Here is a 128,139-nt window from a genome sequence, read left to right as displayed (position 1 = left end):
GTGGAATATCACGATGAATCTCTCTAAGTTGTAAGAAAACTCTCAGAGTCTTGAGTTCCAGATGCCAAAATTGTAGTTTATTGAACACCAACAAACATGAGACCGGCCAGCTGTCCGTTCTGACTGTCTTAGTCCAAAACCTCCTCTTCTATACAGTTTGTTATCTGGCATTACCTCATTTCTGTGCCCCTTTGTTATTTTTGTAACCAATGGATACTATTTGCCACCATTATCTCACAGAGCCTTTTGATATCTTTTTACTGGTAGAAACTTGGCTTTAGTCTATCTTCAAGGTCCTTAGTCTCATTATTTTGTTACAGCTGGGTGCTCTTTGTGGCCTCTGCAGCATCAACACTTTTAGTAACCTCATATGCTCTCTCCTGGGTCACACAAAGGCCAGGAAACTCATATAAGTATTTTGATATATAAGAAACATACTAGAATATTGAAAATATACTATATATTCCCACCTCTGAGACTTAAAAAAGTCTCACACTCTATTTCCCTCAAACCAGAGTGCAGTCACACAAGCTAGCCTGTCCCATTTCATCATGGAGCCAAAGTAGGCCACTCAGTCCACTATCCAATGCCATCTTTATGGGGCTGCACTCTGCAGAACTTGGGACCAAACCTCTCCATCCACACTTAACTAGGAAGGAGTAAAAGATCCCAGTCCTCTAGCTAGTGCTGTGCCTGGGGTGGGTGACAAAAATCAACTCATTTGTAATAAGCATGTGCATGCAAATGTGAAGCCTTACGTGATGTAGAGTACAATTGATTATCCATTGAGTAGAAGATATATATATATATATATGCTTTAACAAAACACTATTAAAAGTAACATAGTAATATTTATCCTTCGTTGCCAGAGGAACTCACAGACAATTCCGGTAGCCTGAGCGCTATCTGGTGGTGTGTTGGAGCAGACAGCGGGTTTTTAAACCACCAGTTGAGTCTATTTGCTCTTGCAGCCAAGCACTGAGGCGCTCGTCGCTCCTGTCTTCAAATATAGCTCTTATATGTCTTCTCTTGGCAATAACTTCACATATACATTATATGGAACCATAATCATCAAAAATGCTACTTCTATTTGGTTAGATACAGTGTACTAAAGATATACTTCACCAATAAGTAATAAGTAATTGGTTAAATTGATAATAGGGGAATATGTCAAAAATAACAAACAAAACACCCTCTAAATCCTTTCTTGAGTTGCTACCTATTTTGTTATGTAAAATGAAAGTACAATAGTCTTGCTGTCTCCCTTACTATCAAAAACATGAGAAAAGTGTTCAAAAATAAAATTCCCCTTACATTGTTATTTTCTTGATTGCTTCTCAGTAAATCTCATCAAGTTCATCCAATCCTGGCCCAATGGTATATTGTCTGGTTGCTACACTTGTTTGCGTTGTCATCATTGATACGGCTACCATTTGCTTAGCCTCCGTTCTAGTCATAATTGATCTCAGAATGGGTATAATACAACATAATAATAATGCAAATAGGGTCAGTCCCATAACTACTATTATACCTATTTTCATTAGCCCCAACTTCCATGAACCAAAAAGATCATCAAACCATTGCCCAAACCACTGATCTCTCCCTACATTAGATTTAACTTCCTTTCTCAGGTCATGCAGTTTCCTCATCGCCTGGGTAAAAGTTCCTTCTGGGGATGTATTATTTGGTATGTATGTATATATAGCAATCTAAATCTAAGCCTAATCACATTATTATTAAAAACATTTCATCATCTAAATGCCATATTACTGCACAATTGCCCTTAAATTGTCCTACATTCGTTTTTCCTTTAGTTTTGTTAAAGCATTCATACTCCAGTTGACAATTTATTTTATATGATAATGGGCTTTCTTTTTTCTCATTATCCACACGTATTTGTCTAATTTTTTGCATTCTTCTCCCCACCCTATCATCTTATAATATTTATCATATTCCGGATGACCCAAGAATGCCAAACATTCTGCTGTGCAGTACACTGTTCTCCCTGTTTTACCACAATTTTTTGGCATAATACTCAGCGCAATGCTTATAATCATACTGATTTGGGACTACTACAAATTTTTTCAATGGAGTGGGTGAGCACATTACACAGTTTGTCATTTTTGCTTGCTTAGCTGTATATCTGGCCCATTTATACCAGTCATTTTTATTTGCATATTGTAATAGTTCCTCTGTTCCTGCTGACTCTATGGGTTCCATATCATTTTCTAAATTTATTTGCTTTTTCAGTCTTTGGGTGATTATTTTGACAGGTGTCTTTTGAGGCCGATTCTTCGGTTTGTTCTGCTTAGCCAAATTGCTTATCCAGATTCTTTGCTTTTCGGGTTCACCTTTGTTTAGTGATCCAGGCGTTCGCTTCTTTCTGATTTCTCGTGCTATGTTATCTAGTCTCTGCTCATTCGGGGGAATAATATTGAAGGTCTGAGATGTCAATTGTAGGAAATTCATCATACCACAGTCGTTGTGACAGTCCTTCACCTGGAGAGTCTGGGCCTTCCTTGATCGCCTGTCCGGTAGGCCCTGTATAGGAGGCAATACCTGTCCCAAATATGTTAGTAACAGCATCATCAACACTAATACCTCCTTGAGCTTCCATTCTTTCTCCATGTGCCACAACTCTTCCTCGAACAACTGCGCTTGTTGGCCTGTTTCATTTCCTTCAGTTGCTTCTGAATCTGTTTCAGCAGGACGATCACTTTCTTCTTGTCTCTCTCCTTCTTCACCTTCTTGGTCCTGTTCTTCTGTGACATGTACTTCCGTCTCACTTTCTATGCTTTCCTGCTCTACTGCGGCACTTCAATCCCTTTTTCTGCCGCAGCGTGCTCTTCCCCTACTTTCGCTTATCCTTCTACTTCCTCTTCTCTTTCCTCAGATTCTGTAGCCGGTTCCTGCTGATCTTCTTCTTCCTCGGGTTCTTAGTTTTGTGCTTGCTGCTCTTCTTTGTCTGAATCTTGCCTTGTATTCATCGTTGGGAATTCCATATTCATAGTTTCTTCAATACAGTCCGTCAAGTGCTCTGTACTTTCTTAATTCACATTCTGGAGTATTTTGTTTTAGGTCAGCTTCATTGGAAAGGCCATCCAAGATCCCCAAGGCTGATTGTAGGGAACCCACTCTGCAGTATGCTTTCTTAGAATTGTTCATCTGGTGATCCTGGTCCTTCTTGGGACGTTTCTCTGGTAGGCCCCATCATTGGGGGCAACACTTGTCCCAAGTATGTCAGTAATAACATCCATATTAATATGTCTTTCTTATTCATTGGTATTGTAGGCCGCAATTGTTTTCCACCTTCTCTCCTTCAGCGGGTCATCCTGTCCTAACTTGCTTCAATGATGGCAACAGCATGACTATTTCATTTTATATGCATAAAGCACACTGTAATCACCTCATATGGTTTACATTTTTTATATTAACTAACAATCATTACTTTCTGCATTCATTTGGTTAATATATAATAATGATTTCCCTTATTAGAGTCATTTGCTACACACACATTTGTTGCATCTCATTTCTAGCACTAAATAACACATGGGTCCTCTGCCTCCTCCAGGCAGGAGCCAGGCATAGCCTGACTTTGTTCCAATTAAAAACATTAGATCATCCCTTTAGTATCTATACACAACATTTTTCATGGTCATTCACAGAAAGGGTAATTCACAAAAAGGCTATAATTCTCCACAGAGGAGGTAAACTACCACAGGTTTTCCTTATCTTAAAACTCCCTACTCATTCACTTATCACATACATTTCATTTCCTCCTGTTTCCCAACGACTCTCAATGTCTGTATCACATTAATTAATTTTCCCAGCAAGCTAAGCTGTTTTTCATAGTTTCAGACTATATCAGAGTAATTCAGAGTATTAAATCAATAAAAGAATTATCAAATATATAACATATCATTGGAGGAATCAATTTCCTCCCAGTTTGGTCTTTCTGTTGCATTGGGCCATTTACATTGATCAGTAATTCATCTGGTTTTTACATAATTATTTAATCAGTGGTAACACACAATATAATATTATTCCCCTCTCACAAATTGTTGTTTCAATTATTATACCAATTGTAGCCAACCCTGCACCCTATTTCTTAATTAATTCCATTTATATTGTTACAAACAAACAAGACAAGCAATCGTAATCTTTAGTCACCACCATGTATCTTTTCCATTCTTCATTACTTTTACAATGTATATGAGTTCAATTAAAGCATAAGTAAAAGTAATAAATCATCTTCCAGTCTAAATTCATTATCATACAAACATTCCCCATGTTTGTTTAATACTTCTATAAAATGTCAAGCACTCCTTTGTCTGCAACGGTTCTCAAAACTTTACCCCCAAAACCAATCTATAAATAATCCTCTACACAGGGTATGATCCCCTGACAACACAGTGACAGAATGCTTAGTATTTAACACTGTGATAAGTTATTTTAGTAAAGTGGTTATTAAAATGCTGTCGGGTTCAGTGGAACTTTTAAATTTTTGGGCAGTTCTCTTCTAGACCTCCCTTTTGATGCTTCTGATCTAAGAGCATTTATCCACTTCCTTAAACCCCTTTCAAACCTTCTTAGTCAGGTCTCCAGGGCGGTGACGCCCCTGCTTTGGTTGCTTAACCTTTTATGCCATTGTCAAGTCTTACCCGTCATTGGGTCGTCACCTCTTGCCCCTGGTCTTGATACTGCTCAGTCCTCAATCCGTAATGATTTGGTATCAGTAAACAGATATTTTCTTTTTCAGGGAGTATCACCAGAGAACCGACACAGCCAATGGAACATCTACAAATGCTTAAATGGAGACAATTCAAAACATGGTTAAATTCAAAAAAGCATTATTAAAAATTCATCAATCTATTAAAATTGTCCAAAGTAAAATTAAAATATGCTAAAATTGAACTCATTTATAAATCATTAATTTCCATTCAGGTTTTATTTCTGCTACTTCTGCAAATGTTACACAAAACTATGTGGGGACTAACATCAGAACAAAGCCTCTCAAGCTTCTAGGAAGCTTAATTAAAAATATCACCTCAATTCAATAATAGTCTCTAGATAGTTTTTGAACCTACATTTATTCTTTCAGATGAATTTTCAACTTAATCTGTTTTCTTTAGTATAAACCCTTAACTTTAGATTGCCCTCTTAATATATAAAATCTTTAATCATTGATGAGGAGAGCTGTTTGAACTCCTTCATATCACTCTATCTAACATTATTGTCAAGGCACATCATTTTACATATAAAAATAAAATCAAAATAAAATAAAACAACTTATAGGTATTTCTTCAAAATCTGCTCGTGTTTCTGTTTCAAGCAGACATTTATCAATTTTAGACTGAGAGTGAGGAGTGGGGCATTACACTGTTTCACAATAATACATTTAATTTATTCTTCAACAGTAAAAATAGTGATATTTATAATAACTGATTATATTAACTGCTTTCAAACTTTCTCATCTCACACCATTTAAAAACAAAAACTACTCTCATCAAAAACTACTCTCATCTTACTTTCTTCTGTCCATTCCAACAACATACAAATAACCTTTCTAATCTTTAATAAAACAGAACACAATGTCTTTTTCGACATTCTCTATATAATCAATACAACTTATGTTTAGCCTTCTGTTCATGCAGAGCTTTACATTTACAACACCTATCTTATTATTAATATATTATAATCCCTTTTTTATTATTAAGTAATAATTTATTATTACTACTTTCTCCATTTCTTACACTTTCTCAGGTGAAGGAACTTCCATTCTACCTAATAAAATAATATAAATCAAGTTTTTAAACTAACAGAAAAGTAAAAGATTAAACAGAATAAAGTCTTAAAGACAAACATATCTAAAAACATATCTCTTTTCTTGTGTTTTGAAATAATTGCTCAGTAAGATACACTACGTACTTTTAATTTCTCATGACTCTTAAATTATTTATTTATTTATTTATTTTTATCCAAATGTTTCATCATCTTTTAACAGTTATCACTATTATACCTCTAAAATTACACTTTCATGTATTAACTATGGCAAACTAAAATAGTAGTAATAGAAATAGACACTCAATCAGCACTTTATAGCACACACTAACCTCCTTTTTTTTTTTTCTTTATTATGAGGGTACTCTCTGGAAAATTTGGGGGAGTAACCAATGCAATAGGTAACTCTATAACTTTGCCATATGTTTGTAATATTTACTCTTCAAATCAATAAATCAGTGGTTAGCTGCTGGATATAAATTTAGACCATCAGAACAGTTTAGACACGGGCATTGAACCCATTGATGGCATTCTGGAAAATCATAAAGTGATCGTATAAGACTGAAATCAACTTTTCCAGAGAAATTTTAATCCACATTATAAATGGCAAATCAATAATGATTACCAGCAGTAATGAGCGCAGGAGGATATATCAGATCAATCACATCATTTTCAGTCTTCTTTGTGTCCGGATTTCCTCCTGCAGCATTAGTAACTTATAAAACATCATCTTTCTCAGCCGTCTGCAATGAGGAGAAACTAGTTCCAGAATGAGTTAGTGAAACAACATACACATAATGATGACAAAAGAAACACAGAATAGACACATGAATATGAACTTATTAACGTTCATATATGAGGAAGTTATGATGTTCAATTTAATCTTAACCTTTCTCCATGGGCTTCACCTGCCCCAAAGACCAATTTTTAAATGATCCAAATCATTCATTGATGAATGATCATTTAATTTTAGTCTCAAATGCAGCTTCTCAGTGTATCCACGATCAACCAAGACCTATTCTGTGTATACCAAACAAAAAATAAATAAAATAAAAATAAAATAGCTATCTATCTGCTATCTGTCTTTTTCTAAAGTCGGGGCCCCTTTCTGTCTGTCTGAAGACATCAAGAGAGGCCTGTTTCCCCTCAAAGTCATCCTCAATGCCTTCATCAGACAGTCCCTAACAAAAATAACAAATCTCTGCCTATCTTTTGTTGGTTGATCAAGTTTACACCGATAACGCTGCACTCACATTTAAATTGTTCTCCAGACATTTTTAAAATCATAGAAAATTCAAAAACAACTTTCTTGTGTTTAATTTAATAATGTTAAAATAGTATTCTCTCATAAACTGGACCAGACAGAACATAAAATGGACACATGAATGTGAAGTTTTCACATTTAAGATTTAACTGCATAAGATACAAAATATAATTTTCTTATTTTATCATATCTTTGGTCCTCTTTTGCCATTTGCTTTAATATAACAACACTTATCTTAAATACAACCTTTGTTTAAAATACAATTACTTATTTGACTTTAGTTTAGCGCAATACACTCGACTCAAAGCTTTATTGTTTGTCCAGATAATGTGATTTCCCAAATGCAATTCAATCACTTTAAAGTTATCACTTTTTATAATCTAAATATTCTTACTCATCACTTTGATATAAAAGGAGTTATGATCTGACACATGTCCATTCAACAGCTCTCAGTTTAGTTAATCTTATATCAGGCTTCATTCATGGCATGAAAAGAACAGCCCAATAATAAACATTGTCCAGTCCGCTAAGAGTTAACTTTTTGATTTCATGCACATTTTTGTTTTAAAGCTATTTGTTTGTTTATACTTTATTATATTTATCCTTATACATACATACATACATATACATATACATATACATACACACATTTACACAGACATACAAATATAATTTTTATCATTGGTTTTAATTCTACAATCATAATATTTATTAAGTGCCCTCTTTGTTTTTAATCATCAGATCTCTTCTGCCTCTTATATTGATGAAAATAGTCTAAATAGATTTTCTTTTATGTAAATTGCATACATACTCCTCATTAGTTACGCAGCAAAGGATCAACACCTCTATCTGGATGGATATTTATAGGGCTCATATAACATACACTTCCTTACGCAATCACACTTCAGTCATACTTCCCATACTTTAAAACACAGATTCTCTCACAAACACAGAAACTTTCACACTTTTTACAAACACAAGGCCTTTATAAACACAGAGCTCTCAAAAAATATTATACTAAAACAAACCTATTACTTCTGCCCCTCCTTTTGCTCTCCTCTTTTTATCCCTCTCCTTTATTTCCATAAAAAACACTCATTATTTACAGTGGTTGATTGCTATATCTGTTACTTCTTTTTATATTAAAACTCATGTACTTCCACCCACAGAGGTCACATCCATTTTGGGTCTCTGTTCAAGACAATTTCTACATTGGTGCTAATTCTCCTTTACTCTCCTATTAAAAATCACCTTAACATTTTTGACTGTATTTAATTTGTTCATAACTCCAGAAATGATCACTAATTCCCTGTGTTTCTATTATTAATCTTTTTAATTCGATTTCTTTTCTCCTCTCAGTTAGTCTCCTCTCAAATTCAGTAACATCTTATTTCCACATTATTATTTCTGCTTCAGGAGGAAAACTGAGACAAGGAAAAAAAAGTATTGTTCTGTTTCTCTGTGCGTGCTCAAAGCCCTCCCTTTACAGCTCCCTATTCTCTCTAGCAGCCCCTCCCTTCTCTCTTTCCCAGCACTCAGTCTCCAGCGTACTGTAAGAGAGAGAGAATGAAAAAATCAACAACTGTGCTCATTTATCCGAGTCTTATCAACTATACTTCTGGATAACATCCAACTAAATAAACTAAATATTTATTACTACTTATACTTATTTATATATTTATTATACTTATTTTTATTTCTTATCTCTTCCCCTTATATTTATTTATTATCTTTTATTTCTTTCTTTTTACTCTTTTTGTTATCCTCTTTATTTTCTTAACTTATATTTTCTCTTATTCTTTTATTTTATTATTTGCTTATGTTCCTTCTTTTATTGCTTATATGGTTTCACTTTATTTCTTCTCAAAACCAACTATTTGTTTATTCACGCTTTATGTTTGTTAATATAATCTTATTTTGTGATTTACAAAACTTTTCTGAAAACATGGTTATACCTCACATACTACTTATACATACATCTTGGGTACAAAGTCTAAACTGGATAACATGATTATACATTACTTATTTCTTATACATACAGCATGGTCACAAGTGTTAAAACTAATGCATTCATTTTTCTAATTATTTGCTTTATCATGCATTATAGGCTACTTTCATTTTTGATTACATATTTATTTCAACATGAGCAATACATTGCTTTCACATAAGTAATGCATCATTATCTATGTCTATATTAGCAATACACACTTAAGTTTTGCATTCTGCTTTATATCATGCATATCTATGTTTCCCTATCCAAGCCTGCCCTCTTAAAACAACGTTTCCCAATAAGTGCCACTTCAGATTTCAAGTAAGGAATATTCGCCTCCTTGACTGACACTTTCAATTGTCCCTTGTATATATCTATCTCATCTCTATGGTCTGCTTTACAGAGTGTAGTTATGTGATCCACAAATAATTTAGGATCTATGTTCCTAACCGCAACATCCAACCAGTTAACAAATGGCCACTCCTGTTCTATTTCTCCTAAATTCACCACTTCAGTTAAGGTTCTCATTAACTCCTTCATTTTTGCAGTTAATTTTCTCTTCTGCCCTGCGTAATCTATGTACTCTGATTCTTTCCAAAAATGATCGCTGATTCCCTTTAACTCTATCAGCGCTCTTTCCAATTCTCTCTCCCACTCTTCAGATCTGCATTGATCTCCAACTTTACAAAACTCGCTTGTCTCTGCATTTTTCTCTAGTCTTGTTCACTGTAACGGAAAACTTTTTGCCTTTTCTTTATCTTTTTCCCAGTTATTCTATTTTTTCTCTTCTGAATCTTCCCTTCCCCTCACTCACAGAGCTGTCCGTTCAGCTGACCAGTGAGTGAGAGCAAGGCAGGGAGATATCAGAGAAGCCGGTGCCATTTTGCGTCTTTATACTTTTTCAACAATTGTTTTATTCAATTCACTGTTTCAATTAGTTTTCCACTTTTAGCATTTCCTGCTTAGTGCACCTGATTCTCTGTATTATTCTGCCTCTGCACACAATACATCATCAACACTGTAATCATGCATTTGAATAAACACAAAAACAGCGCATTTAGTACCGTAAGCACACATGCACCAACAACATAGTTAGTCATGCACATTATTCATTATCTCAAACATGCACATAGTTCAACATTTCCCCGTTTTCTACACAGTCCGGGTTCCGTCAAACACTTAAATAAATAACTAAATCTAACACCTGGAGGAATTTTACGCGAATTTCACTTCTCCACCCGTGTTAGGATTTTCACCTGTACAGGATTTTCAGCCACTCTTCTGGCAAAACCTTGAATAAATGCACCTAACCGGGAATTTTCACGCGCGTCGCTTCTCGACTCACCCCCAGGCTTTTTCTACCTTCTTCAAATAAACTTTCTTAAACTCTCTTTAAACAATCCCACCCCCCTATTTTTGAAATCTGGAACTCGCCTCTATTTTAGCCAATTAGTTCAAATTATTCTATGTCCGGACTGGCAAAAGTCTTAGGGAAGCCACTTACCGGGACTCGCTACCACAGATCACACAAAAACACCTTAAGCAAAGATGCTTACCTCAGTTTCTGGCGCCGGTGTTTCTGTGCGATTCGTGCAAGCCGTCCCACCAGCGACCTCTGCCCCCTTGACCTCAGTGCCGGCCCCACTAGTTGGGCGCCAAAGATATGTCGTGGAATATCACGATGAATCTCTCTAAGTTGTAAGAAAACTCTCAGAGTCTTGAGTTCCAGATGCCAAAATTGTAGTTTATTGAACACCAACAAACATGAGACCGGCCAGCTGTCCGTTCTGACTGTCTTAGTCCAAAACCTCCTCTTCTATACAGTTTGTTATCTGGCATTACCTCATTTCTGTGCCCCTTTGTTATTTTTGTAACCAATGGATACTATTTGCCACCATTATCTCACAGAGCCTTTTGATATCTTTTTACTGGTAGAAACTTGGCTTTAGTCTATCTTCAAGGTCCTTAGTCTCATTATTTTGTTACAGCTGGGTGCTCTTTGTGGCCTCTGCAGCATCAACACTTTTAGTAACCTCATATGCTCTCTCCTGGGTCACACAAAAGCCAGGAAACTCATATAAGTATTGTGATATATAAGAAACATACTAGAATATTGAAAATATACTATACTTTCAAGGTGGATTTTTTCAAAATACCATTTAAAAAAAAAAAAAAAACTTGTTGCCGAGTTATTGTATTAGTGACACAAGTTCCCCAGAGAGGATACAAGCTGCGGTTTTCTTTCTTTCTTTATTAATAAAAAAAATAACAAAATAATATTTTTTTGGATTAAACTGTCAGCGCTCATGGTCGTTGGTGTTGAGGTCACAAATATAATGGTTCTCTTTGGTCCTTTATAATAGTAAAGGCACTGAATGCAATACTTTTCTGAATAAAGGTTTTAAATGCGATAAAGGCACAAAATGTGATTTTTGGTTTTAAAAGAAAATTGTTCTTCACACTGTACAAGACAAACACTGGGGCTGCATTGCTAGCAATTTGCCTGTTTCAGTCATCTTTTCTTTCTTTTTGTGTTTACTCAAAGAAAAGGCGAATATAATTAGAATTTCACTGATGTACAGCATATGTAAAATTACATGACTGTGTCAGCTGGTTAGCAAAAAGAAAATACACAAAATTATTTAGTTTTTTTTTTTACTGTTTGTGTAAATAAATTTAAAAAAGTGTTAAAAGTAAAGGTTTTTGGAAAATGTATTGTTTTGTTGCTTAATTGTAAAAGTTATACTTTGGTATTATGGTTAAAATGCACTTGAATCTCCAAAAAGCATATACAGGCAGCATAAAAGTTATACATACAACTCCAGCGGTGTAATCCATGTCTTCTGAAGTGTTATGATAGGTCTGGAGGAAAAATGGATGAATGTGTAAGTCCTTTTTTTTCCAATAAATCTCCACCTTTGACCAGTCCCGAGCAGTAGGTGGCAATATGCATGAAGCATATAAATCAACAAAAAACATAAGAAGAAAAATGTCAAAATGAAATTGAAAATTTGTAGTAAAAAGGGCTTAAATGTTGATCTGTTTCTCACCCACACCTATCATATCGCTTCTGAAGTTATACATTACTTTTACGCTGCTGTTATGTGATTGAAAGTTCTGGTCACCATTCACTTGCATTTTATGACCCTACAGAGCCGAAATATTCTTCTAAAAATCTTAATTTGTGTTCAGCAGTAGGAAGTCAGACAGACACTTGGAATGGCATGAGGGTGTGTAAATCATGAGAATTTACATTTTTGATTGAAAAAATCCCTTAAGATCAGTTTGTTTGTTCAATCAATGTTCATCACAATGTCTGACACAGAAATGCTTGACGAATTTCAGATGTTTTACATACAAGTTCAGTTTTTATTGCCAGGACCCCTCTGGTTCACATACATGAACATACTTCCCTATCAGTTAAAAGAAACATGTATAGCTCTAATGACCACCATATGTTTTCTTTATGTGTTTTGACTGGACAGCACATTCCTCTAACATTGATCCAGCCAGGAGATCACTGACCAATATGCATAGAGTGTGAGTTTGTGGTTTGCCATACTCCTACAGTATACATTTATTTTTAAATGTGACAATAGTGCTTGCTTTGTATGCAAAATAGTGCCTGCAAACTAATTATTTAAATAGGTGTATTTGACAGCTGATTATTTATTGATTAGGTAATTGGGTGGATTTGGCAATTAAAGGGATAGTTCACCCAAAAATGAAAATTCTCTCATCATTTACTCACCCTCATGCCAGCCCAGATGTGTATGATTTTCTTTCTTCTGCAGAACACAAATGACGATTTTAGAAGAATATCTCAGCTCTGTTGGTCCTCACAATGCAAGTGAATGGTGCATAAAGCACATAAAGGCAGCAAAAAAGTACTCCAGACAACTCGGGTGCTTAAATACATTTTTCAGAAGCATTATGGTAGGTGTGGTTGAGAAACAGATTAATATTTCAGTCCTTTTTTTTTTTTTTTTTACAAAAATGTATCCTTCCTGCCCAGTAGTGGGCGAAATGTACAAAGTTCTGGTCACCAATCACTTGCATTTTATGACCCTACAGAGCTGAAATATTCTTCAAAAAATCTTTGTATGTGTTCTGCAGAAGGAAAGAATCCATACACATCTGGGATGGCATGAGGGTTAATAAACAGAGAGAAATTTCCTTTTTGAACTGTTCCTTTAAGAATAGTCCTTCATTCAAAGATCTTAGTCCAGGACTAAGCAAGCTAACTTGCCATGAAAAAGAGCATCATTTTTGTTTTATGCAGATACGCTCAAGTAACAAAGTGGAAAATGACTAAGTTTGTAAAAGTTTAAATGCACAGCCTGTAATTATTTATAGAGTAACAATACACCAATTTATACTACAGGAACTAGCACATATATTTGCTGTTGACTGGTTACTGGCTTTGTCTGCATGATTTATATGGCTTGATTGACTGTGGCTATGTTCTAGTGCACGGATGTACTTTTAAAGTCCTTACAGATGTTTCAAAGCACAACAAAATCTTCTTTAAATAAAAAAGACAAACAGATTGTAAACAACAGTAAAACTGATTTGTATTATGAGCAATAAAGCAAAAGGCAAGCTTTAATATATGGTGAGGAGCATTTAAAGCTCCATAAAAATACATGCCATAAAAAGATAGGGTTTATTTGACATTTACAAACCTATCCCTTAAAAAATGCGTTTAAGAATTCACAAAAATGTGAAAGTCACAAATGTGTCTGAGAGAGAATTTAGGCTAACTGCATATCTTTGTGTGTGTGTTCCTTTGCTGATAATGTTGTTTAAAGACAATGTCCTGATTCAAACCATATACATGACAATGTAAGATTCTAAACAGGAAACCACTTGGGTCAACACAGCAGTTAAGTGAACACAGTTTCATTTTTTCAATATAAGGTAAATTCATAGTACAGCTGTGGCAATAAAAAATAAAATAAAAATACAAATAGTTAAGAACATGAAAAGACGGAATGTCACATATAATTATTCAAGTAGCCATAAGCTTTTAAGGGATAGTTCACCCAAAAATGAAAATTCTCTCATCATTTACTCACCCTCATGCCATCCCAGATGTGTATGACTTTCTTTCATCTGCAGAACACAAATTAAGATTTTTAGAAGAACATCTCAGCTCTGTCGATCCATACAATGCAAGTGAATGGGTTCCAGAACTTTGAATCTCAAAAAAGCACATAAAGGCAGCATAAAAGTTGTTCGGTGAGAAACAGATCAATATTTAAGTCGTTTTTTTGCTATCAGTTTTCCTCCCTGCCCAGTAGGTGGCGATATGCACAAAGAACGCAAATCGCCAAAAAACAAAAGAAGAATATGAAAGTGAAAGTTGAGATTTGTGGTAAAAAAGGACTTAAATACTGATCTGTTTCTTACACACACCTATCATATCACTTCTGAATATATGGATTTAACCACTGGAGTCTTATAGATTTATTTTATGCTGCCTTTATGTGTCATATATTTATTATGAATCTCCACTTTTAAAACAGCCCTCCTAAGCGTTCTTCTCTCATAAACTTCTTTTGTTTATGCCAATTCGCGTTCTTAATGCATTTCACTACCTACTGGGCATTGAGATGAAATTATAGTAATAAAGGACTTAAATGTTGTTCTGTTTCTCATCTATCATATCACCCACACCTATCATATAGTTTCTGAAGACTTGGATTAAACAACTGGTGTCGCGTGGTTTACTTTTATGCTGCTTTTATGTGCTTTTATGAGCTTCAAAGTTCTGAACCCTGTTGACTTGCATTGTATGGACCTGCAGTGCTGAGATATTCTTCTAAAAATCTTCATTTGTGTTCTGCAGAAGAAAGAAAGACATACACATCTGGGATGGCATGAGGGTGAGTAAATGGTGAGAGAATTTTTATTTTTGGCCGAACAATCTCTTTAAACACACACACTCTCCCTTTGAGTTAATTCACAGGGTCATTTCAGGTTTCCATTTAAGGCAAACTTCACAACATACAATACCAGAGAGAAATATTGTTATTATTATTCACGTAAACCAAATTACAAAATATGAGCTGCCATCATGTCTTGCCTTAATTCTCTTAAGATAACCTTACCTAACCCGACCCATTCAATGGCTCAAAGATTTGCATCCCCTCCATTCCAGTTCAAATAGATCTATCTACCAATAACATCAACATATTCAAGATTATTAAGTTATTACATTTTTATAAATACATACACACATACAGAAGGTGGCTTGGAAATTGCTCGGCGCACTTGTGTGCTCTCACAACCTCCTACAATCTAAAATAATATGTCGCACACAGATGAACAGGAGATAGTTCCTTTAGCTATTTTGCTAAGTATACCCCACAAACCGCATGACTGACAACTCTGATTGCATAAAACCTGCATCAGTGTATTCGACTGCCTGCCTGTTGCAACAATTAACACTAAAAGTCGTACTGCATTCACCAAATTGAACAAAATCTCCACTAATGGTAACAACAAATCAGTAATCTCCCAACTAGATTCCAGTTCCATGGGGATATATAGAATTTAGAGGGAAGTAACACTCATTTTGGCTCTACATTTATTCACAGAGAGGGATAAAGATCAGAATCTGCTGGTACCAGTTTATCACAGTGACTATAAAAGAAAATTCAAAAACTGAAAGGGAAACAACATGTATGTATTTAACATTCACCTTTGTTTCCCTTTGTTGGCGGTACTGTGTCAGTGTGTGTGTGTGTGTGTGTGTGTGTGTGTGTGTGTGTGTAAGTAAAAGTCCAGATCCTTTGCTCTTTTTGTCACATTTCATATTATCAGTGTGTCACCGATTCTACTCGCCCCGCTCCGAACGGGACTCGAACCAGGCGTGGGAGGCAGGTGTGCTAACAAGGAGGCTAAAGGCTACAGCCTCTATCGTCAGTCGCTAGTGCACCTTTTGAGGTCAGGAGAGTGAGGTTTACACACTGCACTGCTAGCTACCAGCTGGCACTCGTTACACTCACCCCCCTAAACCTCAGTCCCATCCGGGTCACGGCACCAATGTCACCGGCCCTGGTCGCCCCGCTCCGAGTGGGACTCAAACTGGCGTCTCTGGGATGGGAGGCGGGTGCGCTAACAAGGAGGCAAAAGTCTACAGCCTCTAGTGTCAGTCGCTAGCGCACCTCTTGAGGTCAGAAGAGTGAGGTTTACACACTGCACTGCTATCTACCAGCTGGCTCCCGTTACAAGTGCACCTTTAGGTGAATGGTAAGAATGGTATTAGGGTGCAATGGAAGAAAAAAGAGACAAAACAGTCTGACAATTCAGCAAAACAATACTTGAGGCAATTAGTATGTGAACGCAGCAGGACACACACATCTGGCTTGTCTATTAAATCTTTGTGTGCAGCGAACAAACACTTTAATCACCATTTTACAATATTTAGAAATAGCGATTTACGTCATGCTTCCCTTAACAATTCGACACGTAATTCAAAGGTAATGGGAAGAAATACTGTTTCCTCTCAAGATATCTCAGAGATGTCTGTTTGAGATCTTTTCATCTGGAAAGCATTGCAGTCTAATTCACATCTGCTAAACATCTTAAAAAGATCAGATTTACAAACATTCTTATTCATAAACATCTCAAAGACATCTGCTGAATGTCTTATTGACATCCGAGAGGAAACGTCTTATAGATCTATGGCAGATGAGCAAACAACCTAAAAAAAGACGTCTTCCAGATGTAAACACACACATCAAATAGACATCTGGGTGATGTAAATGCAGTCAGGGAAGTGATTCCAGTATGTTGAACAAGTCACACTCTGGAATTGATACCCCTCCTCTAAAAATAAAGTTTCAGTTCAAAGCTCTGATGTTAGACACTTTGTCCCATGACTAACATCAAAAAGCAACATTTCACATTATCTTATATATATATGAACAGATCAGAGAACTACAGTAGTCTGAATTAGGCTTGCAATACGTCTGTTCCATCTCAACAATGCTGAAGATTGGAAAATTCATCTCTCGATCCAGGTTTCAATAAGGATCCAGGCCAAGCCTAGCTACAGTAAAATGAAGACTCGTTCCAATGCTAGAATCTGAGGTCTGAAGGGAGAGTAATGTTGCACAAGTGTCTCAGCATGTGATTTGACTGGAGATTTTTTCTCCAGGAGATCAGCAGTTACAGAAATACTCAAACCTCAGAAATACTCATACATAGAGCTTTAATCTTAAAGGTAAAGATCACCCAAAAATGAAAATACTCTTATCATTTACTCATGCCATACCAGATGTATATGTCTTTCTTTTGCTGAATGCATTCAAAGATTTGTGAATGGTGGACAGAACTTTGAAGCACCAAAGAGCAAATAATGTTAGCATACAAGTAATCCATATGACTCTAGTGGTTTAATCCATGTCTTCAGAAGCGATATGATAGGGTTGGGTGAGAAATAAATAAATATTTAAGTCCTCTTTTACCATAAATTCTACTCCCTGCCCAGTAGGTGGTGATATGCACAAAGAATGCGAATCGTCAAAAAACAAAAGAAGAATGTGGAAGTGAAAGTGAAAGTGGAGATTTGTAGTAAGATAGTGCTTAAATATTGATCTGTTTCTCACTCACACTTCCAGTATTACACTGCATCACTTCTGAAGATATGTATTTAACCACTGAGATGTATGGATTACTTTTAGGCTGCATTTATGTACTTTTTGGACCTTCAAAGTTCTGATCACCATTCACTTGCATTGTTTGGACCTACAGAGCTGAGATATGTTTCTAAAAACCTTCGTTTGTGTTCAGCAGAAGAAAGAAAGTCATACACATCTGTGATAGCATGAGGGTGAGTAAATGATGAGAGAATTTTCATTTTTGGGTGAACTATCCCTTTTAAAACCGAATTTTTGGGGGAAACATTTCCTTTTAGCACCCCTCGTGGATTTGTTCACCTCAAAACTGCAGCGATATGTGTAATGAAGTAATTTCATCTTCCAAAAATGTTGCCACAGACACACAATTTGCATGAGATCAGGCTGCTTATTACAGTAGTATTGCTAGTTATCTTGGCCCCACTCTGCTCACTTGCAGACATTAGATGTTGCAGTACGGTCAAAAGCCTACATTTTTACGCCGAGTAACAGTACTTAAAGATGAAGCAGTCTATGGTTTTGTATCTGTGATGTTACTAAATGGCCGCTACCATAATCTGAGCATGACACTGGTTTAAGGGTTACAAATAATGACTATGGAGAGACAATATTTGAGCAGCAGGTGAAAAATATTACCCCATGCTAAGGGTATGAATCCAGAGCAAGTCCATGAGAATGGCATTGAGGCTATTAATGCCTGTTAACGTTTGTAGATGATGTCAGGCAGAATTATGGCCTCAGTCACCATTCACTTTCATTGCATTTTTAACCATACAATGAAAGTGAAGGGATTTGTCTACATTTTGTCTATAGAACATTGTATTTGCAAAGCAAGTTTGGAACAATATGATAGAAAGAAAATGATGCTAGAAATTTAATTTTTGGGTGAACAATCCTTTTGGGCTTTGTTTGAAGGGTCTGCTACCATTTGCACTGGCCTTCAGATGTGTCTATGTGTATCTTGAATCTAGGTCTTGTATGCTGCCATGGAATGGGTTTCTCTGCTAGCTGGGCTTGTTGACGTTGCAGAGCAGCTCGGTGACTTTGATGAGACGTGCCACAGTGCTCTGAGACTCTTCCTGCAAGCGCTGGTTGTTCTGCCTGAGACTCTGCACCTCTGCTTGCAGCAAAGCTTTGTCCTCTTTCTCCTGCAGGGGGAAGCATAGACACACGATACAAAACTCACTTTTGGTCTATGGTACATCCGCTACATATTATGAGCGTTTGGCTCCTCTGTGAAAACGTTTCATGGCGGTATGAGATGCACACAAAGACTCTGGATGCAGCTGGGGAAGGATGGCTCAGTTGGTACGCATAAATAAGCAATTGTGTAAAGTGTCAGTCGGTTGAGAATTTGCTGTACCAATACAGCAGTGGATATATTTGCATGGCTGTCAGTGAGCAGAACTGCTTTGTGCTATTTACACACGAGAATGAATGACAAAGAAACATGGCGAGCCGACAAGTCAAGACAAGGTTACCTTAAAGGAACAGTTCACCCAAAAATGTAAATTCTCTCATCATTTACTCGTCCCATGCCATCCCAGATGTGTATGATTTTCTTTCTTCTGCAGAACAAAAATTTTGATTTTTAGAAGAATATCTCATATATGTTGGTCCATACAATGCAACAGAATGGTGAACAAAACTTTTAAGCTCCAAAAAGCACATAAAGGCAGCATAAAAGTAATCCATAAAACTCCAGTGGTTAAATCAAATTCAAGAAGTGATATGATGGGTGTGGGTGAGAAACAGATCAAGATTTCAGTCATTGTTTTGCTAGAAATTATTCTCCCTGCCCGGTAGAATGTAAGTCACCAAAAACACAAGAAAAATCATGAAAGTTTATAGTAAAAAGGACTTAAATATTGATCTGTTTCTCACAAACACCTATCATCACACTTCAGAAGATATGAATTTAAACTTTGGAGTGATATGGATTGTTTTTATGTTTCCTTTATGTGACTTATGGAGCTACAAAGGTCTGATCACCATTCACTTGCATTGTATGGACCTACAGAGCTGAAATATTATCTAAAAGCAGATGAAAGAAAGGCATACACATCTGGGATGGCATGAGGGTGAGTAAATGGGTGAACTATCCCTTTAAACTTATTATTAAGGAGTGTGTTTAGGCAGAACATGAAGCAGAGTTTATTTGTTCACCGTTACAGAGCAGCATTATGACTCACTGCATTACGAAATATAGAATTAAACCGATGTGAGGTCACGGGTGTGTATGTGTATGAGCGATTTAACAGTTTCATTAAATTTCAAGCACAAAAAAGTATATCCTGATATATTACTGTGATATAACATTTTGGTCAACCAAACCACCCACCCCTAATACCAGCATATGCCACATTTGTTACACAGTGCATAAAGTGCTGCAAACACTGATCCATTTATACACATGAAAATAGATACTTACACGCAGGCCCTGATTTACTAAAGGTTTATATATAAAAAGCACATGCAAACTTGCATCAACTTCTCATACTCATACTACACATGACATTTCTATTAACATGTAGAGTAAACATGTATATTAGTGAACATCAGTGGTTGTAAACTGGTGGGTTGTGACCCAAAAATGGGTTGCAAGTAGGTTCTGATAGGGTCACGGAGAGCAGGGGAAAACAATGCTGAATGCAAATAATCATATTATCATGCATAGTTAGGATAGCAAATGAAATAGGCTCAACAACCTTTAAATGGGAGAAGAAAAAACTTCTTATTTCTTTTGTAGTTGACGTCAAAGTGCACGACCAATAAAACTAAAAGTATTACAGGAATATTTTGAGTTTGGGGCCTGGGTAGATCAGCGAGTATTGACACTGACTATCACCCCTGGAGTCGTGAGTTTGAATCCAGGGTGTGTTGAGTGACTCCAGACAGGTCTCCTAAGCAACCAAATTGGCCCAGTAGAGTCACATGGGGTAACCTCCTTGAGGTCGTGATAAGTGGTTCTCGCTATCAATGGGGCGTGTGGTAAGTTGTGCGTAGATCGCAGAGAGTAGCATGAGCCTCCACATGCTGTGAGTCTCCACGGTGTCATGCACAATGAGCCACGTGATAAGATGCATGGACTGATGGTCTCAGAAGCGGAGGCAACTGAAACTTGTCCTCCGCCACCCGGTTTGAGATGAGTAACTGCGCCACCACAGAGGACCTAGTAAGTAGTGGGAATTAGGCATTCCAAAATTGGGAGAAAAGGGGTTAAAAAAAAAAAATGAAAATAAAATTAAGCTCAATCGACAGCATTTGTGGCTTGATGTTAATTACCACAAAAAATGTATTTCGACTCATCGCTCCTTTTATTTAAAAAAAGAAGCAAATCGAGTTAAGAGTGAAGCACTTACAATGGACGTGAATGGGGCCAATTTTTTGAGGCTTTTAAGGCAGAAATCTAAAGCTTATCATTTTATAAAAGCACTTACATTAATTCTTCTGTTAAAACTCATGAGCTGTGAAGTTGTTTCTACTATTGCTTTAGGGTCTTACGGTTTACGCCGTTATGTCGTTGTAACAGAGTTCCTATTTTCAGGGCAAATGGAGGAGTCAGGAGGCAGCGGGAAACAGTCAACGTGAGTGTTTTATTACTCTTCAGCGTCATTCACAAAACTCAAACAAAAGGGCACTCAGTAATCACACACAAACGAGTCAATAAGTCTTGTCGCACACACAGGAACAGTTTCTCTCTGGTCTCTCTCTTTCTGCCGACTGATGCGCTTTGTCGGCCTTTTCAGGTCTCCCTCCGCCATCACTATAACAAGAGACAGGTGTTAATGACAGCCCAGGTGACGAGCTTTACCGCTCTCCCTCTCCCGCAGACAGACACACGACCATGCCCCCATCCCCACAGTCGTCAAGGCAACAAAGTTATAAAATCGGCTATAACTTTCCACAGATGCTGTTAGTAAGTGATTTGAATCACACTAAAATCATGTTAACACGCATATTGTTAATATCTTGCGTCTATAATTTTGAAACAGTGAGCATTTTAACATTTACTGATTGGCCCCATTCACTTCCATAGTAAGTGCCTTACTGTAACCCAGATATCTGCTTATCTGAAAAATAAGAAGGGATGAGTCTAAATTAATTTGAGTGTTAATCAGCATAATGACACAAATGCTGTCGATTGAGCTTTGCTTGTATTTCATTGTTTGTGTTTACTATTGTAAGATATTCAATTTTGGTGCTGTGTTTGCATCCTAAAGCAAAGCCAGTTGAGAACCACTGGTCTACATATATACAATAATTATATAAATCATCTAAATACATTGTATTAAGTGAGAGCCACAAGTGAGTGCTATGCTATCATTTGGTTTCTGCACACAAAAGCATTTGGTTCACCTCCTTAACTTGTGAACGTGGATGACTAGGGGTTAAACTGGGGCAGAACAGTGTGGTCCCCACCTTTAAAAATCCCAATTTAACCCCTGTGCACAACCTATTTGCATGTGTGGCAATTTGCACAATTAGTCTTAGTAAATCACCCATTATACGAAGCGCTTGCCCAATTTGTTACAATGCACAAGCAAATTAGTACATCATAGTATCTTCATAAATCAGGGCCTGAATGTTTATACCAGATACTCAGAGGTTAGCAGATTAGTTCTTGAGTAATGCAAAGCATCATCACACATAATCAGACATGCATTAACAGGCTGCAATAGTAATGAGAAGCATTCATGGGGGGGGGGGTTAAAGAGCTGCATTTTCTAAAATGTTAATGTGTCCTAAATGTCCCGAAGAAGATTCATGCTTAAAACCCCTATAAGCTTAGAAGTCTGTGCATGTATAATAATATTTAGTAAGGTCAAGCTTTTTCTAACATTCACAGTATGGTTTACAGAGTGTGCTGGAAAACTGTGAGACATAATGAGGTCAACCATGCTCACCCTCTTCCTGATCTTATGTGGATAACTGGAATAAACCAGGGAGAATAGAGACCCCGGATACATCAATGTTATGAAACGGTAACAGAGATGGTGTGCATAATCACCAAGTAAAGCATTAGACGTTCTTTTTTTTTTTCTTTTTTTTTTTTCATTTATGTGTACAGTCACTTAAAGGAATAGTTCACGCCAAAAAATGCCAACATTTAATTTTTTTTACTCACCCTTATAGTGTCAAATCATTATGACTTCACGCAGGTTCAGAACAGCATTTTTGGGTGAACTAATCCTTTAAATGTACTTTGTGCATATAGTTAATTTACAAAACAATCTTTAAAATAGTAATGATATGGTTATCTTGATGTTAAGGTGTTTGTAGCCATTTTCAATTCAATGTTTATATAGATTTATATCACTTTTGATCTGATTTTATGTGCTTAGGAAGCATAGGTGGTTATAAATCAGAGGTACATTGTTGGAAATCAAGTAGAGAGACAGATTCTGATTGTGATTTCTGCTTAAAGGGACAGTTCACCCCAAAATGAAAATGTTGTTATCATTTTCACACCCTCATGCTATCCCAGATGTGTATGACTTTCTTTCTTCTGCAGAACACAAATGAAGGTTTTTAGAAAAATATCTCAGCTCTGTAGGTCCATACGATGCAAGTGAATGGTGACCAGAACTTTGAATCTCCAAAATCACATAAAGGCATCATATACTATAAGTAATCCATACGATTCCAGTTGTTAAATCATTATGTTCAGAGGTAGTATGATAGGTGTGGGTTTACTCTATATCTTCACTTTCACTTTTACATCTGAAAGTCAAATGTGGTGCCTGTTTAGTTTCACTTTTATGTCTGAAATGGATTTAACCACTAGAGTATTATGGATTACTTCTATGTTTCCTTTATGTAATTTTTGGAGCTTCAAAGTTCTGGCCACCAATCACTTGCATTGTATGGACCTACAAAGCTGAGGTCTTTTGTGTTCTGCCGAAGAAAGAATGTTATACACATCTGGGATGGCATCAGGGTGAGTAAATGTTAAGAGAATTGTAATTTTCGGGTGAACTATACCTTTAAGAGTTACCGTACAAGCTTGGACCAGCAAGCTGAACAGGATATAGTGATTAGTTTTGAGATTAGTTTCATGATCAACGCAGTGAAACAAACTATTCCAGTATCCTGACATCAATGGGGTTACTGGTGTGGCTTGGAATCTACGAGCTCTTGCCCAAAAGGCCTTGGCAGTGTGAACAATTGAGAGTGAGAACTGTTGTATATGTTGTTGTTTCTTGTTACTAATTGAGGAAAAATCTCATGCTCTACTTGCCTTCACTGCCATCGGTCGGTTAGTGTTGAGAGTGAGCAAGGCTCCCCAATGTCCCTCCAGCAATCTCCTCATCTCCTCTGTTCACCCTGCTCAATGACAAGACAAGTTTCTTTTGCTTGTTCCGCCCTACCTCTACAGTCCCTCTGTGTGATTGGCTCTGTGAAGTAGTGGCTCTTTGAAGTAGCAAGGAGGGCAAAGACTGGACGGGGCAGATATATAGACAAGGATGGGTGGATGTGTTTAATGGGGAGTAAAAGGGGTTACGTGTGGGTAGTGTACTGCCAGAAAGGGGTCAGGGGGATCTGTGCTGTGACAAACCGATGGTAGGTAAAGTACCTTTTGGAGGTCATCCTGCAGTCGCTTCAACATGGCCTCCAACTGGCATACTTTCTCCTCAAGGTGACCGGGCGAGTCACTGCGAAGAGAGGGACACAAAGAAACAGTGTAATGTATTATTATTAACACACCATGTTTTTCTGAATTTGTGTTTTATGGTGCCTACACAATTGAGAAAGCTCTGACGGACCGTTTGACAGATAGGAATGCGTTTGATGCATATTGAGGATGTGAAATCAAGAGGGAAAATCATAAACCTAAAACCACCAGACTGACTAGCAAATAGCAAATCATGGGTTATAGCCAGACATGCAGTCTAGTAAGGATTTAGCATATGTTCACCTAAAACAAGTACAAAAAACAAGCACAGACCTGAATGTAGAGGCAGAACATTCATTTCAGTAGGGGTGGGATAAATATATTTTCCAACCAATCATATTTTCTGTTGCAGGAAAGTGGGTGGGACATATCTAGTGTTAGTCATAATTTGGGCTGAAATATGCAGCTAAATTAGAACATATTTATTGTATTTATTAGGCTTGGGATCAATGCCTTTTTCATACATTGCTAGGGCTGCCACGACTATGAAATTTGGCTGACAATGAATTGTCAAAAAACATGAGTTCAACGTAACTTGTGTTCATATCCCTGAACAGGCCTATTTCTTTTTACATTTTGTGAGTAGTGTTGTCTGTCCTGTGAATATACTCCAGTGTGAAAGTATGCCTGGTACAGAGAGTCTCACCTGTCTTTAAACTTGCCGTCTGTCTGACCAGACTGGCTCATATTCTCTAGGGATGATTGTGAGCTGTCTCCTGCCTTCCGGTCTGAAACCCAGCAGGAAATGACATTACTAATCCTCTTATTAGACACCATACCAGCACTCTTCAGTGAACAGTGGGATGACACAAATCATCTTCTGTCATTTCTCACCTTCTCGAGACAGAGCTTCCAGAATGTTCCGACAGGCGGAGGCCAGATCAGCGATAGACTGCCATTCCTCCTCAGATGAATCCGTTGTCTCTGAAAGAACTGAAATCAACAAAAATATGTGCTTAAAAAAGGGCTATGTTGAGATTACTTATTGAGATGGCATGAGGGTGAGGACAGGATGAGATAATTATCATTTTTGAGTGAACTATCCCTTTATCCTCCGTATCAGTAGATGACACTATATCAGTAGTTCAAATGTTCAAATTTTCAAAAACCATGTATCATCCAGAAAAAGAATTACAGAAATACTAAAGCTAAGCAGGGTTGCACCTGGTCAGTAACTGGATGGGAGACCTCCTGGGAAAACTAAGGTTGCTGCTGGAAGTGGTATTAGTGAGGCCAGCAGGGGGTGCTCACACTGCCGTCTGTGTGGGTCCTAATGCCCCAGTATAGTGATGGGAACACTATACTGTAGAAAAGCACCATCTTTCGGATGAGATGTTAAACCGAGATCCTGACTCATGTGGTCATTAAAAATCCCAGGGCACTTCTCCTAAAGTGTAGGGGTAACTGTACAAAAAGCTGTAACTGGCCAAATTCCCCTCATTGGCCCTTATCTATCATGGCCCCCTAATAATCTCATCCCTGAATTGGCTACATCACGCTACTCTGGTGGCTGGTGGGTGTTCTGGTGCACTATGGCTGCCATTGCAACATCCAGGTGGATGCTGCACACTGGTTGTGATTGAGGAGATTCCCCCTATACTATGTAAGGCACTTTGAATGCCTAGAAAACGCTATATAATGGTCATTGTTGTCCATATGGTTTCAGCTGTATTCCACTGCTTCTAATCTTTTAAAGGTGCACTTAGTCATGTTTCTCAATGTTTTACTCAATGTTTTACTCCTAAACAAATGAACTGCAATTCTGAAACATATGTATGTAATCATGATGACTCTCGCAAGATAGACTCCAGTCATATAAGAAACCTTTTAAAAGCTGTTTTATTCTACATGGAGAGGGTCCCCTCAAGGGGGCTGCCATGTTGGGATCACATGACCAGCAGGATGCTACTCCCTTAATCTCAGTAACCACTCTGTTATTTGACACTTTCACTCAAAGATTAAATTCATCATGACTTGCTGTAACTAGTGATTTTATACAATGTTATCTTCAACCAAAAAATATTGCATATGAATGATGCTGCATCCACACCACTAGGTGTCAGTATAAGTCGAAGACAACATAATCAAACACTTGCTGAGTGCACCTTTACATTATTCCAGCCAAATTTGCTAAACTTTTAAATCGTCTTCATTTAAGTTAGAAACACTCAGAACACAAAGGACCCCCAAACTGTACAGACCTTTATTAGACTAATGACATGGTCTAAGGACTATCCCAAATTCTTTTGGCTTTATTTATACATTGATTCATACAGACTACTTTTATGGTGCTTTTTTCCTTTTTGGAGTTCGGCAGCCCTTGATTCCCATCCATATGTATGGAGGAAAGCAATATAAACCTTCTTCTAAACGTCTCTTTTTGCTTTCTACAGAAGAACTGTTGCCTTGCCCCAAATAAGAAAGGAAGAGAAGTGGTTTCTTAATTATTGTCTGATGCTTGATGTAAAAAAGCATAACGCATATACACAGCCATATGCATTTAAAAGAGATTAGAATTTTAAAAGAGATTTAAAAAATGTAAAAGGTGCTCTCAGTTTTTGTCCATGTTCCCTTGAACTAATACTGACACCTAGCGGTGTGGATGCAGCATCATTCAAACACAATAGTTTTAGTTCAAGAAGCCATTGCAGAAAATCACTATTCAGAGCCAGACAAGGGGTAGAAACAGAACAGATGGTCCAGCGTCTTGATTTGAGGCAGTATAATACCCCTTATCCCAACCAGCGATGGCCCCATCTGTCCAAGCTTTACACTCATTTTAAAATGTCAGTGGCATTCATTTGTGATACAGATAAAAAAATATATACATTTTTCAACCTTTTAATGATATTTGATATAATATTAAAATATTTGCTCTGAAATGGCTAAATCCATTGAAAATGCAGAGTTTGATTCATTTTCGGGAATCGTTTCCAACTATTCAACTGCCTTTTTTGCTTCTGAAGTTTAAATGAAAGACGCTATCACGAGACAAGCTGTCTTTCACAGCTTGAAATTGTTTATTGCAACTGGTCCTAAATCAACTTGTTATATAAGGCAGCATTTTATAGAAGAGAGGTTTAGAAAACGGAGAGGTAGAAAGCATGACCAAGGGAAAATAATACCTCCCTAAGGGCAGAGGAAGAGGAGACATGGAGCCGCCCTTTAGCTATCACAGGAAGGAACGCTAAGGAAGTTAAGGTGATGTACAGAGTAAAATCCCTGTTAATAGCTGAATCCGCTCTAAGGTTATGCAGTATACCACACAATTATATCTACAACTAAGTTCAGGCAAGAAAGTGGATAAGTACTTTCAACTTGTTATCTGTTAGCCAATCAGCTCACACACATGTGACATGTCAAGCTAATCGGCTCACATGGCATAATCTAATAGGCCTTTGCAGTAATCAACATGTGTAGTCTCTCTTTGCTTAACATTCAAATTTGCTCAGTTTGCAAGTAAGCCGGTTCACTGCAGCATGCTCTGAAAAGTGGTTGCTGGGGCAGCACGCTTTTTTCAGCTTGCACTGTGAGGTCTGCTTTAGGCCATGACATATAGAAGAGAGTCTTTACTGAGGTAAGCCGTAGCCAAATCAGTAGCCGAATCAGGCACTGGCACACATCGCTTTCTTAGGTCATTGGTTTAAATAAATCCACACATAGCTAGGTTAATTCACTAGTTTTAAAAGCTCAGGTTCACATTATGTGTCAGGTCACAAGTTATTTAAGCATATCGGCCAAGCAGGCCCAGGCACACATAGAGGTTTAGATCATTATGCCAATTTGGCCAAGTAGGCCAAGGCACAGTTAGCTAGCATACACTCAGTGCACAAGGATCTTTGGAGCAGCAGCAGTACATAAGTACTGGTGGTAGATCTGCTTGTTTGGGGGTTGTGTTTTGTGTTATGCCTTTGTCAAGAGGAACCACAAGAACAAAAATTGTAATAAAGTACTGGCCTCTCTTTCTCAATCAGTTACAATGAATTGGTATTTGGCTGTTAAATGCTACGATGGTATGTTTGAGTCTCAAGAAACATATCAGTCTGAGTGGTGAACAAATCCTTCAGATAGAATTGCGTACTGGATCAACAGATTCGTTGAAATCAAAAAGAGTGATTCTCAAATACTCGAATGTACAACTCGCATTGTTCATTAATTGGACATCACTACTTCTTCACTACTTACATGAACATGAAGAATGTGCCGAGGAGAGCTAAGACAAATGTCAAGATTTTTAGGAAAGACTTGTAATATAATGCATAAGGTCCACTTTTATTATACTTTTATCATGCTTTCTTGGAGCTTGACAGCCCCTAAATAAAAACTGATTTTTCTTTTTTGGTGAACTTTCACTTTAAGAGTTCAGAGATGCACTCACTCTTGGTGATGGAGTTGTGGAGGCTCAGAGCTCTAGAGTTTCTTTCAGCTCTTTCCATGCTGGTAGATCTCAGGGTCACATCACTGCCTGATGGCCACTCCTCAATCCCCTTATTAGGCTCAAGCTAGAGAGAGAGAAAGAGAGGAGCTTAGAATAAGTAGAGTGGGTGGTTTGACCAGAATCCTATAATACTGAGTATTTTTTTATAACTGTAGCGGTATAAAGTGCCATGAAAAAGTAAGTACACCCATTTGTTTTTTCAACATTAGGACATACAGATTGACATTTTCACTAATGTTTACAATATAATTTAAGAAATGACACTTGGAGTACACATGGAGTGCACAGGTTGTATATCTTAAATGAACCGAAATACCAATTTCTTGTGTGGAAAAAGTTAGCACAACCCTTTTTTTTTGCATACATATGATTTGAGTAGGTTCTAAATGTTACCATAAATAACACATCATAAAATATGCATTCCTGTTGACTGAATTACATAATTTATAAGTAAAATTAAACTCGCTTTTGGCGCCACCCTGTGGACATTTCACATCAACAACACTTCCAGCTTCAGCCATTGGGCGCAGTGGTTCGAATTTCAGTCGGCACAGACCGATTTCAGCAGCAGAACTTTTGACTGATTGTTTAAAATTCACAGTGTGATCAGTCTGGCTGTGGATGCATTGCAAAAGATGTGAAGAATGTGAGCTACTGTCTGTCAATAATTTATTTCAAGACAAGCAGCTATGAGAAATGTATTATAGTACAATAATTGTGACCAGCGACATGATAAGATGCAAACTGCACTATTAATAACCAAGCAAACTGAACTCTGATGTCAAAAGGACTCGGGTCCGCACCAAAAGGTCTAGTGTAAAAGCACCCTCAATGCCAAGTGCCCATAGTGCATACATTAATTAGATTATATGAATGGTTGGTCTGGGAAAGTTATCAGGCAATTACAGCACTAATTAATTTTTATGAGCAAAGCAATTTACATATCATGATGTCACAAGCACCTCATCCCCAACTCCCCATTTCAAAACTTGTCCTAGCAGTGCTGTCACTAATGCCGAAAAATAAATAAAAGTGTGCATTGCATACCTGTTCCTCTTGCTCCAGAGGCACTTTAGGTTTGACAGCCAGTATGAGGTCAGGGGTCGTATCCCTTATCTCTCTGAGGTTTTCATAAATGGGCCTGTTTCCTTTTAGACTCACGTTATCGTATACATGCCTGACAGATATACAGATAAAAGACAGATCATTAAGGTTTGAGTACACTCTGAGTTGCTCACTTGTGTATGGACACCAAAAAGTTATGTTCACATGCCATTAGACCAATGCATTTTCATGACCTTTCGGGTCCTTAGAGACAATTTTTTTTTAGAAAGATTGCACTTAAAAAGAGCAATTTCTAGCCAATTAAATAGTTTCTGACATTACTAAAAAAAACTTGCCATGAATACTTTGTATTTTATTAATTGTTCATGACTTTTACTGTTGTTTACGATTCCTAGAAAAGGATTTTAATGGTAACTCCATATGTGGAAGATTCCTTACTTTAAGCCATTTATACAAAAAGTGGCACAATGATCTTTTCGTCACAGATATGCAAGGAAAACAGCTAAATAATTACATTGTCATATTCCAACAACTTTCCTGACTAGTCAGGTAAGCCAAACAGCTGTTTAACAACCTCATTTCAGTTTGCCCCTTTCTGGTATGGAACGGACACTTTTCACAACCCATTTCAATCCAGTTCCCAGAATGAATCAAATGCATAAAATTAATAGTTTGTTTTTATAAATATGTTTAACCCTCCAATCATCTTAGGGTCATTTTGACGAATACGTTATAAATACCACATAGTTGTTTTTTGCGACTTTGTGAAGACCATCAAAACATGACCTACGTCATACGCCGGAACTCGACTCTCTCATGAATGCGAGGACGGCCGTTACCGGAAGCCAGTTATTATAGTTTATAAAGTTATAAATACGGATATTGTTCTTACAAAAACGCATAGCTTCGCTTCAGAAGGCCTTTATTAACCCCCTGGAGCCGTATGGATAACGTTTATGATGGATGCGCTTTTTTGGGCTTCAAAATATTTCCATTCCCTCCCATTTTAAAGCTCAGAAGAGGCAAGATATTTTTTTATATAATTCTGATTGTGTTTGGCTGAAAGAAGAAAGTCATATACACTTAAGATGACTTGAGGGTGAGTAAATTATGGGATCATTTAAATTTTTGGGTTTAATCAAGAGCCTTACAATGTAATCATTATCTTTACAGTATTAAACACTGCATTACTGTCATATTGAAAAATTAGATCACTTAATCTATTCAATAAATAAATGACTTGCATTGCACATACTTGTAAAGCCAGAGGAGGATGTGCCTCCTCAGGTGAGTCTGGCCCTTTTAAGTTTTTTTTTTCCCTCCACTAACTAAACACCTTATGGTTTGTTTTCTTTTCTTGACATAGTAGCTCACTGGAGGCCAAAAACTTTAAGACATGAGTTCTATAAAGCTGTTCGCTGGGGGCATTAAGGCATGTGTATCAATGTAAACAATATGCATCATGAAAAGCGCTACAGAAATGAAAATTATTTGACTACACAGTATAAAGCCAAAGACCAAGACATGTAGGCCAAACAAAAAGGAGCAAAAGAGTGCACCTTTAAATGTTAGAGGGACATTTGTCACCTTGGTAACTGCCTAGCAACCAGATGGGATTACCTTAGCAACCAAGTAACAAATCACATATCTCTTCCCCAGAATATCGTTGAGATTTCTGGTTTCATTCATTGGACTCAGGGTAGCAAGGAGGCTTTTGAGTATCACCTAGGTAACTGCCTAGCAACCAGATGGGGTTACCCTAGCAACCATGTAACAAATAACATATCTGTGCACCAGAATATCGTAGACAGTTTCGGTTTCTTTCATTTGACTCAGGGTAGTGAGGAGCCTTTTCAGTATGACCATAAGTAAGGAAACAAAAATCTGCATACCTCTCAAGGATATTCTGGCATGGTGCGTGGTGCTCTAGCGAGTAGCTCCGAGTGAGAGAGATGGCAGTGATCTCTGGAGTTTGGCTCATCATGCTGTCCTGCAGAGACGTTGCCCGCAAGAGGGGCAAGCTGGGTGGGGAAAGGAGCGAGTCTGCATCCCCTCTCTCTGAAATTCCCATCTCCTCTCCACATCTCTCCTTCTTTTGAGCATCTCTATCTGTCACCATATTTTCATCCTCTTTCTTGTTATCTTCCCCTCCTTCATCATCCTCCTCCTCCTCCTCCTCTTCTCGCTCATCTAAGACCCAGGCATCCCCTGAGCGTCCCTCTCCAGACTTGCTCTCAGCATCCTGGATGGCTTTCTGGTACAGCTCTGAGAAACTCCTGTGCTCGCACCCACAGAATGAAAAACCTTGAATTTAACTGAATAAATTACACGATATACTGATTAATTAGTCAAATTAATAGCAAAAATGTGCATGTATCAATATTAGCTGATGTATTGAAGGTAGAAGTAGACCGATATATCAGTTTTACTGATTAATCGGTGCCGATTGTTGCTTTTTCGAACTATCGGTTACCTGCATATACTGTTTCTATGCCAATAGTTGTAGAATCTTTTTTTATTTCCTTCATGTTTGTGACTCTTGAGCTGCTATGTCTGTGCACGTCATTGTAAGGAAAGTCTAAGAAATTGTTTTAATGTTCTACAAAACGATCTTAGAAACTATCAGCCGACAAATTGGTTATCTGCCTTTTGCACCACCTTAGTTATCGGTTTCTACAAAATCCACAATTGGTCGACCTCTAATTGAAAGTAAGGAGCATAATTCAAAGACATAACTAGTGACAGACCGATGCATTGGCCAGGCTAATACATTTAGCTATTCAGCCTTTTAAAACCCATTTCTTTTTAACCGGAGTGGAACTGGCTCCCCCTGTGAGCCTGGTTCCCCCAAGGATATTTTTCTCAGTTATCTACATCTTATGGACTTTTGTTTTTCTTAACACAGTCACATTTGGCTTGTTCACTGGGGGCCTAAAGACAAATAATATATATGTATGTATATATTTAAGGCATAATCTACAATCATGTTGTTTATCAAACCGCACAATAAAGACTTACAGACATTAAAGCTTCATTTTCTGTAAAGCTGTTTTAAACGACGAGTTGCGACTTTACCTATGCTGCGAAAAGCTGATAAAAAAGCAAGTCACAACAGCCGAAGGCCTCCAAACAATCATAACTTGTATTTTTGTACATTGTACATCTTTTGTTCAAGTCATTTTGCTAAATGCACATGTTAAAATGACATCCCTTTTAAAAATGTCAACATATGCTGTATATCAGCTGAACACTATTAGTCATGGAGGTAAACTTTGATGCTACTATTTTGGTTTACTTTTGTCATGACACTATTAGCTAATCAAAGACTTACTCATGTTGAGTAATGCAGACCCCTTGATCCATTTGTGGGCAGTGTATGTGCATGCTTCTGCATAACCAATCAAATGTGTGTATGAGAGAGAAAAAGATGCGTATACCTTGACCAGCTGGTGGGTCACTGGCAAGAACAGAAGGGGGTCAAACTTTATGCAGTGTTATATTGTAGTACAGGAGTGTGCCTATAATCTAGGCAAACAGTGGAAGAATCTCTTTTGTTTAATTAATTTCTGGTCACTACATAATTCCCATACTTCCATTTGTGTTATTTTACAGTTTTAATGACTTTATTATTCTGAAATGTGGAAAATATGAATAATAAAGAATGAGTAGGTGTGTCTAAACATATACACATTACATTTCTGAATCTAACATTGTTCTGCTGCAAATCGCTACTTTGTACCTTTCAACAGCACTCCATCCTCCACTGCCAGCGTTCTATATTTTACTTTTCTGCCCACTCGCCCTTCTCCAAAAAAATATTTTCTTCAATTTCTTAAAAAATAATTTAATATGATGCACTTCATCTCTCCATTTTCTCCACATTCTTTCACATGTTTACAAAAAAGATTATTTAAAAAATAAATATAAGTGTCAGTTTACTGAATTCTGAGTGAACACCCCCAAAATCTTCCTCGATATAGAATAGATGTACAGTATATAAACATCCAGTGAGTGACAGTTCTGTGGATGGAAATGTCTTGTTGATGAGAGAGGTCAACAGATAATGGCCAGACTGGTTTGAACTGATAAAAGTCTACGGTAACTCAGATAACCGCTCAGTACAATTGTTATTAGAAGAATATAATCTACACAATATTAGGCAGGTGGTTTTAATGTTGTGGCTGATCAGTGTATATATATATATATATATATATATATATATATATATATATATATATATATATATATATACACACACGCTAGCGTTCAAAAGTTTAGGGTCACTTATTCATTCTTTATATTATTTTTTTATTTTTTGTAACATTTTAGAATAATAGTAAAGTCATCAAAACTTTCAAAACAAAAAAAAGATTTTTTATAAATTTGCTCTGACAATTGAAATTTAGCTCAGGTGCATCCCATTTCTCTGGATCATCTTTGAGATGTTTCTACACTTTGATTGGAGTCCACCTGTGGCAAATTGAATTCATTGGACATAATTTGGAAAGGCACACACCTGTCTATATAAGGCCTCACAGCTGAAAATGCATATCAGAGCAAAAACCAAGCCATGAGGTCAAAGGAACTGCCTGCAGAGCTCAGAGACAGGATTGTGTCAAGGCACAGATCTGGGAAAGGCTACAAAAAGTTTTCCCAAGAGCACAGTGTCCTCCATAATTCTTAAGTGGAAGAAGTTTGGAACAACCAGGACTCTTCCTATAGCTGGCTGCCTGGCCAAACTGAGAAATCGGGGGAGAAGGGCCTTGGTAAGGGAGGTGACCAAGAACCCGATGATCACTCTGGGTGAGCTCCAGAGATCATGTGTGCAGAAACTTGCAGATGGGCAACCATCACTGCAACACTCCACCAATCTGGCCAGACGGAAGCCTCTCCTCAGTGCAAGACACAAGAAAGCCCGCTTGGAATTTGCAAAAAAGCACCTAAAGGACTCTCAGACTGTGAGAAACAAGATTCTCTGATCTGATGAAATGAACATTGAACTGTTTGGCCTCAATTCCAAGAATCATGTCTGGAGGAAACCAGGCACCGCTCATCACCTGCGCAACACCATCGCAACGGTGAAGCGGCATGCTGTGGGGGTGTTTTTCAATGGCAGGGACTGAAACAGTGCACTGTTTCAAATGCATAACTGTTTAAAGTAAGTACATAGAAGTTAAAGAAAACTAATATTATGTGGTAAATTTGATTAATTAATCAGTGTATCATGTCATTAATTTGATCCTTTTATAATTTAATTACTGCCCCACAAATAACCCATTACTTCGATTACCTGCGTGGTCTTCCATTCTCATCTGGAGGTATGACTGTGATGTGGATCTTTTGCGCAGTGCGCAGGAGTATGCTTCTCTCTTCCTGGCTGAGGTGTATCAGGACCTGGCCGCAGAGACGAACTACACGTGCCCCCAACTGCAGTCCCCCACTCTCCGCATACCCAAACCGCTGAAGCTCCGTTACAAAGCCTTCCTCACTCATCAGGAAGCCTGCATGGCCGACTCCATCTCTCAGGGGCGTGACCTCACGTGCTTCACAGCCACGCGTAACCAGCTGGTGAGTCAGTATTGAAGTGTCACATTAAAACTGCATTTGTCATGAAAAGAACAGTGTCTTAAAATGAAGGGTGTTCTGCAAACAAGGCAAACATGCCAAGATTGCATCTGATAATTAAATTATACACAACGCATAGACAACTTTATTAAATAACCTCTTGAACTCCCAATTGTTTACACCCAAATTTAAAAGCTCACTTTACACACATACAGTGGGACTCTAATACAGCTGAGCACTCACATCCAGTCTATTTTGGATTGCACGCATGTCCCCACTGTTTTGTAGAATATATCGGCCTCTGAATGGACTAGAAGCTCAATTTAGATGTCTTTGAAAAGCTGAGATCATTTTATCATCAATAGATAATAACATGTTTTGCCAATGATTTGTTTATCATGCTTTTAGTTCTGGACATCTGAGATACAACATTGGATTATTTAACCAAGCAAGCTCACAAATAAGTTAAAACATGGCTCATTTTGAAGAAAACAGCCAACGGGAAGAGCTGATGTTGTCACGAACCCCGCTCCCTCGCTCCGCCTCCTTGAGCTCGTACGCTCTTTTTTTTTCCTCCCTCGGGCTTCCACGCCCGTTTTGCTCGTTCGAGCTTGCACGCTCGTTTTTGCTCCTACGAGCTCACATGCTCGTAGACTATCTCCCCCCTCGGGTACTCGCTCGCTTCCTGCTCTCATCCAGAACATTATGACCACCTGCATTCGTCCCAATCACCACGTCATTGTTTACACCTGCACTCGCGTCATCTGCACTCCTGTTCATTGTTTACACCTGCACTCGTCACTATATATTCCACATGCATTCGTTTCTCCAGTGTTGGTTATTGTATTTAGTTTCCCGTGTCTTTGCCCCCCGCTAGTCTCATCTAGTTTTGACCCCCCTGTGATTCGTTACCCCTTAGCTTGCCAGCCTCTCTTGTTCCCCTAGCTCCCCTGTTTAGTCCTTCCCGCTAATCTGATTCTGATTACCCCGGCTTTGACCCTACGCTTACCTCGACCATTCTCCCTCTGGATTTTCCCCACTGTACCTTCGTCTGCTCTTTAAAAATAAAAGCAGTTTTGATTTACATTGTGACTGTCTCGTCTTGTGTGTGTGTGAGCGGGTTACAGATGTAGAGTTTGTGGCTATAATAAAGTTCACACTGGCCTTTGGCTTCTACAGAAGCATATAACAATTATTTTATCATAAGCATACTTCTCGGTGCTCTAGGCACATCTTTGTTGAAAGGTTTATACATTATTGTAAAAAATGAATTTCTCTTAGAAGAAACCCAACTGTTTGACTCTAGACATCAGAGTAAATTTGATAACTAAAATTCTCACCTCCAATCGTTGGACCACCTCCTTAATATCCTCCACTTGGCTGTCTGGCACAATCACAGTCACTGCCTCGCCCCTCTCGTAGAAGACATCCAGGCAAGGCCCACCTTGAGATCCCGTCTCTGTCACTGCCTTCCAGCCAATCACATCGCGACAGCTGCAATTGAATACCACCCTTCGCGTAAATCGCTCTATGAGCACTACCGATTCTGCCGATATGCCCAGCAGGCAAGGCAGGTTCAGCCCATTGCACTGGCTACCCTGAATTGCTGTGACGGCCCACACTAAAGCGCCAGCACTATGGAGTTCTGCCCCCTTAGGTCCCTTTAATTTTTCTTTGCGTTTTCCGCCCAACGACAGCAACGGGAATTTGGTGGACGAATCAATGGGCGTGGTGGTGACGTAGTTCTCCGCCAGGTCTTTTAGGTACTCCTGCCGTGTACGTGTGGCCATTGAGCGGAATTTCTCTGATTTATCAGCGCCGTTTTCGCCGTTAATGGCTTTGGCAAGGAGAAAGTCACGGAAGGAAGGAGAACGAGGGAAGCGTGCACCTTTAGGGAAAAGAGGACCAAAGAGAGGGATGTCCTTGGAGCGAGTCACAGCCACTCTAAAAAAAAATTAGATAAAGGCAAATTAAATGTATTTATTTTTCTTCTAGATATGCACAATATATCGTGATCATATTGGTTATTGGTCAATATACTGTAAGTGATATAGTTTTTTCAATTATTGGTATTGGACTCTCAATTAAAAAAAAAATATATATATATATATATATATATATATATATATATATATATATATATATATATATTTAAACTAATTTCTTGAAAAAATTAGAAGACAGACAGACAGACAGATAAATATATAGACAGACAGACAGACAGACAGACAGACAGACAGACAAAGAAAACAGACAGACAGGTAGATAGAAAACAGACAGACAGGTAGACAGACAGACAGAGAGAGAGATAGATGGATGGATGGATGGATGGATGGATGGATGGATGGATAGAAGACAGAATAGATAGATAGACAGACAGACAGAGATAGATAGATAGATGGATGGATGGATGGATGGATAGAAGACAGAGAGACAGAAAGATGGACAGACAGACAGACAGACAGATAGACTGACAGAAAGATGGATGGACAGACAGACAGACAGACAGACAGATAGATAGAAAACAGACAGACAGGTAGACAGACAGACAGACAGACAGACAGAGAGATAGATAGACAGATAGACAGACAGGTAGATAGATAGATAGACATACAGACAGATAGCTTATAGATAGATAGATAGATAGATAGATAGATAGACATACAGACAGATAGATTATAGATAGATAGATAGACAGACAGACAGACAGGTAGATAGATGTACAGACAGATGGATGGATGGATAGAAGACAGAATAGATAGATAGATAGACAGACAGACAGAGAGATAGATAGACAGACAGATAGATGATAGATGGATGCATGGATAGAAGACAGAATAGATAGATAGATAGACAGACAGACAGACAGACAGACAGATAGATGCATGGATAGAAGACAGAATAGATAGACAGACAGACAGACAGACTGACTAAACTCATCATTAAAAACACCCCCACTCCACAATGGCAGATGAATGCATATATCGACCATGCCACTGTTCATGTGAAATATCTCATCTATACTTTTGGTTTTCAGTTGTTTCAAAATCAAATCAAATGCGCTACTTCAACAAGAGTGTGTCATTGTTACTGAACAACAACATTTTCATGTCAGATCAATCCAAGACAGGACGTCTGCAATAGTGGCTGGTAGAAGAGGCCAAATTACCTGCCACTGTAAATATATACCTGTATATGATTTGTGGCGGGTGTTAACTTCTCACCTGTAACAAATAAAACTATTCATTTTCAGTTTTTAGTGTGTTTTCATTTTCTTTTTCAACAAATTATTATAGATTTATAACATCTGTCATTTATTGGGTAGTGGCCATAACATGGAAATCTGTACTGGCCAGAATTTCAACATCTATTCCCTATTTCTTTTCCTCCAGCACGTTTGGTCTACTCTCTTACCTGTAATAAGTATTGTCAGTGCAGGGCTTATGCACTCGGACGATGATGAACACATGCTGAAAGTGAGAACGGATGGCTTTTGGTGTGAAGGGTAAAGCGCCTGGTTCCTGGAAGACTATTGTGACGATATCGTTCCCTATATGCCTTTTCCTCAGTAACTAGGACAGAAATACAGGGGTTGGGTTGGCCTTGACACGTCAGCTTTTTAGACAGACAAAAATATAGTCAGTTTGCACAACACTCAACAATAATGGATTATTATTATTATTATTATTACAAATAGTTCACCTAAAAATGAAAATTCGGTCACAATTTGTTCATTCACATTACTTTCTTTCATAGAACACAAAAAAGAACTTGACAACTTCTATGTGTATATATATATATATATATATATATAGCTTTAGAGTCTGTTTAAAAAAAAAAAAACACACATAATTTAAATGATTATATCTAGGCAACAGTTTGGGATAGAAAAATACAAATTAGATTATTCAAAAGGTGAAGCCTTCCTTTTCACTTTAGTGCATCAATGTTTAAATGCAGGGACGTGCACAGACATTTTGAGGGGCAGGGGCTCAAGTGAAAAAAAGGGCACTTCTCATAATTACGTATTTTTTAACTTTTTTTTTAAACAAAAAAGTATATATATTAACAACTCTGACTTCCTTTTTAAAAAATTAATTTAAAAAGTTAATTAATTTTATCTTCCTCAAACTCACGCAATTGTTTCATTTTCAAAAGATGTCTACAAAATAATCAGTTCACACAGAAACCATGGTCTCCTTAGTATTCACTAGGTGTATAGAGCAGCAAAGGAAACCATGCCACAATGTGCATGTTTTCTATGCTACTAGTTTCAAGTATATATTTAGAATAACCTAAATAACTGCATCAAGCAGAGGGGCGTTTTACTAATAATTTGAAACCAAGCATCAGAATACTGAATTGCCTGAATGTTTTAATCAAATACATAATATGTACATAATATATTATACAAAAATATAATATTATTATTGCTATGCATGTACACACACACACACACACATACACAATAACTGATGGTGACATGAACATAGTTTCACATTTGAGGGAGGACTGTATCATCATCATCAAATAAAACCTTCAAAATCCATATTTAGATGGAGTTTCTTTTTAAACCTACTATCCTCCATCTGTTTGCATCTGTAGATTTCTTCTAAATTCACCCATTTAGATTTCTAAATTTCAGGGGGAAAGACTCTTGATGTATGTAAGTCATTAACTGGGGACGTTCTGTGGTGATATGCTTTAATTATTTTGTTTATCCTATTTACCTGCATTGCCCTGTCAATTAGATGCAAATATGCACATTTTAACTAGTTGACGCCTAATTTGCATATCAGTTTATCGATTGTGATGATGTTATTAGACACACACACTGTATTCACCTGTAGGGTCCCCATTTAGTACAGTAGCACTGTATGGCCATGACATATTTGCCTTAGCTAAACTGTAGCTAACTTATTATTACATTAGCTAGTAGCTCATGAGGCATGCATGCTAGCAAGACACAGGTTAACTATATTTGTCTTTGGCTAATCAGCAGTAAATTCGAGGCACTGGTAGTTTAATCTTTTGTTCATCGCCACTCACCTCAACACAAGCCAATAAAAACACTGCTGGGAGGGGTCGCTGCTGCTGTTGCTGCTGCCTCGTGTGTGTGTGTGTGTGTGTGTGTGTGTGTGTGTGTGTGTGTGTGTGTGTGTGAGTGAAGTGGTGATGTGCCAATGTGCGCTGCTGGGGGGGAGCGCTTCAGAACTCCTGACCCGATATTTATATACACTATTCAATAAATATATTTGCTTGACAGGGAAGCTGTGCGCATTCTGCGTAAACAGGAATATATATTATTTTTCAAAAAAAAAAAGCACCCCAGAAAAAAGGGCACTTTCTCTCCAGGAATAAAAAGGGCAGGTGCTCAAGCCCCTTTTGATGTCTATGTGTGCACGTGCCTGTTTAAATGTGATTCTGGGTCAAGACTTGGGCTACCTTTTCACAGGACACGCCCTTGTGTCTGTCTGCACTATTTTCGTTGTTTGATTGCATTGCATATAACTGGTTTTCAGTGTCTTTAAGAAAACGCCCCATTTTTAGGATGCTGTAGCAATTCAATTAAATTTAAACTTTAAATCCCTTCTCGGGACCCCTCTGTTGAGTTCCGTTCAGCTGTTGGTTTGTTGCCTGTACAGCTGGAGCTGCGCTTACTGCCCCTAGCTGAATGTGAAGGCTGAAGGTGGTGCTTCAAGTTTGAATTAATTTAGTAGTTTATTGATTATCAACTTTATTTCATTATATAAAAACAGTCTCATGTTTCGGTCAAGATTTCACTTCATACTTGATTTCACTCGATTCTTTTTTAATGCACCAAAGAGGCATGGCAAAACTATCCAAACATAGGCATCTTTTTTTGTTTTGTGTAAAAAGGCCATACGGTTCTGAATCAACACGATGAAGCATAAAACTGACAGAACTTTTATTTTTGGGTGAACTCCCCTTTAATTTCTTAGTCTACATCTCAATGTTCTAATTATTACACTTGACAACTACCAAGGGCATTTGGGACCCAGAACTAATAATAGGCCATCATCACTGAAATCATCATGAGCCAAAAAAATTCCCACGGTCCCTTAAAACACGCTCCCTTCATGGACTCCCAAAAGCACAATCACATCCCATCTTTGCTTTTTATGGTTTATTTTAATGCTGCTTTTATGGTTTATTTTAATGCTGCTTTAAATATGACAAATGACTAATAAATTATTTCACCCTGATTACAAATAATGTATTAGTCATTTGTCAAAAATGATAAAAATGGTAGAGCAATGATAAATTCATGGTGATTTTGGATCCTTTCTTAGGCTTGACATTTCGTGTTTATCGTGTTTAACTCATTACTTGGCCACGGGAGGCACCAAATCACTCACACAAAGGAAAGTGTGTATATGAATGGTCCAGAGTTCAGAAATGACAAATTTTTAGGGGTGTCCACTTGTTCTGTAGCTTACCTGTTGTGTATTGTTGGGTGTGTATGGAAGCATGGTGGAGACATGGAACATGATCTCATAATCTTGGTAGCGAGTGTAGAGAGAGTGTATCCCCGTGGAGTCCGCTGCAAATAAACACATATAGATACACAACTTAATACACATTAGGTCTCTTTTTCATCTAAATCTGCTATCATCTGTGTATAGTTTGTGGAAACATTGAATTGACGTTTGTTTTTTTCACAGAACAATTTCAAACAAAAAAGCACAAATTATATTATACTAATGTTAGACACATACAATCAGCACTTATGTTATTGTAATTTTGTGCAATTATTAGGGCTATCAATCTATGACATTTTTTAATCAGGAGTCATTTTTGAGGACTCTTTTATTTTTAACAGAGAGGACTCTCGGTAGTGTGGTTTGTTGCCTATATAACTGCGTGTTAAAGGAACAGTTCACCCAAAAATTTAAATTATCTCATCATTTAGTCACCTTCATGCCATCCCAGATATGTATGACTTTCTATCTTCTGCAGAACACAAATTATGATTTTTAGAAGAATATTTCAGCTCTATTGGTCCATACAATGCAAGTGAATGGGTGCCAAAATGTTGATGCTCCAAAAAGCACATAAAGGCAGCATAAAAGTAATCCATATGACACCAGTGGTTTAATCCATGACTTCAGAAGTAATATGATAGGTGTGGGTGAGAAACATCAATATTTAAGTCAATTTCTTTTGGGGTAGGGGGCAAATATGCATAAAGAATGAGAATCACCAAAAACACAAGAAGAAGAATGTGAAAGTGAAAGTGGAGATTGACTGAGCAGAGAAGAGAATTTATAGTAAAAAGGCTCTGTTTCTCTCCCACACCTATCATATCACTTCTGAAGATATAGATTTAACCACTTTTATGACTTATGTGATTTTTGAAGCTTCACATTTTTGGCACCCATTCACTGGCATTGTAAAGACCAAAAGAGCTGAGAAATGCTTCTAAAAATGTTCATTTGAGTTCAGCAGATTGAGTGAGTAAATAATGAGAGAATTAAATGTTTTGGGTAAACTACACCTTTTTAACTTTTACAGCTGGAGGTGTGCTGATTGCCCCCTGATGACTATGACTCGCAAAGACATATAGGTGGTCCTTCAAACTTGAATTACTCTGTTGGTAGACAATTTGCAGAATTACGGAATTTGCGTACGGACAGGGGGGATGATTAAATGCAATAACTTTTTAAAAGTGATATTTTTATATAATCACACTGAATTAACATGCAAAATTGACAGCCTTAGCAATTATATGAAGAATAAATAGAGAATTCACTAAACGGTGCTCAATCCAGTTTAACCATGAGCAATGAAATAGCACTGTGCTGTTTAAATTAAGTCACTGTGATATGCAAGCATGCCTCATTTATACAACCCCAATTCTGAAAAATGTGGTACAGTCAAGTGTTTACCACTGTGAAACATCACCATCTCTTCCAATAACACTTATTTACTCAGTAAAGTATACCATATTGCAGTAGTAGCATTCCCCTAACCTAGCACTTAGAACTGACCAGCAAGGTCTGAAATTGCATTGTGCAAACTGTGCATAGTTCTTTTAGTGAATCAGGTGTTAAAACAATGCAGACAGCGTGCGCAAATGAATGACACTATCAGCGAGCACAATTCATTCTTAGTCAATTCCCCCACACTTTTAACACTTATGCATTGTAATATTGAAATATTATGCAGTTATATAAAGACTGTGAGTGTGTGCTGAATTGTTGTCTCACTTTTGGTGTCTAGTTGAGCTCTGTATTTCTCCCAACCCTTTAGTCGCACCCTGTCGCCTAGGAGGTCCAGAAACTCATCAAATGCCGGTCCAGCACTCTCATTGTTATACATGTCCTCTTCAGTGCTCTGCCCCGCTCTGCAGTACATCACCCCCACCTTACGCTGGAAATTCAGCTTCACACACAAACACACATTAACAAGGGTTCAATTAGTTAATAAAATAATGTCGTTTTCTCTAAGGCCATGCCCTCCCTTCACGACTTTTGCTTGGATTTTGCTGTCGTAGGCAAACCTTTGGGTAGTACGATAAGGTTCCATTTGTGAACATTAGATAAAAACATTAGTTAACATGAACATTTCAACATATACTAATGCATGTTTAAATTAAAAAGTTGTATTTTATTAACATTATTTATGCATTGTGAACAGTGGTTAAATTGGCTTTTGTAGGGAGGGGGAGCCCTTATTTACCGTGAATGGTCATCATTCAAAATCCCGCCGTAAAATGACTTAGGGTTTTTACACCAATGGGGCTCTTTTTCCAGTATTAATGTGTAAGGTAGGGTTGAGTAGTTATTCAAACAAAGACAAATACTTTACAATTCACTTATTTTATTATAATTTTTTATCTTGAATGTTAACAGGCAGGCAACGGATTTCACCCTCGTAAAATGTATAAAAGGAACATGTTTGAAAATATTGCAAGCCAGAGACGAATATGTAGCTAAATGTATTTTTTATTTGTACAATTTAGAAACGTTGAAGTCCCTTCGCACCTGTATGTAAATGTAACTCTTGCAGTAATTATTTATCATATTCATGCAGCCTGTGTTATTCTGTTGAGTGTTGAAAAACCATCGAGGAGAAACGCATCATGACACTTTTAGCATGTAAACGGGTAAAGAAAAAAAAGAGTAAACTCACGCTTATGCAGAAACATTAAACGTTCTATAAAGTTTTTTTTTTTATTATTAGTAAAACTGAATAACAAATTAACAGGGAAGTAGAGTTGGAAAAAAAATTATAATCTCCGCCTTTATTGAGTTTTGTAATGCCTGATAGAAAAGTATCTATCTTTGAGAGCAATATAATACTTTAGGCAATTGCAGAATAGTCCCATTAGTCACAGATACACTTCAGAAAATTGAGTACACAACTATTTCTGGCCTTAAAAGATACAAAAACAAAATCAATGCAGAACATTGTATCTCAAAAGCATTACAATGTGGCCCCCCCCATGCACTACTTAAAACCCGATGTGGCCCCTTTACCAAAATGGTTAAAAATATTAATAATTACACACATCACCTTTACAAATTTGTTTCAGGATTTTACAGTAAAAGTAACTGTTTCAAATGAAATAATCTAAAGGTAAAATTTATTAGACATCAGTTTAAAGTTTCAAGATGTGTTTCAGCTAGTATTTATTTTTCATAAATACATTCATTTATTATTACTATTATTTAAGACTAGCACACTGACCTAACCATGGTAATGAGGAGCCTTTCCTTCTGTGTAATATGTGTATAAATATTAGGTAACAAATGGGATAATAATGGGCTCATATATAAGTACAGACAGGAGCAGTCTGGCCTCTCTGTCGTGCACCTACAGTATATGCAAACTGTTAAAAATCAATATATTACTTGAAATGCTCACGCAGCCGATGTTATTCTTCATTTAGTAGTTCATTTAACATGTAAACTAACATGCTTTAGTTATATAACATGTTCTAGCTACATGCTATTTTTATATTCGATCGCTCTAGCCGTTAGCGGGATTCCATGGTAACGTCGCTGTCTTAGAATAGTGACAGTTTTCCCTTGATGGTTGTGGGCGGGGTGCTGAACCAGCGATTAATGCATTTATGACGTCTGATAATTCCATGTAGCCTGGGTGTCTCTGTGTAGTCTTGCTAATTATTCAGTCTCATATGCCATGTATTTGCCAGGAGTCAGGAGATGAAAAATAATTTAAGTGCAATAACAATATTTGGTGCTGAAGGAGACGGAGCTGAGCTCCGGCAGGGTGTGTTGTGGACCTGAGGAGGCGGAGCTGCGCTCCGGTGCGCTCCGGCCCAATTTAACCTCTGATTGTGAACTAACATGAACTAACTCTGTACTGCAATGACAATAAATGACAATAATGTTGAATCTAATCTAAACTAATCTAACAATGAACAATTGTATTTTTATTAATAAACATTAGCAAAGATGAATAAATGCTGTAAAAAATATATATTATTTATAGTTCACCCAAAAACGAAAATTCTCTCATCATTTACTCACCCTCATACCATCCCAGATGTGTATGACTTTCTTTTTTTTCTGCAGAACACAAATTAAGATTTTTAAAAGAATATTTCAGCTCTGTTGGTCAATACAATGCATGTGAATGGTGACCAGAATTTTAAAGCTCTAAAAAGCACATAAAGAGAGCATAAAACTAATCCAAACGACTGCAGTGGAGATCTTCAGAAGCGATATGATAGGTGTGGGTGAGAACAATATTTAAGTCCTTTTTTCCCCAATAAATGTCCACATTTACGACCACATTCTTCTTTTGTTTTTGGCAATTCACATTCTTTGTGCATATCGCCACCTACTGGGCATGGAGGAGAATTAATAGATAAAAGGACTTACATTGTATCTGTTTCTCACCCACACCTATCATATCGCTTCTGAAGACATGGATTTAACCACTGGAGTTGTAAGGATTATTTCATGTGCCTTTAAGTGCTTTTTGGAGCTTCAAAGTTCTGGTCACCATTCACTTGCATTGTACAGATCAGAGATATTCTTCTAAAAATCTTCATTTGTGTTCTGCAAAAGACAGAAATTCATATACATCTGGGATGGCATGAGGGTGAGTAAATTATTTTCTATTACTTTAATATAAATTAGGGTGCTTTCTAGTTTTATTTTTTTGTGCCAGATAAATACTGTTCTTATTACAGAATTAAATCTAATATTAAAATCCTATATTTAGTTAACTACCTTTGCTAGTCACTTGTCAGGTACCTTAACTACTTTTTGAAATGGTTGGCTTGACTGTAGTTGAACTGCTTTAAATTATGTGTTGCATGAAGCTTGGGAAGCTACAGTTTCACAGTAACTTTCAAACCCCAACATTCAGTACAGCAGAACTAGACCAGAAACTGGTCCGATGTTAAATCTGGCTCACCCCCTGCTCGTCCAGTTTAAGCAGTGTGTCTTTGACTTTAGGGGAGGTGGAGGCCAGTCTGAGGCATTGTAGGTTAAGATCAGGCAATATGAACTCCAGCAGTCTCTTGGGGGAAAGTCCGCGTGGCGTAGTGTGCCGTGCTGCAGAGGGAACAGACTCCTCCAGGATTGAACCACGCAGGGTCTTTAGCTACAGGAAAATGACAGGGACAAGACAATATTCCTGTTAAAGGAATATTCCGGGTTCAATACAAGTTCAGCTCAATCAACAGCATTTGTGGCATAATAGTAATTACCACCTTTTCTTTAAAAAAACAAACAAATATCTGGGATCCAATGAGGCTCTTATAAAGGAAGTGAATGGGGACCAATCTGTAAACGTTAAAATATTCACTGTTTCACAAGTATAGCACAACATGTAAACAATATGCATGTACAGTTAACATGATTTTACTGTGATAAAATCACTTACAAACCTTTTCTGTGGAAGGCTATAGCCAATATCATATCCTTGTTGCCATGACAATGTAACGTCAACAAACCCTAAAATGACTGTAAATATTGCAATTAAATTGCAATTTATAATACATGAGGTTTAACAGGTGAATTCATGTAAGTGCTTTTATAAAATTATAAGCTTCACATTTCTGTTTAACCCCCCCAAAAATTGGCACTCATTAACTTCCATTGTAAGAGCCTCTTTTTTTAAAGAATAGGAGAGACGAGTCAAAATTAATGTTTGTGGTAATCAGCATTACAGTATGCCACAAATGCTTTTGATTGAGCTTAACTTGAACTGAACCTGGAATATTCCTTTAATGAGAATGAAAGACATTATATTGATTGAAAGAGGCGTAACTTAAACTTAAAAAAAATTCCAATTAAAGTCCAATTCTAATGTTAGTTAAGTTCTTTTGAGTCAGAAATACAATTTCATTATTGTATGACCATTTTCCACACTCTCTCTGACCTTTGAAATTAAATATTACATTTTTGCTGCTGTGCCTTTAAGGCTTCTATGTAAATGTCCTATTTGCATGATATGCAGTATAGCATGACGCTAGCAACACCCAGGTCATGGGTTAGATTCCCAGGGTACACATGTACTGATAAAATGTACAAAGTCTCTTTGAATAAAATCGCAATGGATCTTTGAATACATTTTTTCCCCTAGTTCAGTGAAAGGGTAGATCGTATTACTCCTAAACACCAGAAGACGATACTATTATTTTAGCTGGTATTGAACTAAGACATATGGGGAATATTGTGCCATTTCTAGATTGCTGCAACTTTGCTTAGCCTTCTGAAAGATCCCAACATTACCAAAGAGTGGCTTTTTGTTGCTAAGTTTATTTTTAACAAGGTCCCCTATCATTACAATTTGGCTTTAATATATTATGCAGCATGGATTTTTTTATAACCTATTACAATGAAAAAAGGATGACGCAGAGCCCACTATATTGGAAACATGATTACGTGGGGGGTTGGCATGTAGTTTCCAATACTTTCGGAACCCTAGGATCATCCACATTATGCCGTCTCACTGATAAGTGAGATCAGACATTTTTGCAAGGGTCCAGCATGTTTACATTTACTAAGCCAACCGGAAGCGCACTATCATCATCAGATACTGCGTTGAAACCAGAAGTAATCGCATTTGAATACCCAGTGACGAGCGTGATTCGGAAGTTGCATTTTCCCTGTAACATTAAATTTTTCCCCAATGATGTTCAGGTTTAAGTTTGAGTTTGGGTGTTCAGTTTATAAAATAAGCATTCTTCTTCACTGTATTACAGCCTATACAGCTGAAAACAACTTGCTTCAGAACTCGCTTTTGGCGCCCCTCTGTGGACATTTAGCTAATTATAACAGAGGCTAACCCTTAAAAGTATTGTAGAGCCTTGGATTCAGGAGAAAAATTGAGAAAAAGAAATTGAACAATTCTACACCGTATGGCATTAATACAGAATCTACACTGACATTTTCCTGAGCAATAAAGTTATTTGGACTGATACTGGCCAGTCTGAATTTCTGGCATCTGTCAAATTCAGAAAATGTCAGTTTTAATTCAGTCTTAAATTCAAAGGGCAGATCTGTCCGAACACACTCCTAGAAAAACCCCTACAACTGGAACACACATTCCAAGAGATTGATAATAACCATTGCCATGGAACCTGTGAAATCACAGAACAAAGACATTCAATGGTTCTTCAATAAACTCTCTATACTTACAATTTTTATACTAATCATGAGGCATGTGTCCAGCTCACAAGCTCACATGAAGCTTAATTCATGAACATTTGACATGGACTTTGGAATTTTCTTATTTCACTACAATCCAAAAACACAGCCATGTGTGGGATTACACACAAAATATGGACAAACCCTGACAATTTAATGTTGTATTTGTGTTTAAATCTAACAAACTAATTAGAAGGAAGTTTTATCATGAATTCTAACAGATTTATAACAGTAATTTAATAAGAAAGTACAAGTGTTTTGTATGTGATTGATTGTCTCTTAAAGTCCAGAATGATGGTGTGAAGAATATTCGTGTAATTTGCAGTTATAGTTTTCGTGATTAAAAAACAGTGGACCATAAATTAACATGACAGAAATGACCATGTGACCCAGCAAAAGGCATTAAGACTGGCTCAAGACACATTTGGGGTGCGGCCAACCTCAACTCAACAAAACCTCCCTGCCTAGGATGAACTCGTTCTCTTGGTTCTTGGATCTTGCTCTTCTCTTAGCCCTTCTTCGGCTGGCTTTGCTTCGGCGCCCCTCTGCCCCATTGCCGGACAATGTAAAGTTCAGGAATGCCCGGAATGCAAAGTTCCAAGGAGCTCACTCTCTCGTCTCTGCTCTAAGGTCTTACACATACTTTGATCTCTGTCCTGGGAAGTCCCGAGTCCCCCTTGCGCGAGTCCTTGCTTCCGGGGCTCCGCCTGGTCATTTCATCACCCATCCATTGAACCAAACAAAGGCCTCCTGGAACTGAACCAAGCTAAAGGACTTCAAGAACTCCAAACTCCAAACTCCAAACAGCATGCAATACAAGTAGAGACCTCCAGACATTCTCTGAAATCTGGTGCTTTCTTATAATATAAGTTGAGTAACCCGATCTCATGAAGTTCTAAATTGAAGTTCTCAGGTTTTGTTCAAGGCAAGGTCTCTAGACTCCATAAAGTTCATTTTTCTTTTGCAGATCATTTTCCCATCTTCTACCATAGCTCACTTACCAACCCGTTTATGCTGATTTGTCTATGATTTAGTTTAGTTATTTGATAGTTTAGTTGCTTCTTGTAGATTGAATGTAGATTTTTTGAATCTTACATTCTGATCAACTCATCACTAGCCAAAGACTTTGATCAGATTGATCAAATGATTATTTTACTATTCACCAAATCAATCGCTAATTCCCGTTTTGAGCTAAATTTCTTGCATATCAATTATTAGTAGATACAACAAGCCTGTTGTATCACATATTGAATGGTGGAGCATTTTTACATTATTTTGGAGGTCGAACGAGGCCAAGATTCTTAAACTAACTATTTAAATATAAAATCCAACAGTTATGTAGCAAAAAATCACCCATGTAATTCTAATATGGTGTTCTAACCAGACGATATGGAACAACCAGTTTGTTTATCCACAATGAAATTGAAAATGCTGTGCGACACAAACTAAGCAAATCATAAGATATTTAATGTTGAGATATGTTGAGCAGGATTTTGGACCAATGAGATTTCACAATGGACGGAGATCCCAGTAGTAGATGGAATGTTGCGGCTGGTTAGCACAAAAACACTTTTACATGGAATTTAAATGAAAGACAGCTTTTGTTGCTTTAAACATGTCTGTTTAGGACAACATGTAAAGGTTAGAAAGAGGGTGGACAGTGGTTGTGGTGCAATACACTTTGAATAACATAATAATAGGATCTTGAGGAAAAACAAATAAAAAAAGCAAATATTATATCATTCCCTGAAATTGTGAAAAGGTTACAAAATGTCTTCTGTGTGTGAGAGTATTTACTTCTGTGGTCCTGAAAATGATTCTGTAGTTGTACTGGGACCCACTTGTTCCCTCTTTTTCCTCCCTTCGGAAACTGACAGCCACTGGCCCCAAACGCTCATCTATACCAAAGAAATTCTGATGGTCTGAAATACAAAAGGAGAATTAAGATTTTACATTAAAAACAAACACTAGAATTTTAAAAACTAGAAAATGAGGAACTATGATCATGCAAACTTGACTTCCTTTATTTTCTGTTCCTAGGAAGTTCAAGTGCACATAACGGCCAAATTACAATGTGTTAAATAGTGTTAAGAGTCTGGGTGAATTGGTATCAATCAGTGTTTGAAATGTGTCTGGCACTGACTGACAGGTTTGTTTCCATTCACAAATTAAGTAAAATCAAGAAAAACTCAATAAAATAGAAATTCCCAATTTGTAGGTTTAAATATATAAATGAACAGATGCTGTGGTTAAACATGTAAGATGGTGTGGCATTATAACAGCTAGCTATTTGGACACTTTTGTGGCAAACTTACCTTTGCTCAACATCTTTGAAGGACATCAGAGTCTCAAGATTGGAATTTTACTCAATAACTTTCCATAAAAATACCAGTTATTTTGGGCAATGGTTATTTTGTCCTACGTTGTGACATTCCCACAGAACTGCAATAACTTGTGCTAGTTGATGCAATGCAAGCTGGTTTAAATGGAACCACAGATTCACCATGACATGAAAACAAGAAGTACATGAATTTGGCATTTCACAGCATATGATAAAGTAGACACACCATCTATAATATCGATTAGTGTTGTAGTAACAGTTCAAGATGCAATGATAAATGTAAGTTAACTGCACTGTGTATAATATATATATATATATATATATATATATATATATATATATATATATATATATATATATATATATATTATCTGAAGGCTGGTTGGAATAGGGCAGAACCTTTGCGATCTGTCCGGGCCTCCAGGGTCATTACACTGTTGCACACACCACAAACACACAAAATGTCTATAAAATGCTGCCTTAGGAGGCTGTATATGGAGGTAGGATCAAAATAAGGTGCTTTTCAAACTGTTCTGAGGCAATTTCCTTGCTGTCGGTTAAGCCATTAACTGATTAGGCAGCAAGACCTACGTTTTTGGATGCAGCCATAGTGATTCATTGTCAGTGATCAAGTGATGGAGAAAGGATCTCTTTAGCGTATTTTCTGTGCAACAGTCTGCAGTATTTGGATATCGTATGAGTCATGACTTACTCCCAACTGCCGAGATTAGGCAAAAAGCCAAAATGCACACACATTTTTTTATTTGGCAGCAGTAGCAAGAGTCTCATCCAACTGAAATGTGGGTATCTACTACTGCTAAACTTGTGTGGCGTGATAGACTGCACTCAGACTTACAAAGTGCTGCATAATATCGATACGCGCATTAGCAAATAGAACATGATGATGTATGTATCATCGAATCAATATTTAGCAAAAGATAGCAAAAGGATTGACATGTATGACATTTGGTAAGTAAAATAATTTTATTTCAGAAGGATGGGATTATAAAGTGTTTGGAGTATCTCTGCAGTGCATCAGCAATTGAATGGAGCATCCGACCACTCTCGACACGGCCAACACGGCCAGGAGCGATTTGCATTTGATGCAACGCAATTCTCACATCTGGTGTAGACAGGGTGTAAAATCTTCCAATCAACCTTAAGAGTGCCACCTTGAGGCAGAGTTAGGACACAACACATTCTGTTGGGTAGCTCATTTGTGTCTTAAAAGATTTAAATAATGTAAAACTTCCCTGCGTTTTACTAGGGTTGCTCAATAAATCGATAAATCAATAGCGATTACGATTACGGCTGCCAATTACAGCAGTCCATTCAAGTCTACACCTTAAGCGTCCTGATGCATTGTTGAATCAGTTGAGTATTCTAACCAATTCCAGACATTAAGAATCCGTTGCGAAATGACACTGCAAAAGCGGATCAGAGACACTGATAGTATATAGTCTATCAGCAATGACAACCGATCATAATGCACACATTTTAAACAGTCTGATGCCCAGATGCTTCACCTCGTTTGTGGTGCCATACAAAAATGAATGCTGAGGAAACATCACCTGACACTCGAGAAGAAGCATTAGAACAAAAGTGAAAAGCATAGTCGGTAATTTTTCATTATTTTGGAATCATGGAATGTCGCCTAGCGTGCTTGCAATAATGCTTATACAATATGTATACTGCAAACGAGCAATGTGACAAAATAAGAACGCACCGAATCTAACTAAGACATAGATGCGGTGTAAATAAGTCAATTATGTTGCTGTGCAGACAGTTTGATTAATAAAAAGAGCATCTGCAAAGTTTCAGTAATTATACAATAATGGGAGAGTTCTAATATTGTCGAGTTGCTCAATTTCTATGTAAAAAATATAAAACAAATTGAACAACAGTTTATTTTTGTCATGCTACGAAATAGGCCAATGTGGACATGATTTACTGATTTATAAAAAAGCAATAAAGTAATTCAACTTAACAATTCTCTTGTTTTGGAAGTGTAGCCTACATAAAGAAAATAGCATGAAGTTGAACATAAGTTTTTAATGTAACTTCTATTAATTTACTTTAATAATCATTTGGATTATAATAAACTTGGATCCACACACACACACACACACACACACACATCACCTTTCATATAGAAGTACTTCTGATAATAGCGAGCCCCTAGGTCTGCATGCTCTATGAAGAAGTTACTCTTCCCCTGTTGTTGGATGTGGCTTTCCCTAGGCTCCTCTAACATTGACACGGCATCGTTGGGGCTTTGCAGGCTCCTCCACCGGCCTCTGCAGCCCAGCGACAGGCAGAGACCACCACTCTCCTCGCCACCCATCTCATTCCGAAAGTGTGGACAGCTGAGCAGGAGATCATTATCATTCCCATCTCCTTCATCCAGCAGAGACTGCTCTACATCCTCCAAGATAACCCCACTTCCCACACTGCCCCCACCACCCTGTGAAAGTGAAGAAGGTGTGGATTGTGTGAGTGGCCGAAGCTGAGAGGCAGCTGACGCACCCGATGTGATGTTCTTCTTGCGCCCAATGCTGTCGCGATTGGTGGCAGCCTCAGTCAGGTCGAAGAGGATGCTCTGCACGTCATAGTGGGCAAAATTGCGTACCCAAGCACCACATGTAACCTGATCACAAGGGAATTGAGGGGCTTGCAGAAGGGACGGTTTGGCCCTTCTACCAAGCCCCTCGGGTTTGGGGGGCTTGGCCGGCTTCGAAGTGTCCACTGCCGGAGCGGGGAGTGTTTGAAAGAAGCCATCATGTTCAGAAGGCGTCCCTTGCAGCCCCAGCAGAATTAACGGATCTTTGAAGCGCAGTGCTTGGGGACTGAGAGCTCCTTGCTCCTCTCCACTGTGATCCAGGCACTGTGTCGTTCTCTCAAGCGAGGAGAGGCTCCCGTATTCACGGTGGAGGGACTCCCCCTGACCACCTAGTCCAGTTTTGTCTCCTCCAGTGCGGAGCATCTTTCTCCCAACCTGCACTCCCAAATCCAGATCACCAAGGGTTACATCACTGTTGCTGCGCTGCATGATGTGTCCTCGACCCACCGACCTCAAATTGAGTTCGACTGATTTGGGAGGGACACTCTCTCTGTCCAATCCTTCTTCCTCTCTCCTGGGGGGCCATTCGGCCATGACTCGTGTCCGCACACCACCATCTTGCTTGGTATCATAATTCACTGTCATCAGGGGCGGCCGTGGGCTCTGTCTGCGAAACTTGCGGATGAAGAGATCGTCTGACTGCATAATGTCCAGATGATTTGAGGTGGAGGGAATCTTTTACTTTTTACAGTTTCCCTTGCCACCTTTTCTAGCCTCTCCCCACCAAATTATTGCATCTGCATGAAAAAACTAACCAGGAGTTTTTGGGAAACTCAAGTGACTGACACAAATGTTTCTATTCTAGCCATGAAGAGCTCTGTTCGCTTGGCTCCTCGTCCACCAAGATGTTCAGATGGGCTGAGCACAACCTTCTGCTTTTGAATAAAATAATAGCCATACAGGCCCAAGAGATGATTTGAATCGCTCGTTAGGCATCTTGAAGTCTAACACTCTTGAAGATCTCACTCATCATTAATGATGTAGGCCAAACAACATCAGGCTGAAAATGATTATGTGGATTAACTGAAGTTGGACCTTCTAATGAAGCCTGTTCTGGTTCATTCTGAGTCAGGTACACTTGGTGGTAACTCTTTGGTTACTGCTGACCACAAGCCCCCCTAGCTCCGAGCCCTAAAAGACCAACCAAAGGCTGCATCCACCACTGAATTTCTAGAAACACAGACAGACCAAAGTTATAGGTTATTATAAGCCCACAAATTAACATAATTTAAGACATGTTATTGTGACAGACAAGTAAATAATTGAATAAATGAGTGTTCCTGTGGCTTATCTAGTGGTGCATGTTGCAAGTGATGCCAAAGTTGTGGGTTTGATTCCCAGGTAATATTAATGTATTTAAATGGATCTATAAAAAATGCATATCATCTTGTGACAATTGTTTTAAAAAATTCTAACATTGCTCAAGAAATGCGGCAATGCAATTTCATATATGTGCAAATAATCTAATTAAATTACAAATCACTCTTTGTGCTATTCAATATTTTAGCAAATAAAAGTGTCAATTATCGCACATCACTATCACACTGTTTGTTCAAGTATAGCAATCTAAATTAATATGTCCGTATGAAATCTTTAGGCACCGCTGTTGAGCGTGAAGTGTTAGGCAGATCGAAGTCAGAGATACACATATGCAGTTATTTATGATCTGACATAACGTATTTATTTTATCTTTCGTAATCTGACATTTTGCTTCTATTGTTTCAAAAAGTGTTTCGTTTTGACTAGTCACAAATTGAGTTGCAGACATCTTGAATTGAATTACAGTCATAATGTATTTTAAAGATATCTGCAATTGAATTGCTAGTCAAAACTTGTTTTCATCATATACAAAAAATAACTGATTAAACATCTATTTCTCATATGGCTTTTCAATACACAGTTTATTGGATATATAAAGGTAAACATTACATTATGTAACTACACCTTAGGTACTTTAAAAAGAGCTTACAAACTACTAGATAAATCCGGCCTTCAGACTAAATAGTGCAACCAAATTAAGAACAAAGTTATTTATAATCTAACTAGTAGTTACTAAGCCCCTAGTATGAGCTTTACATCCCAATTTAAGTAAGACCTTATGAACGGCTGGTGCAAACTACGGATGCACCGATGTATCAGCCACTGATATTTACTGCTATTTTTCTTATATTATGAGGGAAAATAAAAAAAACCTTAATGGAGACATGGTATCCATTAAGGCAGGCATCCACTTGTGATTTCCGGATCATGAACGATTCGCTTTTTTGAAATGGTAATTTTCAGCACACTGATTGATTCCGTTCACCAAATAGGATTGAATCAGTTGGAACAGTTTATGTCTCGAGTCAACTCTGATCCACAAGTTACTCAATCACAACCTGTCTCGCAGATGTGCCTGACACTCTTGACTCGAAATGAGCCGATATGAAACTTTTTAGATAAAGGTGTTTTCAATTGCAGATTTGTTTATTTATTTATTTTTCAGTGGTTGGGGTGCTGTTGGGAAAAAAATACTATAAAGTGGTGCCGTCATTTTAAGTTTGAGAACCATTGGCCTACACACAAAGAACGCTGCAAATGCATTTATATCAATAGTGTTGGTGTGTCGGAAGGACGGAAAGGGAAAAGAGTTTGAGAAAGTGATGCGCTCCGTCAAACAGTTGAGAACATTTCCAAATAATGTCAAAATTACACTGTAGATATCTGTTATGCATTTTTGACAAATAATAATAATAACAGGCTAATAATAACTCACATTTAAAAGTTATACAATGTGGACAACTTCTAATTTAAATCGGATTGTATATATCTCTAATTTGAATTATTAATGTCAAATTAAGTTAATTTAGGAAACTTTGTGACGCACACTGTTATGTCACCCTGGCACACCTTGCTATGTTAATCAATCAGAACCCCTTTTTTCCTCATCAAATTATATAACCCACCTACGCATCGTAGCAGCACAGCTACAGCAGCATATTAACACGCAGCGTTTCTCCCTCCACCTCCCCAGCACCACCTGTCTAGACCTGCTCTGACCATGCTGCTGCAGCCGTGCCTCTACGATGCGTAGGTGGGATTTTATGTTTGTTCAGTAGAAGCAGCACTCTTCTCTTTCAGCAGCAGCGCATGGGTTACTTGCAACAGAAGCATATTTACTCTTGTCAAGTAGCAGCAGCAGCAGCAGCAGCAGCATGCGTAGTGCAGATCTAGTCCGCCAAGACCCAGCCCATACATGTCATATATATATATAATATGTTATACTACTCTGAGAGTTGTCTTAACTGATCTAGTCAAAACTGCATTGCTGATATCAAAATGTCAGAAATTGAATCACATCAAGTAACATTGGCAGCTTTTTAGGCTAAATCGTCTTGCCATTAACATCCACCCAGATGACCCGTACATCAGCGGCTTTGCACGCCGGAAGATAGGGCCTCCTGAAAACTTCCCCAATGCATCTTTAGTCTTATGCACTATACTGTTTGCCAAGATCGAAAGTCAATTTTGTAACCATATAGGCCTATTTATTATTATTATTATTATTATTATTATTATTCATATCAGCTTTCTCACATTCTTCTCTCAACATCTCCATTTCTGGTTCAAAGTGTCCTGGCTGGTTGAAAGGGAGACAGGAGGAAGCTTAATATCATGAATACAGTATATCAAATCTTTCTCTGCATTATATTTGTGCTGCACTACCATTTCTTTCTTTAGAGCATCAATGCATCAAATTGCACTATTGCCCCAAATGCCGCTAAAAAAAGAGGGCAGTAAGATTGCGCATCGAGCGCTGTGGGGTGCCATTAATAATAATCTGCCTGCATCTGAACACTCGTAAAATACAAATGTATTGTTCCTCTTTTCACAAATCCTTTCTGTTAACAATAATACGAGCCAGTAGACAAGCAATACATAAGAATACAAAATGATACCGCCTGGCATATTTCAGCTATGACATCAACAGGACGAAGAAACCGAATGAACAAAGAAGCAAACGAGCACATCGCTTCTCTTACAGGACAAATGCAAAACCTACCGCAACTGTCTCCATACCAACAGCATCAGTGGCATTCGGTGTCACTCGCATCAGACATTGCGGGCTCGAATGAAACTCGCCGACAACAAAGCGATGTCTGACAGCTGGATAGTCTGTTCCGCTCTCTTGTTTCCTCCGTTCAGTTCTTAGCAAATTGACGTCATTTAGCTCATCCGTACGCAGGGTGAATCGACGAAATGTGTCATTTATGCACAGCGACTTCCTGTGATTTGCAACCTCGAGGCAGGTGCAGTGGTGCAGCGAGCCCTTGTGCTCTCTCTCTCTCTCTCTCGCACACACACACACACACACACCGACACTTGATTTGGCTATTTCACACAGGCGTTCATTGACAACATATATTATGCACACAGACGCACATGCATAAAGCCCTATATTTCGTCTGGCCGTTTTTAGGGCCCATATAACGTTAGGAACGACACTGTCCCCAATGCATCTCAACCTTGTGCAGGCCGAAATGTTGCATTAAATAAATACTTGGAAAAGACAGGAACGCATGTAATGATCACTTTATTGTCAAAGGATTCCACTGCATTTTGCTTTGCATTTAACTGTAATCTGATATACGTATATCAGGTTTTGTAAAGGGTCTATTTCCTCTTTCTGTTATGATAAATGACAGTGTAAAGCTTGTTTTAGCTCTACATACTGATGTTTCACTTACCATTTTCCGACTTTCATAGAAAACATAGTCGAGTGCCTTTTGTTGGTCTGATTTTGTGTTGGTAACACTTTACAATAAGGTTCCATTCATTAACATTAGTTAACATGAACTAACAATGAACAGTACTTATTAATCTTAGTTAATGTTAATTTCAACATTTACTACATGTTTAAAATCAAATGTTGTATTTGTTAACATTAGTTAATGCACATGAACTAACTTTCTATTAACTAATGATTAATACATTGTGTAACAAATATATTGTTAATGCTTAGTTCAGGGTACCTAAAGTAACAAATGTTAACAAATGGAACCTTATTGTAAAGTGTTACCTTTGTGTTTTATACTGCAAGTGTTTTACTGTTTAAGTTTAACCCTTAAATGCAAATACACAATGCCCAGATAGTGTCAAAATTTCAAATAATTCTCAAGAAAATGAGAAAAACAATAGCATATATGTTTTAAGAATGATGACGCAACTAATCTAGAACAGGATTCATGACTTTCACACTGAGATTCCATGAGATGTAACTGGCTGTCACACACATATTGAGTTACACATAACACTTAAGATACATATCAGCTACACAGAAGAAACACATATGCATTTTCTCAGGCACTTATCAAGTCTAAATAGATGCACAACCTACATAATTTCAGTAGTACAACCAAATGCCAATTGCAAAATCATACTGTGCATGTGTTAAACTTGCTATAGTTTACTTCAACGTTACTTCTTCGTCAATTGTAAATCAATTCAATCACTGAAACAACAGTCTTGTAATATTGTAATATTATTACATAATAATAATAATAAATATATATATAAATAATGAATTAATTAATAATACAATTTGTCTTATATATATATATATATATATATATATATATATATATATATATATATATATATATATATATATATATATATATATATATATATATATATATATCCTGTGAAAGTAAACTCATATAGATATATATGATAAAATCACAAAACTATGACACAATTACATACCTCAGGTTTTTAATGACCCTATACACTTTTGGTAATTATACAGTTATAAAATATATATTTGCAATTTTGTCTTTTATTTTTTTCATTATTCAGAAGAGAAAGGTTTAGGAATACTAAAGAGGTGTGGGAATAAGGTCACAGCCTGGATCACTATATATATATTAAATATTGCCCCAGTCTCCACTATGTGCCAGTGTGTAATTGATTGTAAGTGTGTTCGTGAGGGGAGATTTTACTAGGCATATTTAGCAAGTACTGCATTATTAATTTAGTTTGGCGTGTATCTTAATTTTTTTTAAAGACCATTATGAAACATCCTAAATATTTAATTAATATGTCTTATACAGTATGTATAGTGTCAGCATTGTATTCTATCCTGCAACCTTATTTCCTGTAGTCTCTTGCCTGTTTTTTTGTGTGCAGGTGCATCACCTGTTGTCTCTTTTGTCATGACTTCATGCATGATTAATCAGCAGCTGGAAGTCTTTTTCCACTTGTCTGCCAACTATGTGCACGCCATGTTGTGTTTTAAAATAATGGTTTATAGGGCTTAATTAATTATAAGTTGATTGGGTAAGAATTCATCTGCTTAGAACATTACAAGGATAGTTCACCCCCAAAATATATGTCATGAAATGTTAGGCAGAATAATAGCCTCAGTTACCATTCATTTTCATTTTATGGAAAACACATGCAATGCAAGCTAATGGTTATTGAGGCCAGAGACAATGGAGCACTTGTATTGAAATGCATGAATGGATGGATGGATGCATGGATGGATGGATGGATGGATGGATGCCTGGATGGATGCCTGGATGGATGCATGGATGGATGCATGTATGGATGCATGGATGGATGGATGCATGGATGCATGGATGGATGGATGGATCTGTCAGCGTATTACAACCCCAGTTACGAAAAAGATGGGACAGTAAGTAAAACGCTAATAAAAACAAAAATGAATTTGTAAATTATATTCACTCTATTCTATATTGAAAGCACTACAACTACACATTATATTTTACCTTGAGAATTTAATTGTTGTTTTTTAATTTACAGTCTTTCCAAATCAGATGATTGCAACACACTCCAAAAAAGTTGAGACAGGGGCAATTTAAGACCAGTAATAATTTGACAAATTGAAATAACAAGGCGATGTGAAACAGATGTTAAACAGGTGAGGCAATCATGTCATAGTATATAAGAAGGCTCCAAAAACAGCCTGGTCCATCAAAAGCAAGGATGGTCAATTTGCTAACTAATGGTTCAGCAAATAATCCAGCAGTTTCCCAAAGACAAACTGGAAGGATTTGGGGCATTTCACCCTCTACAGTGCACAATATAGTTAAAAGATTCAAGGAATCTGGTCAAATCTCGGTGCGTGAAGGGAAAACCACTACTGAATGCATGTGATCTCTGATCCCTCAGACAACTCGCACATTTGTGAGGGCACTATTAATGAAGACAGATATGTCTTTATCCCTTACTTGATGCATGAACTGGAACAAAAACACAAAATAAATAGCAATATTGTGCCCAAATGTTAGGTTAGTTACTTCTGATTTACAGTAAGTAAATATTAACTTCTCATATAACTGCAAAAGCAATATTCCATAAGCAAGAGTGTCATTGTTCAGAATATCAGTGCTGCTGTGATTAACAGCAGTCTATGGCCAAATCAAAACATGCTGATATTAAAGCTGCAATATGGAAGATTTAGTTGTATCTTAATTTTGAACAAAATGTAATTATTGAGCAAGTACATCTAAAATCTGTTTTTTTAAAACTGTGTTCTTGCCTAACCTATATTCACTATGGTAAGCTTACAATAATGATTTATCATTTTTGAGCCATCAGGCCAGATTTGGCGGGACATTTCAAGCTTACATAATTTGTCCTTGTGTGTTTATGTCATGTCTGTACTCACAGAAAAGAAGGGCTGGCTTTGCTATCATGCTTTATTGAATCAAACATTACTTGAGGGAAAATGAGGTTATTGTTTATTTTGTGCTTAACAGGTTTTCATGTTTACCAATTTTCATGATTTCTTAGAATTACACTGCATTACTGTAAAGATGTCCCATGGGTGTGTTTGTGTGTGTTTGTGCGTGTTGCCGTTTTCTTCTTTCTTTTACCCCCAATAGCAGAAATGCATAAGTTACTTCACTTTCCATTGTCCTTTTTGCAGAAGTCTATTTAAACAGATTGGACGATTGCAACTACATCTAAAAGCCACTATACCGTAGGTACAAGATACTACGCAGTAGTTCCCTATATACTCCTCAAATTATTGATAAATATGTTCTTATTTGGATTTGAAACACAATTGTTATTAATTTAGTCGACATATTCATTTGTTCAGCATGTAACCAACAATCCATTATAACTTTACTGCCAACGAATCGATTAAGGAAAATTCTTATTCTTGTAATTGTTACATTGCATATTTCTGCATATTATTTTCATGTTAAATAAAATATATTTAAATCACATTATTATTGAATCCTCCTTTTACATGTCTTAGCTTACAGTTTATTTTTGCATACTATTTAATTACTATGGTTTACTTGCATCTGTAAGTCATGTCATGACTCCGGCTCTTCAAGTGAATATATCTCTGAGATGATATGATCACAGGCAACCTCAAACCATGAGATCTGCGCAGAAGAGCAGCGCTGAAACACTACTGATGTTTAAAAAAAAAAAACGAAAAGTTCCTCCACATTTTACTTGCAATTTTAGGTTTCAACAACAGATGTAGATAGAGCTCAAAAGTCCCGTAGTGCAGCTTTAAAGGGATAGTTCAGCCAAAAATGAAAATTCTCTTATGATTTACTCAACCTCATGCCATCCCAGATGTGTATGACTTTCTTTCTTCTGCTGAACACAAATGAAGATTTTTAGGAGAATATTTCAGCTCTGTAGGTTCATACAATGCAAGTGAATGGGTGCCACAGTTTTGAAGCTCCGAAAACAAATAAAGGCATCATAAAAGTAATCCATAAAACTCCAGTGATTTAATCCATGTCTTTAGAAGTGATATGATAGGTGTTGGTGAGAAACAGATAAATATTTAAGACTTTTGTTTTTCATAAATTGTCCTCCACGATGCATGAAGAATGAGAATAACCAAAAGCAGATGGAGAAAGTGAAAGTGAAGGAAAAAGGACTTAAATGTTCATCTGTTTCGCACCCAAACCTATCATAACACTTCAGAAGATATGGATTTAACCTCTGGAGTCGTATGGATTACTTTTATGTTGCCCAAATGTGGATTTTGGAGCTTCACATTTTTTTCACCCATTCACTTGCATTTAATGGACCTACAGACCTGAGATATTCTTCTAAAAATCTTCATTTTTGTTCAGCAGATAAAAGAAAGTCATACACATCTGGGATGGCATGAGGGTGAGTAAATAATGAGAGAATTTTCATGTGAACTAACCCTATAAGTACTGATACAGTCCTCTTGCGCATGATGTTGCTTAAATATAAAACTGAATCAGCCATATAGGCAATCCATAATTCAGCCAAGCTCATAGCATCTGAAATTTGTAAGACTCGTACAAAACACTTAAACCCTAAAACAGAAACACGTTGCTATGACGCACAGTATGATGCACAGTTTCTCACTGCTTTAAAGTTCCCATACGCAGCGAGGGATTAAGCAGCAAGAAGGCTTAAAAAGCTTTGAGGATTGAGGGCTTTAAGATTGACTTCACTAAAGTTTTTACTGCACTCACTTGGAACATACAGTGCATACGTTCACCTAAAAAGTTTTTCTTCTGTGCTCCAACCACTTTTATAAATGTTTATCAGCAAATGTTCTTATAGATTGGTCTCAAATGGCAAGTCAGTACAATGCATTCACATGCATGTGTGATGGAGGCCAAAGTGTGTTGTATTTAACAATTGGAAGCAGAGTAAAGGTGTGATGTGGTGGGTTGTGGGTTTGTTTCAGAGAAGCTGTTTGCATCCTGCATCTTGTCTGACTTTGACCATCACCCTTATTATAGAGGCTGCTTCCTGTTTGGCAGGAAGTGATGTCATATGCATTCTGCCCTTTTGCGTGCAGGGAGGAATAAAACTGTCATGCCATCCTGAATGGCGTGATAGAACAAGGTGAACCAAACTTCTAGGTTTACACCTGGTTTTGATTCCTCCATCTATTTTCTAGATGTTAGATATTAGCTCTCGCTAACTTAAATTAAGTTTCCTTAATTTTATCAGTAAAACAAAAAACGTCCAGTGAGTGGCAGTTCTGCAGTATGCAATTCAAAAGAAAGGGTGTCTATAAAAGAAAACATTTGTTGCCAGCCACACGTCTTTACCTCAGTGGAAAATGTATCATCTGAAGTTCATCTAGGACGGGGCTATTTCTAGACTTGTATCATTAATGGGGCACAGGCCTCCTAAGAATTGTGAAAGTGTGAATTTTAGAGGGGGGTCAGGGAGCATATCTATGTGTTACAGATATCACTATATTTCAGTTTCACTGACATAACCAAGGACCTTTTAACAGATACATTTTCTTTTTTATTTTATTTTCTTAACTCTTACATGCATACCACATTTCACCCCATTTGCCTTATACATTTTTGGCATTACCTTCCCACATCTGTAGTATTCTGCAACTTTTCTCTTAGGAATAGTGTAAAATGTCAAAATTACAAAAGGAAATAAAAACTTTAACTGCTTAAAAATGTGTAGGTAGGTATGTAATAGAGTGAAAATATACTGTATCTACACTTCCATAAATCAAATTTAGGGGCGCTTGTTTTAGCAAACCATTACTATTACTATCTCAAATACTTCTTCTTCTTTTTTCTTCTTCCATTCAAAGTTTGGCACTGCACCATTGGTCATACACCATGACAAAGGAGTCAAATCGTCCAGTTGTCAAATTGAGGAGAATTCTGCTATGACTTTTATAAGCAATCAGGCATACAATGTTTACCTAGCGGGCAAAAAGTCACGCCAAAACAATTACACTTAACATTGAAAAGAGATCAGTGGGATCATATCTCTGTATCAGAATGTTGTCGAGACATGGGAGTGGGCTCTTTTGACTCGGGCTAGCAAACAGCCTTTGAAAATCCCCTGGCAATTGTCTAGTCATGCCCTAGCAGCCATCCAGAGCACCCATGCAAAATGAGATATCATATCTCGGCACCAGAACATCATAGAGAAAGTGGGGTGGGCTCTTTTGACATGGGCAATCAAGCAGCCTTTAGCTATTACCCTGATAACTGCCTAGCCATGCCTTAGCAACCACCCAGAACACCCTAGCAACCATGTAGCATTATTAACCAGCCATATCTCTTTACCAGAACATAGTAGAGACAAAGTGGGCTCTTTTGATTCAGGACAGTGTAATGAAGCCCTTGGTGGGACATTAAAATGATGAGTTTTGCCACAGCAATCACTGTTCACATTTTCTTCAGAAAATCTTTTATTATTAGTATTATTTTGTTTCTACAGTCTCTATGTTTACTGTCATGACAAATCTATTATTTTGCTCATTACTTTTTTCCTCAGGTTTTATTAGGAAGGAGCAAGCATCATTCTAACACTTTTTTCATTTTTGTTCATTTATTTAAAAAAAATGCTAAGCCTAAAAATGCCAAAATCTTGGAAATGTCACCAGTCATTATCCATGTCATTTAAATGTATAACCTTAATTGAGTCAGCAGCAATTAAGATAAAAGTACACAAGGTCAGTGGCCTGGATAGCTCAGCGAGTTGACTCAACGCTGACTACCACACTTGGAGTCGCGATTTCGAATCCAGGACGTGCTGAGTGACTCCAGCCTGGTCTCCTAAGCAACTAAATTGGCCCGGTTGCTAGGGAGGGTAGAGTCACATGGGGTAACCTCCTCGTGGTCGCTATAATGTGGTTCGCTCTAAGTGGGGCGCACTCCACATGCGCTGTCTCCACGGTAACGCGCTCACAAGCCACGTGATAAGATGCAAGGATTGACGGTCTCATATGCAAAGGCAACTGAGATTCGTCCTCCGCCATCTGGATTGAGGCGAGTCACTACACCACCATGAGGACTTCACGTGCATTGGGAACTAGGCATTACAAATTGGTGAGGAAAAAGAAATAAATAAACAAGGCCAATGGTAAATGGTCTGTATTATATAGGGCTTTTTTTAACCTTAGAGGTTACGAAAGCGCTTTACACTGTTTCCCAGTCACCCATTCACACTCACATTCACACACCAATGGGTGTGTGAATGTGATTATTTTCTAATTGTCATTTTTACACTATTTTGTCAATTTTTCAGATTGCAGAATTTGCATTTAAGGGTTAATGAAATAAAATCCAAATGTACCAAATAATTTAATTAAACGCTGTCAAGTGCTGGTCATATGGTGAACTCAGTCATTCTCTCTCACCACTGTGACCATGTACACTAGTCATAATGAAATAATTTTTTGGAATGGAATTGCTATTCTTAAATAAGAGATGAGAAGATGACATCTCCTCACGCAGCACACTCAGCTCGAGAGAAACCACCAACTTTTTGTTAGAAAAAGAAGTAAAGCAGTTTATCAACAGTTGAAAAGTTAGTAAGATAGTTAAGAATGCATTCAACTGTGAATACAGAAATAAGTGAGTACTTTCTATGAAAATGGCCTACCTATAAAGCAACATTGGCAGCTACATAGGGCCACTCTGACAACCAGGGCCCCCCTACCATGGGTTCAGTAAAGCCAAATAATTATTCCCAATATGTGTAAATATCACTGGCAACACAGCCCTGCTATTTGCATGCAGGGTTGGGAGGGTTACTTTTGAAATGTATTCCACTACAGATTACAAAATGTAATTTGTAACACATTACATTGGACAGTGGTACAAAAATGCCATACTACAAAGTTTCACTAGGCTCAGAATAGTAGACAGAGAGTGAGTCAGCTTCACAGATGGAGTTGGGAAGGTCATTCCACCAACGTGGTATGATGAAACTGAAAGTCAGAGAAAGTGTTTTGGTGCCTCTTTGTGTTGTTACAACAAAGTGACGTTCCTTAGCCGACCGCAGGCTTCTGGTGTGCGTGTAGTTCTGCAGAAATTATTTTAGGTATGCTGGAGCCGACCCAGTGACTGTTTTGTATTGAATTTGATGCGTGCATCAACCAGCAGCCAGTGGAGAGGTGTAACATGCAATCTCTTTGGTTCATTAAAAACCAGACATGATGCTGAATTCTGGATCATTTGCAGAGGTCTAACTGCACATGCAGGAAGGCCTGCAATGAGAGAGTTACAGTAGTCCAGTCTAGTTATGACAAGTGACTGAACAAGCAGTTGTGTGGCATGTTCAGATAGGAAGGGTCTTATCTTCCTGATGTTGTAGAGTGTAAATCTACATGACCTTGCGGTCTTTGAGATGTGGTCTGTGAAATGTTGATTATTATCAATGGTTACCCCTATATTTCTGATAGTCTGATAGTTCCAATAGTCTGATGAAACCTGTTAAAACCATACAAATATTTCATAAGCTTAGAAGAAATTGCATGGAGAGATAAGTATGTAAATTTGACTGGCCTCAGCCTAAGAACCACAGTGTGGACAGTAGTGTGACAGTTGATTTGAAGTTCGGATGATCCGTGTTCATGTCTAATTTCACTCTTCTCCCCTTATCATTCCATGTCAGCAAAGACAGACAGTACAGGAACTGTACGGTATCAGAAAGTAATTTACTTTAAATAGAAATGAACACAAAAGGTGTAATAAATTGTCTAGGGGAGTGTGATAACACTGAAAATAAACGTAGTGTTCTTGTCATGATCGGGGTCTCACGTAAAGTTGGACAGTGGAGCGAAGGGTTTGTTTTAGGTAAGAAGGGGGCGAGCAGTTGCACACGTACCTTTCCCCTCTTTTTCCAGCGGTGCGGCATCTCGCGGGCATCTCACATGTTAGGGAGTCATTGGTACTTCTCCCTAACACCCACCCCTAACCATACAAAAGGAGTCAAAAATCGACAAGACACCGGCTCATAAGAGTCATTTGTTTGGGAAACAGACTACATTGGAAGCGTCAGCAGAAGAAAGAACATTGCCATGAACATCTGGGATGGCATGAGGGTGAGTAAATGATGAGAGAATTTTCAGTTTTGGATGAACTATTACTTTAATGTTGCTTTGAAACCTAGCAATATAGACCCTTTTGAAGGACTATTTGTCAGTTTAAGGAAGCAGCATCTTTGTCCCTTGAACGTTTCCTGCTAGTGTTCAAACTCATTCAAAACAACAGCGGTTGTCGCTTTATTCATAGTGATTTTAACACGATTAACAAGACTAACTTTAACATGATTGTCCTAAAATGTCATTATTAAAATGTGGACCACATTATTCTGTGGCTGGATGCTCCCTGGATGCCTAAAAATAACGGAAATGGAAGAGTTTAGACTTCCGAAAATGAACTGAAAATTATAAAATGATGAAATGACGCATGAACCGCAGCAGTGAAGAGAGTTGGCTGGATAGGTGCAGTACTAACAACTGTAGCACACGTCTTATCTCTAATAGATGAACGACTATGGAGCCAAATTTCTGCCAAAAGTTAACAAACAAATATAAAGTTTTGCAATCAAACACAATCCACTTCGCAAAGGAAAACCGGATTCTCAAATCAACTGAAAGGGATTTGCAAGCCAGCCCATTTGGCCGATACATGAGTTCAATAAAAGACACATTCACTCCAATATCTTGAAAGAGATGTACCACAAAACAAACTCCAGGCCACAGGAGGCATAAGCACCAAAAACATGCAGATTTATCCACAAGCTGTCCCAAAGAAATTATATTACACAAAACAAACTCAAGGTGCTCAGCTTCCTCGGGCAGTCGAGTGTATGTCCAGTGAGTCAGTTCACTAAGCTGCAACATGAAAATCAACAAAATGACCAGTGCGGTCACACCAGATCCCATGCTTTGGTGGGGCCCCATGGCGATTGGTTCTACCTCCCCCACTCCCCATTAAATGGTGCAGTCCCCATAAATTGCCTTTACCAGAAAGGTCCTCAGGTCTCACACACTGCTTTTATTGGAAGGCTTCAATGATTACTATAGGAGTAATCCAACATTCCCGATCTTTCCGCGAAGGAAACAATTGTAAGCATTTAATGACGATACAATTTCATCATGTCTCTCGCGTGGATGCTTAATATCAACAACATGTCTGTCACTTCAGGTAAATGTTCATAAAAAAAAACTCATACCCTTATGATGAGGGTGATACCGGAAGTGCTCAGGTTTAGCAGCATTCTAATTTCTTTGTTATTGTTTACAGTTACTGATGCTATAGTAGAAATACGCCATTTTCTGTCCGACATGGTTTATTTGTTCAGTGAGATAAACTGTCAAGTTACAGGAGGCTATTGAGATGATAAGTGAGTGATATTTGGCAGGTCACATGATCTCAACATGGCTTCACTCATGAATGTGCACCCAGCACCATGTGTAGAATAAAGTGGCGACTAATTGGAGACTGATATGACTAATGATATGACCAATCAAAAACTACTTATTTATTATAATTTTTTTGTTTTATAATGTAGCAAAAAAATTAATAAATCACAGTGCACTTTTAATTAATTAATTCTGTTAATTATATACTTAAATGTTAGGAATATTTCACAAATATTATTTGCGTTTATTCAAATGGAATTTGTGTTGCGTGCATCCAGAGCACATGACTTTCCGTAACACCTACATCAAAACAATAGACACTCTGGATCAGTACATGAAATGACAAATAATGTTAAGAATTGTAATAAAAAAAATCTAAAAAATAATCCCATCCATGTAGGGTTTCAGACATTTTTCAATTATTGATGGGCAAACTACAGTATCAGTGCTTACAGTCATGGGACCATTTAGGGTCTGCTAAAAAAATATATTATTAAAAAAAGATTCTCACCCTACCCCCAATAAATTGTGAGAATAAGTACAAAACCTCAACTAAAATCAAGCATATAGCAGGAAGTTTAAAGACTCGGTTCCTCTATGTGGTTGAAATGAAACAGTGTTGTGAATGTTGCATGTCTGCATGTTAAACGAGAGCGAGAAAAAAACAGTACAGACACATATAAACTTTAGAGCTTGTCGTTCTGCTGGCTGTATTTGAAACTGCATGTTTATGAGTTTTGTACAACATAAAAAAGATGAACGCATAAAAAAAGAGGCAATAAACAGTTTTTTGCCAACTGATTATCTGATTCTGATTATCGATGCATTGATTCCAAGCCAAGGCACAAATGTCCTCTTTGTGTGCAAATGCAAAGTACATTGACTATATGAATTATACTATACTCAGTTGGGCCAGTAGTTAAACATTTTACTTGCCCGGCCAAAATTTGAATTGGCCCCACCATAAAACAAAATACATTTTACGTTCCAGAAAAAGTTTTAAATTTTACATTAAATGTTAAGTTTTCTTTATTTGGAAATTTACACTCACAAATTTTGTAGTAATAGCTGGAAACTAGATGGAAACTCAAAAGAGCCCACCCCCATATTTCTACAATAGTCTAGTGCAGAGATATAGGTGTTGATATACGGTTTAAGTACTCTGGATGATAGCTAGAAGTTGCAAGGGTGATAGATAAAGTCTGTTTGTTAGCCTACGTCAATAGTACATACCCCCATGTCTCCCTGATTTCCTGGTGCAGAGATATGGGCGTTGCTGTACAGTTCATGGACTAAAAACTAAATGTTTTTCATTTCTATTCGTTCTGAGCAAGAGCGGTAGTTTTTGTTCCGGTTCAGAAGTTCTGCAGTCTCCATTCCAAAAGGTAACCGGTTAGAACAAAATAAAAGAACAGTTCATAACATTCTCTTAAAAATGACAGTACTCTGCGCTAAGGGGTGAATGAAATACCAATTGCAGTGTTGCCAGATTTCGCAAGAAATAATAATCCACTTGCCTCACCAAAAAAGGCGAAAATAAGCAATTTTGTAGTGGATTTATCGGTATAGAAATCGTAAAAGGCATTTAATTAACAGTTAAATATACATTTATTTATGTCATATTCCCTGTTGTCTTTTGTTTTTGTACTTTTATGTTGAAATTCTTGTTTAGTTCCTGTTTCCTGTTAGTTTTGTAGTCCTTTGTAGTTTTATTCCTTGATTGGTTCTCCCTGATTGTTTTCCCAGGTGTTCCTCGTTCCCTTGTATATTTCCCCCAGACAGTTTGTCAGTTCTTGCATGTTTTGTTATATTCTGTGCTAGGTTCCCTGTGTTTTTCCTTTATTCTGAGTTTCTTGTTTAGTTTAATAAAGCTGCACTTAGATCCTCATTATTTGCCTGCCTTGTCACAATTTACAGATCTGCTTCTGTTGTTTTCAGAACAACGTTTTATCACAAATAACATTTTCACTCTGGAACAATTTAAAATCACTTTGTTCATGTTTTCGGTTACATTCTGCAAAAAATTGTGTTCATTTTCAGTTTTCATTTTCGTTCCTTGAACCGTTCCCTGATACAGTTACTAGGGTGCTCTGAATGTTTGCTAAGGTTTGGCTAGACCGTTTCCAGGGTAATACTTAATGGCCACTTGATAACTCGAGTGACAACCCCCATGTCTACATGACATTGTCATTTTAAGATATCCCTCTTAGTCATTTTTGATAGAAGTCTATGGGCTTTGGTTGCTTGTGTGCTTTGGAAGGTTGCTAGGGTGTGGCTAGGCAGTTTCTGAGGTGATACTTAAGGACTGCTAGCTATCTCTAGTCAAAATGGCCAAACCTCACTTTGACGTTCTGATACGGAGATTTGAAGGGCCCAGTGTAATTATTTCTGGCAAAAACTCTGATAAGGGGCATTCACATTGACAGTAATCTGCAGTGACAAATAATGAGAGAGTTGGTGATTTCAATGACATGTGCGGCTCAACTTTATGCACCAATGCAAGGCAACAACTGCCAATAGTGCATACAGTGAATCTCACATGATCCACTGGTAGATGAAGTTTGATACAGTAGTTGAGTAAGAATGGCACCTACTCCTTCAGCGGTTTAATCGCTGTTAGTGCAAATGGGGCTTTAAAATAAAATAAACCTGCCACCGATTTCCTGTCAGAGACAACCAACACAAACACTCTCAAACATGTCTGTACATACACACTTAAAAATATTAAGACTGTTTGACTGCATTATGCCCCTACACTTCAGTCACTTGTTTCCCAACAAGACGAGATGCAATCATGTGCTGACTTAGTTATATTGTTGATCTTGGCAGATACCTTTGAGAAACACATGCTTGATGTCAATGTTACATATTGCTCCTTTAAATTGGTAGGTAGTAAATGAGTGGACGGGCTGTGCCGATACAATACCCGCCATAGCAAATGGTGACTGAGACTCACATTCTGCCTAATATCTCCTTTTAAGTTCCAAGGATGAAAGAAGGTCATATGAATTAAGATTTCCCCATTAAGAATCACTATGGTAAAGAACTGTAACATTAAAATGAGTAATTTTGACATATTATTGAGTTTTAAGATTAGAGTTACCAGGTGAAAATGAGCATCCACTATGCCAGTGTTACTAAGACGGCATCGCTAAAATTTCTTTGAAAAAAATGCGCAGCACACTGGGATGTAGCCTATTTAGAAAAAAATCTATTTTGGATTACTTTTGAAAACTGACATAATGAAAAATGACACAATGTATCAGTTGAAAAGAAATTATAGTTTAAATAAGACACCAGGGAACCCCTTCCACTTTTTGGGCCCAATGGGGTCTGAGGGGTCTTTTAAACCTTAAATACATAATTTCTGTGTAACTAGCACGCCACCAAATGGAATTGCAGAAATAAACTTTGTTTTCCAAACAGCTTTCAAATTCCAAAAAAAGAGATAGTTCTGCCCCATACTCACACCATTGGTCGAGTTGGTGTCATTATGCTTGTATAGACAGGTCACTCAAAAAAAACATAGGGATTTTTATAGTGCCACAGAGACACAGTGTTGACAGTTCAAGAAAATGAACCAATGAATGGCTTACTTATAGCTGTCTCTGCATATTAAGGCTGGATAGGAGAAAGTATTTTAACACAGAAAAAGTTACACACTTCAGCTTTAACTCTTCGTTTCGAATAGATGGTTAGCATAGTTCCCTGTTAGCCCCTGCTGGTAGATGATGGAACTACATTGTTTCTCCATTGACAGCCATTCAAAACCAGCAGTTTAATTTGATTCTAAGAAACATTTCAATTGAACTTATTTCATAAATTTATAGCACATCTTTTTCTAGTGACATATTGTTTTTTAAGGGCTCATAAAAGCAGGAAATTGACATATATTTGTCCTTATCTGTTCTCATTGGTGAGTGATCAGTCACAAGACACCTGATTCTGTAATTACAGTAAAGAGCCATGAGCAAAGATGGTGGCTTCTATTACCTCCATGTATATTAGAGCTTGTTAGTTTCACTCTCCTGAATGAAAGTGGAACAGGGAGCGGAGTTACGTCTACAGTGGTCACTCGGAGTGGAGTATCTTCAAGGAGGTCTGAGTTCCTCTTACTAGTGAGTGCAGAATGGGAAATGTAAAACCCAGAGCTGGAACAGGGAGGGGAACTTCTTCATATAAGCTGACCGGACTATCTTTTTGTCTGCATGCTGCTTGGTAACAATACTCAGTCTTAATGAAGTCCTGTACAATTCGCTGATTTATTTTCAACCAGACCCTAATCAGATTGGTCTCTTTGGGGGAATTCACGAACTTGATCACACAGGAAGTCGACATGTTGGTACCGCATGTTCCATATTCGTATCTGTGCAGACACTACACAACACAATGCAGAACAGGAGCACAAATTACAACGTCTTTAGACAAGAGGTATCCCCGGCCAACAGCAAAAAAAAAGTTAGCATAAGAATTCATGCAAGAAATTAGAAAGATTACAAGATTTCTCAACAAATGGAGAGTCACGATCAGCTCGCTCTCCAAAATCTGTCTGTGTACGGATTTTGTAGGAAAAAAAAGACACGAAAAATTTCAATAATGGCAGAAACAATAATTGACTTTTTTTACAAAGAGATTTTAAGCTAAATACAACACAGCATGATGTTTTTTGCACTATTTGCACCCCTCTGTGGACATTTCCTCAAACTTGAGTTCACACGTGCCAAACGTTCAAAAACACTACCCACTTTGGCCACTGGGGCAATGCTTTAAATTTTGGTAAGCACAGACCGAGTTTAGCTCAAGAAATGTCAACCTACTGTTTCTGAATTCACTGTGAGATCAATTTGCATCTATATAGGATGTGTTCCTGTGTTCATAAAAAGCTGGACCGGGTGCAACACAATGCAAGATCTTGAGACATGCTTTTAAAATATTTACTATTGAGTTATAGGAGTACAATGCATGGTGGCGGTGGAAGATGGGAGGGCAGCTTCCTCATTGGTGCCCTAGCACGCCTATGCCTAGAAACGGTCCTGCTCTTCAATGACACAAAACTGCCAAAGAATAATAATACATTAACGTTACCGTTAATTTGGATTATTATTGTTCAAGCAGTTTTGGTTTGCTCTACTTTCATCCCTATTAGGGCTAGGTATTGATAAAGATTTCCTGATTCGTTTCTGATGCACAAGTGGTTTACATGGTTTTCTTTATGGATCAAAATGTTAGATTGGATTGTAGATAAAGAATGACTTGGTCTAATCCAGAGTTTCACCAAAGCATTCAGTGCAAAGGCAAACAAATGAAACTCAACAAGCATGTGTGTTATTGTTTTACCTGAAAGAGAGATAAAGAATGTATTGTATCACTATTCCTATTGAGAGAAGCATGGTGCTACACAATACATTGTGTAGAGATACGGTCCGGGTTGGACTGGCCATCAGAGTGGCGATAGTTTCCCCAGCTAGTATAGAAATAAATTCATAAAAATACATTAAATATATTCAATTAAAAGAATAAATACCCTTTAAGTTATCATATTGAAATTAAACCATTTAATTTTGAAAATAAAAAAGGCTACAATCCTGAGTGTTTCACACGCCCAGCTCTAGCATCACTTAAAAACATTGGATCGAAGCAAGAGAAAGGGTTGTGCTTAACTTTGCCAGTTACCTAAGTGGTGTGTGAGAAGAGTTTTTCCACTCTGAAGTTAACCGGATGCCAGAGAAAAGCATCTCCAACAACATGGCATGCATGTCGTGGCATTAAACGTGTGTGGTCTTATCATGTATCAGATTTGCTTTGTGTCATATGGCCTCGGTGGCAGCAGTAGTTTTATATAGGCGAATGACTTCAAAACATGCAATACCAATTTTTCTTTATTACTAAAATGAATGAGGTTGATATTCTCCATAAACATGTGGGAAAATTATTTTGAATGTTGCCGATCATAAACTTTTTGTTTACTAAATAACGAAACGCATTTTTGCTATTGCTATTATTGCTGAAGCACTTGCGTAAACGGACTCACGAACCGATCTTTTCTATTTATGTGCAACATAGCCTATAAAACCCATATATCAATAATAATAATAATACCGGCTGTGGCTCAGGTGGTTGAACGGGTCGGCCGCTAATCGCAGTGTTGGTGGTTTGATTTCTGGCCCACACAATTCTACATGCCGAAGTGTCCTTGGGCAAGACACTGAACCCCAAGTTGCTCCCAATGGCAGGCTAGCACCTTGCATGGCAGCTCTGCCACCATTGGTGTATGAGTGTGTGTGTGTGAATGGGTGAATGTGACACAGCGTAAAGCACTTTGGTAACCTCTAAGGTTAAAAAAGGTGCTAAATAAGACCATTTACCTTTTTTTTTTTTTTACCATAATACCAATAATATATGAAGCTTATGTCCAGTGGGTCGCAAGATTTTGAAATTCCTGTTACAATGTTGTCTTGCAATCCAACCCTAGATATGGTCATGATGGTGGATAATATGGTTAACTACACTATGATAGACGTCATATTTTCCTGCTGCCATCAAACGCATATTGTGCATGCTCACGTAAGATATGTCTGCTCTTTCAATTCTTTGCCTTCTCTTTATTCAATTTCCTTCATTTGCATCTATTATCTCCATATCCCTAGAGCCCTGACAGCAACCCTGCCCCCATCCAACCAAAAAATTAAAATAAGACTGAGATTGATATGGTTGTCTCCATCTTCTCTTTTCCTTGCCACCTTGAACACAACACCATCTGCCCAATAGCAGCAGTAGCGGAAGTGGTTATTGTCAGTGCAAATGATCTGTGCAACCTTGCCAACCCTCCTTTTTTAATCGACACAAATTCCTCAAACCCTTCACCCAAGCACGGCTGCCAATGCAATAACATGGGGGAAAATCCCTGCCTTTTTGTATTTGATTCTATTTTCTCATTGGCTTTGTCTCCATGTTCTCTCTCTCTCTCTCTCTCTCTCTCTCTCTGATGCACATCCCATAGCTAAGATCTGCAGTGACCGAACAATGCTCAGAAGTGCGAAGCTAGCAGAGCTCAGTTTCAACCTCAAACATCACTTCCTCTGCCACACAAAGTGTTTCCCTTACTGTGTTGTCACATCCTCTTCTCTGCCTCTCTGTGACTTGCATCCTCCGCTTAAGTCACACATGTACATGTAAAGTGGGCGTGAACAACAAGAAGGGTTGCAAAAATTGTAATTTTCAAAGAGTGTATTTGTCTTGTCACGTATCGAAACACCCTTAAAACAATGTACATTTTCCTGATAGGTAAAACTGGGTTATTAAAGGGATAGTTCACCTGAAATCAAACCCGTATGACTTTCTTCCTTCCGTGGTACACAAAAGGAGTTGCTAGGCAGAATATTAGCCTCAGTCACCATTCACTTTAATTGTATGGAAAAAAAGATGCATTGAAAGTGATTGGGGACTGAGGCTATCATCTTTTGAGTTCCTCAGAAAGTAGAAAGTTACCCGGGGTTGAACAGGATGTGGGTTGGTTAAAGATGACCGAATATTAATTTTTGGGAGGACTATTGTTTTAAGACTAGTTTTCAAAGAATGCACCTTGAATAGAAGTGTATTTTTGTCCTGGTGCACTAGCAGATTTTTTAAGCTCAATCAAGTCTGAAAACAAGTTTGCCTCTCAATAACATTTATCATGTTTTAAGGATGCTTAGATGTTTTATAATGTTCCCAGTGTCGGAGAATGCTTCTGTAAGCAGACAAAAAGAAACATTGGTCTTACCTCCTGGTCTCATCTCAGCTTCATGTACATTTCAAAACATTCCCTTCTGCTACGATTCATGACAGATTTATTGTGACTTCCCTTCACCCAAATTTGTCAGTGTACGAATACAAAATCCTCCCTTGACAGATTGCTCAAAGAAGCTCACTGTGCTCCCATCCTGCTGTTCGAACAGGGGCAGGTTGAATTGTTCTCCCTCTTTCAAGCATACTGCTGTTAATACCCATTCACATCAAACTAAAGCCAGCCCCTTCCTCTGCCCTGCACACGCTACTGTTCTCCTCCCCCTTCTGTCTTGTCTTGCTTGGCTTGTGTGGCAGCAATAGTCAGTAATAGGAATGATATTTCCTCCTGCTCTTTGTTGATAGCTTCAGGATCTTCACCCTCCTCCTCCTAATCCTTTTTCTAGACGAATGAATGGATGATTACAGGGACTAGATTAGGTGAAAATGTGATTTTTCATCCAGTCTATGCTATTCACTGTATTTTTTTTAAATGTATTTAATCATTCATTTTTGCTTGTGATGTGGGGAGGGGATCAGTTGAGGCATACATTTGTGAGTAGGGAAGAGTGGGGATTGTGCGGGTAAATGCTAAGACCATCTGTTTAAGAAATTAGCTAAAGGGGTGAAATCTTAAAGAAATATTCCACATTCAATACGTTTATAAATTCATCTCAACCAATAACATTTGTGGCTTAATTTTGATTACCACAAAAAAACGAAATCTTTGACACATCACTTACCATTTTTAAATTAAAATATTTTACATTCAAGTACATTTTAATATGAAAAAACAAAACAAAATAAAAATACAATAAAAACTTTAACATACAAACACAGTTTCCAGTGTTTATCTCCATAACTCTTTCACTTGAGATGTGCTACAATTTCTAGAACTGGGAGAGGCTCTCCTCTAGATTTAATCATTTCAGAACGAGCACTCTCCTTTGGCATGGCCATCTGGAAACAGAATGTGGGGTAACCCTCCCTAATAAAACCTAACACCACCAAAATATGGGAGGAGGGTCTTGGGGGTTACATATGCGGGGGATTCCACACACAACAAAGCCTGCTTGTTTTATTCCGATCTGGCAACAGTACAGTAAGAAATTAGAATTTGAGCTAAAATATTGGTTCCTCATATTTTACAGCATATCATTTTCAATTATAGATTTCCAAAATGATGAGTGGTGCTTGCCCTTGCAAAACTCTGCCCCACAATACTAGGGTTTTGTGAGTGGTTTCCAGGGCATTGCTAAAGGGTTGCTAAGGTGTTCTGAAAAGGAAAACTCGATTACACTTCCAAGCGCCATGATTGTGCCAAGGAGACTGCAGATGTCAAGATTTATTGTGAAAACGAGTGACATTTTGGTCTGTTCACAACCAAAACGGACAATATCGCTTCAGAAGATATGGATTAAACCACTAACTATATTTTTCGAATGTCTTCTTTATCTAACTCAACTAATTCTACTAATTAGCTAATTAGTAGAGTGCTCCATAATCCGAATTGATTATATGAAATAATGGAGAAATCCAAAATGAATAGTTTTAGTAGAATTCCAGGAAAAGGATTGAGAAACACTGTTGTATCAGGAATTAGCAGATTAGCAGGTTCCTGTTAGCCCCAGCTGGTAGATGCTGGAACTGTGTGCAGATGGCAAAAAGCATGTTTTCCCCTTGACTCCCATTCACAAATAGCAGTGCTTTCTGACAATTATTTCATTACAGAACATTTACATTTACGCATTTGGAAGACGATTTTATCCAAGCGACTTACAGTGCACTTATTACAGGGACAATCCCCCTGGAGCAACCTGGAGTTAAGTGCCTTGCTCAAGGACACAATGGTGGTGGCTGTGGGGATCAAACCAGCGACCTTCTGATTAACAGATATGTGCTTTAGCCCACTACACCACCACCACTCCATAACATAACATAACAGAACATCTTTTTTTCTGGGAATAGATTGTTTTTGAAGGGCTCTTACAAGCGTGATAATAACTTTTTTTTATAAAAATTTTTTATTAACTTCAATACTTTCCCAATCTTTTGCCATTCACAAGTGACCGGTCACATGATATCTGATCTGAGAACTGAGCGGCCCTGAGAAAAGAAGGCAGCCTCCAGATTGCACACTTCCAGTGAACCCTGCGCTAGCGGACCAGACGCCATTGAAATGAATAGGAACACTAATGAATAGCTGACTAGGTATTTTAGGACTTCTTGTACTAAAGCACTACAACACTTTGACTAGAGTCAAGTGGACTACCTTCATGCTCTTTAAGGAGATTGAAACTTTTGGACCCCATTGACTTGCACAGCATGGACAAACAGACATCATACTGAATATCCTTCAGAAAATCTTCTTTTCAATTTCACCCTTTATGTTAAGAATTAGAAAGAAAGTCAAATGGGGTTATAACAACACCTGGGTGAGTAACTAACCCTTTAAGATGGATACATAATGTACAAAGCAACTGTGACCAGACAGAAGTTTACACACAATTTAAAACCCATCTATCTATAATGTCTGGGTTGTGGTGGCAACTGACTCAGCAAGACAACCCATTGGTCCTTTTCCCTGGCCATGTCTCCAGTTCTTCCTGGGGGATCCCAAGGCGTTCCCAGGCCATCCGAGAGACGTAATCTCTTCAACTTTTTCTGAGTCTGTCCCTGGGTCTCTTCCCAGTTGGACATGCCTGGAACTCCTCCCTAGGTAGGTACGCAGGAGGCATCCTGACCAGATGCCCAAACCACCTCAACTGGCTGTAAGAAACAGCGGCTCTACTCAAAGCCTTTCCCGGATGTCTGAGCTTCACACCCTATCTCTTAGGGTGAGCCCAGCCACCCTGCGATGAAGGCTCATTTTGGCCACTTGTATCCGTGACTTCATTCTTTCGGTCACTGCCCAAAGCTCGTGACCATAGGTGAGGGCAGAACCATAGATTGACTGGTAAATTGAGGCCCAGACGAGCTGAATAACATGGGGGCACCTCCTCGCGGGCTTACCACCTGAAAGGAGGAAAATAGGAGACGGGTGTGATGACCAGTGTGCGGCAGACAAATGTGAAGGTTTATGGCCGTGGTTCCTCAATAGGCGGCCCGTGGTCCATATCCGGCCCGTGAGAATTTTTTTTGGCCTGCGCTTTCAAATTGTGTTGTCATGGTAATGTCCGGGTAGCACGTCGCTGGCGCGAAAATTCAAACGCAGCATCATTGACAGCTTAGTCTGACGGCGTAAACATGGCGAGTGTGCCTGACTACCACAACGCAAAGCCAACGTGTTTGTTATGCACGCAGACCGTAGCGGTCTGTAAGGCTGATAACATCAAATGCCATTTCAATGCATTGCACAGCAATTTTAACTGCAATTATCCAGAACATTCTGAGAGCCACAAACAGAAGGTAACACAAATGGTCTTAGCTTACAAGCAATCAGTTGCTGTTATTTACAAAGCCACATCCATACAGGAGAATGCCACTGCAGCATCCTTATGTGTGGCTTGGAACCTGGCAAAGGCAAAAAAGCTGTTCACGGATGCCGAATTAATTAAAACCTGTGCAATTGACATGGTGGAGGAAGTTTTAAATCACGATGACAAAATGAAGAAAATGGTTGTGGATCTATTACAGAAGGTGCCGTTATCCGATTGCTCGGCAACAAGAAGAGTAGAGGCATTGGCGGGTGAGTGTCTGTCCAATCTTTTATCCGACATAAAGAAAGCAGAAGTCATGTCACTTGCAATAGACTCGTCTTGCGACCAAACCGACATTGAACAGCTGTCAGTGTTCGTCAGATTTTTTGATGGGAAGGTTTTCCGTGAAGAGCTGCTTTGTTTGCTGTCAATACAGGGGCGCACAACCGGAGAAATCATTTTTAATGAACTGATGCAGTTCTTTGAAAAGAATGGAGTGGATTTAAGCAAAGTTGTGTCCGTTGTCACTGACGGGGCTCCGTCAATGGTTGGACATCACAGAGGCCTGATAAGCAGGCTAGCTGCTGTTAACCCAACGCTCATAGGATTTCACTGCATAATTCATAAATCTGTGTTGTGCGCAAAAACTGTCTGGAAAAATGAAAGAGACAATGGATACTGTGAGGCTGGTAAACTTTATTCGCTTGAGTTCTGGTCTGCAACATCGCCTTTTCTGAGCCTTGCTGGAAGAAATTTTCTGCCAATCTCGTCACAAAGTCACGCATTAGCGGGTCCTCTCGCGTCTGTTGTTTCTCGCAATGCTGTTGCAAATGCGGAAAGTGTAGCTTTCTCCCTTGAAGATCCCGTTCAAAAAGTGTTAGCTTTAAACGAAAAGCTACCAACATCAGAGGTATTGCTTCAGCCAGTCACTGTCTCTTCTCGCATTGAATGGTGAGTATATGTCAGTTAATTGTTTGATCCCCATAAAATCATAAAAAGTAAGAATAATACAAATATGAATTCTGATAGGTCTAATAATTGAATCTTCAATTAGGGAAAAGGAAGAGAAGAGATCCAGTCTGAGATGAGCAGGAGCTGTTGACTCACATGGAGATCCAGATTTTTTGTTTGTTCATTTGTTTTTAATATTCAACAGGCAAAGTTCTTTAGTTTTCTGTATCTAAGTACAAACATTTTCTTAATTGTATGAATAAAAGACTACTGAGAATAAAAAAAAAAAAAATCAAAATATGTATATTGTGACTCTTTTAACAAAACATCAACAAAAACAACAATAGTAATAGTAGTAGAGCAAACATTGTGGTCATAACATCGTGGCTGGTGGCCCTTGGCTTTGTATTGTTGGCAGAATTTGGCCCTTGGTGAAAACTAATTGAGGAACCCTGGCTTATGGGAACTAGACCTTTGTTACAGAAACTGGCTTTTTGTACATGGAGAATTTAAAACCCTTGTCAAATTTGTTCCAAAGTGCACCAAAATATCAAAATGAATTGGAAAAGACCATAAAATTAAAATGCATGGGATTTTAGAGAAAAGTAAAAAAAGTCTAATGGCATGTGACAATAACATAATACAACTGGGGATTGATTTTTTTATTTAGATTTTGCATTTATTTATTTTTCAAACAAACAATCTGTTCAACTGACAAACTGTAATTCTGATTTTGAAGTGGTGGTGGTGTAGTGGTCTAAACCACATAACTGGTAAACTGTTAATCAGAAGGTCGCTGGTTTGATCCCCACAGCCACCACCATTGTGTCCTTGAGCAAGGCACTTAACTTCAGGTTGCTCCGGGGGGATTGTCCCTGTAATAAGGGCTCTGTAAGTCGCTTTGGATAAAAGCGTCTGCCAAATGCATAAATGTAAATGTAACTGTCATACCTCCTTGGTAATTTATAAATTTGAGTAATACACACAATTCCATAATGCAAAATATATATATATATATATATATTTTAAGAAAATTTATAAATATTTTTGTGCCACAAACAGTTGTTTGGCGTGAAAATGACTCTTCACCAGTCTCATAGTCCTTGTACATTGACTAGTTATCTTCGAAGAGGTACTAGGTTGCACCAGTTGACAAAAAAACAAAAAAAATCATATTAGAGATTATAAAGATAATCTATAGATTTTTGGTTAAATTGAAGAGAAGTGGCACCAAACTATCAAATTTCATCACAAATTCAAACAGATTGCCACAAACAGAATTTCCTATAAAAATTACTTCATAAATTAGTTCTGAATGACCCTTATTTTTGAGCCCACCACCTTTTAGTCTTTCAAAGCTCTTAGAGTGGATTGTAACGTCTTCAAAGTGCATAGTGATGATTACTTCTGAATAGAACGCACCCTCAATCAAAACAAAAGCATGAGGCGCTTCATTCATAGAGACTTACACATGATTACTAAGCTCCGCAAATAAATTACTGTGACATGCAGTCATTTAGCAGACGCTTTTTCAGAAGAAAGAGACAAGAAAAGTATTTTAATTATTACAAAAATAAATAATTACCTTGCACGCGGGTTGAACAGCTTCATTGATTACAACTAGAGATTATTTAGCAGAGACAGGTCACTTCTATTAAAATGACTGGGAGAAATTGAGGTAAAAGAGCCAATCACCTTTTAGATAGAGACATCATCTGTCAAGTAACTCGAGAACATGCATGTGCGTTAGCTATAAAAGCCAGGAAAAATAGTTTAGTTAGCGTAATCTGAGGTAAAGAAGCACAATTTATGATACCAGTGTTGTCAGATTTTACTGTTGATTTGAATATATGTACTTTGACAGTAATCTTGACCAACCATTTTGGGGATTTTGGTCCTTTCCCTTTCAAGTAGATAGGAGTTGCACTTGTATGCCGCTTGTTTACTTGGAAAAAAGATGCTCGAGAGCGTTCCAATAATGTCTGCAGAGTGACCTGACTTGCCTAAATAGACTTTTTTTATAAAAGGAGCGATCATTCCCGAGCTCTCCCTGAGAAAATAATTGTGAACATCTAAACTACAATACATGTCAACAAAACATCTCGATAAGTCACTTCAGGTAAACGTTTGGCATTATTTGAGGAAAATACGTTAACTCAGAGCTCTCTTTAAATGATCTGTAATGATACCGGATGTGCTGCAGGAAAACGTGCATTCAAATTCTTTGATATTATTTAGATGCTTGAAATGGTCTATATGCATACTATTTCAATAGACTGGAGCTGAATCCTTCAAAGCTCATTCTCAGGAGTTTGCTACTGCTACTGTCATGCATTCACACTGGACAAACAAATACCAACAAACTTTTGGCATTGTTTGCTTTTGTTTATGTGATTAAATATGTTTAAGGCCAAAACAGCACTGCCCACACAGCCTGGCTTTTTGCACTCAATTAAAAATATAGCTTTAAGCAGCCATTATGAGACTAAGCACACCAACTGCAACAATAGCAATAATATTTGCATAAGATTATCACCAGATGTCATTAAAGATAGATAAATAGCCATAAGTAGAATTGCGTAAAACGTAAATAAAGACGCTTTAAGTTTTGACCAACATGTAGTGCTGTTGGACATGGTTGCAATGGCACATTCAAAGTTTGTCAATACATTAAAGTGTTGCTGAGATACAGCACCAGATCCTTATTGGCATCAAATTTGTTGATGCATTACATAAGAACAGTTTGACCTATTAAACAGCTTTCGATCGATTTTGTCCAAGGTGGTCTGAAGATGATTTGGGCCAAATTTAGGGAAGATACAATGAACCCTGTTGGAGTTTGAAAAGGTTTTCTATTTAACTTAAAATGGCAGAAAGTAAATATGGCTGACCATGGAAAAATTGCACTAGGCATGACTGAAGTTATGTAAAGAGACCTATGAGATGTTACCCCACTCTTTCACCAAGGCACTTGCAAGTTCCTGGACATTTCTGGGAGGAATGGCCCTAGCTCTCACCCTCCGATCTATCAGGTCCCAGATGTGCTCAATGGGATTGAGAGCCAGGCTCTTCACTGGCCATGGCAGAACACTGACCTTCCTGTCTTGCAGGAAATCATGCAGAGAATGAGCAATATGGTTGGTGGCATTGTCATGCTGGAGGGTCATGTCAGGATGAGCCTTCAGGAAGGTTACCACATGAGGGAGGAGGATGCCAGCATTGAGATTGTCTACAATGACAACAAGCTCAGTCCGATGATGCTGAGAAACCACCACAGACCATGATGGACCCTCCAACTCCAAATCGATCCTTCTCCATTCCGAATCACTCCAACACAGAGGGATTTCTACAGTAACGATAGGAGAATTTTTTTTTTTAACTGAATCCTGCATATGAACAAACATTTCAGATGCTAAATGGATTAAGTAGACATGGCTTTTGCCAGGTCCACACTAATACGTTTTCATTTGAAAACGCATTAATTTCACTACGTTTTCACTTTTCATTCGCACTACAATGGCCACCACTAAAAATTTCGAGACTTTCGAAAACACTCTCTATAACTGTATACTTTGGAATGCAATGATGGTAAGAAACTGAAAATTATGTTTTCCAACTTAAAGACATTCTGGCCAAAGTATACTTTGATTTTGACTTGAACGCTCAGAGCCTGCGTAACATCGAATGCGAGCCTGCCAAAGTATATCTTAACTGACAGGTGGTTGGCACATGTGTGTTACGACTGCTATAAGACACCAAATTATTTATCTTAAGGAGTTTAGACCCAGGTCTTTATATTCCTTCATACTTGAGTTATACAAATGCAGGTACGTACCTCCTCACACATGTGCTCTTGACGTGCAAATCCACTGTTGTTGTTTTTACCTTCATCTCCTGTTTTTTTTTACTGGTGATTACATCTTCTAGCGCAGGGGTGTCAAACATAGGGGGCAGTGTTGGCTCAGCAGTTAAGGTTCTGGGTTACTGACCAGAAGATCGGGGGTTCAAGCCCCAGCAACACCAAGGCACCACTGTTGGGTCACTGTATATATGCAAAAACGTATATATAATGTGTGACAATAGATCAATTATATTACATGGAGTCATCTCTGGCCCACTGGATGATTTGTGGAAAACATAAATAATGTTTGAAAACATTCACGTTGATTTAGCCTGTAACTTGGGTAAGATGTATTCATACTATTATTTTATTAGCAACATTAGAACAGATAAACATTTACATTTGTGGTGTTACCTGTAGCTATTTTATAGTTTTCATGATCAGTGGAATAGCGTTTCTTTGTGACGGCAATGGCTCAAATGTGAGTATTGCCACCTTGTGGATCTACTAATTTGTGCAAATAATTTCAGGAGCATTCTGCGCATTCAAAGATGCACGTTTGGAAAAATTGGACTATGCGTGTTCAGTGCTCGAGCGCTCTGCTGATAATGAGATTTGCATCACGTGTCCTGTACGTGGATGCTAACGTTTGCGAATATACTTTGGGCTTTAGTGTAGATGTCACTACAGCTTATATGAAGTGAAATACAGGACAATTACATGTGCAATACTTTAAACTTCAGTTATTATATGCATCACAGGTATTTTCAAAAGGTTCATTTACACCAGTGGTTCTCAACCATTTTTGAACAAACGCCCCCCTGACCTCTTCATGATCATCTTAACGCCTCAACCCCCTCCCCCCCCCAAAAAAAAAACACTTCAGAAATACTATTACAGCCAAACAATTGCAACACTGATACCTGAAGCCTGAGTTTTTGGTAAAAAAAAAACTGAAACAGAAGTTTCTTATTGTATTTAAACTACATGTAAAAGCCTCAAGTTGAGTAATATTGTGTTTGGAAAAAAATACAAAAACACATGGATTGTTTGAAAGGTATTGCAAATGTATTTAGAAATTCAAACAAATTCAGGCTCACACACAAATTTTTTAAGATGAACCAATCACGTGAACAATAACGTAACTAACCTAAATGGCCAATGAAAAAGCAGTGGTCGATTCGCGCACTCAATTAGGCAATATATACTAGGCTTCAAATTTGAATAGCCTACAAACGGTCATTTGATTTCAAATGATGAACAAAGACGACAACAGCTCGGCCACCTGAACTGAACCGAAGAAAAACGACGTCAAAAACAGCCACTTTTTTTTATTAATTACGGTCATTAGTGTGAGCCCTGAGCACTAATTATGCGCCTAATTATGTATTCCGCGTTATGTACAGAAAAAGCCGGTGAAAGCGCGCCTCTATTTTGCGCTGAAAATTCTCCGCCTCTTAAAAGCATGTGTAACTTAGGAAGCGGCTCTCCTGGAATATCCTCCTGGTGAAATGGCAGCAGTAATCCGAGCAAAACGAAGACATAGGCTAAGGAGAAGAGCTGAAAAGATTTTTGCGCAGGCCGCCTGTTGAGTACCTCTGAGTAACGCCCCCCATTTGTGCCTGAGCGCCCCCCTCTCTGCTGCCTCGTTCACACTGCCCCCCCAACACTGTCCAAACGCCCCCATTGAGAAACGCTGATTTACACTAAACTATGCACAAAACAGCCGCTTTACTGAGCTGTACAGTTTAAATCAATGTTTTACCAACCTTGTTACTGGAGGCACACCAACACTACACATTTTAGACGTCTCCCTGATCTGCATCAATCAGGTCTTTGAGTTTCTAGTGAGTCTCTCATCGCCCCAAAAGAAAGAATTGTTTAAAGACATTATCTCTGCGACCACCACAACCCCCCCCCCTCAACTGATGTCAGAGACACTACACTCTTACAATAAGCCCCCTTTCCTTGGCTCATAACTGGAGTTGGTATGAGAGGGGTGCAATTACAATACTCATTGGTCCTCACTGTGTGAAAATGCACACCTGAAGTTGTCACCTAGCCACCTTGTCACTGCTGTCTTTAAATTCAGAGCACCCCTCTCCTCGGGAGACTGTACCTTTTCTGTGCATACACAATTGTGTCCTTGTAGGTCAAGGAAGACACTGATCAGGGACTTCCACGATTGCCCAAAGAGTCGCTGCCGGACCCACTCCACAGAAAAACAGAACACCTGAGGTGTTGCCAGGCCAAGATACTGGTCCAGCATGCCCCTTACTTGCTACAGCCCCAGGGAAGCTGAGAGAGGTTAGCCACCACCTCTCATGCCCTGAACGAACAGGGTAGCGCATGTGCCTATCAGATCCTACCCCTTACTTGCACCAAACCCTCTCATCAATCCCTTACCTCCCCGAAGCCCTGAATCACCTCAAGAACACCCCGTTTTAATTATCACTATTTCCCCATGGATGACATTGTATTTCCCCCTCTTGACATTTTATGCTCTTCATTATTGAAAATAAATGCCTCTTGGGGGTTCATTCACCCCACCAAATCCCCTAAATTGTATTTCTCATTGAATATCCAGTTTCAATTGAAAATATATACATTTATGAAAGTAAACTGGGTTACGATCTTCTTTTCTCATGTTGACTTAAAAGTCTTTTGATGTTACTCACCACCTGAAATGCAACTTATGAAGGGCATTCTTTATCTCCACCATAACAGTTTTGTGATCATTCTGTAAACCTTGACAAGTCATTAATCGTGACAAGTGATTAGAAATGTACATATATAATAATACAATTTATCATATAACTTGGACTATAAATGGAACATTTTTTGTCATAATTAATTGCATATTTCTTTCTGAAATGAACATGTTAAAGCATTTAGTTGTAAAAAAAAAAAAACACATAGGTCTGTGTGTAATTATTAGTGTTTTCTTTACTCGTCTCACACACACAAAAAACAGCAGATTTTATATTTCTCAAACTGCATTAAAATGCACCGGAAATACAAGCACTGACCTAAAATCTGCAATAATTAATAAAACTTTTCCCACACTTAATGGATGTATGGATGAATTAGTGGATCATGTATAGAGATGGCGATTTGCTTCCAATCAACTCTAAAGTTTCCTGTTAGTTTTTACAGATGAGTATGAACTTAAAGACATTGGAGAAAAAATAAAATAAATATCCTTCTACAATAGTTCTTAATTTCTCACATTTTACTTCAATTATTTTCCTTTAATGGCCATGGAATAAAAGATCTGGACTGCATTTCCCCAAAGCATCACAAGCTTAAGTTGATTTTAGAGACCATTGGTGCCAATGGTTTCTTTTCAGAGGCGCAGCTGTGTTGTGACAAAAAGCATGCTATGAGATGCAGGCAAGGGAAGCAAGGCTATCGAACAGTGCTGCCCAGTATTCATCTAGCGAATCTCTGCTCTCTACCTAACAAAACTGACGAACTACATCTAGCTGTTCAGAGCAGAGCACCGGCGAACAAGGACTTTTAAGACTTTTCCACCAATTAATATATTCCTTCACATCAATTCACATGAACTGGCTGATCAGATTACAGACATGGAACAACAATACCCGGACTCACTAATTATTATTCTCACCGATTTTAACAAAGCCAACCTCACCGTGAACTGCCAAAATACAGACTTCACATTACATGTCCCACCAGAGACACAACAATAAAGGATGCATATCACTCTGTCCCTTGAGCAGCTTTGGGACTCTCTGATCACTGTCTGGTTCATCTTCCAACTTACTGGCAGAAAACTTGTAGCAAAGACTGTAAAGAGATGGCCCAATGAAGCAGAGCTGGAACTACAAGCCTGCTTTGAGAGCACTAGGACTTAATTAACGTTTAACAATGACAAACTATGGTTTAAACTTAGGCAGCTTCATCAGGCCAAATATGTTGCTTACAGAAGGAGGGATAAAATCTTGTATAATCAGTCCAAGAACACTGAATTAGGAAATCAGAGTGGTTAAAAGTAGCTATTCTGATAAGCTGAAAACTTGTTTTTAATGACTCCACACTGATGGAAGAGGCCTGAACGACATTAATAACTACAAGACACCATCTCCCAACACTGTAGGGAATCAACAACTGTCTGATGACTTGAATGTGTTTTAATGTAGATTTGAAAGGCCCAGTCTCAAACCCCACACCCCCTCTGACCTTCACTTCACACAAACATCAACACCTCCTGCAACCCCCCTCCTCCTCTCTCCTGCTACTCAATCTACACTTAAGATCTGTGAAGAGGAGGTGTTGTGTCTTTCTGGAAATAAAAGACAAGGAAAGCACAGGGCCCAGATGGCGCTTCACCCACTTGTCTAAAATCCTGTGCTGACCAGCTGGTCCCAAACTTCACACTGATCTTCAACAGGTCACTGGAGCAGTGTAAAGTTCCCTGCTGCGTCAAACACTCCACCATAATTCCTGTCCCAAAGAAACACAAAATCACAGGACTTAATGACTACAGTCCGTTGTTCTGACATCTGTGGTCATGAAGTCATTTGAGAGACTGGTGTTGGCCCACCAAAAGGACATCAATGGACAAGGGTTGAAGATCCCCTTCAATTTGCTTATCGAGCAAAAAAGGCCTGTGGATGATGCAGTCAACATGGGATTGCATCATAACCTGGACATACCATGGACATATGCAAGGATCCTTTTTTAGAACTTCAGTTCAGCTTTCAACACCATCATCCCAGCTATCCTCTGGACAAAATTACACCAACTTTCTGTTCCCACGCCTATATGTCAGTGGATCACCAGCTTTCTGACAGACAGGCAGCAGCTAGTAAGAATGGTGAAATTCACTTCCAGCACATGTACGATCAGCACTGGTGCCCCCCCAGGGATGTGTGCTCTCCCCGCTACTCTTCTCCCTGAATATTAATGACTGCACTGCCAAGGACCCCCCTGTCAAGCTCCTGAAATTTGCAGATGACACTACTGTCGTCGGCCTCATCCAAGATGACGATGAGTCTGCATTCAGAAGGGAGGTTGAACAGCTGGCTGTTGGGTGAAGTCAAAACAACCTGGAGCTGAACACGCTCAAAAGAGTGGAGATGATAGTGGATTTAGGAGGAACACTCCAACAGTGACCCAGCTCACCATTCTGAACAGCACTGTGGCAGCAGTGGAGATATTCAGGTTCCCGGGCACTACCACTCACAGGACCTGAAGTGGTAGACACAAATTGACTCCATTGTGTAAAAGGCCCAGCAGAGGTTGTACTTCCTTTGACAGCTGTTCAGCAAGTTCAACCTGTCACAGGTGCTGCTGATACAGTTCTACTCAGCAGTCATCGAGTCTGTCCTCAGCACTTAAATAACTGTCTGGTTTGGTTCAGCAATGAAATCGGACATCAGAAGACTACAAAGGACAGTTCTGACTGCTGAGTGGATTGTTGGTTGCCCCCTGCCCTCCCTTCAAGAACTATACACTTCCAGAGAAAAGGTTAATTTACACTGAAGTATGCACAAAACAGTGGAGTCAACTAAAACACAACATATGAATAACGCAATATTACAACAACAACAAAAAAACAAATACGATTAAAATATGAACAAAACACACTGGTCCTCATCGACTTCAATTCAATTAAAATCAATTGCATCAAGAGAGACTGATGCTGAGGTGATTGTCATTAGATTTTGCATCTTTGCCTTGGACAGACGACTTCTCGTGGCAGTTTTACTTTGGTTCTGGAGGCTGAACCCAGCATCAAGTGCCGCATTGCCCTCCACATGACAAGAATTGCAGAAAGTGTCACAGAGGGGCGATTTTACAAGTTTGCCACGTAAAAAGCGGGATGTGTGCCCAATAAACATTGAAAACATTCATTTGGAAGAAAGAAAAAAAAAAGCTTGCAGTTGCTTTGATAGCAGAAAGTAATGAAAGGACTCGTTTATGTTTAGAAGCGTTTTCTTGGTGAATTTAAATGAGTTCAATAACTGGGGTCTCTGATATTCCTAAAGGATAAGGTAATATTTAATTAAAAGAAATTATGAGACATTCAATGTCTCTTCACAAATTTGGACAGTTTTTAAAAATTTCTTATTGTTTAGAACTCTCAAAGACATTATTGGTGAAGCAAAAACGTGTTTGTGAAAAACAGTTTGGTGTGACGTCACTTCATAGACTTCAATGTATTCTGCAGCACTGACGCGAGTCATGTGAAAGACCCCTTAACGCGTATAAACATCACTCACATTTGCACATTAATCATTGCTCTTCACAATCACAAAAGTGACCGATTGTGGTTTCAAAATGGCGAATTTCTCCGAAAGGTGAGGAGTTTGGATCCCTGAAATTATTATTATAATTTTTTTTTCATGCATTTATTTATTTTGTGGAATTTGATAATTTTCAAGGGAATGAAAGGGGCGAGAACCAGCTTTGACAATATAAATAATAATTAACTTTAAAGCAAAAGACATACAACACAAATGCATACAGGGCAGCTGCCTGTAGCTCTCTCTCTGCTGAACTGCCACCTCCGGCCGCCTTTATCCCTCTCATCGGCTTGATAAGCCTGATTAGGGGCTGGGCATGCGTCATCATTGCCCCGCCCCGCCCTCCTCCTTGCCAAAAATGCTATTTATAATTAACCAGTTTTGCGCTAAAACATGGAAAATGTGATGACTTACATTACTCATTGCTGCAGTTTCTGCATAATTTGGCTAAATTTGTAATTGACACATTGAGACACTGTACTGCTTATAAGCTATGTAATGAACTTGAGCTTTCTACAAGTATGATACAATGTTCCATATAGACTGTTTTTTCCACTGGCTCCCTGAAGGTATCAATGGGCACTGTATGAGTTTCTATGAACCACAGTTATTGAAACGAAAAGCTTCTTGCTTGCGACTGATGCAAAGTGTTCACAAAGCTCTAGCCGCAGACAAATTGATTGATTAATTACAATACTTTTTTCATTAAATCACCACACACAAGGTCCTTTCCCTTATATGATGTACAGTGGTGTTTCTATGGTACAGTGGTATCAGATGGTAATACCATGGTACTTATGAAATATGGTTAATTGAAAAACAACATAGACATGAACATTTTGGGTTCAGTTTTATGTATTAGGTATTTTATAGGATCTTTGACTTGTCTTCAGTTACTTTTGGCGATTTTAACCACGTTTTTATAGACTTAAATAGTCTGTGTGGATAGTTCCATGTAGTCTTTGAATTAATTTAAGGTCATACAATTGCATAAAATAATTATACAAGAATCAGATACATTTTATTTGATCAAGTATAGCATGTCTCACTGCAGGACACTGCTTGACATTTCAGCTACTCATATATCATGGTATTGAATGCTTACCATATTTGGTGTGTGGGTGTACATGTATATATTAAAAGCTAACACCAAAGGTACTTCTGTTAATGTTTACTAGCTAAACACTTATTACGCGCTCTATATATATCACAGATGAATTGTGTTTTAACACATAAGTAAAAAAATAAATACAAAAAAAGCTCACTGGAGATATTGTGCCTTGCTGTTCAGACTGTGTACAAATCCACATCTGCATGAGGAAAGCCTTTAACGTCGACCAGAGGACTTCACCCTGCTGAGTAATAGAATTATAAGAAGTAAATATACAACTATTTTTTAGGACAACAATAAAGAACAATAATAAAAGTTTTCCATATACAGTATACACAAATACACAATATTAGTAAGAAAAATATGCACATTTATGTTTATAAAAAGCTGTCAAATACACACTGCAACCCAAAGGTCTTCTCTCAGACATTGGCCAACATAAAAGCTCAAGGTGAAACTGAAATAAATATGATATGATAGAAAGTGATAATATAATATGATATATTACTATTGTATAAAGCAATTGTAATCTTCAAAATAATAATAATTCTTTTGACTGGGTTCCACAATAATTTTATATTATAATATAATTATAAATTAAGTGAGATAAGTGTAGTTATTGCACACCCTGTTAACCCATTAACATTTTATTAAAAGTAAATATTAGTAAATAAATATCGATTTTTATTACCACACATTACTGTATCTGGCTACAATGGCTATTTGGTTGAAACTCCACTGAAAGACTTTGTGACACTCCTCGGTCCAGCTCAGTAGGTGGCGGTAAGCACCATAAGGTCTCGCTTGTACACAGCCATGGTGACAGTACGGAAGCTCTGAACCGCATGGTGGAAAAAAAAACTTTGTGTCTCTGTTCCGTCCTAAACCTAAGTCTTATATATTTTTTATCTCTTAAAATATTTTTTTTCTCTTAATTTGTTTTTCTCTCTCTTCAAATAAACATGTTTTTCTCTCTTAAAGGATGCATTTTTTTTTTTTTTTTATCTCTTTTCAAAAAACATTTTCCTCTCTCCTAAAGGACATAACCTCAGCTAAAATGCACGCTATATATCACGTATGGTCTAATTTTACATTTTGTGGTTTTACTTATATAGCATATAGCAACAGAGAAAGCATTAAAAGCATAAGATGACATGTTTACTGATAGTGGCACCTAGTGGCCAAGGTTGGTACCGTATTCCTTTTTTTGAAAAGAGAAAAAAATTAATTTTAAGAGAAAAATATTTTTTTGAAGAGAGAGAAATAAAAATGTGAGCAATTGGAAACTGAGTAGATGGTATGCACTAATAAATACTTATTTGTTATTTCTTTCTAGCAGCATAAGACACAATAAAGACATATTTGGTGTGCTAGTGTGCTTTTATTGAGCTTCAAGTGAAATACTGTATGTTCATGGCATCTCTCATTTTTCATTCACACTTTTCTGATATATCTACAGTATATTGTGCAGTCATTCAGTTTTTATATCTTAAAGTCATTCGATCATATTGTATTCATATCTTACTTGAAATTATATAATTATTATAGGTTTATTTATTCATAAATATTTTATGGCTAGTGTGGGAAAATTATTTTAGTGTCTTTAAACAAATGCAATATTTCTTGCAATAAATAATGATCATAAATAACTTATTTTGTAAATGTATAAAATTGTCTCATTGAAGTGCACTTTAAATTGACGTGAGAAATATTGGGGGGAGTGACTGTCACTTTGCTCTTGGTCCAGTATCTGGATGCGATCTCTTATCGGGAACATAACCTGCCTTGGAGCAGGTTAGTTAGCCGATTAGCATATGTAGCTATGGTGTGGAACCCCGATGAAAGCCTATCCACTTTACTGGTACAGCAAATTCATAGTTAGCGTAAACTAAGTTTAAACTTATCTAGCTAAGTGCTTAATCCTGCTGTGTGACATAGGCCACTACTGTTCAGTCAATAGTTTTCATCGTCAGCACTGTCTTGTTTGGTACACAACAATATTATATTAGACAGATAGCTAGCTAGGGGCTACTGAGCCTCCTTGCAGGTTTCCATGACAGCATGGCTATGTAGCCGCTAGCCTGCTAATACTTCATAACAGGCTGATTTCATGACCTGAATAATAACAGTTTAATGGCACATACGTTTGAAGGTAACTATCGCTCCTTAAGTACAGAGGTTTGTTCCCGCCAAAGTAACGCAAGAACGTTCAACGGGATCACGCGTTGGCAATGCGGTGGACAGGCACTCGCATCTGCCTTCACATACATGCTTAGAGTATGTATCAGCCTTTAAACTACTACTAATAAATGGTCAAAGCACAATGATTTCACTGCGGATTACCTGTTGAAGCCTCAGTTTTTCCTGTTTAGAAAGACAAGTGAGCCTATTTATCCACTACCTTTGAAACACATACAGTAATATAAGGGTGCTTTCACACTAGTACTTTTGGTGTGCACCCGAGTTCGAATGTTTGTAAATCTGATCTTTTTAAGATGTTTAGCAGATATTACTTAGAATGAGATGCTTTCCAGATTAAACGCTTTTAAATGGTCATCTTGTTAGCTCACTGCTAATGGACATAAATTGTATAGAAAAGATAGGGATAAGTATGGAGGTGGAGTTGCTTTTTATAATCAGGAAAATTTTGGGGTGCTTTTACGGAAAGATCTTATAAAGAATAACATTGGGTATACATATATGGTTACAACATTTTGTTCCAAACCTATTTTGGTTGGTTGTTGTTATAGGCCTCCCAGTTCTAATGTGCAGTATTTGGATAGTATATGTGAAATTATGGATAACGCGTTACAGAGGAAAATAAGGATATATTTTTACTTGGTGATTTTAATATTGATCGGTCTACTAAATACTGCTCATTAATGAAGGAGTTAAAATCGATGTATGTCTGATGCTTGTAATCTTACTCAAATTGTTACCAACCAACAAGAATTTCTATGACTGTCAATGGTGTTAATAGTTCCACTTGTATTGATCTTATTTTTAGCAACATCCAGCATCTGTGCTCGAAGGCAGTATCAGTTGCAATAACATAATTCCATCAGGAATTCAAAGGTCATACAAAAGGAAAACTTATTTGTCAATGAAGTTCAGAGTGTGCAATGGCCTGGAGTATGTCAGGAAAATGATGCAGAAGATGTTACGTTCCTTACAAGATAACAAAGCTTGTGGAGCAGATAATATACAAAACACGCTCTCACATCCATACCAACACACTTACACAACTTTAGCTGCATCATTTATTCAATTGGCCTGCAGTGCTCTATAATACAGCAAACAGAAAATAGGAAAAAAGGATGTATTTGCTCCATTGGCAAAACATGAGAAAAATGGCGCCATCTGGTGGAAAATATTTTTAAAATGTAACTTTTGAAGCCAGGGCTCTGGAATGAAAGCGTAACATCATAGAATTCATGATTTTATGCTTAAATGGCACTGGGATCAAATATAGCCATTTTAATGGGTTTCAATTGGAACATTTTTGTCCTGAAGGTCCTGAGTGTATCTATGTTGTGTACACAGTGTATTGTAGATGTATAATAGGAGGTTGAAATATCAAAATAAACAGTTCTAGAACTTCACAGAGCACCACTGTTTATACAGAGATAGGTGTGGTATTTATTGAACCCATTTCATTTATATTTAATTTCCATTTAAGGAATATGAGCATTCGCTACAGCACAAGGTAAAACATTATTTACTTTAAGAGATCCAACAATTCATTTTTCTACACACATATTTCCCCCCACTGATCACTGTGTCAGCCTGTGATTACATAGACAGAAACAGTTGAGACAGCTGAAATAGATCCAAGAAGCTTGAACATCCCATCTGCCAACAACCAAGAACAACGTTGTGTCCAGGTGTATCTAGGAGAATTGGGGCTGTTTTAAAGGCAAAGGTGGTCACACCAAATATTGATTTAGCTTTTTTTATGTTTACTGGACTTTGTATGATGTTAATTGATAAATGCAAACTATTTATGGCATTATTTTTGAAGACATTACATTTTCTATTGTGTATTTCAATATGTACTTCCATTTTCTATTCACTTTGTTTATTCTATTTTTTATTATCTCTGTCTTGTTGTTGTATTATTTGTGCATAGTAGATTACAATGATCTGAAAATAAGTAAAATTGGGACATCTCACCACTGGTTATTGCGCCTGTATATTTGCATATATTTGCATAACTTACATTGTGGGGCGGTGCTACACGATCAATAGCCCAAGTCAGTATTACTGCAGCCTGGAGATCTCCAAAAGGAGGCGACACTTCCACACACATTTAATTTCTCATCTGAGAATGATATCTAGCCAGCTTATTTGTAAACATATACTGATGATTTTTATTTAGTTTAATTTAACTTTATTGAAATTCTAAAATTACATTAATTTTCCCTTTATCTTATATGCATATGACCACAAATGATTAACATTACAAAATAAAGGAAAACATAAATGTAACAAAATAGTGACACACTTCAAAATACTCAAAATGATTTTGTTGAATGGCTTGTATCATCTCCATCAGGCACTATAGAGTTGTGTTCAGCTAAATATAAATATCTGTCTTGTTATTCAGGTACATATGTATAGACATGTTTACTGCTCGCTTCATGACAGTCTCTGAAAGTAAAAACTGACCAAGGATCATTTATGGTAATTCGTGCACAATTTAATCGATGTGAAATCTAATTTGCATGAGGCCGGAAATCACATGTGCATCCAAAATATCATTTATCTACTCAGAACGAATCTCAAATCCCAAATTGAAACTCTAAACTAGATAAATCATTTTTTGCTGTTCAGTGTGCGATGCACAGTAAAAGAAAAAGGCTGAGCTGTCTGAGCCCCTAGATCAAAGGTATTCTTGTTCACCGACTGTATGCACTAGTTCTTAAGAATACCACATTATTATCAATCATCATATTACAAAGTGAAAATGAAGTAAAGAGGAGCAGAACACTGTAGATCACCTTTATTTACAATGTCTAGTTTGATTATAAGGTTTCCAAAATCCTTCTTACAGAACATGAAGGATGGAAAGAGGTGACATATGAGGTTTCAACAACATGTTTTCCCTTATGGGAGGCAACAATACTTTTCAAATATTGCTAGTCCTTTATCCTATATCATGCCTACAATTACTGGAATATTCTGGTAATTTAAGCAATTAATCTCAGTTTGTGCTTTACAACATGCACTGAGTTTCCTCCACTCTCCGTAACATGAAAGTGAGCTATAAGGATACATTGACAAATAATAATAATAATAATAATAATAATAATAATAATAATAATATTTATAGATGCTATTTTGTTTTAAATGTAATTTATATCAAATTAAAAGTTCTTAAAGGCAAAGTGAATTCATAGTTACTATTACAAAATAAATTAAAGATATATAAAACATTATTAAATACTTCATTCTGTGTATTTTAGTAACTTCCTGTCAGCCAGCATCATTTTAAGGAGCTGTATATTTATAGAATAGCCTACAAGCCATGCTAACTCTCTCTCTCTCTCTCTTTCTCTCACACACACACACACACACACACACACACACACACTCACATACATACAAACACATATGCTCACACATAATCTCTCCATCACAGATTCATTATTTAAAATATCTCCTTCTTCCCCATATTTTCAGATCTTCATCGTTTCCTGAATTGCAATATTGCACAAATTTAAATATGCACAATTATATATACAGTTACTCCAAAAAGTATTTGGACACTAAACCACACCTTTAAAATTATGTGAATGTCTACAAAAGTTTTCATATTTTTTACATAAAACAAAAACATATGAATGTCATTGCATTGTATGGCAAATTATCAAAGAGTTTATTTAGGCACTTACTTTAAAGAAATATATTACACAAACTTTTTAATGCAAAGGATAGATATTTTAGATAAAGTGGTAACCTGCAAATGTTACTTTAAGGAGCAATTTCTTCCTCTAACCCTTAAAATGAGGTTTAAGTAATCTAAAGACTCCAGGTTGATTCGGTGTAATAGTAATCGTGATTTTTGACTTGAATCAAAGCAGTTCATTTAAAAGTTACCACATGAAGCACATTTTTAGAGTACAGATCATCTTGAAGTTAGTTTTGAGAAAGCTCTAGAATAATTTTATTGCAGATTACACTTGCTTTGATATTTTGTATGTAATGCAGTGACATTCAGCCATTTCAGCCAAGTGTCCAAGTACTCTAATGGGCCACTCAATTTTGGTGTTGGGTTCATTAAGCAATTGTAGCTCTTCAACCAATTTCTGACAGCAAATGATACAGCCAAACAGCATCCTTACAACAAGAGGACTGTGATGATGCCTGAGAGGATAACCAGAGCAGCTGAAAAGACAAGAGAAAAACAAAGGTTACGTCAAACGTCTTCTCATAATCCATTTTCCTCAGTTGAATAACTCTCCTATACCCATGTGGAAAGGGCTGTTCATTATTCATCATTGCCCATACCAAACACATGCCATCCCCTATTGGCTTAATACTATGCCACAGGTCTTTACATTAAAGCTTAAATCCCATTTACCAACTACAGAGCTGATATATTTCAGAAAAGATCCCCAAGGAAAAGTCACTGATGGAGATCTTATCCTAGTTCAAATAAATTGCACTGATGTGGGTGTTTTTACCCTGAGATGCAGCATGGTGCAGTGCATTGCTCCCCCCTGCTGTAGTGGGTGTAATTATTCCAACGTCTGTGCTGTTAGAGTTGGTTGGATCAACTGATGTTTTTGTGAACAGTTGGGTGACTGGCGACTCCAGAGTACCTTAGAAAATGAATAGAAGTCATCATTAGAGATCATTTTGGTTTAGTTACCAAATAAAATATTCCAATCTTTCAAGTGTTGCACTCACCATTTGTGAAGTTGCCTGTAAAGAAGAAGACAAAAGTGCTGGTGTTTGCTGCACGGGTTGAGCTGAGACCTGGAGCTACGAAAATGCACTGAATCTTATTTTTGCTCACAGAGCCACTGAAAATTCCAGAGCTTACAGTGTTATCTTGAGTCAGTCTGCTATTGTTGAGTGTGGCCTGGATGAACTTCGCTGTACCATTGTTGTTGGCACAAGCATAGACGGTGTCACCATTACCCTATGAAAAGGAAAGGAAAATTAGTTTGAGAAAACAAATATTAAATATTAAATGTGGAGATGTTTGGAAATTTTATTTGATATTTTCAAACCTCCTTGTTGTCTCGAGAGAGGCTGACTGCAATGTAACCACGCGATTCTCCGCTGAGCTCAAAAGTGAGGTTGTTTGCATTTCCACTCACTGCTCTCGTGGACACGAAAAAACAGCTACTGGCGATAGATGGATCACAGCTGACAGGGGTGGAAAAGCATGCCCGATCCTTCTTGCATTTGGCCTTGGTGACATTGACCTACAACATTTGTTCATATTAGCAGTGAATGTAATGCTTAATTTCAAACAAATCTTTTGACATGTAAATGTACGTTCAGAGTAAAACATTTAATATAAATAACTGAAGTAATTCACCATTTCACATGCAGCAACAGTTTGATCTTTTTATCAGACTCACCGGTCTCTTCACACTTGAGTGGTTTACATGAAATACTTTTGGTAATTTGCAATGTGACATGCTGTACCCCTAAAATAACATTGAGCTATTTTGCATTTTGCTCTTCTTTATGTGTCCTCATAGTAATTCAGAGACTATATAAACTGCAGGACCATAAAGAACTACTGAAGGCAAAAAGGTGGAAAAAAAAAATGGTGACTAGTTACAAGACCTATGATATTCACTTACATTCAGATATTGTATATCTCTTACACATTCACATCAATTTCAACATCTTGATTTAGATTAAAAAAGTTTTTAAAGAAGCTTTCAATTAAGCAATTAAGTTCTAAACAGGAAACAATTATTGACTCTCTAGTGACATGTTGTTGTTGGATCCTACCTGGGTCGTGCTGGGAGAGCCCGTTTGTGTCAAGTTGCCCGTCACGTTGGTAGGGCTTGTTTGTGTCAAGTTGCCCGTCACGTTGGGAGGGCTTGTTTGTGTCAAGTTGCCCGTCACGTTGGTAGGGCTTGTTTGTGTCAAGTTGCCCATCACGGTGAGTGGGCCCGTTTGTGTCAAGTTGCCCGTCACGTTGGGAGGGCTTGTTTGTGTCAAGTTGCCCGTCACGTTGGGAGGGCTTGTTTGTGTCAAGTTGCCCGTCACGTTGGGAGGGCTTGTTTGTGTCAAGTTGCCCGTCACGTTGGGAGGGCTTGTTTGTGTCAAGTTGCCCGTCACGTTGAGTGGGCCCGTTTGTGTCAAGTTGCCCGTCACGTTGGGAGGGCTTGTTTGTGTCAAGTTGCCCGTCACGTTGGGAGGGCTTGTTTGTGTCAAGTTGCCCGTCACGTTGAGTGGGCCCGTTTGTGTCAAGTTGCCCGTCACGTTGGGAGGGCTTGTTTGTGTCAAGTTGCCCGTCACGTTGAGAGGGCTTGTTTGTGTCAAGGTGCCCGTCACGTTGAGAGGGCTTGTTTGTGTCAAGGTGCTGTTGCTTACTGCGGGGCCATTAGTGTTTGTTGAATTTTGCCCCACTACTCCATGCATCATGCATGCCATCACCAGGACAGCCACATAGAGCCATTTATTCTCCATTTACTCTCTTGTGCACTTGTATATTTCTTTGTCTTGCAGTCTGATTTGTGTTACCTAAAATGAAAATATACAAAATTAAAGCAAATCAGTTTGTATAGTAAAAAGTCCAATTGAAGAAACAAAGCTGCGGCTAGAATGGTTGCAAATATTACAAAAACTAAAATGTGAAAAATTTAAAAGCTATTGGGGACAACTGGAACACTTTATTTTTGTCCATGTTTGTGAGACTTAGATAACTTAGATAATGAAAAAATAAAAGTTTGTTTCATTTGAAGAGGACTCAATTGTGAACCCTCAAAGAGTAGCCTTAATCTTTTTATTGGCAGTAGAACATGGGCAGAACAGTATCAAATATCACAATATTTTTCTAAATAATCGCAATATGACATTTTGTCTAAATTGCGCAGACCTAAGTTGGACCAAATGTAGTTATTGTTTAGCGTATTTTAGGGCAATTGTTAGGTTGAATTGACTGTAAGGGAAACTTTGTGATAAAACTGGTAGGTTGGTGACATGTTGGAACCACACAACGTTTGACTTAATTTTTTTTTTTGTCAAACCAACAGAATAACAGTAACTCCAAGGCAGTGATATAATATAATAAGACTGATACATTAGAAACAAATAAACTAGCTGTCTTACACTTTATAAGTAATTCACAACAAAAATAAAAGTTTCACAAGGCTGACTGAACTATGGCAAAGAGTCAAATACATAGTTTGATACATTTCCATCTGAATCAGCACATGCAGCAGATTCTCAGAATCTAAACAAAACAAAATGTAATTTGCCCAAAACTGAAACATGAAACTACATGGAAAATAGTGCTTTGTCCTAACGTTTCAAACCTTTTAAGACAAGGTGAGTCACTGATATGCAGGCGCGGCTCGTCTATACGGGCAGGTAGGTGAAAAGTAAGGCCAAATAGTTTGGAAATCAAAAGACTAAGGTAGGCGATAAAACATTGTATGTATTGTAAAAAAAAAAATAAATACATTGGCTCTGTGTAAATGGAATAAAATTTAATGTTTCCCATATTTACTTTCTCATTCTTATGTTTCAAGGGGACAGGGGGCTGTATAGCCAACATTAGTGCTGAATGTGATTTGAAATATTTCTATTGTGAATCTATTTACAACTTGAAACTTACTGTGATTTAAAACATTATTATTATCATTGTTATTATTAAATATTTAGTTTTTTAGTACTGTGGAAACCTGTAAATGGCATGCATTATGATAATGAACAATGAGTTGAACAAGTTGAATATTGAAAAAAAGGGGTTAGGCCTCAGTGCAAGATCTGCCCCACCTATATCTTTTGTCACGAGCCACTTCTGCTGATTTGTCACTCATAGTAAAGGAACATTCCGGGTTCAATACAAGCTAAGCTCAACTGACAGCATTTGTAGCATAATATTGATTTAGACAAAATTTTATTTAGTCTCGTCCCTCCTTTTAAGCAAACATCTGGGATACACTGAGGCACTTACAATGGAAGTGTATGGGGGAATATTCCTTTAACATTTCTATCATTGCCCCCTGTCTGTTTTCAGATCGGATAACAACTTGTTGATCAAAACCCAATTTTTAAGCAAACTGTTAAGAATATATATAAACTATTTCAAATACAATATTACGGACACAATCAAAGATCTTTTATGAGTTCCTATACCGCGTGATGATTTTTGGTCATGTATATTCGTATGTGAATGTTTATGTAAATATATATACAGGGTTGGGGAGTAATGGAATACATATAACAGGATTACGTATTTAAAATACTAAATTTAAGTAACTGTATTCCACTACAGTTACAATTTAAATAATTGGTAATTACAATACAGTTACATTCAAAAGGTATTTTGATTACTGAAGAGATTACTTTTAATTTTATTGTAATTTGTTTCATTTAATATTTAGTCCTTTCAGATGGAAAACATTTATACATATAAATGATGTGATCCAAAGTGCATTTGAACAGCGGTGAAACACTTTCTTATGATGTTACATCCATACGAGCAGACAGAGAAGTTCGTTTGAAGTAAATTTGGAGCAGAAGAAATAGAAATATACCTAATTTAAAATATAACTAATATTTAACTAATATTTAATTAAAAATGACTTACATGTAAATTGAATTGAATGTACAAAAATGGCTAATAAACAGTGTCCGAATAAATCATAAAATGTAACAAAGTATTCCTTACTTTTTCTGAGACGCTCTAGTCCTTCTGACTGATAGGTCCTTATGACTTCTTTGAGTTTGGAGTGTGATGGAGACTTCAGTGTTGACTGTGCCTTTAATCACTTGCATCCAGGGCGGGAACCAAAGAGTTGGACACACCGGTTTCAAAAGTATTATTCTCTACTTTTCCCCCACCCTTTATAACTCTGTCATTGCAACGCAAAAGCAACGCACACACCATTATCCCCCACTTAGGGAGGAGGAACACTCCCTATAAAACAATAGTGTAACTCCTGTTCTTATTTACCACTGAGCAATTAACTCAAATAGATCAGGTGGTTTGGTTACGCTGAAGTGTGCATGGTATGATAACTGGAATCATGATATCATCAGTATCGCTTGAGACAAACTTTTGTCATTAATGTTCCAAAAAGCAAAATATTTTTCCCTTTAAAAATGAACATGGCAGCCCCTATGTGGTAAATACTAGTGTTAACACTGTCAAAGAGTTGCAAAGTAATAACAAGATTATTCTAAAAGCCTGTTAGGAGTTCAAAAACGAATTTGTAACTAATTGCAGTAATAAAAAGTTTAAGTTTAAAAGGCACAGGTTAGCGCACCATGTCAGATTTGATGCATGTTCTTGTCCTCTAACCTCCGCAACCTTGAACCCTGATCCTCTGTTCTAACTCTTCATCAAATATTTACTCTGGGTGAGCCAATGTTGACCAAATGAAGAAATTAAAAGTAAAACTTTACGTTGAAAGAATTTTAGCATCTTTCATGACATTTTTAAAGCACCAAACACATTGCTAGTTCTATTTTGTATGTTATTTGTTTAGTGTTATTTTGAACATTTCTTTTCTTGTTCAAATAGCGTAACGTTTATTTTAGGGAATTTCCGTAGATGTTGTTCCACTGCATCACAGATCAAAATCAAAGTTGAACTTTTACTTTCTGGCTTACCTGTTTTTCTGGAATGGTTAGATTGCAGAGTATTGAATGGTCAGTGCTGACTGAGGTCTCACACCCAAACAGGCAAAGGCATGACATTCCCACATCTGACACACACACAAACTCAAAACTAATCCTAATGTGCACAACCAAGAATGCAGTTCAAATAATGCATAGATTCCTGTACAGACTTTACCTTTTACTTTGGAGTGAAAGATGTATAGAAAAATGCAAAGAACTTTTAAATAACTTTTTATATAATGAGAACAGAGTACGGTAGTATAATTAAAATAATGTACACTACCAAACAAAAGCTTTGGACACAAATACTCTTTATAATAATTCTTTATTATTACGATTTTACCCACAGTTTAGAGGAAAAAAAAAGTCATTGAAGTCATTGTCATTTTGTGATTTCATGAACCAGAGAGTTGCAGTTGAGTGATAAAGAATTGGACCATACAACTGAGATCTGTGTACATTGGAGAAAATCCCTCACTGCTGACAACCACAGCAAAAAAAAGAAATTCTAGCAAAATGAAAACTCCTACATGACAATTCCCATGTTAGTGAATTAGTTCCATGAGCTATTTTGTTTACTTTCAGGAGAAGAAAGAAAGACTAAATTGTTGGGTGCAAAGTGATGGGTACATTCCTTTACTGTCCTTACGACCTATACATTTCATCGTGCTTCACTAAAATTACAATATCTACGTGGAGGAAATCCAACATCTCAAATGGCTAGGCAGCACCTTACCACAGTAATAAGGAGCAATCTGTGGTCTTACCTGTGCTTATGGAATTGCACTGTAAATATAAGGGCAAGTAAATAGAGGGATTTAATGTCTGGACCTCCAAGATCAATGATGGACAACGTTTTCCTACTGTGAAATTTTCCCAGTGCTAAACCACGCTCCAAAAATATGACGCGTTTCCGCCTGTATCTATATTAGGCGCCATCCTGTGGAAGCTCAGGAGTTTGTGCTCTTGGGGAAACTTGAAAACTCGTGTTCTGGTTTTGTTAATAAAAGCAAATTAATTGAATAAACCTATGTGCATTTAACGGTTGCTGACCCTGATGCCCCTAAACAAAACTGGTGCACAACAGTTGATGCACCTCATCACCCATCCATCCAGCTGTATTACTTGATAGCAGCCATATCACCCTGTCACTCTGAGTGCATACTACAGCTAAGCAGGGTTGAGCCTGGTCAGTACCTGGATGGGAGACCTCCTGGGGAAAACTAAGGTTTCTGCTGGAAGAAGTGTTAGTGAGGCCATCAGGGGGTGCTCACCCTGTGGACAATGTGGATTCTAACACCTCAGTATAGTGTCAGGGACACTATACCTTAAGAAAGGTACTGTTCCTCAGATGAGACATTAAACTGAGGTTCTGACTCCCTGTTGTCAATAAAAATCCCCACATTGGCCCTTATCAATGGCCTCCTAAGAATCCCTATATTTCAATTGGCCGTATCACTCTCCCCTCCACCAATAGCTGGTGTCTGGTGAGCACACTGGTGCACTATGGCTGAAGTCATATCATCCAGGTTATATCAATTTAACGTTCATTCACAGCTGTTTTGTGAAGATAGAAACAGCATCAAAAATTATCCTAATGTAAGTTTCAGGATATCTGCACAAAAGAGAGAGAGAGGAGAGAGAGAGATGAAAAAAAAAAACCTACTCGCCGGTTCTCTGATACACCGTTGCATGGTCCTCGATCATTCCTCCACCCTCTCAGGTGGACGACAGCCACTCCTCCCCGGGCGGACCGGAGTCAGACCCACGACCCCCGGCGGAAAGAACGCCCCTCCACGTTCACGGCGACTCCTGGGGACACTCCTCCGCCCCTGGCAGTGGCCCTACCGCTCCAGGCGGTCGGGGAGTCACTTCCCTCCTCCCCTCGTGGATGGTGGTCTTCTGTCGACACACATGATGGACATGTCTGTAAACAATCTCTCTCCCGCACCATCCTCCGCAGTCGGCCTTTATCCCTCTCGGAGGCTTAATTAGCCTGATAAGGGACCGGGTGTGTAGAATCACGAGCCAGCCCCTCCCTCCACCCTGCCACAACAGTCCCCACTAGGAAAGCCAGCTGTCCCCACTAGGAAAATGGCTTATTAAACATACTAAATGAAGTTTTTTTGAAAAAATGCAAAAAGTTTTGGGTGAGGATTAGGTTTAGGGGTAGGGTTATGGTTAAGGGATAGAAATTATCGTTAGATCTGTATAAAATCCATAAAATGTATGGAAGTCTATGGAGAGTCCCCACAATGATATAAAAACAAGTTTGTGTGTGTGTGTGTGTGTGTGTGTGTGCGTGCGTGTGTGTGTGTGTACAAGCCTGTTTCAAACATCATTTGTGGTTTGTTATTGAACATGTCTTTTGTGTAAAATGCTACAAAGTACAATGCTACTACAAAGACATCTACACATAAGATTGAATAAAAGATGCTATGAGCAATACTTGCAAAATGAATACACATCTGTAAATTCCTGATATACATCAATAGTAAAAGTTTTGAAACACTTGAAAAAAAATTCTGTAGGCTCAGTAAATAAACTTCAATTGGTTCAAAATGCAGCAGCTAGAGTGCTAACTAGAAACAAGAAATATGATCATATTAGCCCCATTTTATCATTGTTACATTGGCTACCTGTTAAATTTTGTATTCATTTTAAAATTCTGTTAACTACATACAAAGCTTTGAATGGTCTAGCTCCACAGTACTTAAGTGACCATCTACCATTCTATATATCATCACGTTCATTACGATTGCAAAATTCTGACCTGTTAATAGTACCTACAATCTCAAGATCCACAAAATGAGGAAGATCCTTTTCCTATTTGGCTCCTAAACTATGGACTGGTCTCCCTAACACTGTTCGGGACACAGACACACTCACTCAGTTTAAGTCTAGACAGAAGACTCATCTATTCAGCCAGGCCTACACCTAATTTATCCATCATCTCATAATTAGGCTGCTTCAGTTAGGTCTACCAGAACACTTCTCATATTCTATAATTCTGCAAAAAATTATATTTGTTTCCTTGTCTCAAAATCGGGAAACAGTTTGCCAGATCCAGCTTCGTTCCTGCTTGATGTTGATTCCCACTGCCACGTGTCGGTGAGTGATGACAACTTCAGTCTATGGACTTCACAGAGGATGAACTGATGCCAACTCCAACCATAAGACATGGGATACATCATGTAACATTGCCTGAACGTTTTATTTAGGATAGACCTCACCAAACCTCACTGAAATTACCTGCCAGTTGAACTGTAATGCACAACTGATCTCTGCCTGCATCACATTGGTCTAATGATGGACTACTCTTTTAAAATGGAATACATAGACTATAAATTAATTGCCAACAAAAGCCTACATCAGTCAACTAACAAAGGACAATGCATCTATGTGAACTTCTGCAGTCATCCAGGATGAACTTCAAAGACATTAATCATTAATCTTACAGTTTGTACAAAATCGTGTTTTTTAAACAATGACCCTTAACTCTTACTTAGTTTACTCATTTTAAACCTTGACTTGCACTGCACATAAAAAACTAACATTGGCATTATATTCATGCAGTTTAGTCAGAGGGGAACTGGCCCATAAAGTGAGCTTGGTATTCCCCCAAGGTTATTTTTCTACATTAACCATCTTATGGAGTTTTGTGTTCCTTGCCACAGTTGCCTTTGGCTTGCTCACTACGGTTTTAAATAGAATTGTTATTTACTTATTTATTTAATTGTTTATTTTTAGACAATTAAATAAAAAATATGCAATCATATTTTTATCAAACTGCACAATGATGACTCTTAAGATTTTATAGATATTGCAGCTTCATATTCTGTTAAAGCATGATTTTATGTAGGGTGCTTACCCTTGTAAGCGTAACTGGAAGCGCAATGTGTCCCTGTATATGGAATATACAGGTTTGGTTACCGCATTGAAACCAGGAAGTAATCATGTTCGCAAAATCATTGAAGAGCACAATTCAGAGGTTGAATTTTTCCCTGTAACATAAAGTGTTTACTCAACTGATGGTAAGGTTTAGGGTTTGGGTCAGGGATGTACAGTTTATAAAATATGCATTCCTCTTCCCTGTATTAAAGCATGTAAAGCTGAAAATAACTCGCTTCACAACTCCCATTTGGAGCCTCTCCATGGACATTTCACCAGGAAAATAAAGCTCACAAATGCACATACACCCAACAACAGTTACTGCTTTGGCAACTGGGGGAAATGTTTTGCATTTCAGTGAGCACAGAAAGATTTAGATAGCCCTTTTCCACAGATGAGATCCTGTTCCTCAGATGAGACATTAAACTGAGGTTCTGACTCCCTGTTGTCAATAAAAATCCCCACATTGGCCCTTCTCAATGGCCTCCTAAGAATCCCTATACTTCAATTGGCCGTATCACTCTCCCCTCCACCAATAGCTGGTGTCTGGTGAGCACACTGGTGCACTATGGCTGAAGTCATATCATCCAGGTTATATCAATTTAACGTTCATTCATAGCTGTTTTGTGAAGATAGAAACAGCATCAAAAATTATCCTAATGTAAGTTTCAGGATATCTGCACAAAAGAGAGAGAGAGGAGAGAGAGATGAAAAAAAAAACCTACTCGCCGGTTCTCTGATACACCATTGCATGGTCCTCGATCATTCCTCCACCCTCTCAGGTGGACGACAGCCACTCCTCCCCGGGCGGACCGGAGTCAGACCCACGACCCCCGGCGGAAAGAACGCCCCTCCACGTTCACGGCGACTCCTGGGGACACTCCTCCGCCCCTGGCAGTGGCCCTACCACTCCAGGCGGTCGGGGAGTCACTTCCCTCCTCCCCTCGTGGACGGCGGTCTTCTGTCGACACACATGACGGACATGTCTGTAAACAATCTCTCTCCCGCACCATCCTCCGCAGTCGGCCTTTATCCCTCTCGGAGGCTTAATTAGCCTGATAAGGGACCGGGTGTGTAGACTCACAAGCCAGCCCCTCCCTCCACCCTGCCACAACAGTCCCCACTAGGAAAGCCAGCTGTCCCCACTAGGAAAATGGCTTATTAAACATACTAAATGAAGTTTTTTTGAAAAAATGCAAAAAGTTTTGGGTGAGGATTAGGTTTAGGGGTAGGGTTATGGTTAAGGGATAGAAATTATCGTTAGATCTGTATAAAATCCATAAAATGTATGGAAGTCTATGGAGAGTCCCCACAATGATATAAAAACAAGTTTGTGTGTGTGTGTGTGTGTGTGTGTGTGTGTGTGCGTGCGTGTGTGTGTGTGTACAAGCCTGTTTCAAACATCATTTGTGGTTTGTTATTGAACATGTCTTTTGTGTAAAATGCTACAAAGTACAATGCTACTACAAAGACATCTACACATAAGATTGAATAAAAGATGCTATGAGCAATACTTGCAAAATGAATACACATCTGTAAATTCCTGATATACATCAATAGTAAAAGTTTTGAAACACTTGAAAAAAAATTCTGTAGGCTCAGTAAATAAACTTCAATTGGTTCAAAATGCAGCAGCTAGAGTGCTAACTAGAAACAAGAAATATGATCATATTAGCCCCATTTTATCATTGTTACATTGGCTACCTGTTAAATTTTGTATTCATTTTAAAATTCTGTTAACTACATACAAAGCTTTGAATGGTCTAGCTCCGCAGTACTTAAGTGACCATCTACCATTCTATATATCATCACGTTCATTACGATTGCAAAATTCTGACCTGTTAATAGTACCTACAATCTCAAGATCCACAAAATGAGGAAGATCCTTTTCCTATTTGGCTCCTAAACTATGGACTGGTCTCCCTAACACTGTTCGGGACACAGACACACTCACTCAGTTTAAGTCTAGACAGAAGACTCATCTATTCAGCCAGGCCTACACCTAATTTATCCATCATCTCATAATTAGGCTGCTTCAGTTAGGTCTACCAGAACACTTCTCATATTCTATAATTCTGCAAAAAATTATATTTGTTTCCTTGTCTCAAAATCGGGAAACAGTTTGCCAGATCCAGCTTCGTTCCTGCTTGATGTTGATTCCCACTGCCACGTGTCGGTGAGTGATGACAACTTCAGTCTATGGACTTCACAGAGGATGAACTGATGCCAACTCCAACCATAAGACATGGGATACATCATGTAACGTTGCCTGAACGTTTTATTTAGGATAGACCTCACCAAACCTCACTGAAATTACCTGCCAGTTGAACTGTAATGCACAACTGATCTCTGCCTGCATCACATTGGTCTAATGATGGACTACTCTTTTAAAATGGAATACATAGACTATAAATTAATTGCCAACAAAAGCCTACATCAGTCAACTAACAAAGGACAATGCATCTATGTGAACTTCTGCAGTCATCCAGGATGAACTTCAAAGACATTAATCATTAATCTTACAGTTTGTACAAAATCGTGTTTTTTAAACAATGACCCTTAACTCTTACTTAGTTTACTCATTTTAAACCTTGACTTGCACTAGACATAAAAAACTAACATTGGCATTATATTCATGCAGTTTAGCCAGAGGGGAATTGGCCCATAAAGTGAGCTTGGTATTCCCCCAAGGTTATTTTTCTACATTAACCATCTTATGGAGTTTTGTGTTCCTTGCCACAGTTGCCTTTGGCTTGCTCACTACGGTTTTAAATAGAATTGTTATTTACTTATTTATTTAATTGTTTATTTTTAGACAATTAAATAAAAAATATGCAATCATATTTTTATCAAACTGCACAATGATGACTCTTAAGATTTTATAGATATTGCAGCTTCATATTCTGTTAAAGCATGATTTTATGTAGGGTGCTTACCCTTGTAGCGCAACTGGAAGCGCAATGTGTCCCTGTATATGGAATATACAGGTTTGGTTACCGCATTGAAACCAGGAAGTAATCATGTTCGCAAAATCATTGAAGAGCACAATTCAGAGGTTGAATTTTTCCCTGTAACATAAAGTGTTTACTCAACTGATGGTAAGGTTTAGGGTTTGGGTCAGGGATGTACAGTTTATAAAATATGCATTCCTCTTCCCTGTATTACAGCATGTAAAGCTGAAAATAACTCGCTTCACAACTCCCATTTGGAGCCTCTCCATGGACATTTCACCAGGAAAATAAAGCTCACAAATGCACATACACCCAACAACAGTTACTGCTTTGGCAACTGGGGGAAATGTTTTGCATTTCAGTGAGCACAGAAAGATTTAGATAGCCCTTTTCCACAGACATGTTTCAAGGGCGGGTTCCTGTGCCAGTGCAAATTCTCAAACTATTCTGCACGTCCCCCCCCCCACAAAAAAGGCTGTTCTGGGGAGAAAAACTAGTTCCGCACTGGCCCAAATGCTTGCTAGTCTCTACGCAGGAACAGTTGTTGACAGACTTCTGTGAAGATCTCTGCTTCAAAGTTCCTCCCCTGGTTGCTCTGGAATAGCTCTGGCACTTCGAACAGGCATAACATTTCCTCAACCGTATTCCCCTTGTAGTAGGGGCACTTTGGTCAGAGACCACATAGGCTTCGGGCCACTTCGTGAAGTAATCCGTGGACCATATAAATATCAGCTGCACTGTTCCTTTAACTGCAGATTTTAAACGTCTGTATAGTAAGTCATCCCATAGCATGAGAGTGATCTAGTAGGAATAGTAGGCTTTAACCTCATGGTCGTAAAGGGATATTGCCTCCCTTTCATATTACAACCCTTCTTCCAGCTATTCCCACACTTGTGCCATAATGAGGTCAGTCTCTTTGTGCTGCAGCAGCTGTGGGTGGTCAACGAATGGCTGCTCTTTCTCCCTGCCACACTCACGCATGGGAATTGGGGAAGTCCTCTGGAGTTTGCTAAATATGGGCCAATGGAATGTGTGAAGAAGCTGTTCATGCCTCCATTAACCAGCATGCTCACTCATTTCTGATATCATGGATTCCTCCTCCTCCTGTCCAGTTCCGTCTCTTGCAAGGAGTTCAGGTTCATTGCCCTTGTCTAAAAAGAGATGGATGGTTGCCATGTCCTGGAAGTGGATGCTCTTCGCGCTAGTGCTAGCCACCTCCCTTCGGCTTGGCATCATTGCCTCATCATCGAACGGCCTTGTCTGAGGAGAAGCAGTTGGTCAGGGGCTAGTCAGCGGCTCAGATGGCAAAGGTCCAACTGCAACTCCTTGATGAGTTGGGAGTGCTTGGGAGAAATACACTTGGATCTGCATCTTTTTCACAAATTGCATACTTATCTCTCAATCGTTGTATGTGCACATATGCATTTGCCCACAAACACACAGAGAGAGAGAGTTTTATTTACCGTTTGGAACAGGTATTATGCTAGTAAATGAGATTGCTAATGTAGCACTTCCAGAATTAAAACACTTTGGCTCACAGGGTAGCTACATATTATTTTCTGCAATTTCTGCAAAATATAATAGGAATATCAGTATTTGTGGCAACGCTCCATTTCAACATGTGAACTGTTCATGTAGTCTCACTTTTTTAATTCACGAATTCAAATGTAAATATGTCAGATATCCGATTAGAAGCACAAATGTCTTAAATACAACAAAACAATGCACACACAATACTAGATTCGATAATAACACATACAGCACATGCCTTTTACAATAATAAAGGTATCAAATGCATCAGTTTACAGTGCATCTCACTTTTGCATAAAAATATTCACTTGCATTAACAAAGATTGACAATATTCGTGTGAAAACTCTATATAGAGCTGCGAAGTTCATGACTCAGACAAAGCAACTAATTAGCACACGCTACTGATCCATGTGTAACTATTCAAGTACTCATGAAATGTGAACTGTTCATGCAGAGTCTCAATCAAGGCTTCACATGAGTACAGCCGCATGACTGACTTTTGTGCGGTTTCCCCCTACTGGTGAACAATGTAATTTCAGTTAGGGATTGAAAAGTCATTATAAAGATCACATTTCTCCTGTATAAGATTTAACATTTTAAACAACAATTTGACCTTCTCTAAGCACCATACTTATTGTGCTACACTTGATTTAAATGATAAGGTACAATGGGGCTATAGGTTTTTAACCATCCTCGTCTGATATACGGTCTGACCAAATGGGCCTTTCATCTGTGGAGCTTTGATTTCACAGTAAGGTTACTAAAAAGGCCAATGAAATGTTGTACCAGTCTCCCTGTCACATGGTGTAACTGTGCAGGAAAAACAAGGCCAGAATGCTATTTGCTGTGCAAAAGTAATGAATAGCGATTTACCAATTATCTGGGATGAAATTGGAAAGGGTCAAAAGGTGGATAGTTTCTACAGGAGCCATTAGAATATTTTTTGTCTTTACATTTTTCTTGTCTTTTCCGACTTTATTGTGGTTTATTATAGTGAATGGTGATCAGACCTTTGTAGCTCCAAAAATCACATAAAGGAAACAGAAGTAATCCATTAGACTCCAGTGGTTAAACCCAAATCTTCAGAAGCAATGCCAAAGGTGTGGATAAGAAATGGAACAAAATTGTAGTCTTTCTCCTTCGGTCACTCACTCGACGTTGTGTCGATGTAGTGACACTAGGGGTCTCTCTTGAGAACCTCGGTTGCCTCTAAACTTGAGAAAAGGCCAATTCAAAATTGGCGAACAGAATTTGAATGTCCCTCCCCCGGATGTACGGGTATAAATGAGGGTGCAATACGGCTGTTTGGATTTTTTCTTCGGAGCCGAGCAGTTGCGTGTTCAGCAAGCTGACGTTCCCACTACTGCTCGCTCAGTCTGAGGCTGAAGCGCAGATGTCCGGCATGCTTGCTTGGCCGCCATGAGCGCTGGGCTGGAACGGAACTCCCTGTCCCCCCCTCCCTTCCCTTGCCCCGCTAAGGGAAGTGAGCATCTGCATACTCAATTACCTTGACAACTGGCGAATTCTAGATCACTCTCGAGAGTCACTGTGCGCCCACAGGGACCTGGTGCTCAAGCACCTCAGCCGCCTAGGGATTCAGGTCAACTAGGAAAAGAACAAGCTCTTCTCGGTTCAGAGCATCTCTTTTCTCGGAATGGAGTTCGAATCAGTCTCAAAACTGCCTAAGTGCGTTCAGACAAGGCACAGCAGTTCCATTGTGGCAGTTCCAGAGGCTCCTGTGGCATATGTCATCCTCAGTGCCGCTCGGGCTGATGCATGCCGCTCGGGCTGATGCATATGAGACCGCTTCAGCACTGGCTTCAGACTCCAGTCCTGAGATGAGCATGGCACCACAAGGAAAAAGGAAGGACCTTCTTCCTTAGGGACAGGGCACCCTCAGGAATCCGCACCCAGACCTCTGTAACCTCCATGTCTGGCCCCTGGATGGGATGCAGAAGATCTAAGTAGTCTACCACCAGCCATCGTAGACATGATCAACCAAGCCAGAGCTCCCTCTACCAGGCAGCTTTACACCCTAAAGTGGCATCTGTTCGTAAACTGGTGCTTTTCCCAATCAGAAGACCTGCAGGGGTGAGCAGTCAGGTCAGTGCTCTCATTCCTGCAGGAGAGGTTGGAGGGGCTGCTCTCCCTCCCTTCCACCTTGAAGGACCTTTGTTCCCAAGGTTCCTACGACCCCCTTCAGGGACCAGGTAGTGAACCTGCAAGCGCTGCCCCGGGAGGAGGCAGACCCGGCCTTATCATTGCTGTGTCTGGTGCGTGCTTAATGCACCTATTTGGACCACACACAGAGCTTTAGACATTGTGAGCAGCTCTTTGTTTGTTTTGGCGGACAGCGGAAAACAAACGCTGTCTCCAAACAGAGGCTTGCCCACTGGGTCATCAACACCATTGCATTGGCCTATCAGACCCATGCTGTGCCCCTCCCCTTGCTGGTTCGAGCGCACTCTACGAGGAGTGTGGCATCCTCTTGGGCACTGGCCAATGGCACCTCTCTTGCAGACATCTGCAGAGCGGCGGGGAGGGCAACACCCAATACCTTTGCGAGATTCTATAATCTCCGGGTTGAGTCGGTCTCGTCCCGTGTTTTGTCAGGTCCGAGCACGTAGAACTCGGTAATACGGAACTGCTGACCATGTGTACCGCTTGCGCATAACACCTTTCCCCTCTTCTGAGGTGAACGCGTGCACTCTTACTCCCAGGCAAGCCCACAAACTCACACTCCCTGTATGTCCTTCCTCCCTAGCCCTCTGGCTCACGAATTAGGCAGAGGAATTCCCGACCAGACCCACTATGGGTACTAATTACTCTATACTGGAATAGGTGTTCCGCAGGTGCTGTTGCATTTTCCGCAGTATGGTCTCCCTGTCGGCGGACCCACGTCTCCCTTGGGCAGTTTCCTCTGCCCCTGGTCACTGTGTTTGTAGAGCTCCTCCCTCAACAGGCAGGACCTACCACCAAGCCACTTCAACATGTGGCTTGTAAGCCCATGTGACGTATTTGCCACATGTTGACCTCCCCAGCCTGGGTAGGATGTGGTCTCTGCAGGGTCTTTTTCCCCCTGAAAGAATAAGATTGGAAAAGAACACCTTCCCCGATGCATGTTATAGCGTTAGATGGCCCCAGCCACATCTAACACTCTATGGAGAGAAAGAATAGAGAGAGAAAAGGCCGTGGCTGGTGCGGCCCGCTCCTATGCTTTTCACATCACTTGTTCCCCCCTCAGGGATGCCGGGAACCTAAAATGTATATGACGTCTTATGGGGTGTTGGGGAAGGTTACGTGCAGCCTGATGCGGTCTGCTCCTTTGGCGCGCAACAGCTTGCTTGCACTTGCATCAGCGGTTCATGTAACATGGTTTAGTGTTGTGGCATTATTGGATTGGAACCCCTGGTGTCATTACATTGAAACAATGTCGAGTGAGTGACAGAAGGGGAACGTCTAGGTTACTGTTGTAACACCCGTTCCCTGATGGAGGGAACGAGACGTTATGTCCCTCTTGCCACAACACCTTACCATTCACTGTGACGGCCGAACCTTATTCTCGGCTCCTCAGTGCAAAACCGGAATGAACAGCCATATTGCAAATTACATGCAAATTCTGTTCGCCAATTTTTCATTGGCCTTTTCTCAAGTTCAGAGGCAACCGAGGTTAAATGCTCATTCAGATAGCACTGAAGGATACTGGATCCTACAGACAAGTAAGTGATCATTAAACATATCTAACAATTGACAGAAACAATGGACATGAAAATTTCCTAAAGCTACATTATAAACTTGATTCTGCTGTCTAGTCAGTACATTCTTTCTCCGTTAATCATGATTAATCTGATGCTAAAAGTTATGGAGCTAATCCCATAGGTAAAACCCATTGCAGTGGTCTGCCTAGGTAAGAAACTTTCAGAATTTAGGCTTGGCCTCGTGTCTAAAATGTTGTGTCATAGATTTCATACTAAACGTGTGCATACGCACTACAGGCAGATTTTGTTTACGCTCACAAGTTTTCAGATTAATAAAACTTTTTGTACATATGCCAGAAACTTAATGGAAGATTGCGGGCCACGTCCAGCACAACGCGCAACGTTTTGTGTTTTATTTGTGAGAGTGCTTATTCTAAATGCAGTTTTCATGCCAGCACAACGTACAAGTGACCTGGACGAGAGCCAGCAGTCCCAGAGAGGCCGTAACAGACAACACATATATTGCTGTCAGAGTAGCGCGGGCGACAATCACGGAACATAAAGCAGTGGGTTGCATTACATACAGCCCATTTACACTACCAAATTCTGATGAATGGGCTGTCTTCATTTATATTGTCTTCGCTTGACAGAAAATGGAATATATAAGAGGATGCAGATGGTGCAATAACCGGAGAAGATCCTCAGAATGTAATTGCATTTGACCCAGCAAATTAGTGCTTTCACCAATCCACTGGAGCCTAGGGTTAGCACATGTTTTCATGAAAATATCCAAATTTCAGGGCCACACCCACTGACTTTGTGCATATGATGTATCACCTAGTGCTGCACTTAAGGCATAGTGCCCTTAAAACAAGGCCCTGTATGTACATGCACAAGCTTTAATCCGCAACCTGTCTCCTCCGCAAAATAATCATATACGTATGGAACTTACATTGCATTTTTACTTTGCATTACCTCATCTGCATACTGTTGAATTTCCATATGCATATGCCATCCAGACACATGATTTCCAGACTACCCCATTCAACAGTACAAGCAACTACACTGAAAAATTATATATACATTTAATTAAAAAATGTAAAATGTTACAGAACAAATAACTGCTAATTGTTTAACTGGATAATTTGATAACCTCATCATACATATATAAGTATAAGCATAGGTAAGTATGGTGAAAATGATATAATATTTAACAAGAAAATAAATTTAGGACTTCCGGTGACGCCATGACTGAATAGATATCGGAAAACGTGGTCTCCGCGAATTTATTGTTAAACCAACTAAAATATAAAATTTAACTCGGCAAATAAAATACATCTTGCATCCTAAAGATGAGTTCGTCTAGCAGACATGCCAAATCTGGGGCAAAACACGATAATTTGAGAGAGAGAGACGAAAGGAAAAAATCTCCGAGCCCTATCCAGACACGGGCTAACTCCGACTCCTCCGTAACCATGGCGGAGTTAGTTGGTGAACTTAAACAACTGCGAAAGGAAAACCAACAGGGGCACATCGGCACGAAGGAGTCGCTGACGAGATTAGAGACATCGGCCGAAGAATTGAAAGGTCAGATAACAAAGTTGGAAACGCGCATCATAGAGGCCGAAGAACGTATTAGCAACAGCGAGGATTCCGTGATGCGTCACGGGAGGGCGATTCGATACGTGCTGCAACGAGAGGTGGAACTGTCTGCAAGGTGCGATGATCTGCAAAACAGATTGAGACGAAATAACTTAAGAATCTACCAAGTGCCTGAAAACAGCGAGGATGGGAAGAATCCAATTGAGTTCGTGAAAGAATTACTCACTTTAACTCTAAGCTCTCTTCCCAATGGCGACATAAAAATTGAAAGGGCTCACAGAGCATTGGCTCCTAAGCCAAAAGAAACGGAACCACCCAGATCAACAGTAGTAAAATTCACAGATTTCCCGGTAAAAGAAGCGATTCTGCGTCAGGCCTGGGTACAAAAACAAGTCATGTATAATAACAGACGAATTTATTTCGATAATGACTACTCTCCGGATCTGCAGAGAAAAAGAGCTCAGGTGCGTGACGTGATTAGACAACTTAAGAAGAAGGATATTACTGCTCGGAGCTTCTATCCTGCACAGTTAAAGATCAGCATGACCACCGGTGACAAAACATTCTCTACATTGGCGGATGCTCTGCCAACACTACAAGAGCTCGGTATCAAGACACAAATGGGGGAACGTGACACACTGGAGATGGAGCTGTCAAAAACCCTGTGGCAGACGCGGAGAGGAGGCAATCGCAGGATTAGTCAAGCAACGATGTCAAATGCGGATGTTAAAGCTTTCTTCTCAGAGCAGATCATTTAGTTTTGTTTCCATGAACATATACAAGCAAGATTTTTTATTTTTTTTTTCTTCATCGTGACTAGTGAACGTGAGACGAGAACTATAATTTGTTAACGGGAGGGCTATATCAGAGTCCGTATGGGGATGCCGTGGCCACATTAGGACTGGTTAACTTTGTTGGTTTTTCTCAATAAATGCGGAAGTAATAAGACTTATTGAGTGGATGACACTCGCCCTTTGGGCTGCGACCCCCGCAAGGGAACCATTTAAATGGCGTGGTCGCAAACACGCAAGGTGTACTTTTTTCCCCAGAGAGATCGAGTCACAACTCTCTGCCCACATTCAAACGGGAACTGGTTGCCGTTTTTATTTTTATTTGGACGAATCCACTTTGTGTCAAGTGCAAACAGTTGGATGTGGCGAAGTTCAAAATGATGTTCAAGTTCATTGTTCTTTCTTCCTTGACAGCGGTGATGCTTTATGTGTACATTTTAATAGACTAACTGATTGTTTTTTGGTTTATGACCAGCCCAAAGTGGCAATATATAAAAAAGGCATACAATTTATTAATAACTATGGAAAGTTTAACATGTGTTAGTTACAACGTGAAGGGGATAGGTAGCCCAGTAAAGAGGAAAAAAATTCTAAATCAGTTCAAGACATTAAAATGTGGTGTTGCCATGTTACAAGAGACTCATCTCTCAGACAAAGAACATTTAAAGTTGAAAAGAGAATGGGTGGATCAGGTTTTCAGTGCATCCTACGGTAAAGGGAGAAAAGGGGGGGTTGCCATTCTTATTAGTAAAGCTGTCTATTTTACAGATGAAAAAACTATTAAGGATAAAGATGGCAGATATATCATGGTTGTGGGAACAATTGGAGGTATTCAAATAACTTTTTTGAATCTATACGCTCTTTTTTTTAGGAAAATTTCCTCACTTGTGGCTGATGAAGCGGAGGGTATTGTAGTGATAGGTGGAGATTTCAATTGTGTCTTGAACCCATTTATGGACAGGCTGCCAGCAGAAAAGAGACCCCAATCACGCAAAACAAATACAGCACTGGGGATGATGAATGAGTTGGGGCTGGTCGACACTTGGAGATATCTCCACCCAAAAGAAAAAGACTTTACATTTATGTCACAAATATATGGGAGCTATTCTAGACTAGATTTTTTCTGCATTTCAAAAACTGAGCTACATAGAGTAGTGGAGTGCAATATAGAGCCCATTACTATTTCAGATCATGGCCCTGTTGTCTTAAAACTAAATTTAGGGCAACATAAACAGTTTATATATTGGAGACTAAATATCTCAATATTGAATGAGGCAGCAAATAAAGAGGAAATACAGAGGGAATGGGCTGATTACATTAAAATAAACGATAATGGATCTGTATCACCAGATACAAAATAAAAGCAAAGGGAACTTAAGCGATCGGAATTGGAGAAAGAAATAAGAAGTTTGGAATGTGAACATAAAAACTCTGGAAATAAAAAATCACTAGAGCTATTGAAGCAAAATAGACAGAAACTAGATGACCTGTTAACTTACAAGGCAGAGGGTGCTCTAAGGTACACAAGCAGAAAATATTATGAATTTGGTAATAGAGCAAGTCGGCTGCTTGCTTTCCAATTACGCAAAGCCCAATCTAGTAGAGTTGTCCCGAAAATTAGACATCCAAATACGAATATTATAACATAACAACCTAAAGAAATTGCAGATGCATTTAAAGACTACTATAAAAAACTATACGAAGGGGATAAACAGCCAAACAAGGAAAGAAAAATTAAATTTGTTTTGGATTCTGTTAAATTAAATAGATTGACAAAAGAGGAGTCTGAAGCAATGGTTAATCCCATTACAGAGGAAGAAATTCATAAAAGTATTGGCAAACTCAAAAACAACAAGTCACCAGGAGTAGACGGCTTCCCGGGAGAATTTTATAAAGCTTTCATAAATGAATTAACCCCAATTTTGTGTCGAATGTATGATTGCGCATTAGGGATGGGAGATCCTCCAAAGTCATGGGCTGAGGCAGTTATCACAGTTATCCATAAAGCCGGGAAAGACCCCACTCAGTGTTCAGCATATAGGCCCTTAAGCCTCCTTTGCCAGGATTAAAATATTTTAACCTCAATTTTAGCAGAGAGGATCCAAAAACATATCAGAAAATTAGTGAAACCAGACCAGACAGGATTTGTTAGTGGACGTCATGGTGTTGACAATGTTAGGAGAGCTCTGAACATACAGATGATTGCAGGAAAGAGACAGGTCCCCTCCATGTTACTTAGTTTAGACGCGGAGAAGGCATTCGATAGACTGGATTGGACATACACATGGGCTTTCATGACACATTTGTTGCATGGATACAAACATTTTACCATAATCCTAAATCAAGAGTTAGGGTGAACGCCTGTTGTTCAGAGTTTTTTGATCTTGGGAGGGGAACAAGACAGGGAGATGCTATGTCCCCTGTTTTGTTTGCACTTAGCATTGAACCCTTGGCCGAGAGCATAAGATGTAATCAGTATATACAAGGAATAACTGATGAGGGGGGAAACGATCACAAGATTGCCTTATATGCAGATGACATTCTATTATTTATTGAAAATCCAACGGCGTCAATACCAGCTCTCCTTGATTGCCTTGACATATATGAATCCATTTCTGGATACAAAATAAATTCAACCAAATCAGAAGCACTTATGATCACTGGAGTCTGGCCCGTAGAACTAAACAATAGAACATCTTTTAGATGGTCTAAACAGGGATTCAAATATTTAGGAGTTACCATTACACCTAGACTTTCACAGTTGTATCAGGCAAATTATAATAAGCTAATTAATACCATTAAAAAGGATCTATTAAGATGGGAAGTGTTGCCACTTTCGCTGTTTGGTAGGATTGAGACAATAAGAATGAATATTTTGCCTAGATTGCTTTTTTTATTTCAATCCCTCCCAGTATGGATTCCTGCAACTACATTTAATATGCTAGAAAAACTCATATCAAAATTCATAAGGCAGAATAAACGACCCAGAATAAAATTAAAAACATTGACTTTAGGAAAAGACAGAGGAGGGCTGCGTCTCCCTAATTTAAGATATTATTATTGGGCTGCCCAGCTAGCATCGATAGTGGCATGGATTAATAATGATGTTGAAACAGGATGGGTTAACATAGAACAGAGCTCTGTACCAAATGCCCCTTTATCAATACTAGCTTTTATGACACCTCAATCTCAGAAGAAGATGAAAATAACAAATATATGTGTTAAGCAAACTCTGAGAGTATGGACAACAGTTCAGAAAAAACTGAAAGGAGTGGCAACCTTATCAAGGGCTATGTCCATAGCAGATAACCCTGAGTTTCTACCCTCCCGGTGGGATGCTATTTTTAAAAGATGGACGGAGAAGGGTCTTACCATGATTGATCAGCTTTTTGACGGAAATACATTGCGCTCTTTCTCTGATCTTAAAGAAAAATTTATGTTATCATCAAATGATTTTTTTAGATACCTACAAATAAGAAACTATATCACAAATCATAAGGAAAGGGAAATAATTAAAAAAGCCCCAACTAATGTGGGACAGTATTTCATTGATATAAAGAAACAACACCCACTACATAAAAAACATATGTCGCACATATACAGCAGACTACTGCTTGATTCAACAGATAATACGTTCCATATTAAAACAAAGTGGGAGTTTGAAATGAATGATCATATAGAGGATGAGACTTGGGTAAACATATGCACAGGATGTCATAAGGGCATCCACAGTCATAACTGGAAAGAGTTTGACTGGAAAACGAAAATCAGGTTTTTTAGAACACCACAGGTGATATCAAAATTTGTGGATAATCCAGAAGCAGAGAAATGTTGGAGGGAGTGTGGGAAAGTAGGAGACCACACACACATATTTTGGGAATGTCCAAAATTAGTTACATTTTGGCAAGGGGTTAAGGATGAGATTACAAAAATTATGCATCTAAATCTGCCTTTTACTCCCTTGTATTTTTTGCTTGAAGGAATACCCCAAGATTTTTGTAGTCAAAACCAGAGATATATTCTGCATGGCCTCCTACTATGTGCACGAAAAACCATTACAATTAATTGGATGAAGCCACACCCACCAAAAATGAGTCAATGGAGAGAAAAACTTACATCTATTTATAGAATGGAACATATGACTGCCCAACTCCAACTGAAACTGGACACTTTCATGCAAAGGTGGACACCTATAGTATATACATTGAGGCATTGAAGGTGAACTGACTGGTGTGAAACTTTTAATTATTCCATGTTGTTAAAAAAGGGGGATATATATATTTTTTTTATCTCTCTCTTTTTATTTTACTATAATGTTTTATGTATTTTTTGTATTTTCTTTTTCATTTTATTTAGGCCACCGTGGTTGTCAAGGAATGTTTAGTTTGTTGTTGTAATTTGTTAAAATGTATAAAAATAAAGTTAAAAAAAAATAAATAAATAAATAAATAAATTTAATCTTCCTGTAAAATATATATATAAAAAATCTATACATGGAATATGTAAACATGAATTTTGTCATAGATCTCTTACCTTACCATTATATTTGATTATATTTTATTAAAATATAAAAATAATGTTGTTTAGTTAATGTTTACTGCATAGTTTCAGCGTCATGAGTCTTGCCCTAAAGTTGTTTTGTGTGCGTGTGTGCGTTCATGCGTGCGTGTGTGTACATTCATTAACCATTACTCATAGAAGGGCCTCTGTTGATGAACTTTAGAGGAGCATTCCAATTTGCAGGATCCCTACACAGTGTTCAATGACTTGTTGAAGTCAACTTCACTTGACAAAATGTGTTCATTTGGAGTACCCTTTAAAGTTATCAAACAAAAACAAACATTTGAGATTCCTGGATTATGTGTTTTAAAGGGATATTTCACCCAAAACTGAAAATTCTCTCATTATTTACTCACTCTCATGATATTCCATGTTTGTATGACTTTATTTCTTCCCCAGAACACATTTGAAGAAAAATAGAAAAATGTCTTAGCTCAGTAGGTCCTTAAAATGCAAGTAAATGCCGATTTTTCTTTTGAAGGTCCAAAAATCACAGACAGTCATCATAAACGTCATCTATATGACTTCATATGTTAAATTAATGTATTTATTCACATCCCGTTCACTTGTAACAGTGGCTACACCCAAATTAAATTTAAACAAATATTTTTAGTTAAAAATGTTTAACTTAATTATGGTTTATGGGCGCCAGACAGGTTTAAGCATGACAAAGAGATTAATTTGACGCCAGATAGCTCTTCACAGGTCACAGCAAAAATAAACCCTTGTAAACTTTTTTTAAGGAAGAAATATATTGTAAAAGAACTAATATCTGTGAGAAACCTGATACAGTATTCAAAACAATATTGAAAATGCAAATCAAACAAATTAATAAAAATAAAGCAAACAGTCTTCTAAATTAAGCAAAAATTATTACAATTAAAAAAAAAAAAGTGTGTGTGTTTGTGTTTGTGTGTGTGTGTGTGTGTGTGTGTGTGTGTGTGGTGTAAAGAGGAGTTCAGGTACCTCGGGGAATGTAAATGTGTGCTGAATCAGTAGTAAGTCACATGTACATTAAGTGTGTCACGACTGCAGGAGCTTATGGGAAGAGTTAAACGTAGAATCTGGGTAGGTAAGAAGATCACCTTAACTTCTTTCATAGGCTCCAAATCGACTGTAGAGCAATTCAATGGGTCGGCAGCCTATTCCGTTACCACACCACTCTCCATTAAAAACTTGTCTTGTTTGAAGCGTTGTCCCTATCCATAATCATATCTTCACTTATCTTCAGCGCTGAATAACAGTCCCTTTAGTTTAATCCTTATTTCTCTGTTGGCTTCCTTTTCTTACACACATGTAGTGATGGCCATTTTCAAAACACACTTCAAAAAGCTTCAAAAAGTTTACGAATAATTTGTTACAAACCAATACTTCGGAACATGTATGAAACTGGTCAAGTCACGTGATTTCAGCAAACGAGGCTTTGTTATGCATGCTGTTTCGAACATTCCGGAATTTTTCACAGTTACGCTAGGGGCCTTTGATCCTACAGTAAAACCCTTAATCAGTGTTAAATGCAGGCTGTAACTGATCTTGTGTCAGTTCAGCAATGGCTCTGTAAAAACAAAACGATTGAAGCAAGAGTTGCTGATTTGAATTTAGACATTTTAATTTCCCTGTCGTGACCTTGAGTTGTGGTCCTACAGGAAAAAATATCGATATGTTGTGTCTATGTGCAAGAAATTTTTGATTTTTGTCCAGATTTTCATTTTTATTGATTAACCCTCAAACACAATACAGAACAAAGCAAAACACACATGCACATAGTCGACCTTAATCCCCCTTTAACCCCCATTAATTCCCTATCCCTATTACCCTCCCAGTCCCCTACACCACCCCACCCCAATCCCCAACAAACATTCCCATGGTTCATGCCTGAGTACACATGTATAATCTCCACATGGCCCTCACCAAGAGCCTTCCAGAAAGGTCATCTATCCCATTTCTTACCATATGCATCTAATCTGCCAAGCTGTTTATATGACATCTTAAAAATATAGTCCCATTCCACCCTACCAAACGCCTTCTCTGTGTCAAGTGAGATGGCAGCAATCGGGGTTTGATCATTCACTACAGACCACATAATATTTATAAAATGTCTAATATTATCAGAAGGACTACAACCACGAATAAACCCCACCTTATTTATATCTTTGTAAGAGATGTATTTACTCGATTTAATTGATTAGCTCGAATTTTAGACAATATTTTTACATCTAACTGGATCATGAAAATTAGTCGATAACTTTTACATTCATTTGGGTCTTTATCTTATTTAAGAATGAGACTGATCAGGGCTTGTGTCATAGTTTGCAGAAGTTCACCTTTTTTAATGACTCTGCATAAACTTCTAACATAAATGGAGCCAGTTCTTTGACATAAGATATAAACTTTTCGCAACAGACTTTGAAGTATTGGCAAATATCAGATCGCAGGCCAAGAGAATCGCTATATGATCGTATCATGAAGAAACTTCCGACACCCCTAGGTAATAACATCTGATAACACCAGATATCAAAGTATTATTTCCCAGGTGTGTTCTTTCTCTCTCTCACTCTCTCTCTCTCTCTCTCTCTCTCGGTGCATGCTGGGAGCGTTTGGGGTGGTGGTGGGTGTTTTACGGAGAGGCTTTTGAAAGTTTTTAAATTTTCTTTTTCTCTTTAATTTAAATCTAAAAAGGGGATTTGAGACATAATATTTTTTTAGAGCTGGATTTGGACAATTAAAACTACGTATTGGTGGTGTTCGCTGAGGCGCCGGCATGGCGTCGTTTCTGGCGGGCGGAGAACCACCTGTTTCGCGGCGTCACGGTGTCAGATGTGTACCTGCGCAGGGTGTGTCGGTGGAGGATGTGTTGCTGGCGGTCGGAGAGGAGGTTGGATATGACAACATTCCTTCGGCCTCCAGGATGAATAAAGCGGTGGTGGTTTTTGTTAAAGAGGAGAAGCTAGTGAACCGCCTGATAACCAACGGGATTGTGGTAGGTGGCGATTTTGTTATTGTTTCACCGCTTGTTACACCAACGACAAAAGTCTATATCTCGAATGTCCCCCCGTTTATTGGAAATGAGGATATTGAGCATGCATTAGTTCAGTATGGTAAATGTGCTAGTGCGATTAAAACGATCCCATTAGGATGTAAAAATTAAGCACTAAAACATGTGATGTCTTTTAGGAGGCAAGCGTTTATGTTTCTGAATGTGCCGGAGTTAGACGTGTCTTTCAGAGTTGTGCATGAAGGAAAATCGTATATGCTTTGTGTCAATACTGGTAGCTTGAAGTGTTTTGAGTGTGGTGAACTTGGGCACAAAAAAGTTGACATGCCCACTACGTAGAGCGCAGGCTAATGAGGGGGCTGCTGGGCCTAGTGGCGTAACTGACGCTAATGTAAATAATACTAACGTTAAGCAGCCCCAGCCTAAGGAAGAGAGTATCGCTCAGAATGATGAATCATGCGTAAGTGTAGACAAAAATCAGAATGAAAGAGAAAAAGTGGAGAATGTGGCACAAGAGCATGAGGTCTTGGAACACAGTACAGACACAGGGGTAGAGAAAGTAAGTGAAAGTGCTGCTTGTGAAGTGATTAGTATTGAAAATACTAAAAGCTTAAATGATGTTGAAAAAGGTGAGGATTATGGAATGAGGGAGGATGATACATTGTCTGAGGTATCGGATGTTTCTGAGTTTGGAATTCAGAATATAGATGGAACAAATTCGGTGCAGGAGATTAATGATTATTTGGACTTGAGGTGAAGGATTTTTTCCCGGATATAGACAAATTCATATGGTCAGTAGTGACAATGCTGAAAGTTGTTGGTTATGAAGCTCTATGCAAGAAGAAGAGGTTTAGGCTGAAGAAGATTCTAGCTAAATTACGGAAAGAAAAAGAGCTTTGCAAAAATAGAATGCTCAAATGCACAGGGTGAATTTCATACTTTATTTTTTGTATCTATTCACATTTGTTTTTCTCTATTTTCATCTTTCTATGGAATTTTTTTTATTTGGTTCCTTAAATATAAATGGGGGTAGAGATCGGAGTAAATTAGCCATGATTTCAGAGTTTGTTAAAGGAGTTGATATAGTCTTTTTGCAGGAAACACATACAAGTAATGATAATGAGCCTCAGTGGGGTATGTGGTGGGAAGGGAAATATGCTCTTAGTCATGGAACAAACATAAGTGCTGGGGTAGCTATTCTTTTTTCCAAAAATCTAAATGTAAATATTCTATCAACAGAGGAAATTGTAAAAGGAAGAGCACTTTTAACTAAAGTAGAGTCTGAAGGAACTATATTTGTTTTAATTAATGTATATGCTCCTAATAATGGACATGAGCGTGTGAGTTTTTTTATGGAATTGAGAACAGTTATTCAGAAAATTGATGATACTGTGTGCATGATAATTGAGGTGATTGGAATTGCACTACTAATTTTATAATTGATAGGAATGGAGAAGAGCCACATAATCAGTCAAGCATTCAATTGTTAAAAATTATAAATGAGTTTGATTTAATAGACTTGTGGAGAAGTAGGAACATAGGAGTTAGACAATATACATGGTTAAAGGCATCAAATAATCAAGTTAGTGGTGCTCGGTTAGATAGATTTTACTTGGGGAAGATTTTGAATAATAAGGTAATGAATGTATCCATCTTGCCTAAAGGTTTTTCAGATCACCATATGATTACTTTTGATTTTAATTTAAAGAAAGTGGTTAAACCTTGTTATTTTT

General features: G+C 38.2%; 2 protein-coding genes across 9 annotated transcripts; both read right to left on the bottom strand.

The window, feature by feature from the left end:
• Positions 1-12,332: 12,332 nt before the first annotated feature.
• Positions 12,333-77,125, bottom strand: LOC127650747 (signal-induced proliferation-associated 1-like protein 2). Of its 5 annotated transcripts, XM_052136380.1 has the most exons (17): positions 58,086-58,255; positions 53,566-55,213; positions 50,880-51,004; positions 46,843-47,031; positions 43,659-43,833; positions 41,889-41,992; positions 38,842-38,999; positions 36,768-37,371; positions 35,153-35,427; positions 31,755-32,138; positions 29,845-29,974; positions 28,738-28,861; positions 25,194-25,292; positions 25,006-25,087; positions 24,261-24,339; positions 24,055-24,123; positions 21,187-21,449 (listed from the first exon to the last, which is right to left on the bottom strand). In XM_052136380.1, the coding sequence occupies exons 2-17, from the start codon at positions 54,686-54,688 to the stop codon at positions 21,447-21,449; spliced, it is 3,723 nt and encodes a 1,240-aa protein (XP_051992340.1). In that variant the 5' UTR covers positions 54,689-55,213; positions 58,086-58,255; the 3' UTR covers positions 21,187-21,446. The 5 variants fall into 5 exon arrangements, with proteins under 5 accessions (XP_051992332.1, XP_051992325.1, XP_051992340.1 ...); XM_052136372.1 differs by lacking the exons at positions 21,187-21,449; positions 24,055-24,123; positions 58,086-58,255 and adding exons at positions 12,333-18,831; positions 76,969-77,125; XM_052136365.1 differs by lacking the exons at positions 21,187-21,449; positions 24,055-24,123 and adding an exon at positions 12,333-18,831.
• Positions 77,126-97,524: 20,399 nt separating this feature from the next.
• Positions 97,525-101,225, bottom strand: LOC127650802 (uncharacterized). Of its 4 annotated transcripts, none has more exons than XM_052136457.1 (6): positions 100,664-101,225; positions 100,542-100,627; positions 99,803-100,000; positions 99,477-99,711; positions 99,251-99,388; positions 97,525-98,951 (listed from the first exon to the last, which is right to left on the bottom strand). In XM_052136457.1, exons 1-6 carry the CDS (start codon positions 101,223-101,225, stop codon positions 98,905-98,907), a joined length of 1,266 nt encoding a protein of 421 aa, XP_051992417.1. In that variant the 3' UTR covers positions 97,525-98,904. The 4 variants fall into 4 exon arrangements, with proteins under 4 accessions (XP_051992417.1, XP_051992410.1, XP_051992425.1 ...); XM_052136450.1 differs by having other exon boundaries at positions 100,542-101,022; positions 101,059-101,225; XM_052136465.1 differs by having other exon boundaries at positions 100,542-100,914; positions 101,059-101,225.
• Between the last annotated feature and the right edge of the window lie 26,914 nt (positions 101,226-128,139).

Source organism: Xyrauchen texanus, chromosome 1 (genome assembly GCF_025860055.1).
Source record: "Xyrauchen texanus isolate HMW12.3.18 chromosome 1, RBS_HiC_50CHRs, whole genome shotgun sequence".
Lineage (NCBI taxonomy): Eukaryota > Metazoa > Chordata > Actinopteri > Cypriniformes > Catostomidae > Xyrauchen > Xyrauchen texanus.
Note: the sequence above shows the minus strand (reverse complement) of the source record. Positions and strands in the feature narration are given on the sequence as shown.

Excerpts from the sequence above, each read along its gene's own strand:
- LOC127650802 (XM_052136442.1), bottom strand. The coding sequence starts at position 101,225 with ATGGAGAATAAATGGCTCTATGTGGCTGTCCTGGTGATGGCATGCATG. Across the intron at positions 99,712-99,802 it reads TCTCTCGAGACAACAAGGAG|GGTAATGGTGACACCGTCTA; the intron begins GTTTGAAAATAT and ends TCCTTTTCATAG. Across the intron at positions 98,952-99,250 it reads GCACCATGCTGCATCTCAGG|CTGCTCTGGTTATCCTCTCA; the intron begins GTAAAAACACCC and ends TTGTCTTTTCAG.
- LOC127650747 (XM_052136372.1), bottom strand. The coding sequence starts at position 54,688 with ATGCAGTCAGACGATCTCTTCATCCGCAAGTTTCGCAGACAGAGCCCA. Across the intron at positions 43,834-46,842 it reads TTAAACTGGACGAGCAGGGG|CTGAATTTCCAGCGTAAGGT; the intron begins GTGAGCCAGATT and ends TTGTGTGTGAAG. Across the intron at positions 37,372-38,841 it reads ACTGACAATACTTATTACAG|AGTGGCTGTGACTCGCTCCA; the intron begins GTAAGAGAGTAG and ends ATTTTTTTTTAG.